Raw genomic sequence first — 144179 nt, 5'->3', positions numbered from 1 at the left:
TTTCCACAGATGTGAGTGTAGCCAGCACTTCAAGACCTCCAACTCCCTTTACCAGGCTTGGCCCTTGTCTTCATTCTATTAATTTTTTGGATTCTGCCCTCTGTTCAGTGAGAACGAAGAACTGCTCACTGTGATGTCACTTTAGCTCGGTTGTTGAGTTATTACAAATATGAAATGAGATGAGTGAAGTTATTTACATAGACCCTAAGCATAGTCTTTCTGTCTACATTTTGAAGAGTTGCCTCGGTCGGGGTGGGGGCTGAGCTTGATGTTACTAAACAGGTTCAAGCAGAGACTGGGCCTGCAGGGTCATTGACACTGTAGGAATTCCTGTAGAATGTAAGGTCTGGTGAGTTAATCTTAAAGAAACTTCTGGCTTTGTGCCTTGGGTATATCATCCCTCCCTTACCACCACTCCCCCCAAAATCCTAGGATTCCTGCAGCTGAAGGGTTATGAACAGGATGCCCAGAGAGGAAGGAGCATAACCAGCAGAAGTTGCTGCCTCTTCTGTTTCAGCATTCCTCAATTGCAGGGAGGCCCCAGCTCATGTGTCACCTCCTTCCAGACACCTGCCCTGACCCCTAGGCTGAGTTATTTCTTCTCTTATGTTCCCACAGCACTCCAGGCTTCCCCAACCATATGATTTACCACTGAGTCCTGTAATTCTTTGATTATTTCTCTGTCTACCCCAATAGCCTGTGAACTTCGTGACGGCAAAAACAATGTCTTATTCAGTCTTTCAAACAGTGGGCTGGCACATATTAGGAGTATCAATAAATATTTGTTGAATAAATGACTATTGCTCACTTCCACATCCTCTGCTTACCTTAGTACAGGGCCAGGCATTGAGTAGGTGCCTAACACACGTGCTTGAATGAATGGTTGAGTGAGAGCAGGGAATCTTTGCCTTATTGGGGATGGCTGAGGTCATGATCGTCCAGGGAGGGCACAGAGTGAGAAGAGCAGGGGCAAAGGGGTGGGCCAGGTTACAGAGTGGGAGCAAACAGGCAGAGCTAGGAGAGAGGCGTGGTGGGAACAAGAATTATCAGGACAATGGGGGCTTGAGGGCCTGGTGGGACAATGACCTTGGCTGGACTGCGTCCAGAATGTGGGAGTGAGGGGCTGAGACCTGGCAGCTTCCTGGCCTTTAGGGGACATGTCTGCTGCTTTCTCCCCTTGAAGGACCCAACTTACTAGTATGAAGCTTTGTGTTTAGCCTTCGACTTCCTCCTGTGCATCCCTCCTCACAGCAGAAGAGAGGAGAAAATTTCTAAAGATTCTAGAGATCTAACAAATCTAGAATCAACAGAAGTGACGGGCCGCGTGGAAGTGGAGTTGTCACCTAAAGGACAGGAGCTCACTTAGGGACATACAATTTCTACTGTGGCTGCTGTGACTCAAAGTGTGTTCAGTGAACCCTGAAAACCCATTCCGATGACAGCTTTGCTCAGCCTAGGGAGTGGTTGTGATTCCAGCTTTGCAGCTACTTGCATGTTACACTGAGTAGTGTTTTGTTTTTTACTGACCTAATGGGCACCTGGATGGTGCCCATTTGAGCTGGACGGGTTCCTAAGGGCAACCTGCCTCTCCTCACTTCAGGAAATCTTCCCTGGCTGACCCACACTCTGCTCCCCTCCAACTGGCCCTGCCTATAAATCACAATAAGCCCCCGCCCACCCACAGTCCCCTGTCCTGGCAGAGTACACAGCCTAGTCTGGCTTCCCTCCTCTGCCACCTCCCCACTCTCAGCCTCCCTGGAACCCATTGGTCCCTTGATAACTGTCTGTGAGTGAGAGGAGCTTTCCGGGCTCAAGTTTATCTTCCTTGGACTCAGACCTTGGCTTTAGCTTTGCCACACCAAATTACTTCCACTCCTTTTTCCTGTGACAGCACTGCTTAAATGTGGGGATTGTTTTGTTTTATTTAGGCCCTAAACCCTGAAAATATTGAAAAACACAAAAATGGAAATAAAAGTCACACGTGATTCAAACACTTAAAAAGTGAGAAATGAGGGCCAGCCCATGCTCCATTTTGGCGGCCTGGCTTTGGTTCCCAGGCATGGATCTACACCATTCGTCTGTCAGTGGCCATGCTGTGGCGGCAGCTCACATGCAAAAAAAGAGAGGAAGATTGGCAGCAGATGATAGCTCAGGGCAAAAAAAAAAGAAACAAAAACAAACAAAAAACCCCAAAAAAGTGAGAAGTAAAAGTCAGTGGGAAAGTTTCTGCTCCTTCAGTCATCTCTCCACTCTCACAGAGAGAGCCGTTCTCAGCAGTGAGGTTCACTTCTTCCCCTGCTTTGTCCTGTGCAGATAAACACACACACCTCACACACACACACACACACACTCACACAAACAGAAACATACACACACTCACACACATATACATACACACTCAGATATATGGACACACACAATACACACATGCATGCGTATATTAACACATTCACATGCACACACACATATACACATATTCATGCACTCACATGCGTATATACATAAACATTCACCACACTCACACATTAAACAGCTTAAATGGGATCACAGCATACAAACTTACTGCCCTTAGTGCCATCATTTAATCTCACATTGGGGAGAGGTTTTTGGTCAGTGCATATTGGCTTACTTCATTCTTTTCAGTTGCTGCACCCTACAGTATGGATGCCCTATAATGTAATTAATTATAAGGAAATAACAATAAGAAATAAAATGCACAAATCAAAGAAAATAAAATATAATCAGAAGAAATGATCATTTAATGAGTCTTTTATTACTTCGGCGTTGAGGTGGTTTCTATTTGTTTCTGACCACACTCCATAGTACAAAGCACATCCCCGTGTGGAGCATAGAGAGCAGCTGTGCCGTGTGTTCTTCCTGCTCTTTTCTCACATCCCTTGAACACCCCTGGAGAAGAGACTCGGTATTACCTGGGAGAGGCAGATCAGTGCACGAAGTGGAAATCTGGGGAGAAGCTCTGTTGGAGATTCTTCTATTACCGTCAGCTGCTGGTGAGAAGCCTGAGAAGGAGGACCAGCCTGTCTTCAGGAAAGTGGTGGCAGGGCCGAGAGGCCTGGACCTGGCGTAGCTTCCCAGAGCCCAAAAGGTGGCTTTCCTGACTGTTTGGACCACAGGGAGCAAGCCCTCAGAAGTATTGCCTGGTGGCTGTCAGGAAGGGAGTGCCCTTAGAGGAGTTACCACCTTCTGTCACTCTCGTTAAATAGCAGTGAAGGCAGGACTCAGAAAGTTCTAGAGGAGAGGTCAGGAAGGAGGCCGTCCCCGTGGTCCACCCCACTAAAGGGAGTGCCTTCCCCAGGTCACAGAGCTGAACCCATGCCAAAACACAATTACTTACATTTTCTTTGCAAAAAATACAGCATAGGTCTTGACATTGTTATTTAATTCAGAACTGCTGAAACAACAGCCCCCACCATGCAATCACCAGCATGTGACTGGGCCTAGGGCTGATTTTGGAGGTAGAAAACATATAGATTTGGCTGGGTTTGAATCAAGCAGCCAAGCCTTGCTGGGGAGGAGTGGAAAGTGGGCAATGGAGTCCAAGATTGGCGGCCTTTTAAGCCCCCCAACCCTCAATGCTAAGATTCTGTGACTCTTTGTAATGACTCCAAGGGGGCATAATCAGGGCTATAAGGGCCTCCATTTCTTTCTCTCTCTCTTTTTTTTTTTTTTTTTTTTTTGGTGAGGAAGATGGCCCCTGAGCTAACATCTGTGCCAATCTTCCTCTATTTTATGTGGGATGCCACCACAGCATGGCTTGATGGGCGGTATGTAGGTCCATGCCCGGGATCTGAACCTGAGAACCCCGGGCTGCTGAAGCAGAGCACACGAACTAAATCACTACACTACCGGACCAGCCCCAGGGCCTCCATTTTTTAATCTGCAAAATCTGAGTCATTAAAGTAGCTTCACTGAGTGAAGTGAGGAATGAGTTATGGAACCTTGAGAATGCTACTACTCAGCTGACCTAATCTTCCACCTAATACTTTCATCTCCTCAGTCCTGGTCTAGGGTAGCCCAATGTCCAGCCTGCACCACAGTCTGCATCTTAGTAAAGCAGGACCCAAGTCACTTCTGGGGTCCCCTGATGATGCTTCACCTGCATTCATCAAGCGGTCGATACACTGCAGCTGCCCTGGGCTGCCGACCACAGGACTGCCTTTTGTTCACCTCCATTGCCCACAGGCTTGCTCAGAAAAGCCTCCTGACCATCACTGCCCTTTTCAGGGATATCAGTGCCCGGGCCAAATCCATTGCCATGTCTCGGAATCTTCCAGTCCTTGGAAGGCCAGCAGAGTGCTGGGTTCTAGGCAGCAGCAGGGAGAAAGCCCCTCTCTCCAGCATTTTGCCACAACCTGAAACAGGAAACAGGACCCCCAAACAGCCCTGTTTGTGCTTAGAATCACACACAATCCCCCTTGAATCATTCCAGTAGTTTCTGCCATTGATCTTGCCCCAGAGTGGCTCCCAACAGTTCAAGGTGGATACGTAGCACTTTTCTAGCCCCTCCACCTACCTTCCTCTTCTGCTTTTCTGGCCCCTCTCTCCTCTTGGCCACAGTTTCTAACACAAGAGCTCTTCTGCTTCCTAATGGAGACCAAGGCTGTGGGACACCTCCTCAATGGGATCTTGCCCTGCACGTGTGGTAAAGGGAAAGAGAGGGACCTAGAAAACAAAGTCACTGAGCCTGCCTGAGATGAACTGGCTTAGCAGAAACCAGCAGGAGCCCAAGAGAGAGACCTGGCCTTGAGGGAGATGTCAAGGCCACAGCAGATCTTTGGCAAGGCCAGTGTACACGCCACTGTGGCCCAGGGCCAAGAGTGCCTGCTCTTTCACCAGGTAGTGCGCACGCTCGCTTCAGTACCAGCATTACCTAAACATGTGGCTCAAAGGGAGGTATGGAAAGTAAGAGGTTTTAAACATAAATTTAACAATGTGAAAGTCGGGCACCTCAAAAGTAACGGGGATTGCCACCTTTGCAAATGCTTACATGTTCTAAAGCAGTGATAGCTCAGCTACCACATCACTCAAAATTACCCAGATTTTCTGTATCTTCCTCCGATTAGGTATCACAGATTCTGACAGGGGCTTGGTCAACACAGCACTGATTTCTGAGAACATCATTCTGCTGGGACTGGACAGTAGCTTGCCTTCTAAATTCGGTGGCAATAGGTCCAGGAATAGATATTCATGTGCATCCTATTAACTATTTGGACTCTTTAAAAGGGAAAATCCTGGGTGAGTTGGCACCAAATAACCTAGTTGCTGAGGCCCTGAATGAGCAGGGCCCATTTCTGTGGATGGTGGCCCAGACTGCAGAACTCTGGCTCCACTAACCATCCAAAACCTCTCAGTCTGAGCAGAAGGGAGGTTGGAGAGAGTGATTTGGGACTTCAATTTCTTTCAATTTTAGCTCACAAGATCGAAAGACTTTTATTTTGGGCTTTTCTCTAATGTCTTTAAACTTCAACTTGCAAGGAGGGATTTCGAACTTTATTGTCTCCTCAGGCAATTCATCATGGGTTTATATTTGGGATATCCTGTATGTTGGACTTTTATTATTAGACTATCTTATGATCATTTGATCTTGTTGCAGAACCTCTGATGAGATATGTTGGCCAATGGTGACTGGAAATAATTAGAATGAGAAAATAGAATAAGGAGTAAACTCTTGGCTGTGGGTACACCATAGACTAATAGTTAAGCCCAGTGGGTTAAGAGGTGTAAAAATCTGTGAAGTGTTGGGTGGGTGTGTTGGGGGGTAACTTCCCTCCCTTAGTTTCCTCTAGGAAGGAGATGCCCCATGAAGATGCAGTGACGTACGCTGTTGGTGGGCAGCATCCATAGGTCCACATTTCTTCATCAAGTGGTTAATTTGTCAAAGGTTCTGAGCGTAGGGGATTTGATCTCTTTCTCCTTCTCTTTCCACCCAACTGGGTGGGAGGCAGCAATATTGGAGATGTGAGCCCGCTCTGCAGATCCAAAAGCTTCCTCCAATGGCTTGTTCCAAGTCTAGACTGTGGGGTGAGGGTGTGTGTGTAGGAAATTAGCAAGCTCCTACAGCAAGCTGTATCCAACAAGCAGCCTTTACCAGTGTAAAGGTTGTGTTCTGTTTCCCCGTCTGTTGGGGCTTTTGTAGTGTTTCTCAATTGGTTCAGAATTCTGGCAAGGGAGAGGTATGCTACTTATTGGCCCTTCTCTACTCCTCCAAATTCTCAACTTAAGTGCTAATATTTGTATTTAGATTCTTAGAAACTATGGTGCCAAGTATGCAGGGATGCAGTCCTGATTGGGGGCCCCAGAATTCCTTCAGTTTCTTAGCTAGCACTCTGGTCCCCAGAGTGAACTTCACCCCACTTCTTCACCACATTGGCTGTGGGCCCCACACCTGCCTGGGACTGTGAGAAAGCCACACCCTCCGTCCCCTCAGCCCGGACTTTTCTCCATGGAACCGTGTGCACATATTCGGTTAGAACGTGATGAAGCCATCTGGTTGATTGTTTTTTTCTTCAATAATCTCTTCATGTTTTGAAAAGGCTAGCTACAGATTGATAGGTTCTCTTTATTTTCTTCCCTCGTATTTGGGCAACCACAAAGAATTCCATAGTTGGAACTACCTGAAGGCAGGTAAGTACTGGAGTTTTAGGTCCACCAGGCACTTCCTCATTTCCTTTCGTCCTCTTCCTTCCCTCATATGCTAAGATTCCACAGATCTTGGGGCCAGGGGTGGTTTGGTCTCAGCCAGTCCAGATTTTGGAGTTTTTGGGGATACCCTGTCAACTAGTTTTGTTGTGGATTGTTAAAATCAAAAACAAATGCAGACCAACCTTGAAAGTCCCCTGAGCAGACAGAACCAGTTTTGCCATACAAACAAAGCTTAATTTAGCTTATTTTGCAAGACTAACTTGACCTGGGTCATTTCTTGCTTATGCCTCTGGAAATCATAAACAAAACTTGAACTGTTTCCCAAGGTTGATATCAGGTAACCACTGATGAATTCCTATCATTTCAGAAAATTCTATTACAACCTAAATCACTGTGAAGAATAAGCCATCACTGCTTCCTCACTCTGTAAGCTGTTTTGTAACAATATACTCCTGAGCCTCACACTATGTTTTGGTTTGAGTGCTCCCAGTTTGCAAGCTGTCTTTTCAGTGTGTGCACAATAAACTTTTACTAATCACTACTTTGGTGAGTCATTGGTTTTACTTTGGCTGTTTCTAAACCTTTGACAGGATGTTGCCCTGGGTTTTTGGTTTTGCTACCCTATTTTCTCTCTCTGTCTCTCCTTTTTTGGGGGGTTGGGAAGGGTTGTGATGATTCAAAAATGATGTTGCCACCACTGCTGCCACTTTCGCAGAATCTATAAACCATATTACTTCTGTAACAGAATAATTAATTAATGTTTTAACTTTGATACAACAAAACACAGAAATGATTAGAAGTTCTGGGCAAACTAGTGACTTGAGGACATGGATCTAAGTCTTCTCTCCAGATTTCTCCTGAAACGACAAATGAAATACAAATTATAGGGGGAGCAGGTTCAGCAGCAAACAGCAGTAGCCTCTTACTAGAAACTCCAAGAAGCTGCTGCCAGCTGGTTTTTAGAGGAGTGCTTTTCAACTCTTTTGGGTGAATGACCTTTCTTTTTCTTTTTCTTTTGAGGAAGATTAGCCCTGAGCTAACATCTGCCGCCACTCCTCCTCTTTTTGCTGAGGAAGACTGGCCCTGAGCTAACATCTGTGCCCATCTTCCTCTACTTTATATGTGGGACGCCTGCCACAGCGTGGCTTGATGAGCAGTACATTGGTCCGCGCCCTGGATCTGAACTGGCGAACCCCGGGCCGCCAAAGCGGAGTGCGCAAACTTAACTGCTACACTACCAGGCCGGCCCCTGAAGGACCTTTCCTTTTAAAAAATATTTCCAATCTATAATGGATTGATACTTTCATAAAATACAATCAAATAAGTAGTAAAATTCACTGAAAAAAAGACATACCAAATACAAGTCCATATTTTTTGTTGTTAGATTCAACAGACATAAACTCACTCTGTGTGCATGTATACTTGATTTCATTACTTAACACAGGCCAGGAACAGTCTGCAGACTATCATCAATTTGCAGACCAATTTGTTTCTTAGGACAGCCATAGGTTCTGGGTGGACAGAATTTTGGGGAGATGTTATTCAACCCACTGCATGGACCATCACTTCACTGTTTTGCCAATCTCACTTTAAGTAGCTCTTGTGTAGAGGGTACAAGACGATTTTAAAGGCAGAGTCGGCCTGTAGCTCTCCACATAGGAAAGCATAGCTCGTTGTGGAATCACACTCACTAACTGAGAAAGACCAGGTCTGGAGGTGAGGTTGGGCTCTGCAGCAGCTGGAGGAAGGAAACACATCTGGCCCCATTAGCACCTCTGGAAGCCCAGCCTTCTGAGAAGAAGTCCACGTGAGTCTTTATTCCCACCTGATACTGGCTGCATTTGGTGATGCCAGAGAAAGAGCTGGGCACTGCCACGGAGTGGCTTTCTCAGGGGAAATTTGCCCAACCTGTCTACTGGTTGGCATCTCAAGATAGTAAAAGAACCTCTGTGCTGCTATCGTCCTGGGCTCCAGCCCCACCTTCTTCACTACTCTTTACAGTTATCCAGATCTCTTAGCTGGCAAAGTAGAACCACATGGAGTCTAAACACTTTTCTCCATCTTTCTTCACCCTGCATGACAGATTGGTACATAGTGTCTGATGGAGCCTTCTTAACTCCTAATTCCAGTAGACATAGACCTCCTTCTGAAGGATGAGCAAACAGGTGCACCAGTTAGGATTCCATTGGTCAAAAGGAGCAGAAATCAACTGCAACTAGCCCAGGAAACCATGGGAATTTATTATAAGAATACCAGGTCAGAGGGAAGGCAGTTGTCTCCTGGAAACCCAGGATAGGACTGCAGCCAGCCCTTAAAAACAAACTGGAACTAGAGGCTCAGACACCGTTAGGACTCCCTCCCTCTGCCTCTCATCCTTGTGGATCTACTTCGTTCTTCTCTTCCTCTGAAGACAAGTTGTGACCAGGAACTAGGCAAGGAAAGGGTTACTGAGAGTCTGATCAAAAACTAACACGGTTTGTCAAATGTTTTCCAGACAAGGAGAAAACTAAATGTGCTGTTTTCCAGAAGTTGATGTCCCGGTTTTTGCAGATGTTGCCATCCTACAGTGAACCTTACAAGTTGCAGCAAGACCCCTGCAGTTTGCTCCAGCTTCAAGTGTCCAAAATTTACCATGGATCCATGATGTAACAGTATCTTGAACTCATCATGTAACGGCCTGCACATTCGCCCTGATTAGGCCCAGTTGTTAAACAGTCGTAACACATCCTCGGCACTCTAACCCTAAGCTCAGGGGGGTACTGCTTTGGGAGCTATCCCCAGTGTTCTCCATTGCTTGTGCAAACAGTAAACCTTTTCTTCATCCACTTCAGCCTTGGTTGTGCTTTTCGGCTCCCCACTCACCAGGAGGCAGACCCATTGAGTTTGGTTACAAAGTTTCCTCTACATCTCCCAGCTGAATGATGGCAAACATAGCTAACAACTGCTCCCAACTTTACAGGTGACAGTCCAGGCGTGGGATAACTTCAAAACCCTCCTGCTATAAAATACCCTCAGAACTCTCGGTCTGTCTCGAATATGCACTCGAATATAAGAGGCCAGAAAAGCTGGCCAATGAGAATGGCAGGAGGAGATGCTGGGAATAGAGATGTCGGCCAGCTCATGTGAAGCACAACCTCTCGTGCGTGACGTTGATCTCAAGATGCAGCAGTGAACGGAGACCTCCGTGGCTCATGGCTCCACTTTCCCCCTTGCAAAAGTTTCTGCAAGGCAAAGGAAACCATCAGCAAAACAAAAAGACAGCCTATCAATTGGGAGAAGATATTTGCAAATCATGTATCTGATAAGAGGTTAATACGTGTCACCTAGTGGTGAAAGTTGCCTCACTGCCACCACACCCTCACGCCAGGTCACATCCCAAGCCACGACCAGAAGAAACAAAAAAGGAGGGTCGTGGCATGGAAGAGAAGCCTAAGAGTAAGGCAATGACCTACTCGAGGTTGACCAGTAAACAGATAATGTCTTTCTTCCACTTACCGGCATTTCCTCGCTAGATCATGAGCTCTCAATTCTGGAATGAGCATTTATTGAGTGTTCCTCTGTCTCCACCTAGTGGCAGCTGTGCCTCTAGTGTCCCTGGGAGTTCTGCAATCAGGCTCAACATTCAGTCGTTGAATGAATGAGTAAAGAGAGCAAAAGGTGTTAAAATGACCTTGAGATTGAAGGACAGTGTCTTCCAGACCTGAGCATCTATCTCCAGGAAAGAATTTCCAAACAGGATGGACGCTGAGCACGGGTTTGGGGAGAGGGGCTAAAGCATCTTCAGGTTTCCTGCAGCTCGGCCTGTTCCACAGTCTTGACTTGTCTTCTCCGCAGTGCACAGGGTAAGAACAACAGGAAGCCCCTCAATTGAGACACAGAAATATCTTCCTGGCAAGTCGGCCTGTCTTTTCCTTTCCTTCAGCACTCTTTCCCCTGGCCATCGAAACCCTCCCTGCCTCCCCACTGTTGAGCTTGGTGTGCACATTTTAGTTTATTTTGTTTCTTACTATAAGTCACTCTTAGCCTTTATTCATTCCTTGAAATACTTGGCCAAGAGATTTCATGATGTCTCATGTTGATTTCACAAGGGAGTTCTAAGAGACCTTTTTTATTGTTGTGACCATTTTTTAAAATTATTTTATTGAGGTCACATTGGTTTATAACATTATATAAATTTCAGGTGTACATCATTATATATCAGTTTCTGTATAGACTGCATCATGTTCACCACCAATAGTCTAGTTTCCATCTGTCTCTGTACATATGTGCCTCTTTACCCCTTTCACCCTCCTGTCACCCACTTCCCCTCTGGCAACCATCAGTCTGTTCTCCGTATCTATGTGTTTGTTTGTTTATCTTCCACATCTGAGTAAAGTCATACAGTAATTGACTTTGTCTGACTTACTTCACTTAGCCTAATATCCTCAAGGTCCATCCACGCTGTCACAAATGGCACGATTTCCTCTTTTTTATGGCTGAGTAGTATTCCATTGTGTGTGTGTGTGTGTGTGTGTGTGTGTGTGTGTGTGTATGTATGTATCACCACATCTTCTTTATCCACTCATCAGTCGATGGGCACTTGGGGCTGCTTCCGCATCTTGGCTATTGTGAGTAATGCTGCAATGAACACTGGGATGCATAAATCTCTTTGAGTTGTTGATTTCATGTTCTTTGGATAAATACCCAGAAGTGGAATGGCTGGCTCACACGGTATTTCTATTTTCAGTTTTTTGAGAAATCTCTATACTGGTTTCCATAGTGGCTGCACCAATTTACATTCCCACCAGCAGTGTATGAGGGTTCCCTTTTCTCTACATCCTCCCCAACACTTGTTATTTCTTGTCTTTTTAATAATAGCCATTAGGATGGGTGTGAGGTGATATCTCACTGTAGTTTTGATTTGCATTTCCCTAATAATTAGTGATGTTGAACATCTTTTCATGTGCCTGTTGGCCATCTGTATATCTTTTTTGGAAAAATATCTGTTGATACCCTCTGCCCATTCTTTGATCAGGTTGTTTGATTTTTTGTTGTTGAGTCGTATGAGTTCTTCATATATTTTGGATATTAACCCCTTATCAGATATATGATTTGCAAATATCTTCTCCCAATTGATAGGCTGTCCTTTTCTTTTGCTGATGGTTTCCTTTGCCTTGCAGAAGCTTTTTAGTTTGATGTAGTCCCATTGGTTTACTTTTTCTTTTGTTTCCCTTGACTGAGTAGATGTGGTCTTCAAAGAGATACCGCTAACACTGATGTCAAAGAGCATACTACCTATGTGGTTTTTTTTTCTGGGAGTTTTATAGTTTATGGTTTCTGGGAGTTTTATGGTTTTACATTCAAGGTTTTAATCCATTTTGAGTTAAGTTTTGTGTATGGTGTAAAATAATGTTCTACTTTCATTCTTTTGCATGCGGTTGTCCAGTTTTCCCAACGCCACTTACTGAAGAGACTTTCCTTTCTCCACTGTATGTTCTTGGCTCCTTTGTTGAAAATTAGTTGTCTATAGATGTGTGGGTTAACTTCTGCGCTCTCATTTCTCCACTGATCCGTGTGCCTGTTTTTGTGCCAGTACCCTGCTGTTTTGATTACTATAGCTTTGTAGTACATTTTGAAATCAGGGAATGTGATACCTCCAGCCTTGTTTTATTTTATTTTTTTTCCTCAGGATTGCTTTGACTATTTGGGGTCTTTTGTTGTTCCATATAAATTTTAGGATTTTTTGCTCTATTTCCATGAAAAATATCATTGGGGTTCTGATTGGGATTGCACTGAATCTGTAGATTGTTTTAGGTAATATGGACATTTTAACTACGTGAATTCTTCCAATCCGTGAGCACAGAATATCTTTCCATTTCTTTATGTCTTCTTCAATTTCTTTCACTAATGTCCTATAGTTTTCAGTGTATAGGTCTTCCACTTCCTTGGTTAAATTTATTCCTAGGTATTTTATTCTTTTTGTTGTGATTGTATTCTTGATTTCCCTTTCTGCTAATTCATTGTTAGTGTATAGAAATGTGACTGATTTTCGTATGTTGATTTTGTACCCTGCAACTGTATTTGCTAATTGTTTCTAATAGTTTTTTGGTGGGTTCTTTAGGGTTTTCTATATATAAAATCATGTCATCCACAAATAGTTACAGTTTTACTTCTTTCTTTCCAATTTGGATACCTTTTATTTCTTTTTCTTGCCTAATTGCTCTGGCTAGGACTTTCAAGACTATGCTGAATAAGAGTGGTGAGAGTGGGCATCCTTGTCTTGTTCCTGTTCTTAGAGGATTAGCTCTCAGTTTTTTGCCATCGAGTATGATGTTGGTTGTGGGTTTGTCATAGATGGCCTTTATTATGTTGCGGTACTTTCCTTCTATACCCATTTTATTCAGAGTTTTTATCATAAATGGATGCTGGATCTTTTCAAATGCTTTTTCTGCATCTATTGAGGCGATCATGTGATTTTTATTCTTCAGTTTGTTAATGTGGTGCATCACATTGATTCATTTGCGGATGTTGAACCATCCCTGAATCCCTGGAATAAATCCCACTTGATCGTGGTGCATGATCTTTTTAATGTATTGTTGTATTCAATTTGCTCATATTTTGTTGAGGATTTCTGCATCAATGTTGATCAGTGATATTGGCCTGTAATTCTCCCTTTTTGTTTTGTCCTTGTCCTTGTCTGGTTTTGTATTAGGGTAATGTTGGCCTTGTAGAATGAGTTAGGAAGCATCCCCTCTTCCTCAGTTTTTTGGAAGAGTTTGAGAAGGATAGATATTAAATCTTTGAATGTTTGGTAGAATTCACCAAAGAAGCCATCTGGTCCTGGACTTTTCTTTTTGTGGAGGTTTTTGATTACTGTTTCAATCTCCTTGCAAGTGATCGTTCTATTCAGATTCTCTATTCCTCCTTGATTCAGTTTCGGAAAGTCATAGCATTCTCTAAATTGATCCGTTTCTTATAGGTTATCCAATTTGTAATTTCTCCTCTTTCATTTCTGATTTTGTTTATTTGAGGCTTCTCTCTTTTTTTCTTAGTGAGTCTAGCTAAAGGTTTGTCAATTTTATTTATCTTTTCAAAGAACCAGCTCATTGTTTCATTGATCCTTTCTGTTGTCTTTTTAGTCTCTATTTCACTTATTACCACTCTGATTTTTATTATTTTCATCTGTCTACTGACTTTGGGTTTTGTTTGTTCTTCTTTTTATAGTTCTTTTACATACAGTGTTAGGCTGTTTATTTGAGATTTTTGTTTGTTTGTTTCTTGAGGTAGGCCTGTATTACTATAAACTTTCCTCTTAGTAAGGCTTTTGCTGCATCCCATAGGTTTTGGTGTATTGTGTTTTCATTTTCAATTGTCTCCAGATATTTCTTTTTGTTTCTCCTTTGATTTTTTCATTGATACAATAGTTGTTCAGCAGCATGTTGTTTAGTTTCCACATATTTGTGACCTTTCCAGTCTTCTTCTTGTAGTTGACTTCTAGTTTCATACCACTGTGGATGGAAAAGATGCTCGGTAATGCTCGATATGGTTTCAGTCTCCTTAAATTTGTTGAGGCTGGCCTTCTTTCCCAATATGTGGTCTATCTTTGAGAATGTTCCATGTGCACTTGAGAAGGATATGTCTTCCACCACCTTTGAACAGAACGTTCTCTATAAATCTATTAAGTCCATCTGGTCTAGTGTTTAATTTAAGGCCAAAGTTTCCTTGCTGACTTTCTGTCTGGATGATCTATCCATTGACATGAGTAGGGTGTTAAGGTCCTCTACTATTATTGTGCTGCTATTGATTTCTCCCTTTAGGTCTGTTAAAAGTTGCTTTATATACTTTGGTGCTCCTATTTTGGGTATATATATATATATAAATGTTATGTCGATTCTTGTCTGGTCAGGTGTCTATGTTTGCCCCATATTAATCCTTAAACTCTTGCACAGACCCTGGCACAGAGGAGATACATAGTAAATGATGGCCATCAGTCTAATAATGCTGGTGTCTGGACAGGAGTCACTTAGTCCTGAAAGCATTCTGAAAAGCAGCTTTGGACAAGGAGTGCAGAAGTCCCGTGTATTGGGCTGTGAGGTTGCAGCAGGAACTTGTTATTTGTTGTCATTCCTTGGCTCAAAGAGCTAATCTGTTTGCTCCACCAGGACCACACTTACAATTGTGGCTGCCCATAGAGGTTACTCACAACTACAGTAACGTGGCTAGCATACACCTCTAACTGTTTCCCCTCCGTTTCTCTTGCCAAGATCCTTTTGTATTTCCCAAGTCTCTCTCTGCTTAATAAGGCAGAGGTAACCCCCAAGTCGGCTCTCCCCTTCCCAACTCAACTGCAGATTGGAAATTCAGGATTATTTTCCTGAGCCACATCATGAATCACGTGACTTTGGGACGTGTCTCTCTCTTCCTAGAGTGTGAGTCTAGTTGGAGATGTGCCAGGTTTGGTTGGCCTTTGTGTGTCCCTGGCAAGAGGACTGGACTTCGTTATTACCTATCTTGACTTCACTGCAGCCCTGAACTGTGGTCAATGGGGTAGCAGCCAAAGGTTGTAGGGTAACTCAAATGCAGAGGAGTCTGAAGTCCTTGGCAAGCTTGTGCCTAGAGGGATGTCCTTTGCATCTGTCCCAGGTGGATCTCAGAACCTGGGGACCAACTTGTCAGGAAATGTTGACAGTTGATAGTGGAATGTTGATAGTGGAAAAAGAGTGAAATTTAGCCTACACCCCAGGGAAAAAAGTACTCCTCTCTGCCCACGTCTTCATTCCCTATACACTGCCTGCTTTTCAGAAGCACAAGGGAATCACCTATCAAACATCCAGTCCCTGAAGAAGCTACCAGGAAATAATTCATTGACTATTGATATATGCAGCTCTTAGATCCTGAAGGCCATTTTAATACCTTACTATTGAGCTCCTCAAGTCACTAACAACTGGGCCTGTTGGCCTCTGTCTGAAGGAAAGCACTCACTGAGCGCAGACCATAGTTCTTTCCATCCCCCAGCTGAAGTAGAAGTCAATGCTTTAGGTAAGTGAAGATGTCATGGTTGTCCAAAGCATTGTTGAAATCGGGCAAACACTTTATGATTTGACAAGAGAAGGTTTACAAAAATCTCATTATGTTCATCCCAAAGCAGGTTTAATCTCAGGAAAACAAAGTTTGGTTCAAAGTCAGAGCAGGAAGGGGTTCTCTTTCTGATTTTCTCCATCACCATCACTCAGTGTTTGGGCTCCTTCAGTGAAGGAGGCCTGGCTACAGAGCTGGGAGAAGCCCAGCTGACTTGAGCCAGCTGCTCAGCCCATCTCACAGATGGAATTTAGTGATGATTCTGTCTTATGCCCACGGGGCTGGAATGCCATTTCTGGAAATAAATGCCTCCTATGGTGTTCTCCGTAAAGAGCATGTTGAGGCCTTTTCCTTGGGGATGATGCTGCCAGTGGCTCAATGGTACAGGGTACTTTTGAGTGCAAAGAGGCTGCTTTCTTTAGCCCTCCAGATGGAGTCTCCAAAACAGAAGGCTCAGTCTGCTCACACAAGCACAGCTGCATAAAGTGGGAGATGGCCTGATGGCAATGAGAAGCGACCACCTTCCAAAATGAGTAGCCTGTTCTGTGCCCTAGGACACAGCAGCAGCCTCTTCACCAGGAGTTTGCTGTGGAACAAGCCCCATCAGTGGCTTTTGAAAGGTTGTGTGGTCTTAGTGCCTGCTCTTCCAACCCAGGTACACACACTGCTGAGGGTAAATGAAGTTTTCACAAGGAATATGTAGGCAGGGGTAGTTTTAAATTATGAGTATTTACAGTGAACCAGAAATCATATCTTTGCAACTATTTAAACTTATAAAAAATTGCAAATGCTATTGAAAATGTGTGTGTGTGTGTGTGTGTGTGTGTGTGTGTGTGTGTGTGACATAGTTTCAAAAAATTCTTTTGGGGAGAAGTGCCTGGCCTTCGCCTTCGACACTCTAACTGGAACTGGCCTCAGCCCTCTCATTTGTCTGCTCTGTGACCGGAGCACAGCAAATGGCTATGACAATCCATCCCGGAGTGCCTCATGGGAAAGTTAGTTTGCTTCCCCACCTCTGCTGTGAGCTCCTGCTTTGTTCAGGACATATGCTGGGTCCCAGGGGCAAAGATGGGAACTGCTGCCAGGACCCCTCACTGCTTTTAGAATCCAATGCCATGAAGGCATGAAAGTGAGAACTGTGAAGAGCTGGAGTCACACGACCGAGATGTAGCTAAACAGCCCTGGAGAACAGCAAGGAGGGCTCCTTTCCTTGACAAAACCTGGCTGTCAGAAGACTTTGGAGGTACAGAAGAGGGGGAGGGGGCAGGCTGGTTTCTCTAGGACTGGGGTGAATAGTTTTCTCTCTCATTCTGACTTTGGGACCTTATAGTTATTAAACATATGAAAAATCGTCTATGTTTCTTCTGCCATTCCTGCATTGCATTAGGACAAAAGTTGAAAGCCACCAGGAAATGAGTAAGTTGTACTCGAAGCCTGTGGTTCTCAGACTTCGGAGGCACCAGAACCGTCCACAGGGTTCTTTACAACACAGATTGCTGGGCTCCACCCCCAGAGTTTCTGACTCAGTGGGCCTGGTGTTGGGCCTGAGAATCTGCATCTCTACCAAGTCCCAGAGGATGCTGATGCTGCTGGTCCATGGACCCCACTTTGAAAAGCACTGCTCTGGCCACATGCATCTGTCTGTGATAACTGAGATAAGCTAGGTCTGAACTGATTTAGTCCTTTCTACTTTGGTGCCTCCCTCCATCCAACCACCCTCGTCCGAGATTGGGATGGGCGGATTTTCTCACCCCGTAGATGGTCAGCGGAGACTGCTGTATTCACCTTTGTCTCTTCTCTCTCCCCTCCTTCTCTCTGGCTGGCTGTAGAGGGCTACTGGCTAGTTCCTACTCATTCTTCACATCTCAGCTGAGATGTCACTTCTTCCCCGATCAGAATGGGTCAGGTACCTTCCTGGATGCCTTTGTAGGGTCTTCAACCTCCCCCACTATACTACATGGCACATTAGATTACAATTGTCCGTTTTCTTTTCTGTCACTCCCATCAGATTGTGAATCCCTTGAGGGATTGTGTCCAGGAGGTTGCCAGTAATGAGTCTTGGTGTGAGGTAATGAATTCTTGGACTCTAAAAACATGAGAGGAAGGGATGGATATGAGAGATACTGTAAAGGAATATTCTTCCCAGTGCCTGCTCCACAGTAAGTGCCTGTAATGCTATTCAATTAAATGGACACATTAACAGAGCTTGCTGACTGATGCGATATGGAGGGCAAGTTGGAGAAGGAATATAACATTTGGTGAGCCCCTAGTATGTGCCAGATAGATAGAGACAGTAAAGCGAAAAACGACATTCACTTAGAGGAGAGTAGGGCAAAAAAATGAGTCTGACATTGTTCAAGCGGTATTTAAGGTGATAGCAAATGCCCAAATGAAGATGCACGTCTGGAGGTTTTGTGATTATAAAACTAGAGCACAGCAGTTAGGAGCAGAGTCAAGAGCACAGACACGGGAGTCAGACACATGCCAGCGGCCACGCCAGGACCTCAGATCTCAGCTTGCCAGTGGCAAGGGACATCATTCCAGACCTTGCCAACCAAAGCAAATATTTGCAACAAAGCCCAGAGCAGAGCTGGCCTGGCCTGTCAGCCCCACCCACTCACCCACATGTATATAAGAGTCAGAAGGGAACAAAGAGACATCCAACAGGGCAGTCCTTAGGGTCCCTCCCCTGAATATCTTGACCTTCCCACCTTCCCTTTCTCCTTTATTTCTTCTCTACCCTGAAGAGTTATGATCTGCTGGTTGAAGAGGTAGGAGGAAATCATTGCAGGTCTTTCAGTCCCAGTCTCAGGGTGAGAAGGGACACAAGACCTTGAGTGGTGAGCTTCAGTGAATAAAACAAGACTGTCCTGAGGACCATTTCCTGTGACACCACACTGTCATCCTTCTGCCCCTGAATGATGAGGCAGTTGGCTTCCACCTGTGGTCAGGTCTCATTTAGTTTGGAGGGGAAGCCCACGGGAGGCTCATTGGCCAGAAGGCTTGGTGGATCCTTTGCTCTTTCTCCCTCAAATATTGTGTTCACACAAGTCCAGGGGTCCTGATCCTTTTTGCTAGAGGGTTGCCTTTTTATTTTTCCAGCAGAGGATTCAAGGACTGGAGTGGGCTACTGAAGCTGAAAACTTCAGAGATGAGCTTGTGTCAAGGGCTGCTGCACTTTAACCAACCTGATAGCATAATCGTTGCATTCCTTGTTGACAAAGAGCTGATTCGTCTGCTTTCTCTCCCCACCTGTAGCTGAGGATAGAGGAAATGAGTTACCAGGAAGTTGGGAACCACATCAAAATGACTGAATTCATTCTTGTAGCACTGTCCAAGCACCCCACGCCCCAGAGTGTCCTCTTCTGGGTACTGATGTTTCTCTACAGCTGTAACTGTAGCAGGAAACAGGGTGACCATTTTCCTAGTCGGAGTCAATTCCCAGCTTCCCACTCTGATGTATTTCTTCCTCAGCAACTTGTCTTTACTGGCTCTTCTGTTTTCTACCAGTGCTGTCCCACTGATCATGGGAAGCTCTCTGCAGAACCTCCCCACCATCTCCCACAGTTCCTGCTTTGTGCAGCTCGCCTTTCGAGCCTTCTTGGCACTGGACGAGTTTTTCCTTCTTGCCATTATGGCTTCTGACCAATTTGTGGCTATCTCTGACCCATTCAGGTACGACCTGGTGATGTCTTCTTGAGTATGCATTGTAATGGCCAGACTTCCTGCTCACCATTAGGTCCATTCTGCCCTTCCTCATGAGTCTCTGTGGGCAGAATTCGGTCAATCACTTCTCCTGTGAAGTCCAAGCCATCTATAAATTGCACTGTTCCAACATCATTTCCCTAGAGGGTCTGATGATGGTTCCTTTAATTTTCATCATTGTCTCTCACCTTTGTGTCCTCAGTGTTGTCCCAAGAATCCACCCAGCTGAGGCCAGGCTTAAAGCCTTTTCCACACGTGGCTCTCATCTGGTCGTGGTCACCATCTCCTTTGGGACACTAGTATATATTTGTGTGAGACCCCAGACCAAAAAGTCTCAAGATGGGGACAAAATTATCTCTGTATCTTATGTGATCCTACATCCTCCTTAAACTAAACCCCTGATACTAAATCCCCTCATCTACACCTTGAGAAATGAGGACGTGAAAACCACTCCCAGGACAGTAAACTGTGGGGCCAAGTCTTGATGCCTCAATCACATGACAGCCTGTTGGGTGGTAGGACAGCGCCAGGGCTTTAGTTGCCCTGGCAACTTTGCATCTGTGGATGACACTTCTGAAAAGGGAAAGAACTTGCAAAGCATCTGAATAATGGAAGGAATCACATGAGAACAGAGATTTGACGGCATAAAAATAAAACTGCTGTATGTCACATGCATCTTAAAAATAAAATGCAAGTTTCACCTGAGGAGATAGGTTTGCAACATACATAACAGAAAAATAATCAATAATCTTTTTATATGAAACCTCTTGTAAATCATTAAGACAGAAGATAAATACTCCAATAAGAAAATGGCCAAAGAACACAAACATGTAATTCAGGAAAGAAAAAATAAACATTCACACTTAAGCAACAACAAAATATCACTTTTCACTTATCGTATTAACAAAAGTGAAAAACATTTATAGTATGTAACATTGGTGAGAGTTTGGGGAAATACCAGTGGGGGCATGCAAATCGGTACAGACTTTTGGAGGTGAATTTAGTAGCTATAAAAAGCAAATATTTGGGTGACCCATTTGGTTGGGGAGGTGGCTCCCGGCTGGAAGTGGCCTTGCCCTCTGCGTGCACTGCTCTGAGAGCACTGGGGTGGGTCTGCAAGCCCGGCGGCTCTGAAAATATCCATATAGGAATAAGATGTCAACCTTTGCTTTTTGCAGACAAGATTGTACACGTGAGGTGCTTGTCCCTGCACCCTTCTCAACATCGGGAGAACTTTGGGAAGGAGGAACATGGTTTCTCCCCAAAGGTGACTCCTCCACCTTTGAAATGGCACCTCTAGGCAATCTCCGTGGGTAGGTGGTTGGCCCTAAACAAGTGGTCCTTTTTGTTTGGAATGGGAGATAGTTTGAGGACCAGCTGTGGACTTTAGTCATTAGTTCCAGGAAAATAGAAAAGGCCTGCTGTTATGAACTGAATGTTTGTGTCCCCCCTAAATTTCCATGTTGTACCCCCAGTGTGATGATATTTGGAGATGGGGCCCTGGTTCGACAAGATTAATGCCCTTATAAGAAGAGGAGGAGATACCAGAGCCCTCTCTTTCTCTCCTTTTCTCTCTCCTCCCCTCTCTCTCCCTTGCTGTGTGGACACAGTGAGAAGGCAGCCATCTACAAGCCAGGATGAGAGCTCTCACCAGAAACTGAACCAGCTGGTGCTTTGATCTTGGACTTCCCAGTTTCTAGAACTGTGAAAAATAAATGTCTGTTGTTTAAGCCACACAGTGTATGGTATTTTGTTAGAGCAGCCCGAGAAGACTTAAGACACTTGGCACCTCATGTCATCATGCCACCTCGATGCATCTATGTCACAGAAATACTGACATCTGTATGTAACAGCTTTGCACAAGAATGCTTGTTGAAGCACTGTTTGGACCTGTGAGAATTTTGAATAAAAGCCCTAAGTGTCCATCAATAGAGTAATGTTTAAATAAATTACAGTACATTCATACTATAGAACATCGTGCCGCTAAGGATGGCCCTACTCTATAGGTCTCTCATTCTTCTGAGGCCAGAAGGTTACCTGGCTTTTTGGGATATATTCTTTTCATAATGATGATAGAAGTGCAAGAAGGATGACCATGATGTTTCCTAAGGCCTAGGATCAAATTAGCACATTGTTACTTTTGCCCAGAAGAAACCATGAGTAGCACAACACTTTTTGATCATGGTAGAGAAATAACCAAAGACAAACAGGAAAAAAAATAGCCACAGTATCTGTACAGATTGAGTTTAGTTGCAGAGGAAAAAAATCCACTTTGGCAAGTTTAGGGAGAAAGAGGTTTATTAAAGAGGTATTAAGTAGGCTTATATGATTGTTGGGAGAGCTGAAGAAATGAACTCCAGGCTGATTTTTCAGAAACAAATTACCAACCAGAGTGGGGCTATCAAGGTGAGATGCTGGTCGTGCTGCAACCTGGCAGCTGCCAGCTCAACTAGTTGGTCTGTTATGATCTTTACTGGCAAGATGGCTCACACTCTGACTCTCTCCATGTTGATTCAGTCTCAAATTAATGTCTTGTTTGAGTACATCTGAGTGGAAGAACCTAAATCACATCTGGAAACCTACCTGCAAAGGAGTCTGGGAAGGCACACCGGAAGGAGCTTGGAGTACTCGGCACATTCCCATTGTCAGAAGGCATGGAGAATGTGTTTGGATTTATCCTGCCACAGGTTTTGTCTACACATCTATACATATAGATGAACCTCTTTGACGTCGTCTTTCTCCACTCTTCCTATTGTGGACAACTCAGTCTTCCTTTCTGTGCCCTAGACGTGCCAAGCTCATTCTCACTTTAGGATCATTGCAATCACTGTTTCTTCTGTGTGGAACCCTCTGGCCCCAGACCTTCATTTGCCTGCCTTCCTCCTTCCCTCCCTACCTCCCTCCTTTCGTTCCTTCTTTTCTAATTTTTGTGTGTAAAATATTTCAAACATACAGAAAAGTTTTACAGAATAGTGTAACAAACAGTCATGTATCCACCACACACCTTTAATAATCTTAATATTTACAGTACTTGGTTTAGAATTTTCTGATAGCACGACTGCTTTAAAATGAATAGCCGTTGTACCAAAAAAAAAAAAGACACTATAAACAAATGAAAAAGTAAGCCACAAATTGGAAGAAAATATTTGCTATGCATCAAACTGACCGAGCATTACTAGCTATATTCTAGAGTATAAACAATCCCTATCCTCCAAAAGGTTCCTCTGCTAGCAGCCCACTAAGCAGAACTCACTCACATGACCACTCCTCGAGAAAAGAGAGACCGGGAAATCTTGTCTTTTTCTGGGCTACCATGTGCCAGATATGGAACAAGGAGAGGCTAGAGACTGAATGACAGCTAGTGGTCTCCGTCGCAGTCTTGCTAAAGGTTTCTAACTCACTTGTTTGTCAAAGAACATGTTTTAAAAACCCTCTGTCTTGTTTCCTTGCTTTTATTTCATTAATATCTCCTCTTATGTTTGTGTTTCCTTTCTTAAACTTTCTTTAGGTTTATTCTGTAGGTGTTTTACTAGCTTCTTGAGTTGAGCACAATTTATTTTCAGTCTTTCATGATTTTTTAGATCTTTTAAAACTTTTAAACTTTTTATTGTGAAATAATTTTAGGCTTACGGAAGAGCTGCACAGATAGCACAGAGAATTCCGTATACCCTTCAACAGGCTTCCCCTAAAGTGAGCATCTTATCAGATCATGGTACACTTATCAAAAGGAAGAAATTAACTATTTCCCTTTTCAACAAATCCTTCGAAGGGAGTAACTAAGTCCAGCCCACCCTCAAAGGGAGGAAAACTAAGCTCCATTTCCTGAAGGGAGGAGTATCAAAGAATTTGTGGACAAGTGCTAAAACCACTACAGTAATTAATAAACATTTTAAGGGAGTTATTTGAGGCTATGCAGCTATCCCGTTTCTCCTTAAAGTTTCACTCACTAATTTTAGCCTCCAGTGGTGGATCTTGCTGGCAGCTGTTATTACTCTGGTGTCCTGTTGGTGATTTTCTATTTCCCCTATTCCAGTCTTTCATGATTTTTTTTCTTCTTCTCCCTGAAGCCCCCCAGTACATAGTTGTATACTCTAGTTGTGAATGACGATTTTTAAACACATGTATTTAAGGCTACAACTTTCTTTCTGAGACCCACTGCCTCCTGTAAGTTTGGTATGTAGTACTTTCATTGCAATTCAGTTTTAAATATTTCACAGTGTCTACCATTATTGGCTCTTTTACCAACGAGTTATTCAGAAGTGCATTTCAAGGTTCCAAACATATGTGTGTTTGACTTTAAACTATCATTTTAAAGTTGTTTCCAATTTAATTGTATAACGGTCAGAAAACATGGTCTGTAGGATGTTGATTCTTTGAAATTTGTCGAAACTTCTTTTGTGACCTAGTGTGTGGTCAGTTATTATAATCATCCCCTGCGTATTTGGAAAAAAACCCCTATGTTCTCTATGTAGTGGGTGCAGGGATTTTACATCTTTCAGATTGTTGTTTAAATCTTACATGTCTTTACCAATATTTTGTGCTTGATCTGTCTGTTTCTGGTGGAGGTGGGTTAAACGCACTACGATTTGTATTCTTTTCTCGTGAGTGGAAGTATTTATTTTCTTTTTGAATACAAAAATATGCAAATGTGGTCATATTAAACATCCTGAGAGGGCAGTGCAGATTTCTTAGTTTCTTCTTTGTTTTGGCTCCTCCCTGCCTCACTGCCCTGCCCGTCTCCATTCCACTTCCATATCACCCCTTCAACTCTACCCCCAGGTAACCTGTAACCTATGATGACAACCTAGTCCGTGTCCATCAATATAATCAAATGCAGATGACTATCTGTATACACTTCTACAAATATAGGTATTTTTGTCATTTGTGTTTCACAAAATTGGGCTCACATTATACACATTTTGGGCATCTTTTTTTTCCTCACTTAATAACTGATATACGTCTCTCCAAATCAATTGTCATAGCTCTGGTTCTTTCTTTTTAATGCCTGCATAATACTTGGGGGTGTTGATTGAACTATCCCACTCTGTTGGTCATTCACCTTATTTCCAGTTTTTTGCCACCATGAGAAAAGTGGCAATAAAAACATCCTTTCCGCCTACATCTTTCCATCTGAAATGGACCCGATGTGCAGACTCACTACCAACATTTAAAAGACCAGCAACTCTCGCCGCTGTCAGGGATGCAGAGGAAAAAGTATCTGGTCCATTTCAGGTGGAAATGGGAGCTACCCAGCTTCTTTGGAAAGCAGTTTGGCAATAGCCCTCCCTACTGGGAATCATTCCCGGAGAATGAGAATTACCTCTCTGCTAAGTCATGTTGATGCACAGCAGAGGGATAAAAAGAGACAGAGAGCTGTTAACATGCCATTAATGTCAGTTAAGAGCCAGAGGGCCTGGTGGAAGAGGGTAGTGGAGGAGAGGGTCCAGGTTAGGGACCTGGTGGAAAAACCTGGGACTCTGAAATACAAGATGGGGCCACATGGGGGGATGCCCCTGAGGATGTTGGCTCTGCAGACTGGCAGAGGGGGCCCATCCTTCCCCAGTAGATCTAGCACTTCTGCCATGCTGGAAGATGCTCCAGAGACCTCCCCTTCACAAGGCAACAGGTGCCCTCTTAGGAGCTGCCTCCACTTCCTCTGCTGGCTGACACACCAATACCTGGGATTAAATAGCAGATCACCTGGCTGGGATAGGCAATTCTCATAGGGAGGAAAGAGGCTGCACACAGAAAGAGAGGCAGGAATTAGCTAGCACATACTGGATAAGCAATAATTAATTGACTTAGGGGCACTTTCTCAGGACACAGGATTTAATACTTTGGCAAGACCCCAGAATATGGGGCAGACTGGCTGCCAGGGCGGCTCTTAGAAGCTTAGAGAAAGCCATGACTTATGCTGAATGACATGAAAATGCCAGGATTGCCCTGGCAGGTGGTAGAGTAAGGTATAAGGAGGGCAAGGATGGTGGGCATGCTTCCCAACCCCAAGTTCAAAAGTCATGTTGGGAGCTTGAAAGCAGCCGTGGTGAGAGTTTATGCTCCAGAAATCAACAAATGCTAAAATCAGCTCTCACTCCAAAGCTGACTGCTTAACATTTACCAGAACACTATCAGCTAGAATGGATGTACTCTGTAAGGCCAGGAGACTCCCCGGAGGATGGATTCTGTGGGAGGGCCAAGGGGGCACCTGCTTCACAAAGGATGTCAGGATTGAGCAAGTAAGAGGGAACCAGCATCACTCAGAAGCTCAGTGGTGGCCTCCTCTGAGGCCGGGGCTGACCATAGGAAAGGTAGTCACAGGGCTGGGCCCTGTGTTATGATCTGTCAGGATGATGGGCCCCTGACATAATAGAAGCCAGGGGGCAGCATATAACAACTGCAAGTCAGGAGGCTGCCATTACTGTAACGACTGCCAAGGATGGAGGGTCAATCGAGTGGGCTTGACCTGCAGGGAGTTGTGGAGATGGTTAATAGTGCATGGCAACCCTAAGGGCAAAGCAGATGGGCAGCCAATGAACATGCTACTTGATATATATCATCCAAAGAAGGCAAGAATGGAAGAGCACCATCACCATACAAAGTCTCTATTCCTATCTCAATTCCCAGTCCTGAGCCAATTTTCAGACCCAGAACCCACTGACTGAAGAGGTGGTTGGGTCCCCAGGAGGAAGGAGCCTTAAACACTGTGACAAGCTTACAGTATGATGATACTCCCAGTCCTTCCTCAAAAGGATCTATGGCTGTTGACTCAGGTGACTGTACACTGTGGAGAGAGGTTGATGGAGGTTAGGTTTGAGATTGCTTATCTGAGATTTTTCTTGTTTATTGAGGTGAGCCTGTATTGCAATGAATTTCCCTCTTAGGACCACTTTTTCTGCGTCCCAAATGAGTTGGTATGGCCTGTTTTCATTTTCATTTCTCTCCAGATAATATTTGATTTCTTCTTTAGTTTCTTCAATGATCCATCGTTTGTTCAGTAGCATGTTGTCTAGTCTCCACGTTTTTTCCCCTTTCCCAGCTTTATTCTTGTAGTTGATTTCTAGTTTCATAACATTATGGTCAGAAAAGATGCTTGATATTATTTCAACTCTCTTGAATTTGTTGAGACTTGCTTTGTTTCCCAATATATGGTCTATCCTTGAGAATGTTCCATGTGCACATGAGAAGAATGTGTAACCTGCTGTTTTTGGATGAAGTGTTCTATATATATCTATTAAGTCCATCTGGTCTAGTTTTTCATTTAATTCTATAATTTCCTTGTTGACTTTCTGTCTGGATGATCTGCCCATTGGTGTTAGTGGGGTGTTGAGGTCCCCTACTATCATTATATTGTTGTTGATATCTCCTTTTAGTTTTGTTAATAGTTGCTTTACATACTTTGGTAGTCCTGTGTTGGTTGCGTATATATTTATAAGTGTTATGTCTTCTTGGTGGAGTGCCCCTTTTATCATTATAAACTGCCCCTCTTTGTCTCTCTTTACCTGTTTTGCTTTGAAGTCTACTTTGTCTGATATAAGTATGGTGACACCTGCTTTCTTATGTTCATTATTAGCTTGGAGTATTGTCTTCCATCCCTTCACCCTGAGTCTGTGTTTGTCTTTGGCGCTGAGGTGTGTTTCCTGGAGGCAGCATATTGTTGGGTCTTGTTCTTTAATCCATCCTGCTACTCTGTGTCTTTTAACTGGAGAGCTCAATCCGTTTACATTTAGAGTGATGATTGAAATGTGGGGGTCTAATGCTGCCATTCTATCGCTTGTTTTCCAGTTCTCTTGCATTTCCTTTGTTTCTCGTCCTATGATTTTTGGACTACCAATTCAGGTAGGTAGTTTTCTATATTGGCTTTCTTCTTATTTGTAATTTGTGTCTCTATTCTTGATATTTGTTTAGTGGTTACCATGTGGTTTGTATAAAACATCTTATAGATGAGATAGCCTCTTATTTCCTTAGACTAAGCCATTCCATCCCTTCCCTCTTCCCCTTCTAGGTTGTTATGGTCAGATTGTTTTTCCTTCCTGTGTTGTGAGTTTGTGGTTAAAATGACAAGATTATATTTACTCTTTGTGTTTCCCTTCCTTTTATCTTTAATATTATGCTTAGCCTTTGCTAACCTGGTCTGATGGAGAGCTGAAACTTTCTGATTTTGTCTTTCTACTTATCTCCTTTGCTCTGGGTTTTGTAACCCCTTTCCTTTTTTTGTTTTTTTCAGGTATGAGGGTCTTCCTGAGCACTTCTTGTAAGGGAGGTCTTGTGGCAATGAACTCCTTTACCTTTTGTTTATCTGGGAAAGTTTTTATTTCTCCATCATATTTGAAGGATATTTTCGCTGGATAGAGTATTCTTGGCTGCAAGTTTTTGTCCTTCAACGTTTTGAATATATCATTCCACTCTCTTCTAGCCTGTAGGGTATCTGCTGAGAAATCTGCTCACAGCCTTATGGGGGTTCCTTTGTAGGTTATTTTCTTCTGCCTTGCTGCCCTTAATATTTTCTCTTTGTCATTGACTTTTGCAAGCTTCACTACTATATGCCTTGGGGTTGGTCTTCTTACATTAATAAAGTTTAGAGATCTATTAGCTTCTGTCACCTGGAGTTCCATCTCTCTCCCCAGGTTTGGGAAGTTCTCAGCCATTATTTCTTTGAACAGACTTTCTGCCCCTTTCTCCTTCTCTTCCCCCTCTGGGATACCTATAATCCTTATGTTGCATCTCCTAATTGACTCGGATATTTCTCAGAGAGTTTCTTCATTTCTTTTTAGTCTTAGTTCTCTCTCTTCCTCTATCTGCGGCATTTCTATATTCCTATCTTCCAAATTGCTAATTCTGTCTTCCATATTATTGACCCTGCTGTTCAGAGAGTCCAGATTTTTCTTAATCTCCTCCATTGTGTTCTTCACCTCCAACGTTTCTGATTGGTTCTTCTTTATAGTATCAAGCTCTTTTGTGACATAGCTCCTGAACTCGCTGAGTTGTCTATCTGTATTCTCTTTTATCTCATTGAGTTTTTTAATGATGGCTATTTTGAATTCGTTGTCATTTAGGTTATAGATTTCAGTGTCTTTGGGATTGTTTTCTGGGTACTTGTCACTTTCCTTCTGTTCTGGAGATTTAATATATTTTTTCATACTGCTTTATGGTGTGGACTTGTGCCTCTGCATATAGATAGAGTTTAGTTACTGCTTCCACTTGCTTCTACTGGGGGGGGGAGGGGCAGCAGCTGTGTAATCTGCCCTGACCAGGATCCCTGTCAGCTGTTGCTGACCAGACCTGGGGCCCTCCTCGTGATCACAGTGGCCCTGTGGGGTCTCTCATCAGCTGTGGGGACAATCGCAAGGGGGCCTCAGGTTGCTGGTGCCTGCTGTCACAGACCACCTAGACATGCTCCCTCCTTAGGGTCTGCAGTGGTGTTATGGGCTTTCACAGCTGCCAGGAGCAGGTTCACCTAGACTCGCAGCTCTGCCACCATCAGGGCCCACAAGACCTCACTTGTCCACTACGGGCTGCAGCAGAGCTATGGGTATCTACTGCAGTCTGTGGTTAGCTCACCCAGCTGTGCTACTTCTGCCCCAGGGCCTTCCAGCCTTGTGATTGCCAGGCGGGGCCTCTCCGCTAGTGCTGCACAGAGGCTTTCCCTGTGGCTGCTGTGGGTCTGCGGACTTTCCCCCTGACTCGCAGAGCAGACTCACTGGGGCTCCAGCTTGCCACTGCCCAGTCACATGATATCTCTGGGTCTCCCTTGCCCCCTCTGGATCAGACCAGGACTTTGTGTATTAGAGGTGGCTGGCAGGTTGCTGCGCCAGCAGGGCTCCTTTTGCCCCAGGGCTTCCCAGAATTCTGAATGCTGGGCGGGGCCTCTCCACTAATGCCAAGTAGGGGCTTTCCCTGCGGCTGCTGTGCCACCATGGATTTTCCCCCTGGGCCACGGAGCACACTTGCTGGGACTCCAACCTGCCACCGCCCACTCACATGGTCTCTCTGGGTCTTCCTTTCCCCCTCTGGGCCACAGCAGGACTTTGAGTGTTAGAGGCAGCTGGCGGGTTGCTGCTCGGGCCGGACACCTGTTGCCCCAGGGCCTCCCAGCGTTCTGAATGCTGGGTGGGGCCTCTCCGCTAATGCCAAGTAGAGGCTTTCCCTGGAGCTGCTGTGGGACTATGGATTTTCCCACTGAGGTACGGAGCAATTGCAGGGACCTTAGGTAGGGCTATAGTCACCCGTTTCCACCGTTGAGCCGCTGGTGCATGCGGATGCCCACCCTTGGTGCCGTGGCGATGCTATGAGTGTGACAGGTAGTAGAAAGTCGCTTGCAGGTACTAGGCTATCCGGGGGTCAGAGAGTTCTCACCTATCTCCACCTCCTCCTGGGGGGAAGTCCATCCACCTTCCGATGTATAGCAGCATGGGTCTCTCAGGCGTCCTGAGATGCTGAGTGGATACCCTTAGTTGACCAATGAATGTCCAATTAGTTGTAGTTGGAAGGGGGAGAGACAAAGAAAACTGCTCACTCTGCCATGTTGCTGACGTCACCCAGGGCTAATCAGACAACAAACCTGCTGGAGCCTTGATCTTGGACTTCCCAGACTCCTGAAGTGATGGTGGCTTGTGGTTTAAGGCAGATGCCTGCAGGCCATTCTCAAGTGCAGCCCACTCCTCACCCCCAGCCAACTTGCCCAGGCGGCCTCACCGCAGACATATATTTTTGTTATGGACTCAATGTTTGTGTCCCCCCAAATTCATATGTTGAAGCCCTAACCCCCAATATGATGTTATTTGAAGGTGGGGCTTTTGGTTTAGATTTAGATGGGGTAATTAGATTTAGATGAGGTCATGAGGGTGGGGTCCTCATGATTAGATTAGTGCCATATACAAAGAGACCAGAGGGCTTGCTTTCTCTCTCTGCTATGTGAGGACAGAGCAAGAAGATGGCTGTCTGCAAGCCAGGAAGAGGGCACTCACCAGGACCTGAATCAGCCAGCACCTTGGTCTTGAGCTTTCCAGCATAGAGAACTGTGAGAAATAAATGTCTGTTGTTTAAGCCCCCTAGTCTGTGGTATTTTGTTATAGCAGTCCAAACTGACCTATACTATTTTCAATTCTTTGTTATTATAAAATGTCCTTCTTGGTCTCCAGCAACAATTTTTATCTTAAAGCCTATTTTGTCTCATATTAATATATGAATTCCACCTCTCTTTGGTTACTCTTTGCATGGTATATCCCTTTCCATTTTTTACTTTCAACCTGTTTGTGTCTTTGAATCTAAAGTGTGTCTCTCGTAAACAGCATATAGTTGGATTTTTTTAATTCGTTCTGCCAATTTGTGCTTTTTAATTGGAGTATTTAATCCATTTATGCTCATTGCAATTACTAATAAGGTAGGATTTACATCTACTGTTTTGCTATTTGTTTTCTATATGTCGTATATATTTTTTGTTCCTCTATTCTTCCATTACTGCCTTCTTTTTTGTTAAATATTTTCACGTGACCTTTTAAATTACCTTGTTTCTTTTACTAAAGTTTTGAGTTATTTTCTTAGTAGTTGGCCTGGTGATTACAAATAGCATCCTAACTTTTAACTATTTCGAATCTATACCAGTTTAGTTTCAATAGCATATACAAATTGCTCCTATATAGCTCCCTCCCCTTCCCCCTCTTTTGTGCTATTTTTTGCCATGCACATTATGTATATAAGTTTGTCAACACAGTTTTATAACTACTGCTGTATGCAGTGGTTTTTCGAATCAGATAGAAGAAAGCAGTTACAAACGAAATACAATTATACTGTCTTTTATGTTTACCTCTGTAGTTACCTTTAAATACTTTTTTGTTTCTTTGCACATCTCGTAGTTTTGTTGAAAACTGGACATTTTAAATATTATAATGTGTCAACTCTGGAAATCACATTTGCCCCCTTCACAGGATTTATTGTTGCTACTGTTTGTTTCATGAGTTTTCTGAACTAATCTTGTAAAGTCTGTATTCTTTGTCATGTGTGGCCCCTGGAGTCTCTGCTTGGTTAGCTTAGTGGTCAGGTAACGATTGGACTGATACCTCCTTCAGTTCCTGGAACCAGTACCTCTCCCAGTCTTTGCCAATGAGCCCTTTGTGCATGTTGGAGCATGTCTTCACCACTCAGCTGGGCGGTTTACAACTCCGTCTTAGCCTTCACTTCCTGCTTGAGCAAAGCTTCAGGCTTAGCCAGAGTTGAGAGCTTAGGGCCCCTCAGTTCTTCCCTGAGCATGTACAGAATCCTATTTAGATTCTCCTTTTAGATTCTGAGGAATATGTCAAAGCTTTTCAAAGCCTCCTATGGACATCTCATTCCCCAGCTTTTCCCTTTAAGCTTTTTTCTTAGCCAATTGTTTTCCCCAACTGTTACCCACTGCCTCGGGTGCACACAATGTTAAAATATTGCCTCTGATTGTTTCTGACATCCCCCTTGACCAGAGAAAGGCCGTTCACACCAGGTGAGCTCCAACTCGAGTCAAATAAAGACAGCCTATGAGTGGTGTCTTCCAGGGAACCAGCAGATAAGTCAAGTAATGGTGATTGTCTCAGAATGGGATTTTGAATGATCTCCAACCCCATGCTTCCCTCTCTGGTGGCTGCTAGGCTTCTGATTTTCACCATGATAGCAGGTTGCTGGTTGTCAAGGCTACTGCAGAGCTTTGGAGAAAGGGACAGGAATGGGACAAGTTAAAAAAGCCACAGAGCCCACTGTTCTTACTGATATTCAGCTGATGATGCTGGCCTGTGGACCACTTTGAGAACTACTGGATGTAGATGAAGTGTGTGAATAGGGAACAGAGTGAGGCCAACCGTCCTCCACTATGATCCAAACACACGATCGGGCTCCTTTTTCTTCTTTACTAAGTTCTGACCAGTGAGCTGATGGGTGTATGAGAAAGAGGGGTATATTCTGTCTTTGTTGGATGGTGAAGGATGGGCCTGCCCCAAGGGATCTCTCAGTGTCTTTTCAAATCAGTGCCTAGAATGGGAAACACCTTTTCTAAATATAGTTTGTTTTAAAGGCCTGCTTGCCCAGTGGAATGGGAGGAATACACTGGAAAATATGAAAACACTTCTCCTTCCCAAGGGCAATAACAACTTTTGTCTCTAACAAGTACTTCTGGGAATTGCCCTCTCAAGGTTCTAGGAGTCCCTGAAGCTCCTTGGTTTTCATTCTTCCAACAGCACTCGCAGCCTCTTCTTGCTGCCTCATGTACACAGTCTCCGCTCTCCTGCTCTCATGGTTAAAGGCACCAGGGAGTTCCCTGGGTTCCTTGTCAGGAACTTCTTATAGAGAAGTGGGTGAAAAGGACAGCTGGTTCTCACTGGTGGCCAGGTGAGGAGGCTGGGTGCATACTCGGCTATGAGGGTCTTGGAAGTTTGCCTGCCCTGGAATCAAGGAACGTCCTGCCCCCCTTTTCCTGCTGGGCTGATGAAATGGTCCATCACCATTTCCCTTGGTCTGCATATCTGTGCCAGGGATGCTGCCTCTTGTGTGCTATGGAAACATGTGAGGGTTTGAGGCCCCTGAGCTTGGAGAGGGATATCAAGGTCCACTGGACACTAGGTGAAGGGGGCATACTGGGGAGCTGCAGCAGACTGAGCACAAGGAAGAGAGAGACAGGAAGCATAGGGGAGCCACAGGATTCCTGCTGCTGGTGAGCCAGCGGACCTGGTCTGGGGACCAAAGCTGATGTCCAAGTTGGGCATGGTCCCAGGCAGAACACAGCAGCGACAGCTGCCATTCCATGCATTCCGTCCATCCATCCATGCTGTCCATGTGTACTGCTTACCTAACCTGTGCCGAGAGCTGGCTAAGAGCTGGGATGCCAGAAAGCTCATGGACGCTTCCAAGAGTACCCACAGGAGTCAAGCTGAGTCAATATCTGCAGGTTGGAGGTCACCTGGGCCAGGAAGTGACAGAACTCTGGAGGTATCTGGGACCAGGAAGGCAAAGCTGAACACTGTGTCAATGCTGTGCAACTCTAGTTTTACCAGCATGCATGCGTGTGTGGTATGTGTGTGTGCCTGTGCACGTGGAGCTATGCGCACGTGTGTGTGTGTGTGTGTGTGTGTAGCTCACACACTCAGGAACCCTGACCCATGCAGAAGACTGGTGTTTGTTGCATGCTGGCAGCTTACAGGTGAGCTTTCAAACATACAGAGAACTCCGTGTGTAAACAGTAGATGAACGATCTGCCTGAGGGAGGGTGGACTGCTCTCCATTCCATTGGCCGATGAGAATGGAGAGAGGCCTGGAGTGTATCTGAGTAAGACAGCAGCTCCCTCCTGGGATACTGCAGGAGGGCGACTTGTGGGTGGGTGGAGGACTCCAAGAACAGGAGACTCTGGGCACAGGCCTGAAGAGCCCGGGAAGAAAGTGAAGGAAGGCTTCTGGGCAGGGGCTTTAACTTGCACTGGGAATGCCAGCCAATGTTTCCTCAGGGACTGGGGACTGAGCAAAAGTGCTTCCTTGGCAGAGGAGCAGGGTGGGCTTGGAACTGAGGGCAGAAGCCCATGGGTATGCCATGGGCTGCTGAGCTGGCCCTGGTCACTGTGGCATGCTGGGGGGACTTTGGGATCTGTCCCGGGATTCCAGGGCTGTGGGCAGAAGTGGTCTTGTGCTCCCTGCACAGCTGGCCGAGCTGGGCCTTCCAGATGACCCTGAAGGAGGAGCCCTGGCTAGGTTATGCCAAGGCTGAGCCTCCAGGTCTCCATCTCAGTGATAGGGCCCTGGTGGCAGCCATGTGAAAAGCACAGGGTGGAATGGAGGGAGGCTGAGGCAAAGCTGGCCATGAGTCTGGGAAGAGTCCCGACAGGGCATCCGGGGAGGGGACACCCAGTGAGGACACTGGGACCCACGGCCACATCCTCCCCTGTGCCAGGTCCCAAGTCCAGCTGTATCTGCGGCACCCTGACAGGGTTAGTCAGGCTCTGAGCAATTGGCTCCTGTGACCAAGCTCACAGACCCCAACATGAGAAGACCTGTGGTTGGGTGGACTTGGCACTGGGGACTCAGCACGTAGACACCAGGGTGGACACCCCTGGAGGGGGCAAACCTGTCATCTTGTTTTTGAGTTCTTGTATCCCTTTGAACTTACTGTGCAGGAGACATAGAGTGCACACCAGACCCTGGGCCCCAGGGTCCACCAACTCAGCAGACCTTCAACCTCCTGGGACCTCCTCCTCCATCACCCTCTACAGAGGGAACAGGCCTGGTGGCAGCTGCTTCTACTTCCACTGCTGCTGTTCCCACAGCCTTCTCTCCTTCATCAGAGGAACTTTATTCTGGTGGCCTCTCACACCTGATTGTGCTTCTAAAGCTTCTCTGCCCCAAACACACAGGAGGCAGGGTGCGAGCAGCAGGCTGTATAAAAATCCATGAATGTATATTCCATAGCTATTTTAACCAGTCCCCTATATATAGATCTTTATGCTGTTTCTCATTTTTCAGTATTATAAACAGTGGTGAAAGGAATATCCTGGTAGATTTGTTTTTGTGCAAAATATTTTTAGAAGGGAAATTATTGAGTCAAAGAGTAAGTAAGCTCTTTTGAAAGTGTTTGATACGGATTACCAAGTTGCTCCCCACCAGAAAAGTTGCGCCAATTTACACTCTAACCAATCATGTATGAAAGTGACCATTTTCTTATACCCCACCTCAAACAGAATATGTTTAGTCTTTTACATCTTTGCCCATTTAGTAACTAAAATCATATCTCAATGTGGGTCCACTTTCCTTTTGATTTTAATGTAATTGAACAGTAATGCGTGTAACATTTGACCAGTGGCACCTCTTCTTCTGAGAACTGTCCGTTCACACCCTTTGCCTGTTTTCTGTTTGGGACAGTCATGTTTTTCATATTGATTGGTAAGTGCTCGCTACATGTTCAGAATATCAAATCTTTATCATAATTGGAAAATACTTTTCCTCCTCATTGCTTCATTTTAACTGTGTTCACGGTTCTTTTTTATGCATAAGTTAAAAAAAATTAAATGTGTTTAAGTGATTAATTCTTTTTCATTATGATTTCTGGGTTTTGTGTCCTGTGAAACAGCTCTACGCAATAACATTCTAAAAATGTTCACTCACAACCTTCTAGTACTTTAAAATTTTAATCTATTGGGAATTTATTTTGGTGAGAAAGGATATTGGGATGTAACTTTATTTTCTCTCCAAAGTGTTAGTCAGCTATCCCAACACCATTTCTCAAATAATCCATATTCCTCCACTGAGCTGAAATGCCATCTTCACCAAATTCTAATTCTCCATCTGAGTTTATTGTTGCACATTTGTTCAACCAGCTAATATAGGTTGGGTGATTCCAGGATGACTTCTTTGGGGAAATTGCCTAAAGAATTCAGTAGGGAAGGTAGAGAACGGGGTGAGGGGACAGAGGGGGAGACAGAGAGACTCTTACAGAGGAAAGCTTTTGGAATGCCAAGAGGAAAGCTTAAACTCTCAGCTGGGTGACGTTTTGGAGGGATCTACGGTTCTCCTAGTCTTCCAAATAGTCTCAGATATCCCCATGACAATGGTGAGGAAACCACTCTTTGCTAACTGGTGTTCTTGCATTCATGACAGAGACATGGTGAGGTTGGGAATCCAACTACCATTGTAATTTAGTAACTTCCGGAATCCTTTTCTGAGTTGGGTTTTCTTGGCATCTCCACACTTTGGATACATGCAGTAAAGGACGCCATCAGCAAAGTTGGGGAGAGGCCGGAGGGTTCCTTCTGGGTCTGGAGGCACTAAGGTCAAGATTGGAGCTGTGGCTCACAGGCTCTAGGATACCCAGGACTATCAGAAGTGACTGTCTATCCTGGGGTGACCGTTTAAAATGGTTTCACGGCAACCTCTACCCAAACCCCAGAGTTTGCCCTCAGAAAACACGTGGTCCCAGTTGCCCGCTGGTGACTGCTGGGTTCACTGCTTTCCTCTCCTGCAATGTGAATGGGAGTCTCTCGGCCTTCCCCAACCTGACCCAATAAGTAATTGCAAATCGTCCAAATCACCCCGCATTCCTGAGTCTGTTGCCTGAAATCTACCAAGTGTATGAGTTGGAGCACTTTAGCTGTAAGTGACAAAACACAGCTCTGACTAAATGAAGGGGGCTCACTGGAGGGACGCAGAGTAACTCACAGAACTGAGGTTAGGAGCTGAATAGTGAAGTATCGGGAAGGACAGGAACCAGAGCACGTCTGGGGAATCTCGTTGGTGGGAACTCAGACTGGCTCTCTCCAAGGAACTGCTCTCAGCAGCTCAGCTCAAACCACTTTCCATCTCTACGTGTCTCTGCGCCACTTTCAAATTCCCTGAAGAGAGACCGATTGGTGCAGTTTGGGTTACCTTCCCAAGGGTGCAGAAAGAAGATGGGAAGAGGACGACAGAGAGGAGGTTTGGGTCAATGGATTACCAAGGTTCACCATGTGGATGCTAAAGTCTCGGAAGGAGGCAGGAGTGGGATGGAGAAGGGATTGTGAGCCTGCAGCAAAGTCCTCGTAAATGCAGGAGGAGAGAATGGTTGAGAGACAGCAATGGGCAAGGGGACTGCACAGCATGAGCCTCAAAGGGCAGAGTGTTCTTTTTAAATTTTTTCTATGAGATTTTTTTTATTGTGGTGAAACTCACATAACATAAATTAAGCTTTTTTTTTTTTTTTGGTGAGGAAGATTAGCCCTGAGCTAACATCTGTTGCCAATCTCCCTCTTTTTTGCTTGAGGAAGATTGTCGCTGAGCTAACATCTGCTAATCTTCCTCTATTTTGTACGTAGGACACCACCACAGCATGGCTTGACAAGTGGTGTGTAGGCCTGCGCCCAGGATCCTAACCTGTGAACCCTAGGCCACCAGAGCAGAGCGCACGAACCTAATCACTATGCCACTGGGCTGGCCCCTAAATTAAGCATTTTATAGGGTGCATATCAGTGGCATTTAGCACATTCACAATGTTATGCAACAACCACCTCTATCTAGTTCCAAACATTTTGATCAGTCCGAAAGGAAACCCTGTACTGGTTAAGCAGTCACTCTCCATTCCCCCTCCCCCATGCCCTTGGCAACCACCAATCCGCTTTTTTGACTCTGTGGATTTGCCTCTTCTGGATATTTCATATAAATGGAATCATACAGTCTATGGTCTTTTGTGTCTCGCTTCTTTCATGTAGCATAATGTTTTCAGTATTTTCAGCCATGTTTCAGCATGTATAAGTAGTTCATTAATTTTCATGACTGAATAATATTCCACCGGACGGATATACCACATTTTGTTTATCCACTCATCAGTTGATGTACATGTAAGTTGTTTCCACCTTTTGGCTATTATGAATAGTGCTTCTATGAACATTCATGTGCAAGTTTTTATTTGGACACCTGCTTTTAGTTGTTTTGGTATATACCTAGGAACGGAATTGCTGGTTCATATAATAATGTTATATTTAACTTACTCAAGAACCAGAATTATATTTAATGCCAAGACTTGCTACAATCTTAATCATAAGTGTCTAACTAAATGAAGTGTACAACTGCTCTTTTTCAAGGTCGTCTGGTGATTTTGGGTCTCTTGCAGTTCCCTATGAATTTCTGGATCAGCTTTTCCATTTCTGCAAAAAAGGCTGTTGAGATTTTAATAAGGATTGCATTGAAACTGCAGACCACTTTGTGAGTATTGCTATCTTAACAATATTAAGTCTTCCAATCCATGTACATAGGAAGTCTTTCCATTTGCTTAGGTCTTCTTTAATTTCTTTGAGCAACGTTTTGTAGCTTTTGATGTGCAAGTCTTGCATTCACTTGGTTAAGTTCATCCCTAAGTATTTTCATCTTTTCGTTGCTGTTATAGATGCTATTCTTTTCTTAATTTCATTTTTGAATTGTTCATTGATAGCGTAGAGGATTACAACTGATTTTTGTGTGTCAATCTCATACCCTGCAACTTTGCTGAACTAGATACTTAGGTCTAGTAGGGTTTTTCCCTTGGTGGATTCTTTAGGTTTCTATATATGAGATCCAATTGTCTGTGAACAGAGATAGTTGTGCTTCTTACATTCTAATTTAGATGCTTTTTCTTTCTTTTCCTTGCATAATTGCTCTGGCTAGAAATTCCAGTACAACATTGAATAGAAATGATCAAAGTGGGCATCCTTGTCTTGTTCCTGATCTTTTTAAATTGAAGTATAATTGACATACAATTTACATTAATTTCAGGTTACAACACAGTGACTCAATATTTTTATACATTATGAAAGGATCAACACAATAAGTCTACTTACGATCTGTCATCATACAAAGTTATTGCAATATTATTGACCATATTCCCTATGTTGTATATTACATCCTTGTGACTTATTTATTTTGTGACTGGAAGTTTGTACCTCTTAATCCCCTTCACCTATTCCACCTATCCCCCCCAGCCTCAGGCAACCACCAGTTTGTCCTCTGTGTCTATGAATCTGTTTCTGTTTCGTTTTGTTTGTTTTGTTGTTTAGATTCCACGTATAAGTGAAATCAAATGGTACTTGTCTTTCTCTGCCTTATTTCACTAAGCATAATGCCCTCTAGGTCCATCCATGTTGTCGCAAATGGCAAGATTTCATTATTTTTTATGACTGAGTAATATTCCATAGTGTGTGTGTGTATATGTGTATACATAGTGTATATATGTATCTTTATCCATTTATCTATCGATGGACACTTAAGTTACTTCCATATCTTGGCTATTGTAAAGAACGCTGAAATGAACATAGGAGTGCATATATCTTTTCAAATTAGTGTTTTTGTTTTCTTTGGATATATTCCCAGAAGTGGAATTGCTGGATCTTATGGTAGTTCTATTTTTAACTTTTTGAGGGACCTCCATACTGTTTTCCATAGTGGCTGCACCAATTTACATTCTCACCAACAGTGCACGAGAGCTATCTTTTCTCCACATCCTCGCCAACATTTGTTATTTCTTGTCTTTTTGATAATAGTTCTTTCTTGTCTTTCTGACAGGTGTGAGGTGATGTCTCATTGTGGTTTTGATTTGAATTTCGCTAATGATTAGTGATGTTGAGCATTTTTTCATGTGCCTGTTGGTCATCTCTATGTCTTCTTTGAAAGAATGTCTATTCAGTTCCTCTGCCCGTTTTCTAATCAAACTGATTGTTTTTCTGATACTGAGTTGTATAAGTTCTCTTTATATTTTGGATATTAACCCCTTATTGAATATATCATTTGCAAATATTTTCTCCCATTCAGTAGGTTGACTTTTCATTTTGCTGATGGTTTCCTTCACTGTGCAAAAGCTTTTTAGTTTGATGTAGTCCCATTTGTTTATTTTTGCCTTTGTTGCCCTTGCCTGAGGAGGCATATCCAAAAAAACACTGCTAAGACTGATGTCAAAGAGTTCACTGCCTATGTTTTCTTCTAGGCATTTTACAACGCCTAGGGTTTCTAGGCTTCTAGGGTTTCAAGTCTTACATTTAAGCCTTTAATCCACTTTGAGTTTATTCTTATACGTGGTGTAAGAAAGAGTCCAGTTTCATTCTTTTGCATGTGGCTGTCCAGTTTTCCCAACACCATTTATTGAAGAGACTGGCCTTTCCCCATTGTATGTTCTTGCCTCCTAAAGAGATTAATTGACCATACAAGCATGGGTTTATTTCTGGGCTCTCTATTCTGTTCCATTGGTCTATGTGTCTGTTTTTGTGCTAGTGCCATACTGTTTTGATTACTATAGCTTTGTAGTATATTTTGAAATCAGGGAGCATGATATCTCCAGCTTTGTCCTTCTTTCTCAAGATTGTTTTGGCTATTCAGGGTCCTCTGCGGTTCCATACAAATTTTAAGATTATTTGTTCTAGTTCTGTGAAAAATGCCACTGGTATTTTGATAGGGATTGCATGGAATCTGTAGACTGCTCTGGGTAGTATGGACATTTTAACAACATTAATTCTTCCATCCTATGAGCATGGAATATCTTTCCATTTATTTGTGTCATCTTCAATTTTTTTCAGCAATGTCTTATAGTTTTCAGAGTACAGGTCTTTCACCTCTTTGGTTAAGCTTATTCCTAGGTGTTTTATTCTTTTCAATGCAATTGTAAATGGAATTGTTTTCTTGATTTCTCTTTCTGATAGCTCATTATTAGTGTATTGAAATGCAACAGATTTCTGTATATTAATTTTGTATCCTGCAACTTTACTGTATTCATTTATTAGTTCTAATAGGTTTTTGGTGGACTCTTTAGGGTTTTCTATATAGAGTATCTTGTCATCTGCAAATAGTGACAGTTTCACTTCTTCCTTTCCAATTTGGATGCTTTTTATTTCTTTTGCTTGCCTAATTGCTCTGGCTAGGACTTCCAATACTATGTTGAATAACAGTGGTGAGAGTGGGCATCCTTGTCTTGTTCCTGATCTCAGAGGAAAAGCTTTCAGCTTTTCACTGTTGAGGATGATGTTAGTTGTGGGTTCGTCATATATGGCCTTTATGATGTTGAGGTACATTCCCAATATACCCACTTCGTTGAGAGCTTTTTCTTTTTCTAAACATAAATGGACGTTTAATTTTGTCAAATGTTTTTTCTGCATCTATTGAGATGGTCATGGGATTTTTATTCTTCACTTTATTAACGTGTTGTATCACATTGATTGATTTGTGGATGATGAACCATCCTTCCATCCCTGGAATAAATCCCACTCAATCATGGTGTATGATCCTTTTAATGCCTTGTTGAATTTTTTTGCTAATATTTTGTTAAGGATTTTTGCATTTATGTTCATCAGGGATACTGGCCTGTAATTTTCTTTTTTTTTTTTTTTTGGAGTGTCTTTTTCTTGTTTTGGTATCATGGTAATGCTGGCCTTGTAAAATGAGTTTGGAAGCATTCCTTCCTCTTCAATTTTTTGGAATCATTTGAGAAGGATAGGTATTGACTCTTCTTTAAATGTATGGTAGAAGTCACCTGTGAAGCCATCTGGCTCTGGATTTTTGTTTCTTGGCAGTTTTTTGATTACTGATTCAATTTCATTGCTAGTAATCGCTCTATTCCAATTTTATGCTTTTTCATGATTCAGTCTTGGAAGATTGTATGTTTCTAGGAATTTGTCCATTTCTTCTAGGTTGTCTGATTTGTTGGTGTATATTTGTCTATAGTAGTCTCTTATGATCCTTTGTATTCTGTGGTATTGGTTGTAACTTCTCCTCTTTCATTTCTGATTTTATTTGTTTGAGCCCTCTCTTTTTTTCTTGACGAGTCTGGCTAAAGGATTATCAATTTTGTTCATCTTTTCAAAGAACCAGCTCTTAGTTTCATTGATCTTTTCTGTTGTTCTCTGTCTCTATTTCGTTTATCTCCACTCTGAACCTTATGATTTCCTTCCTTCTACTAACTTTAGGCTTTGTTTGTTCTTCTTTTTCTAGTTCCTTTAGGTGTAACGTTAGATTGCTTATTTGAGATTTTCTCGTGTCTTGAGGTAGGCCAGTATTGCTATAAACTTCCCGTTTAGAACTGCTTTTGCTGCATTCCATATTTTGGATCCCAGATTTTGGAATGTTGTGTTTCCATTTTCATTTGTCTCAAGATATATTTTTTTTTAATTTCCCCTTTGAGTTATTTGTGGACCCACTGGTTGTTTAATAGCATGTTGTTTAGTCTCCACGTGTTTGTGCTTTTCCCAGTTTTCCTCTTGTAGTTGATTTCTAGTTTCATACCACATTGTCAGAAAAGATGCTTGATATGATTTCATTCTTCTTAAATTAATTGAGATGTTTTCTGGCCTAACATTTGGTGTATCCTGGAGAATGTTCCATGTGCACTTGAAAAGAATGTGTATTCTGCCATTTTGGAGTGGAATATTCTGCATATATCTATTAAGTCCATCTGGCCTAATGCGTCATTTAAGGCTGATATTTTCTCATTGATTTGTTGTCTGGATGATCCATCCATTGCTGTAAGTGCAGTGTTAAAGTCCCCTATTATTGTTGTATTGCTTTTGATTTCTCCCTTTAGGTCTATTAATAATTGTTTTATATATTTTGGTGCTCCTATGTTGGGTGCATATATATTTATAAACGTTATATCTTCTTGATGTATTGATTCCTTTATCACTATGTAGTACCCTTCTTTGTCTTGTTAGTCTTTGTTTTAAAGTCTATTTTGTCTGATATGAGTATAGCTACACCAGCTTTCTCTTCATTCCCATTTTCATGGAATATCTTTTCCCATCCCTTCACATTTAGTCTATGTGTGTCCTTACTTCTGAAGTGAGTCTCTTGTGGGCAGCATATAGACGAGTCTTGTTTTTTTTAGCCATTTGGCCACTCTGTCTTTTGATTGGCAAATTTAGTCTATTTACATTTCAAGTACTTACTGGTAGGTATGTACTTATTGCCATTTTGTTAATTGTTTCCTGGGTGTTTTTGTAGTTTCTCTCTGTTCCTTTCTTCTTCTCTTCCTCTCTTCCCTTGTGGTTTAATGGCTTTCTTTGGTGTTATGTTTAGATTCCTTTCCCATTTTCCTTTGTGTATTTACTATAAGTTGTTTCTTTGTGGTTACCATGAGGTTCACATGTAACATCCTATATGTATAAGAGTCTCTTTTAAGTTGATAGCAACTTAAATTTGAACACATTCCAAAGCTTAACATTTTTACTCCTCCCTCAAGTTTTATATTTTGATGACACATTTTACATCTTTTTATTTTATGTATCCCTTAACTAATTATTGTAATTTTAGTTAATTTTACTACTTCTGCCTTTTGACCTTCGTAGTTGCTTTATAAGTGATTGATCCACTACCTTTAATATAAGTTTACCTTTTTCCAGTGAGATTATCACTTTTGTATGTTTTCTCACTGTTAATTAGCGTCTTTGCTTTTCAGCTTAGAGAAGTCCCTTTAACATTTCTTGTAAGGCTGGTTTAGTGGTGATGAACTCCTTTAGGTTTTGCTTCTCTGGGAAACTCTTAATCTCTCCTTCAATTCTGAATGATGACATTGCCAGGTAGAAAATTCTTGGAAGATTTTTCCTTTCAGCACTTTGAATACATCATGCCACTCCCTTCTGGCCTGTAAAGTTTCTGCTGAAAAATCTGCTGATAGCCTTAAGGGGTTTCCCTTGTGTGTAATAAATTGTTTTTCTCTAGCTGCTTTTAAGTTTCTCTCTTTATTCTTAACTTTTGAAATTTTAATTATAATGTGTCTTGATGTGGTTCTCTTTGGATTCATCTTATTTGGAACTCTCTGGGCTTTCTGGCCCTGGATGTCTGTTTCCTTCCCCAGGTTAGGAAAGTTTTCAACCATTATTTCTTCAAATACTTTTTCTGGCCCTTTTTCTCTCTCTTCTCCTTCTGGGACCCCTATAATGTGAGTGTTATTCCACTTGATGTTGTCCCAGAGGTCCCTTAGGATATCCTTGCTTTTAAAAATTGTTTTACATCTTGATGCTCTGTTTGTGTGAGATCCATTGCTTTGTCTTCCAGCACGCTGATTTGTGCTTTTATTTTATCCATTCTGCTGTTGAACCCCTCTAGTGTGTTTTTTCAGCTCAGTTATGACTTCTGTCTGGTACTTTCTTATATTTTTTATCTCTTTGCTGAAGTTCTCACTGTGTTCATCCATTCTTCTCCTGAGGTCAGTGAGCATCTTTATGACCATTAGTTAGAACTCTTTATCAGGTAAGTTGTTTATCTGTTTCATGAGGGTCTTTTTCTGGGGATTTGTCTTGTTCTTTGGTTTGGAACATATTCCTTTGTCTCCTCATTTTGCCTGACTCTCTGTGTTTGTCTACATGTATTAGGTGAAACAGCTACCTCTCCCAGGCTTCAAGGAGTGGTCTTGTGTAGGAGGTGATCCATGGGGCCCAGAAGTGCAATTTTCCCTAGACTCCAGAGCCAGACACTCAAGGGGCGTCCCTCTTGTGCACTGTGTGCCCTCACTGGCTGTGGCAGGGTGGGCAGGGCATGATGTGCTCACCTGGTGCAGTGTGGCATGGCTACTGCATGGGGAGGATGGGGTGCAGATCATACCCACTGGTAATAGCAGGATAAAGAGAGGGCAATGGAAATGGCTCCCGCCAGCTCTGTCACCAGCGAGTTAGAATGAGATTGCAAAAACTGGTGCCTGCCAGTGTTTCTGTCCCTTGAGAAATTCACTGCAGGTTCCTGCTTCTCTGGCAGCCACTTTCAGATTAGTAAGTGGGTCTCCCTCATACATGATCTAGGTGCTTTTCAAACTGTTGCTTTTGTGCTGGATCTCGGGACAAGTGGGTCTGTGCATGAACCCTTTAAGAGTGGGTTCTCCATTCCCTACAGTTTTGTGTTTCCCCTGGACTTAATCTTTGCTGATTTTCAAAACCAGATGTTCTGGGAGCTTGTCTTTCTGGTGCTGGACCCAAGTGTCGGAGTGCCTGATGGGTGGCACAGTCCCTTCACTCCTCGAGGGAAAGTTTTGTATTTTGAGGACCCCTTCCCTGTTGTGGGACACTGTGCCTGAAGTGAGGTCCCGGGTGAGACCAAGTCTCTACCTCTCCTATCCTTTATCTCTTGTTGTAGAGCTGCTGTTCATCCAGTTCTCAGGTTCTTTTCAGAGGAAAATTATTCAATGAGTAGTTGTAAATTTGTTTTGCCCATGGGAGGAGGTGAGTTCAGGATTTTCCTATGCTGCCATCTTGAATTTATTGTTCCTAATCTTTTTTAAGGCACATGTTTACAACTATGAAGTTCCCTCTGAGCACTACTTTCACTGCATCCCATAAGTTTTGGTATGTTGGGGTTTTTTTTTATTTTAATTCATCTCAACATATTTTCTAATTTTCCTTATGATTTCTTCTTTCACCCGTTGTTTAGGAATGTATTATTTAGTTCCAAAGTATTTGTAAATTTTCCAATTTTCCTTCTGTTATTGATTTCTAGTTTCATTCCATTGTGGTTGCAGGCTATCCTATGTATGATTTAAATCTTTTAAAATTTATTGAGACTTATTTTGTGGCCTAACACATTGTCTATTCTGGAGAATGTTCCATACATACTTGAGAAGAATGTGCATTCTGTTGTTGTGGGGTGGTGTATTTTGTACGTATATGTCAGGTCTGGTTGGTTTATGCGGTGTTCAAGTCCTCTGATTCCTTATTGATCTTCTGTTTGGTTGTTCTATCCATTATTGAAAGTAGAGTATTGAAGTCTCCGACTATTATTGTGGAACCAGCTATCTCTCCCTTCAATTCTGTCAATGTCTCCCTCATATATTTTGGGATTTGTTGTTAGGTGTTTATATGTTTACAATAGTTATGTCTTCTTGATGAATTGACCCTTTTATTATGATATAGTGTTCTTCTTTGTCTCATAACAATTTTTGACTTAAAGTCTATTGTATCTGATATTAGTATAGCCACCCCAGTACTCTGTTGGTTATTATTTGAATGGAATATATTTTCCCTCCCTTAACTTTCAACCTATTTGTGTTTTTCAATCTAAAGTGAGTCTCTTGTACAAAGCATATGGTTGGGTTATGTTTTTAAAATCCATTTTGCCAATCTCTGTTTTTAATTGGAGCATGTAATCCACTTACATTTAAAGTAGTGATTGATAAGAGAGATCTTCCTTTTACCATTATGCGTCTTTCCCCTATATGTCTTACATCTTTTTTGTCTCTCAATTCCTCCATTACTGCCTACTTTTGTGTCAGGTAGGTGTTGTTTAGTTACCACCTTGATTCTCTTCTCACTTCTTTCACTATATATTTTCTCAGTGGTTACCCTCGGGATTACAATTAACATCTTTTACTTATAACAATCTAGTTTGAATTAATGCCAACTTTGCTTCCAATAGTATACAAAAAGTCTGTTCCTATACAGGTCCGCCTCTCCCTTTTTATGTTGTTATTGTCACAATTTAGATCTTTATACACTGTGTGCCCATTAGCATTGTTTTTGCATTGTTTTTTAATCACATATGAAAAAAGAGGAGTTAAATCCAAAAATACATTAATATTGGTTTTTATTATATTTACCTATGTATTTACTTTTATCAATGTTCTTTATTTCTTTGTACGACTTCTAGTTAGTGTCTAGTGTCCTTTCATTTCAGCCTGAAATACTTCCTTTAGCACTGCTTATGGGGTAGATCTGCTAGTAATGAATTCTCTCAGATTTAGTTTATCAGGGAGTGTCTTAATTTCTTCTTCATTTTTGAAGGATAGTTTTGCCAGATATAGAATTCTTGGTTGACAGGGTTTTTTCTTTCAGCACTTTAAATGTGTCATTCCACTGCCTTTTGGTCTTCATGGATTTTGATGAGAAATTGTCAGTCTTATTGAGGATCCCTTGTACATGACAAGTTGCTCCTCTTTTGCTGCCTTCAAGATTCTCTCTTTGTCTTTTCACAGTTTGATTATAATGTGTCTTGGTGTGGATCTCTTTGTTTTTATTCTATTTGGGATTCGATAAGCTTTTTGGATGTGTACATTCATGCTTTCATCAAATTTGGGCAATTTTCGGCCATTATTTCTTCAAATATTCTTTTTGGCCCTTTCTCTCTCTCTCTTTTCTTCTTCTGGGACTCCCACAATTCATATGTTGGTCTACTTGATAATGTCCCACAGGTCTCTTAGACTCTGTACATTTTTCCTCATTCTTTTCTCTTTGTTGAGACATTGTTCCCCTGGCTTCCTTTAGCTGTTTGAACCTATTTAAGAAAGTTAATTTAGTTTTTGTCTAGTAAGTCCAAAGCCTGTGCCTCTTCACGAACATTTTCTGCTAATTTCTTTTCATCCTGTGAATGAGCCATATTTATTTGTTTCTTTGCATGCCCCAAACTTTTTCATTGAAAACTGGACATCTTGAATATTATAATATGGTAACTCTGGAAATCAGATTCTTCCCCCGCTTCAGGGTTTGTTTTTGTTGCTTTCTGTGGGTTGTAGTTTCTTGTTGGTTTGGTGAGTTTTCTCAACGATTTCCCAAAATCACGTTTTATCGTGTGTGGTCTCTAAGTCTCTGTTTCTTTAGTTTTTGGTCAGCCAGTGGTTTGACAGAGATTTCCTTAAACACTTGGAGCACCACCCCCCCTCCAAATAAAGGAAAGAAAATAAAGAATAAAATACTCTCCTAGTCTTTGTAGATTGGTTGTGTTCGGGCACTCTTCAATGCTTAGCCAGTCTGTTTACAACTCTACCTTAGCCTTCCTTTCCCACATTTTTCTGAGCCTAAATATCACTTGGAGGTGAAAGCTTATAGTATTCTCAGGGCTTTTCTGAACATGCATCCAGCCCTGGGCAAGCACATGACTTTCTAGATTCCCCATGATAAGCAGGACCTTTTCAAAGCCAGTATTCCCAAAAGTAACTTTCCCCATTTTTTCCCTCCAAGACTTTTGGTGTGTCTATTGATGGTCCCAGCTGTAATTTTTTGCCTCAAGAGCGAGTGGCTTGTTCATCGCTTTCAAGGAACACCCTCTTAGCTGATTTTCTGCCTTGAGAGAGTGCTGAGTTAGATTTCTTCCATGAATATTTGTCTATTTATCATCTGCCTCTTCTTGTGTCAATATTTCAAAATCAGATTTTACTAAGTTTTCCACTTCGTCTGAATTTCAGACTTATGAGCGTAGATCTGTCTATCTAGTGGAATCATACCACATGAACATTTAGCCTTTGTAGATTCCATGACATGAACTTGAGATGGGGAGACAAAGACACAGGGAAATAACTTGTTAGACATGTCCTCATGTATGACAAGTCTTCCTGAGCCTTGAGCCTCTAATTGTGCTTGTGCCTCAAACTTACTTTATCACAGAAACCTCTTGAAAGACATGTTGACAGCCATGGAGCATAGTTTGGAAAATTGATAATGTTTATTGTTGAAAAAAGATTCCAGTTAAGATCTCACACCCCAGAGGTAACCACTGTTTGTTAGCTTTTTGGTGACTATCCTTTCATGCATCTTTCTATGATACATACATATGAATATATATGTCTATGAAGTATATATGTCTGTGTCTAAGTACACACACACACACACACAGAATTTTGCCTTATGTTCATCACTCAGACCCCCACATGGATGAAATAAAAAGGCCCACAGGGATCCAACCAACGCACCCATTGTGATAACTCAACTGCCCTTGCTACTGCCACCCACTTTCCCCAAACCAGTCCTTACTTTTTGTTTTCTTTGGCTTCTCTGCCTGATTCTTCTTTCCTCCTGGGAAGCAAGAGGAGTTTCCGACTGAGGTAAGTCACAAGGAGAGCCTCAGCTCATGCCTTCTGCATTCTGTGGTGACCAGACAGCCACACACTCTCTTGTCCTTACTATTCCAGATTGGAGTTCCTTCCCAAAGTGTCACAAAGTATGATTCCAACCAATGATGAAGGTTGCCGTGCTTGTTTTCCCAGATTGCTTCTGGTTTTGTTGACAGATGTATTTCCAATGCATATTTACAGAAACCAGAAACCATGGCGAGAAACAACCTTACTGTCATCTCGGAATTCCTGCTCCTGGGACTGTCAGAAGTGCCTGAGCATCAGCCTCTCCTCTTCAGCCTTTTCCTGTCCATGTAACTGGTTGCCGTGATGGGCAAACTACTCATCATTCTGGTCCATCAGCTCTACCCCCAACCTCCATACCTGCATGTACTTCTTCATAGCCAACCTGTATTGTGTTGACATCTGCTTCATCTCTGTCACTATACCAAAGATGCTGCTAAACATCCAAACCCAGAGCCAATCCATTCCCTATGTTGGATGCCTCATTCAGACGTATTTTCTAATTTTGTTTCTAGCACTGGACAACATCCTCTTGGTAGTGATGGCATATGACAGATATGTAGCCATATGTCACTCTCTTCACTATACCACAACCATGAGCTCCAAACTCTGTATCACGTCAGTGTCTGTGGTGCTGATTATCACTGACATCTATCCCTTGATCCACACCCTCTTGATGGATACTCTGTCATTCTGTGCAAGTGTCAGAATTCACCATATTTTCTGTGAGCTCTATGCATTGTTAAAGCTCTCCTGCTCAGATAGCCACATAAATGAGTTGGTTGTTTACACCCTGGGGAGGTTTCTTTTTGTCACTCCCTTCCTCTTTATTTCTCTTTCCTACACGCGCATTTTCTCAGCCATCCTAAGACTTCATTCTTCCCAGAGCAAGCTGAAAACCTTTTCTACTTGCAGTTCCCACCTTGCTGTGGTGCCATTGTTCTATGGGACCCTATTTGGGGTATATCTGGGACCTTCCTCCTCCTACACAGCCAAGAACTTAGTGGCCACGGTACTGTAGGCAATGGTGGCTCCCATGCTCAACCCCTTCATTTATAGTGTAAGGAATAAGGACATGAAGGGGGCCCTGAGGAGTCTCCTCAGAGGGAGAAAGGTTTCCTCCTGGTGACAGCATCTCCTGCTTCTGAGCAATGATGTCTCCTCTTTTCCTCCCTTTGATGTGGGAAGCGACTGTCCACAAGATGGATGTGCCAGGTGTCCAGCTCAGCCCTGCATTTCTGCTGTCATCACGTTCATCTGCTCATTCAGCTATCACTCCCTGAGTGACTCTTATGTGCCAGGCCCTGAGGCGACAGCTCGTTTGCATGAGGATTTAATTTTCAATTCATTCTATATGTCCTTCTAGATCCATCTCAAGCCCTGCCGCCCTGTGATTTTTTACCATTAGTGGAATGAAGTGTAACAAGTAACTGAGCATTTTATTTTGTGCCTGGCACTGTTTTGAGTGTACGATTTAATGGCTGAAACATTCTGTGACAGAGATACTGTTATTATCCCCACTTTCTAGATCAGGAATGTCATCAGAGAAGTGATGGCATTCTTACCTTCTGCTTGTGTTCTTACGATTTTTTTGATGGAACTAAAGAGGTTTCCCGTCACTTCTCAAGAGAACAAAATCTGTAATTGGGGGCTACTGTCACCAGGTGGCAGTAGATGCATGGGTTGGGACTTCACAGCACACTCAACAGGCTTGTGAGCCAAGTGGAGAAAGAGATGGGGGTCCTTCAAACTCCTGTGTGGATCATGGTATGTCAACACACTTCCCGGGCCATGGATTTACCTGTTGACTTCACAAAGAACACTTCTAGTTCAAGTGAAGAGAATGGATTCCCCGCCATTTCTTGACATGCACATATGACAGTAATCACCACCGTGTGGTCGAGTGTCTTTCCTAGTGATGGACAAAACGATAGTTCATCCCACGTGCTCTGCGACATGGTGGCTTTTGCAGCCTCCTCTTGAGAAGTAGGGTCTGTGTCTCTGACTCTTGAATCTGGGCTGGCTTGTGATTGCTTGCACCAATGGAGTACAGTGGCAGTGATGCTGTGTGACTTCCAAGGCTGAGTCATAGAAGGCGGTGCAGCTTCTGGGTTGTTCCCTGGACTACATGTCTGGGAGCCCTGAGCTGCCTGTAAGAAGATGGACCACTCTGAGGTCGCCAGGCTGTGAAGAAGCCAAGCTGCATGAGGGCAGTGGGGGCATGTGGAGGCACTCTGGTCCACAGAGCCTAAGCCTTCCAGTTGTCCCAGACAGACAGGAGACATGTGAGTGAGAGAGCTCTCAGGGGATCCTGGTCCACACTTGCTTGAGTCTTCCCAGCCGAGGCTCCAGACATCATAGAGCAGAGACAACACGTCCCCACTGTGCCCTGTCCCTGTCCTAATTCCTGACCCACAGAATCTGTGTGCACAACGGAATGGTAGTTTGACTAAGATACAAAGATTTAACAAAAACAGATAAGATTAGGAAGGAGAGAGGGGATGGAGACTAAATGTCTAAAATGAACAGCATTTTTAAATGCAGATGAAATGGGCAATTTTCTAGGAATATGTTATTTCCAAAATTCACTTAGGAAGAGATAGGGAATTTGTTTACACTAAAACCAAAGGGGAAATTTAAAAGGTAGCCAAAGATTTAGTCCAAAGAGAAAGAGAAATCAGGTCCAGATTATTTCATCACAACATCAAGAAACAGAATATTCCCGTGCTATTTAAAAGGTTGAAGAGCATGCAGAAAGATGGCAAGTATACCAATTTATTATTTAAAATCAACATGACTGACATCAACCTGGAAAAGAACAGTACACATGTGCATACACACACATACACATACAGAAAGAAAAAAGAAGAAACAAAGACACAAATCACCTGTTAAAAGAATATCACACTGTGACTTACCACTCGCCCTGCCTTGTTTTACTTAGCACTTATCCCTACTTGAAATTACAATATATATAAAATATTTTTAGCTCTACCCCCACCCCGTCTCCAAGAGGCCAGAGATTTTGTCTGTCTTATTCATGTGACATTAGTAGGTGCTCAGTAAATACGGGATGAATGAAGAACTAAAATAATTTAATCCACCACACTGTAATTCACTACGTTGGTAGATTGACAAATAAGTATGTGAGGGTGTGTATATATCTATCTTAACTGGTTTCTCATTGTTAGTGTAACCGATGCTCTTTGTAAATTATCAACAACAACAATGCAATAGAAAAAGGGACAAGGAAGTCAACAGAAATTCACAGAAAGAGAAATACAAGTGGTTTTTGAACATAAGAAGAGATGACCAATTTCGACCATAATTTGAGAAATACAAATTAAACTCACATTGAATTCCTTTTTCAACTCTCAGATACCAAAATCAAAAAAGATACAAAAATAATTTCCTGTAAAAAGGCCCCTGACTTGCAGTGTTTTATGGACAAGAATATGCCAGTACCATAATATGATGTATTCCAAAGATGGGAAACCAACTAATTTTTAAGAAGCTACCATGAGCTTGGTATTGAATCACCTGGTATTGGTATCGTCTTCAATCAACTAGAGAAGAAACCTATGAGACATGGCCAAAGTCACATTCATAGGACAAATGATGACCTTAGATGGCCTAACTAATTAATGAAAAAAGATTCAATATAAATTGACCAAGCATTCAAATCCAGAAGGTATAAAGACGATAACAGAAACACAAAAACAAAACACAAAAGGGGGAAACTGATAAAGATAAAAGCAGTACCATGAAAAACCCACGTAGAATAAGGCAAAGAAACCAAGATCCGATTCTTTGAAAAGGCCAACAATATAGATAAAGAAGGAAAATCCAGATAGACAGCATTACAAATGAGAAGACAATCTAACAACAGATATAAAAGTATGGAGGACATTTTTAACATTCATAAAAATGCTCCCTATAGTTTTACGACAATCAGTTTTAAACTCTAGATGGGATGGGCCATTTTCTAGGAAATTATGGCAAATAATACATGCAACTCTAGGGGAGGTAGAAAAATGAAACTGATCAATAAATAAAGAAAGAAGAAATAGAATCAAAGATCTGCTTTGCCAGAAGACACTGGGTCCTACTCATTCTGTTAAACTTCTAGGCAGGGATGATCCAATGTTATTTAATCCATTGCGTAACGTAAAAAACAAAAACTTCCCAACTTATTCCACTGCTCCTGACGTACCTGAACCTGAGATCAAGCTAGCACACGAAGTGAAAACTTTCTTAAAGTGATAAAGAACACCTATCTCAAAACAATTTGGCCAACTTGGTACTTAATGTCAAAACACTATGGTCATTCCCATTAAGACCAGGACAACAACAGGGATCCCCTCCACCACGACTGTCATTTAAAAATTTTTGTCAGAATTCTAACCTAGCACTAAAGCAGAAAATAGATGTATTAAGCTTTAATATCAGAAAGGAAGGGGGAACTGTTATGATCATATGTAAATATGTTTATCTTTCTGGAAAGGCCAAGACAATCAACTGAAAAACTACTAGAGCTAAGAGGAGCAATCAAATTTATCAAGTGCAAAATAAGTAGTGCAAAAACCAACAATCCGGGCTGGCCCCGTGGCCGAGTGGTTAAGTTCGCGCGCTCCGCTGCAGGCGGCCCGGTGTTTCGTCGGTTCGAGTCCTGGGCGCGGACATGGCACTGCTCGTCAGACCACGCTGAGGCGGCGTCCCACATGCCACAACTAGAGGAACCCACAACGAAGAATACACAACTATGTACCGGGGGGCTTTGGGGAGAAAAAGGAAAAAATAAAAAATCTTTAAAAAAAAAAAAAAACCAACAATCCTCCTCCAACCCAGGGGGAAAAAAGAACTGCTTAAAAGTGGCATTGGAAAAATATCCCAAACACTGTAGCAACAAGGATAAAATACTGCTTTAGCAAGAAATGAAAGGAGCCCATGTAAGGAGATTGCAGAGCTTCTTTTGGGAGAACCTGGGTAAAGGAAGATATATAACACCTTTTTGAATGAGAAGACTCAAATTAATCCATTTGACTAAGGTTTCAGGCATTTAGAATCTGAATACAATCTTTTGTTTTTTTTAATTTGAGAAAAGGCTTTTACTGCTCACTTGGAAGAATAAATGGCAGAGAAGAGCAAAAAAAAAAAAACAATTGTGGTCAGTGAGGACTCCTCCTACAGGACGTTAAAAGATAAAATCATCTAAACAGAGTTCTATAAGCAGACGAATCAACATACAGATGATGTGAATATACAGCTACTCTCATGATAGAGTGCTACTCCTGGAGCATGAGGACAATGGGAGAGATCACAAAGCATTTATCTACATAAAAATGAAAAGACAAATCAAGTGGGGAAAATAGCTGCCATTTATATAACAAACACTAGTATCCTTTGTGTTATAACGCAAAAATATATTTGGTCTTTGTCCCCAGTTCCTGACACAGAGCTCCTAAAACTCCTGGAATTTTCTGGGTGATAGGAGTGTCTTTTGTTCTAATATGGTGACTCTTGGTGGGCCTCTAGATAGCTTCAGGATGGGGGCTGGTCACCAGAAGACCAAGCCTTTATTAGGGGCCCAGAACTTTCACTTCCACCCTCACTCCTCAACCTATCATACCTACATGATGAAACCTCCATAAGAACCCCTAAACGACAGGGTTCAGAGAGCTTCCAGGTTGGTAAGCACATCCACATGCTAGGAGGGTGGAGAAACCGAAATCCACGGGACAGAAGCTCTTGTGCTCCAGACCCTTCCAGATCTTGCCCTCTGTGCCCCTTCATCTGGTTTTTCATTTGCATCCTTTATAATATCCTTTATAATAAACCAGTAAACGTAAGTAAAGTGTGTTCCTGAGTGCTGTGAGCCATTCTAGCAAATTATCAAGCCTGAGGAGGGGGTCGTGGGAACCCCCAATTTATAGTCAGTTGGTCAGAAGTATAGGGGGTCCCTGGGACTTGCAACTGGCATCTAAAGTGGGGGAAAGTCTTATGGGACTGAGCCCTTAACTTGCGGGGTCTGTGCCAACTTCGGGTAGCTAGTGTCAGAACTGAATCGAATTGTTGAACACTCAGTTGGTGTCTGGAGAATCAGAGAATAGGTTGTTGGTGTTGGAAAACACCCCATCTTTCTAATTTAAAACGCTTATATAAATAATTTAAAAATCCAGCCCATTAAGACATAAAAACAAAATGAATGAAGAACATGAAAAGACAATTCACAGCAGAAGAAACAAAATGAATGATAAAAATATGGGGGGAAAATCAGCTTCATTAATAACCAAAGAAATGTGGATTGAAAGAATCAAGTTGCAATTTTCATCGATCAAAACAGCAATGTGGTAAGGTGGTACTCCTATACTGTGGAGTGAAGTACAATGGACAACCTTTCTGCAAGCAAGTTGCGAAGCAAACAAAGAAATTTTAAAATATTGAATGCCCCATAATAAACTCTCTGGGATAAATTCCTAGAAGTGGTATGTGGAGTCAAATGACATATATATTTAAATTTTGATAGGTCATGTCAAATTCCTCTTCATATAGGTATACAAAAAGAGGCATCTCCCCATTTGCCTGCCTGCCCATCAGCATTTTGTGAGCACGACTGTTCCTCCCCTCCATCTGCACTGTCCAATATGGTAGCCACAAACCACAGGTTGAGTTTGAGTGGATGAAACTATTGAGTCTATGAAACGTCCCAACTCAGCTATAAGTGTAAGTGTAAAATACACAATGAAACTCAAAGACTTAGTATAAAGAAAGAAGACAAAATATCTCAGTAATATTTTTATATTGATTACATGTTGAAATGATAATACTTTGGATATGACTGGGTTAAATAAAGTATATTATTAACATTAATTTGTTCAAGTCTTCTCTTTGTCTCCCTTAATAAGTCCCTGAAGGTTTTCTCTTGCCCATTTTCACGTTAAATTTATTTCTGTGTATTTCATAGTTTTTATTGTCATTGTAAATGGTGTTTTGTTTACCCTTATTAGTCATTGCTTTTGTTTATGAAGGCTCCTGGTTTTCGTATATTATCAGTTATGTACTGGGCCACCTTACTAAATTCTCTAATCATTTGTAATCATTTTTCACTTGGATTCTGTCGTGTTTTCCAGGTAAATAGTTGTATCATCCTCAAATAATGATAAATTTACCTTCCCCTTTAAATTTTCATACTTCTATCTTTTCCGTGTCTGATTTTATTGCCCGCCTTCAGAATAATGTTAGGTTTTAGCGATTCAAGAGGATATCTTTGTTTTCCCTTAATCGGGATGCTTCTCGTATTTTTCTCACTAAACACGGCGCTGGATTCTCGGTTGATATAGAAATGTCATATTAAGGAGCTATCCCCCTCATCTGATTTTATTGAGAGATTTTTGCAAAGCAAGAATGGATATTGAATTTTTTTAAATACCTCTTCAACCTCTGTGGGGGTGGTCATATGATTTTTCTTTTTTTTATTGAAGTAACATTGGTTTATAACATTATATAAATTTCAGGTGTACATCATTGTATTTTGATTTCTGTGTAGATTACATCACGTCCGCCACCCAAAGACTAGTTACCACCCATCGTGATCATATGATTTTTCACTGTTGGTCTATGAAAATGGTGAAATATATTCATAGATTTTCTAGTATTGAACCATCCTTACATTTCCTAAAACAAATCCCACTTGGTTATGTCGTTATAATTTTTAAGTGACCTGCTATATTATGTTTGGCTATATTTTATTTAGTATTTTTGTAATGATTTTCTTAAGTGAGATCCATCCGTAATTGCATATTTTTGTGCTTTGTTGGTATCAATCTCTCACAATGAAAACTTGCAAACTTTACTTTTTTAATGCCTTAGAATAGTTTAAATAGCATTGGAGTTACCCACACCTTAACGGTTTGGTTGAATTCCCCTCTGAATTCAGTTGATCTAGCACTTTTTATGGGGGTTGCTTTTGAAAAACATTCTCCATTTCTTTTATAGGAATGGGGTTATTTTTAAATAGAATTTCTCTTTTCTAGGATGAGCTTTGGTTATTCGTATATTCCAAGAGAAGCAAACATTTTCTCCAGGTCCCCAAACTTATTTGCATAGAGATGACAAATATTGTTTCATAATACCGAAAATTTGCTGTGAATCTGTGGTTATCTACCCGTTTTCTTTTCTTGCTTTCTGTATATGTGCCTTCTCCTTCTTTTCATTGATTATGGTAGCTAACGCACCTATTTTATTCTTTTGAAGAGCCTCCTCTTGGAGTTATTAGTTCTATTACTTTCTAATCAATTGATTTCTGCTTTTATCTTTACTTTTTCCTTTGTTCTGCTTTTCCTAGGTTTAATTTTGGTTTGTTTTCTAACCTTTTGAGTTGGATACTTTACTCCTTTATTTTCATGTTTATCAACACAAATAAAATATAAACTATCAATATCAATATAAAATTTTCTCTCAGTACTGCTTAAAACCTATTTTCAGTGGTCTGAATACCTAGTGCTTTCATTGTCACTATTTTATTTTATTTTCAAAATTTTTTTGTTGCAGTAACATTGGTTTATAACATTATATAAATTTCAGGTGTACATCATTATATTTTGATTTCTCTGTAGATTACATCACGTCCACCACCCAAAGACTAATTACCACTCATCACCCCGCACATGTGCCCCTCCTTTCGCCCTCCTCCCTACCCTTTCCCCTCTGGTAACCACCAATCCAATCTCTGTGTCTATGTGTTTGTTTGTTGTTGCTTTTATCTTCTATTTGTGAGCAAGATCATACAGTATTTGACTTTCTCCCTCTGTCTTCTTCTCTTGCTCTCTTCCCTTGTGGTTTGATGGTTCTCCTTAGTATTAGTTTTGGATTCCTTTCTCTTAATTTTTTGTGTATTTACTATAGGCTTCTGGTGTGTGATTACCATGAGGTTCATATATAATAACCTACCTATATAGCAATCTATATTAAGTTTATGGGCTCTTTAGTCTGACCTTTTGCTAAAAGCTCTACTCTTCTATGCCCTTCCTCCCACATTTTATGTTTTTGATATCATATCTAACCTCTTTTTTTTTGTGCGTGTGTCTCCATTACCCTCTTATCATGGAAATAGATAATTTTAGTACTTTTGTCTTTTGACCTTCATATTACCTTCATAAGTGGTTGATCTGCTGCCTTTACTGTATATTTGCCTCTACTTTTTTTCCTGCTTTTTCTCCCCAAATCACCCCCGTACATGGTTGTATGTTTTAGTTGTGGGTCCTTCTAGTTGAGACATGTGGGATACCACCTCAACATGGCCTGACGAGCAGTGCCATGTCTGCGCCCAGGATCCGAACCACTGAAAGCTTGGGCTGCCGAAGCAGAGTGGGCGAACTTATTCACTCGGCCACGGGGCTGGCCCTGATAATTTTCTTATTCCTATTTGTGGTCTTCTCTTTTCCACTTAAATAAGTCCCTTTAGCATTTCTTGTAAGGCTGGTTTCTTGGTGATAAACTCCTTCAATTTTTGCTTCTCTGGGAAACTCTTTCTCTCTCCTTCCATTCTGAATGATAACCTTGCTGGGTAGAGTATTCTTGGCTGTAGGTTTTTTCCTTTCAGCACTTTAAGTATATCGTGCCACTCCCTTCTAGCCTGTGAGGTTTCTGCTGAGAAGTAAGCTGATAGCCTTGTGGGGTTTCCTTTGAATCTAGCTGGTTGCCTTTCTCTTGTGACTTTTAGGATTCTCTCTTTAATTCTTGGCATTTTAGTTATAATATGTCTTGGTGTGGGCCTCTTTGGGTTCCTCTTGTTTGGTGCTCTCTGTTGCTTCCTTTACCTGGATGTCTGTTTCCTTCCTTAGGTTAGGAAAGTTTTCAGTGATTATTTCTTCAAATAGATTCTCTGCTCCTTTTTCTCTCTCTTCTCCTTCTGGGACACCTATAATATGGATGTTAGTGGGCTTGATGTTGTCCCAGAGGTCCTTTAGACTGTCCTTGTTCTTTTCAATTCTTTTCTCTTTTACCAGTTTGGCTTGGGTGATTTCCTCTAGTCTTTCGTCCAGCTCGCTGCTCTATTCTTCTGTATCATCTACTCTGCTACTGAGTCCCTCTAGTGAATTTTTCATTTCCAGTATCATATTCTTCATTTCTGATTGGTTCTTTTTTATATTTCCCAATTTTTTTCTTGAAGTTCTCACTCAGTTCATCTATTCTTCTCCCAAGATCAGTGAGCATCCTTATGACTCTTAGTTTGTATGCTTTGTCAGGTAGATTTTTTCTGTTTTGTTTAGTTCTTTTTCTGGGGTTTTGCCCTGTTCCTTTACTTGGAATGTATTCATTTGTCTCCTCATTCTGCCTCTTTCTCTGTGCTTATATATATGTATTAGGTAGGTCAGCTATGTCTCTCAGTCTTGGAGAGGTGGCTTTATGTAAGAGATGCCTTATGAAGCCCAGCAGTGTGTTTCCCTCTTGTCAGCAGTTCCAAATGTTCCAGGAGTGTCCCCTGTGTGAGCTAAGTGTGTCCGTACACTGTGGTAGGGTTGCTCTTGCTGCAGGTGCCTAGGGAGGCTAGACTGTTCCCCTGGCTGGCAGGTTGTAATTCTCAGCTGTGTGTGACTGCTATGGACGCTTCAGTCAGTTTATTGCGTTTGGGAATCCCCAGCACAGTTGGCTGCAAGGTCTAATAGCACATTCCTGTTGTGGTTTTTCTGTTAAGTGAGTAGGCCCCCAGCGTGGCTGGTTGCTAGGCTCAGGGGCTCACAATTGCTGTTGGCCTCTTGCTTGCAATGCTGTTGTCAGCTCTCTCAGGAATGCAGCCGAGTGGGACTGGCCCCACGGGTGGGAGTACCCATTTGTTTCAGGCTTTGGAAGGGGGGGGGGGCGCCAATCCCCTAAGTGGCTGTTTGAGAAGGACAAGTCTGCTGCAGCTGACAAGCCCCACTGCCTACAGGGCCACACACCCTGTCAACACAGTCCTGCCCCATGCGTGTGCCCCGACCCACTGAAGCGGACCCAGTCTCCTGATTGCAGAGGCCCCACACACTCCACCAATGCCCCATACACTTCACTTGCTCCTCATGCACACCCTGCCCCACAGAGGTGGACTCATTGGCCTGGCTGCAGAGGTTCCAGGCACCCCACCTGCGTGGGCCCACAAGTTGCCTGAGAGCTTGCTGTTGGGTGGGGCCAGTCCCTAGGGCAGGCTGCCTTCCCTGGCTGAGCTGGATTAAATTGGTGCCCTATTGGGTGGGGCAGACCCCTGGGCTAACAGGCCACAGGAAGAACTCCAATGGTGTCCGCCATCATCTATATCAGCATGCCTGTACTAGGTCACAGTAATGGCTGCCTCCAATGTCTCAGTCCCTTGGGAGGCGGTTCAAGCCTGGGGAGGTCTCACCTCTCACTGAGATGTGCCCGGAGCCTATCACGTCAATCTCTTTTCACCAAAGGACTGTGCACCTTTCCTTCTGGTGATTTTAGGTTGCTTTCCAAAATGGGTGAATTTTTGTGTGGGCCTTTAAATGCAAGCTTCTTTTCCCCCTTATGTCTGATAGCTTTTCTGGGCGTATTCCCCGTTGTAGTTAGTAGCCAGCAAAGCCAGATACTATGACACTTGTCTCAGTTGTGCTGAGTCCAAAAGCTGCTTATTGTCATAACATTCTCCTGCTCAGATCCCCCACTCCTCCAGGGAAGGCTTCCTACCTTCGGATTGCTCCTGGCCAGCCGTGAAGTGCTGCAGCCCAAAGGTGGTTTTTTCTCTCGAGAAAGAAATTTCTTCCTCTTCCAACTCAGTCCGCACTGGACTTGTTGTGGGGGTTCTTTTTATCCAGTTTTCAGTTCTCTCACAGGGGTAATTGTTCCAAGAGTAGTTGTAAATTTGTTGTGTCTGTGGGAGGAGGTGAGTTCAGTGTCTGCCTACACCACCATCTTGACATTGTCTCTTCATTGCCATTCTTTTATAGATAATCTTCAATTTTGGTTTGGGTATCTTCTTTGAATCAAGAGTTGTTTAAGGCAGCATTTAAAATTTTCCAGGTGATAGAGTAATTATAACTTTTAAAATTAATTTTTATTTTATTTATTTATTTTTACTTTTTTGAATCCATTAAGGTTGTCTCTGTGGTCTTAAATAGGTTCTGGTACCAATTCCAATGTGTGGGGTTCCTCCACACCAACAGGCAATTCTTGGGACACCAGCTAGGTGTCCTACAATTCAACTCAATTCTGATCCTGTTTACCTAGAGAAAGCATCAGACGCCACAGGTTAAGGGTTCAGTCCTACAAGACTTCCCCCCCCCTCCACTTTGGATTCCAGTTGCAAGCCCAGATTGTTACTGTGCTTCTGATTGACTAGCTAGAAATCAGAGGTTCCCATGACCTCCTCCATGGGTCCAATTAATTTGCTAGAGTGGCTCACAGAACTCAGAGAAAGACTTTTGCTTACTAGGTCACTGGTTTATTATAAAAGGATATAACTGAGGAACAGCCAGATGGAGGAGATGCATAGGCCAAGGCATGGGGAAAGGGTCGGGAACTTCCATGCCCTCTCCAGGTGTGACACTCTCCCAGAACCTCCATGCATTCACCAACCCAGAAGCTCTCTGAATCCTTTCTTTTTGGGTTTTTTATGGAGGCTTCATTACATAGGCATGATTCATTAAATCATTGGCCATCATGCAATTGATTCAACCTCCAGCCCCTCTCCCTTCCCCAGAGGTTGGGGGGAGGTACTGAAAGTTCCAATCTTCCAATCACTTGGTTGGTTCCCCTGGCAACCAGCCCCCATCCTTAGGTTACCTAAGGATTTTCCAAAAGTCACCTAATTAACATAACAAAAGACACCTTGACGCTCTTATCATAGGAAATTCCAAGGGATTTAGGAGCTCTGTGCCAGGAACTGGTTGAAGACAAAATATATATTTCTTACTATAAATCACAATATCACAGGTCTAACGTATAGTCAGTTTTTATGAATGTTCCTCAGACAGTTGAAAAGAGAAGATGCATTCATTGTTTCAGGGTATAGATTTAGATACATCAATTTGATATACCTTATCGACTATGTTCTTTAGTTCTTCTATATCCTCATTTTGCCCTGTCTATGCTTCAGTTTCTTCATTGGTAAAGTGGGATGATAATAGACCATATGTCAAAGGATTGTTGAAAGGAACACATGAGTGAATACATGAAAGTTGCTTAGGAGAGTGCTTCCGGGACAATGTGTTCAATAAATGCTTCCAGTTTGGGGATTGATTCATCCCTCGGACCTGTCACAGGCTGAGACAAGAGAATAAGAGTTTACTTGTACGTATATTTTCTTTCTATTTCTTCTTGAGTGTCCTGTCTAGTTTTCCCCCCCATCACCTTCCCTCACAAAGATCTTCCCTTCCTTACCTCCTTCACAAAGAATTTTACTGTTTCACCTCCCCTGACAATTGACTTCCCTCCATCACCTACCCTCACAAAGGCCTTTGAAACTGGGGGCCAACTTGCTTTAAGTATACTCAGTTAGTTGTTGGTTTGCAAAAGTAGTTGGATAATGCATTATTAAAACCAACCCTATAGATAACATCTCTGATGCTTGGGTCACTATGGTAATGGGTGGAGTGCTTAAGTTTCTCAGGAACTGAGAGTCGACTCCTTGTCCAGTTCAGGCTGGTTAAGACCACCAGCTCATCAACTGGGCCTGTGCAGATGACCAATAGGTGACCCTTTGACATCAAGGAGCTAAAACTTCACCCTCAGATCCTGGTAGCACCACCATTTTGTGAACATGAATCCTATGAAGAGCCGTGAAGCTTGACTACACTTATGCAGATCATCGATTACCTCACTTTTTAAAAAGCTTTTAAAGATCTGATTTAAACCGATTTCCAGGAGGGAAGCTTGCAGCTTAGGGTTTATTAGGGGCAAAGGAATAGTCTCCCATAGAAAATAAAAGTCTGACTAACCAGGATGAGGTGACACCACATCTGTGAAACAAAAATAGCTTGGTATAGGAAAGAAAAATTTCAAAATTTAAACATAAAAATATGATAGTTGAAAGAAAAAACAAATATTTAAATGGGACAAATAGTGAAGAGGATGCATCTGACACATCATTTAATGAACCAAAGGATGAAACCATGGGATTTTGCCAACATGTGATACAAAAGGGTGAATGAATGGAAAGGATGTGAGAAAAGTTGAAACATTTAAGATAGATCCAGAAGTGTCAGCATCCATCCTTTAACAGTCATCGGAGAGAAAAGACAAGGGAGGACATAAACAAAAAAGTCATGGAATTGAATAAAAACATAAGTATTGAGGGAAACAGGCGACCCAGTTCCAGCAAGAGGAATGAGGATCTTCACAGAGTGAGTTGGAGAAGTTTCCATCATTTCTCTAGACTCTAAAACAGTGTATAAACCACAGGGACGCAGATTCCTCATCTATAAAAGTGTTCATAATAGTACCTTTGTCTCAAGCTATAGTGGAGATTAAATGTATTGACGTGGAAATCCCTTAAGAAATTTACTGGCACAGAGTAAGAGCAATGATTAAGTGTTAGTCAAATAAAATAACCACTTGGGTATGTTATTACTCCTTCCTGTTAAATGAGAAATGATCTATAAGGGCACTTAGCATTGACTGGAAGTTTTAAGCTGGAGGCTACCTATTCTGCCATTGAAGGGATTTGGGGCATGAGGGGAACCCAGGTGGGGGCCCTTCAGGTTATTCTCCCTGGGCCATAGAGAGCAAAGCGTTTGTCCCAAGTATTCCACGGAGATTCAGAGCCTCACTCGCATTTGCCCCTAAGTCATCACGCTTATTAACTGAGATCTTTGTCATGTTTTCTTGAAGCAGGAGCTGCTAGCAGATGTCCTTGTTTGCCCTGCAAAAGGGAGGATTTCTGCGTGAGCTGTATCTGAGCTATCTGAGCCACCTTAGCCTGTCTGATGTTCACCTCAGAATCACTCTCTCTGGTGGATAACATCTTTGAGGCCAACTTCCTCGAATGGTAGTTTTTAACTTCAGGAGAACTGTGCTACAAAATTACTTTCAAAGACACAAGACCAAAGCGAGCCATGATGTACAAAGAAAATTGGCTATGCGCATTCCCAAATGTTTTCAAGGTGAAAGCATTTCAGAGTGGTAAGTAATAACGATCATAGCTATCATTTGTTGACTTCCAACTATATGCCAGTCACTGTGACTAACTTAATTCTCCTAAAAGTTCTGTGATGATGACACTATCTGCTTTTCACAAATTCAGAAACACAAGCTCACATAAATTGAGTGACTGACTTAAGGCAACTTCCTACCTAGGTAGGAAGTTTCAGAGCTGGATTTGAATTCAAACCAATGTTTCTTTGTTTTGTAACTCTATTTTTTACTTTCTCCTTAATAATAAAGTAGACATTTATTAGCAAAGCCCTATGCGACCTCGTCTTTGCCGGCCTCTCCAGTGTCAGTCATTTCTCTCCACTCTGCCTCTCTCTCTCACTGTGGTCCAGTCATACTGGTCGTTTTGTTGTTCATCAACACACTGCCCTGTTCTTACCCCATGGCATTGCTCTTGCTGTTCCTTCTCCCTAAAATGCTCTTCCTGGAAATCTCCACACTGCCCACTCCATCTCTTTGTTCAGGTCTCAACTCAAACATCAACTCCTCAGCGATTTCTTCAAAACCTCCAGCTATGGTAGCTGCCCCCCATCCCCACTCCCATCCCCAACGCACACACACTCTCAACCACCTGCTCACCCATGAAAATGTAAACTCCTGATGGCAGGAACTTTTGACTTCTTGTTCTCCACTGTAAGCCCAGGGCCAGACAACTATGTCTGACACATACCAGGCACTGAAGACATATTTATTTCTTGAAATACTAGTATCTTTGGTAAAGTGTCATGTTCATATAATACACATTTTGGTCCAAGCAGGACCAAGACTGGCTTGAGGCAGCTGGGAAAGGAGACTGGCTTGGGGTTTTATGGTGCTTAGGGACTGGGGCTGGGGTGAGGGTTCTCGTCCACGGGTTGGGGCTTGTGTAGGTCAACTTTCTGTTAGAGTTCCTTATCAGCTTGCCCAGATGTGGGGCAGAAGGAGAAAGGGGAGGAGGAGTGGGACTCAAAAGCTGTTAGCAGTCAAACATCAAAAAGTGGAGTCAGGTTTTATTACGCACTACCACCCTCTCCCTCACATCACATGTCTCCTCATCTGGGCTCTGGTAATCTAAACTCTGACGTCACCCCCACTTCCCATCTCCCACTCCCAGAAACATCAAAGCCTTTTCCTCCCTACCTGTGGACTTCCTTACCTGTGGATACTTCCTTAAAGTGTCAAGGAGGGAAATCTGTCTTCAGTGCTCAGCCATGACCCAGTCCTCGTACCCAATGTCTGCATTAACTGTCGACCTGCCAGTCTTACTCCCTGCTATGCTGGACTGTACCACCCTCTCTTCTCACACACCTGCCTCTTCCCTTTCTTCCTCTCTCCCCACCAACAAAGAACTCACAAAGACACATGCACACATATCATTTTCAAAATTTGTTGATTTTTTCAATCGTCACAGTTGGAGTACCTTTTGTTGTAAGATTTAGTCTCTGTGGGGTGGCTGTTTCTCCAGAGCCTCCCCTGGAGACACAGAGGATAGCTGTAGTTTTCTTGGCTCTACTATGCATGGGGCATTACTTGCGAAGGCAGTGTTGTCCGTGCTCTCTTGTTCCTGGACTGCCTTATTTGGATTCTTCTTTTTATGCCCTCTGTGGTGACAAACTAATATTTTCTGCCTTTTTCTTCTCTTTGGATTTCCCGAACTCTGTTGAAGGTCTAATTTTACCCTCTTGACGATCTTCTTCAACTGGTAGGGAAAGAGAATGAGCCCAGAAGGACATTAGTTTGGAGGCAGTGGATGGGGGATGCATGGGAAGGGTGGATTTATAAAAGGGGTGCAGGCTGAGGAGGGGATTTGTGCCTGACAAGGACAGGTAGGAGTCTTGGGGGTGGGGTAGATGGGGAAGTAGAAGAGGACCATGGGTAGTATGATCCGACCGTTTCAATGTCTTTGGTGTTGGGTTGACAAGGGATCTTCTGATTCATCCTCCCTTTGCTGCTTGTGGCTGTCTGGTTAATGCTTGCAGTTAGTGGTTCTGAATCTGTGCTGGGCTCCTGTGGTCTCCCGTTCACCTCTGCCATGTCTAAGCCAACCGTGACCCAACCAACAGGGCTCCTGAACTCCCTATATGCTTTCTCCCCAGGACAATGGAGAGCCATATCCTTCAGCTTTGTTTGGCCAGCAAGAAACTCCTCCCAGGCAATGGTAACCCTGGGGCGGCTTAGACATTGCAATGCAGGACTCCACCACATCTTGCAGTGACAGGGAGTAGAATGAGAGGGAGGTCCAAACTCTCTGTTAGAGAAAGAGAGCATTTCCTCAACTACCCCTAAAGAGACTCCCGAAAGTGATCTTTTACCTCTCCTCATCTCCCTTGGTTCATTGTCGTGGATCACATGGCAGAGAGAAGGTGTTTCCCCCAAGGCCCTCCCCACACCCACTCTATTCAGTGGCTCATTCTGTTCTCTCCCACCCTCCACCACTACCTTGTTTTTGTATGTCTTACCTAAAATTCCTCCAAGCGAGTGAGGTCGTATACAAGTCTCAGTAGAGATGTTTATCATCTCACTTCCCTCCAACAATGGTCTTAAGGCCCTTCACTACTTGGTAACAATCAGGCAACCTTCCCAGGGTGTGCGTGTGTGTGTTTATCTGTGTGTATGTGGTTACTGGAGATACTTTGGGCAGCCTATATACCCTGCTCCTATTTATAAGTTTCTTCTTCCAGGAAGCCTCAGGTTAGTACGATCAGTGTTACAGGCCTCCCCCATGGCAATGGTTGAATTAACCCTTTGCTTGTGCCACAGGGGTGCCGTACAAATGAAGATTAGGAGCTTTTTTGGTGACAGAGTCATAAGCAGCAGCAGCAGCAGCAGCATTTTGTAAGTGTCCTAGTGTATTAGTCAGGGTTCTCCAGAAAAACAGAAAAAATATACAGAATGAGGAATTGGCTCACACAATTATGGAGGCTGAGAAGGCGCACGATCTGCTCTCTGCATCCTAGAAGCCTGGAAAGCCAGCGGTGTAATTCAGTCTGAGTCCGAAGGCCTGAGAACCGAGGGAGGTGGTGGTGTAAATCTCAGTCCCAGGGCAGGAGAAGATGAGACGAGATGTTCGATCTGCAGCAGTGAAGTAGAAAAAAAAAGGGGGGGCAATTTCTCCTCCCTATGCCTTTTGTTCTATTCAGGCTCTCAACAGATTGGAAAAGGCCACCCATACTGGGGAAGGCAATCTACTTTCCTGACTCCACCGACACAAATGCCAATCTCCTCTGGAAACACCCTCACAGACACACCAAGAAATAATGTTTAATCAGGGCACCCCACTGCCAGTCAAGCTGACACAAAATTAGCCATCACAAGTACACCCTTTATCAACTTGGCATCCAGAAACATTTTAAGACATACTTAAACTCCAAATAAAGATAATAGCAAGGTCCTACCTGGACCAAACACGATACAACTATCCTCTGTACAAATGAAAACGCAATAACCCTTTACCCAGTAGAGGGTGAAAAGCCCTCGGGTGATGTTCACTCTTCTCCTTGACGTCTCAAAACTTTAAAATACTGTGATATAAAGTTAACAATGCTTAAGTACTATGATATAAAGTCAATACATCTTACGTTACATGGTAGAAGGATAAGAGAGGGAAGAAAACAGATATTTTACATCCCCCCACCACACACACAAAGGTATTCATAGCAAAAGAAGGAGGAAATACTCATGACAATTACAGTCCTTGTTTCTGTAACTGGTCACATGGTCCTAGCTGGTATTTACAACTGCCTTCTTTCGCTATCCCTTCTGTGTTCCATTTGCCCTCAGCAAGCACCTCGGCTGATTGTGGATCTTTACATGGTGAGGGGACCCCAACCTTCATTCCTGAAGCGTCTGGGCCATTAGTAGTCCTGCATGGATTGGGTTGTTGTAGTTTTCCATTGACCTTACTCACAGGGCATAATACTAAAGGACTAATAGCGAGAGACACCTTTATATCTCCTGTACTCCAGACATATCTTCCTTACCTCCAATACCTAGTGTGGGATAGCAGCCCAATGTCCCTTTGGTAGTCATGATCAATCACCCCAGCCAGCACAGTAACTCCCTTCTTTGCCTGTTGATCCACAGAAGCCCTGAGGAGCTCAAAGTGGCCGGGGGGCAGCCTTAACTTCCAGTTCAGTGGAAGCATTGCTGTGTCTCCCGGTGGAAGCATTCCTTCCTCTGGAACCAAGATGTTTAGGCCAGCAGAGCATCAGGTCACAGAGACAGGAAGCAAAAATTTTGCTAGTGGGTCGCTAGCGGTAATAGTGAGTAGTCCCACCACCATTTGGACCCTTTGATTCCTGGACCCGTGAATCCTTGCAGTTGGAGTAAACCTCACTTGAGGACTTTAACTCCTCTTCTGGGGAAGGGGTTAGTTGGTGCATTTTCACCTTTATTCAGGATGGTTGTATCGTGTGAGGTGGATGTATGACCTTGTTGTTGTTTTTATTTGAGATTAAACAGCCTTCTGGGGAACCTCGCCCCAGCCCTGTAAGGTATTGTCACCTAGGTGGCACTGTAGCTGAGTCTTCAAAAGGCCATTCCATCGTTCTGTCAAGCCAGCTGCTTTGGGATGGTGGGGAGCGTGGTAAGAACAGTGAATTCCATAAGCGTGGGCCCATTGCCACACTTCTTTTGCTGTGAAGTGAGTTCCTTCATCAGAAGCAATGTTGCGTGGAATACCGTGAAGAAAGGTAAGATATTTTGTAAGTCCATGGACGGTAGTTTGGGCAAAAGCACCGTGTGCAGGGAAGGCAAATCCGTATCCAGAGTAAGTGTCCATTCCAGTAAGGACAAAACGCTGCCCCTTCCCTGATAGAAGTGGTCCGATGTAATCAACCTGCCGCCAGGTAGTTGGCTGATCACCCTGGGGAATGGGGCCATGTTGCGGGCTCAGTGTTGGTCTGTTGCTGGCAGATTGGGCACTCAGCGGCTGTGGCTAGGTCAGTCTTGGTGTGTGGAAGTCCATGTTGCTGAGACCACGCATCACCCCCATCCCTGCCACCGTGGCCACTTTGTTCACGAGCCCACTGGGCAAACACAGGACTGGCTGGCAAAAGAGGCAGACTGGTACCCACAGAACGGTTCATCCTAGCCACTTGAATATGAGAATCCTCCTCTGCTGAGGTCACCCTTTGGTGAGCATTCACACGGGACACAGATATCATCACATTTTTTTGCCCATTCAGAGAGGCCTACCTCTTCTTCAGACTTCCCTGTCACCCATTTTCCAGTCGCGTTCCTTCGAAGTCCCTGACCCTCCAGCCAGACCATGGGCCAGAGCCCATGGACTGGTGTGTAATCACACGTCTGGCCGTTTCTCCTTCCAAGCAAAGTGAGCAACCAGGTGCACTGCTCCAAGTTCTGCCCACCTGGAGGGTTTCCCTTCACCAGCGTCCTTCGGGGAGGTCCCAGAGTGGGGCTGTGGTGCCGTGGCTGTCCACCTGTGGGTGGTGCCTGCACATGGTGCAAAACCGTCTGTCCACCAGGCCCAAGTCTTCCCCTCCTCTGCCACCTGATCAGAGGGAACTCCCCTGAGAGGCATAGGTGCAGGCTGGGAGAAAGTCATGTAGCAGGAGCAGGGGCCATGGCCATTTGGACCACTTCTTCATGGAACTTACTGGTGCCATTGGGGCCTGCTCAGGCCTGGTTACACCTATACCACTTCCATTTGAGGGTGGAGCGCTGCTGCGCACCCCCAACTTTATGTTCACGATGGGCAGCTCAAGTCGCATGGTAACTGAGTGGCCCATGGTTAGGCGTTCAGGCTCTACTGAGGCCCAGTAGCTGGGGCCAAAAGCTGTTTCTCAAAAGGAGAGCAGTTAACTGCAGACGATGGCAGAGCCTTGCTCCAAAATCCTATAGGGGCCTGCCAGAAGCTCCAAACAGCATCCCTATTCGCCACTGATACTTCAAACACCATGGGATCTGCTGGATCATATGGCCCAAGTGGCAGAGTAGGTTGCACGGCAGCCTGGACCCGTTGCAGAGCCTGCTCTTGTCCTGGGCCCCACACAAAACCAGCAGCTTTTTGGGTCGCTCGGTAAACGGGCCAGAGTAACACATCCAAATGGGGGATACGTCGTTGCCTCCCCAAGTCCAAAGAGGCCCAGTAGGCCTTGTGACTCCTTTTTGGTGTAAGAGGGGCCAGATGCAGCAACTTATCCTTCACCTTAGAAGGGATAGCTCGACATGCCCCGCACCTCTGGACCCCTAGAAATTCCACTGAGGTGGAAGGCCCCTGACTTTTTGTTGGATTTATTTTCCACCCTCTGGCATGCAGGTGTCTCACCAGTAAGTCTGGAGTAGTTGCTACCTCTGCTCACTAGGCCCAATCAGCATAACGTCATCAATGTAATGGACCAGAGCAATATCTTGTGGAAGGGAAAGGCGCTCAAGATCCCTGCAAACTAAATGGTGACATAGGGGTGGAGAGTTGATATACCCCTGGGGCAGGATGGTGCAGGTGTATCGCTGCCCTTGCCAGCTGAAAGCAAACTGCTTCTAGTGGCCTCACGGACAGGGACGGAGAAAAAGGCATTTGCCAGCTCACTAGCTGCATACCGGCTCACAACGGAGATGTTAATTTGCTCAAGTGATGTAACCACAGCTGGTACAGCAGCCACCATTGAAGTCACCACCTGGTTAAGCTTACGGTAACCCACTGCCATTCTCCAAGATCCATCCGTCTTCTGCACCAAATAGGCCAAATAGGTGAGTTCAATGGGGATATGGAGGGAATCACCACTCCTGCCTCTTTCTGGTCCTCAATGGTGCCACTGATCTCTGAAATCCCCCCAGGTACGCGGTATTGCTTTCGGTGCACTATTTTCCTAGGCAGAGGTAGCTCTAGCGGCTTCCACTTGGCCCTCACTCCACAGGTCAGGGAACCAATGTGGGGATTCTGCCAGCTGCTAAGAATGTCTGTTTCAATGATGCGTTCTGGAACTGGGGAAATAACCACAAAATGGGTTCAGGAACCCACTGGACCCACTGTGAATCGGACCTAAGCCAAAACTCCATTGATCACCTGACCTCCATAACCTCCTACTCTGACCGGTGGACCAGAGTGAGTGATGCTTTGGGTCTCCTGGAATTAGCATCAGTTCAGAGCCAGTGTCCAGTGGTCCCTGAGACTACTGATTATTTCCTTTTCTCCAATTCAAAATCACACTGATAAGAAGCTGTAGGACCCTTTGGGGAAGGCTTGGAGAAAGATTGACAGTATACTATTTTGGGAGGGTACTGAAGTTCTTCAAGCAAACCTGCCTTCCCATCATTCAAGGAGCTCTGTGTCTGTAAACTTCCTCAAGTCTGGGGCTTGACTGGGGACTGTGACTCTCTGCTTCTATGATTCAAGTTATATTTTTGTTCACTAGATCTAAAACTCCTCTGCTTATACAGATCAAGTAAGAATTTAATAGGCTTCTCTTATGGACTGAATTGTGTTCCCTCAAAATTCGTATGTTGAAGCCCTAACCTCCAGTGGGAGCTATATTTGGAGATAGGATCTTTATAGAGGTAATTAAGGTCGAATGAGTCATGGGTGAGGTCCTAATCCAATATATTTGATGCCTTTATAAGAAGAGGAAGAGATACTAAAAATACAGCCGCACCGAGAAAAGGCCATGTGTGGACATAGTGAGATGTCAGTTGTCTTCAATTCAAGGAGAGAGGCCTCAGACAAAAGCAACCCTGTTGTCACTTTGATCTTGGCCTTCTAGCCTCCAGAATTGTGAGACAATAAATTTATCTTGTTTAAGCTATGCAGTCTGTGGCATTTCGTCATGGTACCCTTATGTAAAGAACACAACTTCCCATCTGTTTCACTTCTAGGAACATCATGATCAACTAGGCAACATCATAGGTCTCCGTGGGTCAGCGTATTCTGATTGCTGCTTCAACTCTGTTGTCCATTATGGTAACCACACCTACCTTGCCTTTGGCTATTGAGTGCTGCCACTTGGCCCCGGCCAGCCCAGGATCTAGTTACTCCCACTGCATTTAGATTTCCCAATTCAGTGGCAGAAATTCCCACCGTAAGTTCTGGCCTACAAACAAGAGTGATCATGTAGCTCTTCAAAGCTACTGGGTCTCCTCTCACAAATTTATGTCCCACAGTTGTGGTGAAAGGTATGTCCTCTGGACCCTCCCAGCGTGGATGAGTAGGTATTAAATGACACATTCAGTCTCATGTACCAATCTCATTAAGCTTTTGAATCCTTCCCTCTACAATATACCAAGGCAGGCCTAGTATTTCAAGCCAATTTACTGTGGGCCACCTTTTGGTCCATGTTTCAGCCAAACAACCAAACAAATTGTTAGAGCCCTTTCTAACTTCCCAAGATGCAACACTGAATACAGAATTACTGCTTAGTGGGCCCATATCAATAAATTTGGCCTGATTCAACTTTATGTTCCTTCCACCATTATCCCACACCCTTAATATCCATTCCCATACATATTCCTCAGATTTGTCTGTATAAATTAGAAAAATCATGCAGTTCTTTTGGAGTGTAGCACATCTCCTCATAGGTGATGCTGTATGCCTCACCTTTAGGGGCCTGCTAGGACTTGAGTCTAGCTACAGGTCTAGAAACAAAAAAGGGCAGTGGAGGTGGGCCCTGAGGAGAAACAGCAGTGACATGTGAGGCAAATGCTGCAGGGGAGTCTATTACAGTTTCCTCGGGAAATACAGGTTTAATGTCCTCAGACAGGGGTAGAGAGGTTGCTTCAAGAGGCAAAGAAGACTCATCAGAATTTGGGGGGTTCAAAGTCCCTAGCTTCATCAATGTCTTCCCATATATTCCCATTCCAATTTTCACCCCTGCTTTGACACAACACTCTGCAAGCTTGAGAATTCAATTTCCACTGCACTTCAGCCACTCTCAGGATGGTTTTCAGAAAACTCAGCTCTGTGGCTACAGGAGATAAAGATCTCTTTCAGGGCAGATATAGAAGCTTTCAGGTCACTTATATAACTTTGAGCTGGGAATTTGAATCCCTGAGCTCATCCTTTTTCTCCCTCCCACTTTGTCCAGTGACATTAAACAGCCAACTCATGTTCACTAGTTTGACAAAAATGTTCTAAAGTTTCATATACATGGCCACCCAGAACCTTGCCTCTTTTTAGTATTTGATTAGTAGTACCCAGTGGTGATATTTTGTATATCTCTATTGCCATATCATGTCATGGACTATCAGTGTCCTCTTTATTACTGGAAATAAGAGTCATTGGTGTCTTTAAATCTAATAAGACTGGAGAACCAGTTCCAGAAACCTCAGAATCAATTCAGAAAACTCATTCTTAAGATTCTGTTCTTCTAGAACCTCTCTTGGTACCAAAATCTGTATTAGTCAAGGTTCTCCAACAAAACAGAACCAATAGAATGTGTGTGTATTTGTGTGTGTGTGTGTATAGAAAGAGAGAGAAACAGATTATAAGGAATTGGCTCACAGGATTGCAGAGGAAGGCAAGCCCAAAATTCACAGGGTAGGCCACCAGGCTGGAGACTTACGGAGGAGTTGATGTTGCTGTTGAAGGCCAAAGAAAGTCTGCTGGCAGAATTCCCTCTTCCTCAAGGGAGGTCAGTTTTTTCAAGGTAAAGCCTTCAACTGATTGGATGATACCCAGCCACATTATGGGGGATAATGCGTTTTACTGAAAATCTACTGATTTAAGTGTTAACCTCATCTAAACAATACCTTCTCAGAAATATCTAGGAAAATGTTTGACAAAATAACTGGGTACCGTGGCCTAGCCAAGTTGACACAAAAAGTTAAGCATCAGCGTTCCTTAAATACGACAGCAAAGGCAGAGCCACAAAAGAAAAAAAAAAGAGCTAAATTGTAGGCCATCCAAATCAAAAACTTTTGTGCATCAAAAAGGACTCTATCTAGGAAGTGAAAGGACAACCCACGGGATGGGAGGAACATTTGCAAATCATGTATCTGATAAGGGCCTATTTTCCAGGATGTACAAAGAACTCTTACAACTCAACAACAAAAAAGACAGGCAACCCAGTTAAAAAATGGGCAAAGGACTTGAACAGACATTTCTCCAAAGGGCAAGAGGCACATGAAAGGATGCTTAACATCATTAGCCCGTAGGGAAATGCAAATGAAAACCACCATGAGCTACCACTTCACACCCACTGGGATGGCTGCTGCAAGCCAAACAAGACAAAACACACGGAAAAGAGCAAGTTTCAGGGAGGACGTGGAGAATTTTGGACCCTCACGCGCCGCTGCTGGGAATGCAAAATGGTAGCGCCGCTGTGGAAATCAGTGGGGCGGTTCCTCGGTAAATTAACCATAGAACTACCACGTGACCCCGCCATCCCACTCGCAGACCCAAAAGCATTGAGAAGAGGTGTTCCCACAGATCCCTGTAGGGGAATGTTCACTGCAGCGCTATTCCCAAGAGCCAGAAGGTGGCCATCACCCAAACGTCCATGCACTGGTGAACGGGTGGATACGCAGCGTGCGGTCTCTCCATACCAGGGAATCTCGCTGAGCCGCGAAGAGGAATGCAGCGCTGATTCGTGCTGCCACGGGGACGAACCACAGCGAAAACGTGATGCTAAGTGAAAGCAGCCAGGCACCAAAGGCCACCGCTTTATGGTACGACTCCATCTGGAGGAAGTCTCCAGAAGAGGCCGACCTCTGTGGACAGGAAGCAAGAGTGGTTGCCTGGGTGCTGGCCGGTGGCGGGCTGGGGTGGGTTTGCGGGGCGGTGGAGGAGTCGGGGTTAGGGGTCGGGTGGGGCCGGCGGGTGGGGAGCGACGGCCGGACGGGCACAGGGGTTTCTTTTTGGGGTGGCGCCAACGTTTTGGAAGCGGGTAGTTGCGACGGTCGCCCGGCCCCGCGGGTGTCCACTTGGTGGCAGTGGGTCGTCCCCACGTCTGTTGTTCTTCTCCGTCCAGGCTCCCAGCCAGGGGCAAGGGAACGCTCCCTCGAAGAGAGGGTCCAGGGCGCAGCGCGAGCAGGCTCGTGCCCGCGCCCTTTCTTGGCGGGCCCAGGCCCGCCACTTCCGGTGGCCAATGGGAGAGCGGTGACCTCACCGGATCTACCTGTCACGGCGCGTGCGCCCAGACCAACTGGGGGCCGGCCCGACGTCGCTAGGATACCGAGGAGGGGCCTGAGTACCGGCCGTCTTGAGAGCTTGGGGCGCCGCCGAGCCTTCGCACCTCGCCTCGCCGAACCTCACCGCACCTGGTCCCGCCGGTGGCACCTCTCCTCACCGCACCGCACCGCGCCGCGCCGAGCCGCGCCGAGCCGAGCTGAGCCGAGCCGAGCCGAGCCGAGCCGAGCCGGAGGCTCCGCATCCCACCGCGCCGCCCAAGAGCTAGGCCCGTCGGAGGAGAACGCGCAGCCCACGCCCAGCATGCCGGGGAATCGCAGCCGTCGTCGTCGAGGGTCCTCCCACGGCCAGGGCCGGCCCCGCTCCCGCACCGCCCGAGCGGAGCTGTCGTTTTCCGTGAGCTGGGTGGAGCACCTCCTGCGGGAGGGCCACTACGCCCGGCGCCTGAGCCCCTCCGCCCCAGTCTTCCTGGCGGCCGTCATCCAGTACCTGACGGCCAAGGTCCTGGAGCTGGCGGGCAACGAGGCCTGCAAGAGCGGCAGGAGGCGCATCACCCCGGAGCTCGTGGACATGGCGGTCCACAACAACGCGCTGCTCAGCGGCTTCTTTGGCGCCACGACCATCTCCCAGGTGGCCCCGGGCCGGTAGTAGCTGCCCAGCGCGACCCGGGTCCCCGGGCCGACCGACCGTCGGGCCCCAGGCCCGCTCACAGCCCCGGGGCGGCCCCAGCCTGTCTGGGGCCTCGGGCACAGTCATGGGAAATCTCTAAGAATAAAGTGTTTCAGGAAACCCGCGTGCGTGCTTCGGTCACTTTGCGCGGGAGGTGCTGGTGCCGGGACATGTCTCCTTGGAGGGAGGGGGAACGGCGGGGGGTGGGCTCGGGGTGGCAGGGAGGAGTCGGGGATGACAGAGAGGAGCGGTGGACAGCGTGGGGTCGCGGGGGGCCTTGGGTGGGAAGGCTGGCTGGGGTGGGGTCGGGGGTGAGGCTGGGTGCGCAAGACTCCGCCACGGGCTCCGAACAAGTCAGAGCCCGGCCACGTCCCCGGAAGGACGGTGTTCGTTGGGAAGGATGGTGTTCGCTGGGGTGGAGCTCAAGTCCGGGACTGCGGCGTCGTGGCCCGGTGAACGTGCAGTGGCGACCGGGGGTGGGGGTGGCGGTGTGGGGCGGGGGGCCGCATGCGGGGGGAGGAGGTGGGCAGAGCGGTGGGCAAGGACTCCAAGGGGGCAGGGGCTTTGACGCGAAGATGGAGGACGGACGGACACTCGAGAAACAGGCAAAGTCGGCATGAGGGCCACGTGGATCCCGAGTTTCGCTTGGGTCGCGTTGCGTTAGAGACGCTGGGGGACGCCCCTAGCAACCTGGGCCAAAGAGCCGTCGCCTAGCAACAGCGGGCGCCCGGCCAGGCCCCGCCCCGTGGGCCCCGATTTGCATACGCAGCTCGCAGCCAGGCCAGGCCCCGCCCCCGACCCGGGTATTTTGCATATCACGGGGGCCACCCGGCGCGCTGGGCCTCTGGAGCGGGACGCAGGGTACGTCGCAGCCCGCCGCTGGCGCCGGCGCGGCCGCCCGGGTGCGTCGGCGCGCCCGGAAGCGCTCGGGCGGCGAACATGGCGGCGTCCGCGGGCGGCCTGGGCGGAGGCGCGGGCCCAGGGCCCGAGGCCGGGGACTTCCTGGCCCGGTACCGCCAGGTGTCGAACAAGCTGAAGAAGCGCTTCCTGCGGAAGCCGAACGTGGCGGAGGCCGGGGAGCAGTTCGCACAGCTGGGCCGCGAGCTGCGCGCCCAGGAGTGCCTGCCTTACGCGGCCTGGTGCCAGCTGGCGGTGGCGCGCTGCCAGCAGGCGCTCTTCCACGGGCCCGGGGAGGCGCTGGCGCTCACCGAGGCCGCCCGCCTCTTCCTGCGGCAGGAGCGCGACGCGCGTCAGCGCCTCGTCTGCCCCGCCGCCTACGGGGAGCCGCTGCAGGCCGCCGGCAGCGCCCTGGGCGCCGCCGTGCGCCTGCACCTCGAGCTGGGCCAGCCGGCCGCCGCCGCCGCCCTCTGCCTCGAGCTGGCCGCCGCCCTGCGCGACCTGGGCCAGCCGGCCGCCGCCGCCGGCCACTTCCAGCGCGCCGCCCAGCTGCAGCTGCCCCAGCTGCCCCTGGCCGCGTTGCAGGCGCTCGGCGACGCCGCCTCCTGCCAGCTGCTGGCGCGCGACTACAGCGGCGCCTTAGCGGTGTTCACGCGCATGCAGCGCCTGGCGCGGGAGCACGGCAGCCACCCGGTGCAGCCGCCGCCGCCGCCGCCGCCGCCGCCGCCGGGGCCCCAGCCCGGACCCGGCGCGGCCCCCGCCCTGCCGGCCGCGCTGCTGCTCCCGAACGCCGGCTCTGCAGCCGCGCCCGCCGCGCTGGGCGCCTTCTCGGACGTGCTGGTCCGCTGCGAGGTGTCTCGCGTGCTGCTGCTGCTCCTCCTGCAACCCCCGCCCGCCAAGCTCCTGCCGGAGCATGCCCACACCCTGGAGAAGTACTGCTGGGAGGCTTTCGACAGCCACGGGCAGGAGAGCAGTGGCCAGCTTCCGGAGGAGCTCTTCCTACTGCTCCAGTCCTTGGTCATGGCCACCCACGAAAAGGACACGGAGGCCGTCAAGTCGCTGCAGGTGGAGATGTGGCCGCTGTTGAGTGCCGAGCAGAACCACCTCCTGCACCTCGTTCTGCAAGAAACCGTCTCCCCCTCAGGACAGGGGATCTGACGGATCACCTTAACCAAGTGACTTTCTGCCTGTTACCAGACCTCACGCCTCCATCCGCCTTTGCGTTTGGGGGCGAAATAAAAGACACGGAACCCGGCGGTTCTACCTTTGTTTATCTCATTCCTCTTGCCACCATAGGAATTTAGTTGACTGAAAGTTACCTGTATGCCAAAGACGCATTTCCGTAATAGTGGGGGAAAATACAATATGATGGAATCGAGGAGAGGACATGGCTCTCTTCCCCCAAGACTGCGACGTAAATTGAGAACCCCTTTTATCCCCTTCCTCCTCTTCTTCCACCCAGCTCTGCCCCGCTCTACCCCCTCCCCCGCACCTTTGCTTCACAGTGAGGATTTTATTTGCACAGCTCTGAGTACTTAAGCTATATAATTTTTTTTTATCGTGACTCTGACTTCTTAGCTTATTTCTATCTGTGTGATCACCCTGTTTCTCCTTTGTTTCATCCGCCCCGTACGTTTCGTGGGAATCATTCAATCCCATACGTCATGTTGTTGTTGCTACAGCCCTGAATCCACGATAAAGCCACTCTAGTACTCCTAACTTGTGGTTTAGATTTACTTCACCTATAAAGTGGGAATCGCTTATCTGCATGTCGGGAGGCAGAAAGCAGAAACAGAGAGTTGTCTTTCGGCTCCAAGATGTATTCGTTCATTTGCAACTGACGGTGTGCCTGGTATGCAGGCTGTGCCAGGTAATGAATCTGCAGAGATCACTTGCAATGCGGTCCTTGCTCAGATAGCCGCAATGCAAATGTCTCCAATAACCCCGCGACCCTGGGCGAGTCCAGCACAAAAGTGTCAGATGTGCGTTGCAATTCACAGTTCTGGTTCTGTTCTGAGAGGTACGGGGAGTCCATGCAACTTTTACTCGTAGTAGGGAACTTTCTGCGACTCTTACTTAAATATGTAAAATCAGCCTGCTTCTTTGGTACTGTGGTCAGGTATGTGCAAGACAGCGTCTTTGTTCCCCAAAAGCAGGATGGCGTTCCATTTTAAAAAACACTAAATTTCCGAGGCTTTTTGGTCCCGATGTTACATGCACACCGGCTTAGCTGTTTTATTTTCTTTACAGTTTTGAGAGTGACAACAAGAACTCTTCAGGATATAATCTCATTCTGAATCACTCCACTTTGGGAAAATGCATCCTTTAGGCTGAACTTGTATACTAATCTTTTGGGGTGGGATTTAAGGACACAGTTTGGGGGTAGATTTTTATTTTGCATTTTGGGGGTGGGGATATGTGGAGGGTAGTCACTATGACTTAAGTGCCTCAAAATGGGTGGGACTTTTGGGGTATTCCTTTCTCCTCCTACTTCAACAGTGTGGAAGCAATGGGTAAGGCAATACATACAGGAGAGGCCCACTTGAGACAGATTCAGCCAGCGTTCCTGGGCTCTCACGTGGCTGCCGGGAAGGGTCCTTTGGAGCCCTAAAAGACTAGTCCAACTTACTGCAAAAGAGGGAACGGTGTATGGCCCTTTGTGCTTTTGCTTTTTCTGGTACACTCCTCTCAACCCAGGCTGCAGGCCTGGCCCGCCGCCTTACTGTCTTGTGAGAAGAATGCTTAGCAAGTATGGACTGTGACTAGTGATAGTATTTGGATTTGGGCTTAAAGAAAAACCTCCTTAGGCCTCTGGTCTAAACTCCTTGCATTGAGGGGGAGGGGAGGGATCACCAGAGAGCCTGGTAATGGGTATACAGGAAGCATTAGAGTTCTCAAGAGAAACAAAACAAACAGAATCTCTCTCTCTCTCTGTCTCTCTCTCTCTGTGTATGTATGTGTGTGTGTGTGTATATATATACACACAGAGATAGATACCTGTATCTGTGTAGATACATATCTACAAATGTATAGGCATATTGAGAGAGAGAGAGAGATTTTAAGGAATTGGCTCATGTGATTATGGAGGCTTAAAAAAAACAAAATCTGCAGGGTAGGCCAGCAGGGAGACCCAGAAAAGAGGTGGAGTTGGAGTCCAAAGGCAGTCTGCAGGCCGAATTCCCTCTTCTTCCAAGGAGGTCAGTCTTTTTCTATTAAGGCTTTTAATTGATTAAATGAGGCATGCTGAAGTATGGAGGGTAATCTACTTTACTCAAAGCCCACTGATTTAAATGTTAATCTCAACTAAAAAATACCCTCACAGAAACATCTAGAATAATGTTTGACCAAATATAAAGTTGACACATAAAATTAACCATCACAAGTACACCCTTTATCAACTTGGCATCCAGAAACATTTTAAGACATACTTAAACTCCAAATAAAGATAATAGCAAGGTCCTACCTGGACCAAACACGATACAACTATCCTCTGTACAAATGAAAACGCAATAACCCTTTACCCAGTAGAGGGTGAAAAGCCCTCGGGTGATGTTCACTCTTCTCCTTGACGTCTCAAAACTTTAAAATACTGTGATATAAAGTTAACAATGCTTAAGTACTATGATATAAAGTCAATACATCTTACGTTACATGGTAGAAGGATAAGAGAGGGAAGAAAACAGATATTTTACATCCCCCCACCACACACACAAAGGTATTCATAGCAAAAGAAGGAGGAAATACTCATGACAATTACAGTCCTTGTTTCTGTAACTGGTCACATGGTCCTAGCTGGTATTTACAACTGCCTTCTTTCGCTATCCCTTCTGTGTTCCATTTGCCCTCAGCAAGCACCTCGGCTGATTGTGGATCTTTACATGGTGAGGGGACCCCAACCTTCATTCCTGAAGCGTCTGGGCCATTAGTAGTCCTGCATGGATTGGGTTGTTGTAGTTTTCCATTGACCTTACTCACAGGGCATAATACTAAAGGACTAATAGCGAGAGACACCTTTATATCTCCTGTACTCCAGACATATCTTCCTTACCTCCAATACCTAGTGTGGGGTAGCAGCCCAATGTCCCTTTGGTAGTCATGATCAATCACCCCAGCCAGCACAGTAACTCCCTTCTTTGCCTGTTGATCCACAGAAGCCCTGAGGAGCTCAAAGTGGCCGGGGGGCAGCCTTAACTTCCAGTTCAGTGGAAGCATTGCTGTGTCTCCCGGTGGAAGCATTCCTTCCTCTGGAACCAAGATGTTTAGGCCAGCAGAGCATCAGGTCACAGAGACAGGAAGCAAAAATTTTGCTAGTGGGTCGCTAGCGGTAATAGTGAGTAGTCCCACCACCATTTGGACCCTTTGATTCCTGGACCCGTGAATCCTTGCAGTTGGAGTAAACCTCACTTGAGGACTTTAACTCCTCTTCTGGGGAAGGGGTTAGTTGGTGCATTTTCACCTTTATTCAGGATGGTTGTATCGTGTGAGGTGGATGTATGACCTTGTTGTTGTTTTTATTTGAGATTAAACAGCCTTCTGGGGAACCTCGCCCCAGCCCTGTAAGGTATTGTCACCTAGGTGGCACTGTAGCTGAGTCTTCAAAAGGCCATTCCATCGTTCTGTCAAGCCAGCTGCTTTGGGATGGTGGGGAGCGTGGTAAGAACAGTGAATTCCATAAGCGTGGGCCCATTGCCACACTTCTTTTGCTGTGAAGTGAGTTCCTTCATCAGAAGCAATGTTGCGTGGAATACCGTGAAGAAAGGTAAGATATTTTGTAAGTCCATGGACGGTAGTTTGGGCAAAAGCACCGTGTGCAGGGAAGGCAAATCCGTATCCAGAGTAAGTGTCCATTCCAGTAAGGACAAAACGCTGCCCCTTCCCTGATAGAAGTGGTCCGATGTAATCAACCTGCCGCCAGGTAGTTGGCTGATCACCCTGGGGAATGGGGCCATGTTGCGGGCTCAGTGTTGGTCTGTTGCTGGCAGATTGGGCACTCAGCGGCTGTGGCTAGGTCAGTCTTGGTGTGTGGAAGTCCATGTTGCTGAGACCACGCATCACCCCCATCCCTGCCACCGTGGCCACTTTGTTCACGAGCCCACTGGGCAAACACAGGACTGGCTGGCAAAAGAGGCAGACTGGTACCCACAGAACGGTTCATCCTAGCCACTTGAATATGAGAATCCTCCTCTGCTGAGGTCACCCTTTGGTGAGCATTCACACGGGACACAGATATCATCACATTTTTTTGCCCATTCAGAGAGGCCTACCTCTTCTTCAGACTTCCCTGTCACCCATTTTCCAGTCGCGTTCCTTCGAAGTCCCTGACCCTCCAGCCAGACCATGGGCCAGAGCCCATGGACTGGTGTGTAATCACACGTCTGGCCGTTTCTCCTTCCAAGCAAAGTGAGCAACCAGGTGCACTGCTCCAAGTTCTGCCCACCTGGAGGGTTTCCCTTCACCAGCGTCCTTCGGGGAGGTCCCAGAGTGGGGCTGTGGTGCCGTGGCTGTCCACCTGTGGGTGGTGCCTGCACATGGTGCAAAACCGTCTGTCCACCAGGCCCAAGTCTTCCCCTCCTCTGCCACCTGATCAGAGGGAACTCCCCTGAGAGGCATAGGTGCAGGCTGGGAGAAAGTCATGTAGCAGGAGCAGGGGCCATGGCCATTTGGACCACTTCTTCATGGAACTTACTGGTGCCATTGGGGCCTGCTCAGGCCTGGTTACACCTATACCACTTCCATTTGAGGGTGGAGCGCTGCTGCGCACCCCCAACTTTATGTTCACGATGGGCAGCTCAAGTCGCATGGTAACTGAGTGGCCCATGGTTAGGCGTTCAGGCTCTACTGAGGCCCAGTAGCTGGGGCCAAAAGCTGTTTCTCAAAAGGAGAGCAGTTAACTGCAGACGATGGCAGAGCCTTGCTCCAAAATCCTATAGGGGCCTGCCAGAAGCTCCAAACAGCATCCCTATTCGCCACTGATACTTCAAACACCATGGGATCTGCTGGATCATATGGCCCAAGTGGCAGAGTAGGTTGCACGGCAGCCTGGACCCGTTGCAGAGCCTGCTCTTGTCCTGGGCCCCACACAAAACCAGCAGCTTTTTGGGTCGCTCGGTAAACGGGCCAGAGTAACACATCCAAATGGGGGATACGTCGTTGCCTCCCCAAGTCCAAAGAGGCCCAGTAGGCCTTGTGACTCCTTTTTGGTGTAAGAGGGGCCAGATGCAGCAACTTATCCTTCACCTTAGAAGGGATAGCTCGACATGCCCCGCACCTCTGGACCCCTAGAAATTCCACTGAGGTGGAAGGCCCCTGACTTTTTGTTGGATTTATTTTCCACCCTCTGGCATGCAGGTGTCTCACCAGTAAGTCTGGAGTAGTTGCTACCTCTGCTCACTAGGCCCAATCAGCATAACGTCATCAATGTAATGGACCAGAGCAATATCTTGTGGAAGGGAAAGGCGCTCAAGATCCCTGCAAACTAAATGGTGACATAGGGGTGGAGAGTTGATATACCCCTGGGGCAGGATGGTGCAGGTGTATCGCTGCCCTTGCCAGCTGAAAGCAAACTGCTTCTAGTGGCCTCACGGACAGGGACGGAGAAAAAGGCATTTGCCAGCTCACTAGCTGCATACCGGCTCACAACGGAGATGTTAATTTGCTCAAGTGATGTAACCACAGCTGGTACAGCAGCCACCATTGAAGTCACCACCTGGTTAAGCTTACGGTAACCCACTGCCATTCTCCAAGATCCATCCGTCTTCTGCACCAAATAGGCCAAATAGGTGAGTTCAATGGGGATATGGAGGGAATCACCACTCCTGCCTCTTTCTGGTCCTCAATGGTGCCACTGATCTCTGAAATCCCCCCAGGTACGCGGTATTGCTTTCGGTGCACTATTTTCCTAGGCAGAGGTAGCTCTAGCGGCTTCCACTTGGCCCTCACTCCACAGGTCAGGGAACCAATGTGGGGATTCTGCCAGCTGCTAAGAATGTCTGTTTCAATGATGCGTTCTGGAACTGGGGAAATAACCACAAAATGGGTTCAGGAACCCACTGGACCCACTGTGAATCGGACCTAAGCCAAAACTCCATTGATCACCTGACCTCCATAACCTCCTACTCTGACCGGTGGACCAGAGTGAGTGATGCTTTGGGTCTCCTGGAATTAGCATCAGTTCAGAGCCAGTGTCCAGCGGTCCCTGAGAGGACTGATTACTTCCCAGTATACTGTTTCCCTAGTGAAAGACCATAGGTCCCTTTGGAGAAGACTGAGAGAAAGGAAGATGAACAGTGTACATTTTCAGTAATGTACCAGGGTCCTGGTCGTGTAAAATGGCTCAATTCTGGGAATCGAAGGAGGGGTCATGAATTTCTGTTTTTATGATTCAGGTTTGACTTTTGTTCACTTGACCTAGATGTTTCTGCTTACGCAGATCAACTAAGAATTTAGCAGGCTTCCTATTTATTTCACTTCCAGTCACACCATGCTCAATTAGCCAATGCCATAGGTCTGCACAAGTGAGACTGTTCTGATTGCTGCTTTGACTCTGCTGTCCATTATAGAAACCCTAGTCACACCTTGCCTTTGGTGATTAAGTGCCACCTATCAGCCCCCGCCACCTCGGCATCTAATCACTCCCATTGCATTTAAGTTTACCAATTCAGTGACTGCAGTTCCCACTATGAGGTCTGGCCTACAGGGAAGAGCGATCATAGAGCTCTGCAAGGATGCTAGTGCTCCCCTCACAGATTCATTCCTCACAGTGCTGGTGAAAGGTATGTCTTCTGGACCCTCCCAATGTGAGTGAGCAGATCTTAAATGACACATATGCTCTAACATTCCAATCTCCCTAAGCCTTTGAGACCCTTCCTCCATATTAAACCAAGCCATGTCCAGCATTTCTGATTTGTTCACAGTGGGCCACCTTTAGGTCCATGTTTCAGCCAAGCAATCTAACAAGCCATTAGAGCCCTTTCTAATTCCCAGAGCTGCAATATTAAATGCAGAATCTCTGCTTAGTGAGCCCATGTCAATAAATTTGTTCCGATCCCACTTTATATCCCTTCCACCACTATCCCACACCCTCAGTGTCCATTCCCACATGTGTTCCCCAGGTTTCTATCTGTATAAATTAGAAAACTCAAGCAGTTCTTTTGGAGTGTAGCACACCTCCTCATGAGTCACACTTTGTACCTCACCTGTAGGGGCCTACTGGGACTCAAACCCACTTACAGGTCCAGAAGCAAAGAGGGGTAGTGGTGGTGGGTCCTGAGGAGAATCAGCATCCTCTTGCATGGCAACTGCCTCGGGGAGCCCATTACAGTTTCTTCAGGCAATGTGGAGTTAATCCCCTCAGAAGGAGGTAGAGAGGCCAGTACCACTGTGGGTGTAGAGGCTGCTGCCACTGGGGGTGGGGAGGCCACTTCTGCTGAGGGTGGGAAGGCCACTTCCACTGGTAAAGAAGACTCATCAGAATTTAGGGACTCGATACCCCCAGTTTCATCAGTGTCTTCCCATACATCTCCATCTCAACTTATAGGATCCCATTCTTTCCCAATCGATGCCCTCAATTTAACAGTAGATACCCTTCAAGGCCAGGAATTCAACTTGCATTGTAATCCAGCCAGTTTCAGGATGAAATTCTTCATTTTATTTTCAGCAATTTTAGCTCTGTGGCTATAGGAGGTAAGGGTCTCTTTCAGGGCATACATAGAAGCTCCTAGGTCAATTACACGGCGTTTGAGTTGGGAATTCAAATCCCTGAGCTCAACCTTTTCTTTCACCACTTTGTCCAGTCACATTAGGAGCTACAACCCAACATCATTATATTTGTTAGTTTTCCAAAAATGTTCAAAAGTATCATATACAGAGTCACTTAGCTCCCTGTTTCTTATAAGTGGTTGATTAGGAGTATCCAATGCAGGTATTTTGCGTATCTCTACAAACAGTTCATGCCATGGGCTATCAGTGTTCTGTTTACTACTGGAAATAGTCATTCACATCTTTAAATCTAATCACCCAGCATCGGGGATCTACTTTACTGAATCTATGGATTCAAATGATAATATCATCTGGAAACACCCTCACAGACACACTCAGAAATAGTGTTTAATCAGGGCACCCCATGACTCGTCCATCACACCTAGTGAGCCATCTGCTTTTAGGAGTGTGACCTCAGCATGCCACATAGTAACTGGTCTTCTTCCACACAAGTGATCACCCAATGGGCTCAAATACGACACAGAGCGTCAATCTTTTTCTGTATAAAATGGGGGCCAAAAAACAAGTGCCAAAGAAAAAAATAAATTCGACTACATAAAAATTAAAAGGTTTTGTTCTACAAACAATACCACCAAGAGAGCAAGAGGACAACGCAAAAAATAGGTGAATATATTTAAAAATCATATACTTGGTAAGAGGCTTGTATCCAGAATATATAAATAACTCTCACAACTCAACAACAATAAGGCAAGCAACCCAGTTAAAAAATAGGCAAAGGATTTGAATAGACATTTCTCCAAAGAAGATATATAGTTGGTCAATGGGCATGTGAAAAGATGCTCAACATCATTAGTCAGGGAAAATGCGTACCAAAACCACAATGATACCAGTTCACAAACTCTAGGATGGCTGTGACAAAAAAGACAGACAATAACTGGTGTTGGCAACCCTCATACACTGCTGGTAGGAATGTAAAATGATGCGACCACTGTGGAAAACAGTTTGATGGTTCCTCAATAAGTTGAACAGAACTACCATATGACCCAGTAATTCCACTTCTGGGTATAGATCAAAGAGAAATGAGAAGATACATCTACTCAAAAACTTGTACACAAACGTTCATAGCAGCGTTATTCATAACAGCCCCAAAGTGGAAAGCACTCAAATCTTCATGGACGGATGAATGGATAAACAAAATGTTGTCTATCCACACAATGGAATATTATCCAGCCATACAAAAGAATGAAGTACTGATGCATGCTACAGCATGGATGAATCTTGAAAATATGCTACGTGGATGAAGCCAGACCAAAAAAAAAGGTCACATAGTGCATAGTGCATGCACATAGTGCATAGTCCCTTTATATGAAATGTCCAGAATAGGCAAATCTAGAGAGATTGAAAGCAGATTAGTGGTTGCCAGAGGCTGGTGGGAGCGGGGAGGGAGTGTTTGCTAACGGGTATGGGGCCGCTTTTAGGGGGAGACAAAAATGTTCTCAAATTAGATTGTGGTGATGGTTGCATGACCCTATGAATATACTAAAATCATTGGCTTGTACACCTTAAATGGGTGAATTGCATGGTATGTGAATTATATCTCGAAAGAACTTAACTGAAACTAGAAAAGCAATGGCATGACCTGATCTTCATGAAAGACCTGGTAGTGTTCTGTTCATGGGATGAGTTTCTGGCCCATATCTGTCAGAACTGTTCAGGAGAGATTTTATGAGACTCTGGGCACCATTTGGGTTGCTGGGAGGTTTGCAGGAGGGGTGGAAGGGGGCCAAGGTGGCACAGTCCCTGGCTCCATCAGGAGCCCCCAATATTGCAAGCTTTAAGAGGGTCCTTAGCATAGGGGTTGGAGTCGTCATGGTGGAGAGTAGGCTTTGCCAAGTCAGCAGGACAGGAAACTAGGAGTCAGAGTGGAGAAGGAGGAACAGGGCAAAGATGGTTATATTGTGTTGACTGTGATGGAGAGACCGATTTGTAGCACAAAACTGAGGCAGACAGCACGTTGAGGGTTTCTGGCATTGAATCCAATGAGGAACACTGGGGTATAAAAAGGAATAATAATAACAACTAATATTTATATAAGCTCATAGGGGGACAGGCACTCCTCTTGGCACTTCACTTATGCTATCTTACTTAATCCTCATAACAATCTTGTGAAGTTGATAGTGTATCATTTTAAAGATGAGGAAAAGGAAGCACAGAAAGGTGAATAAACTTGGCACTCAACACATTGATAGTAAGTGGAGGAGCCAGGATTCAGATCCATGCAGTCTGTCCTCAAAGGCGGTGCTCTTTTTAAAATTTTTTGAGGAACTCTTGTACCATTTTCCATAGCGGTTGCACCAACTGACATTCCCATCAACAGTGCACAAGGTTCTCTTTTCTTCACATCCTCACCAACACTAGTTATCTGTTGTCTTTTTTGATAATAGCCGTTCTAACATGTGTGAGATGATATCTCATTGAGGTTTTGATTTGCATTTCCCTGGTGATTAGTCATGTTGAGCATCTTTTAACGTACCTGTCCACCATCTGTATGTCTTCTTTGGAGAAAAGTCTGTTCGGATCCTCTGCGCATTTTTTAATTGCATTGTTTGGGGTTTTTTACTATTGACTTGTATGAGTTCCTTATATATTTTGGATATTAACCCCTTATCAGATATATGATTTACAAATATTTTCTCCCATTCAGGAGGTTTCCTTTTCATTTTGTTGATGGTTTCCTTTGCTGTGAAGAAGCTTTTCAGTTTGATGTAGTCTCAATTGTTTATTTTTGCTTTTGGTGTCAAATCTAAAAATAATCATCACCAAGACCAATGTCAAGACCGCCTATGTTTTCTCCTAGGAGTTTTATGGTTTCACGTTTTACATTCAGGTCTTTAATCCATTTTGAGTTAGAAAGAATTTAAATGTAGCTGGTGTGCTACAGCCATTGCATTGTCATGAGGAAGGGAAAAGATACTGATTATCTTTAGATTTTGAAAAGTGAAGTATGCGTGTTATAATTTCTAGAGAAACTACTAGAAAATAGAAAAAGGGTGTACTTACAAACTAGTAGAAAGAAAAATGAAAATGTAAAAAATATTTGATTCAGAAGAAATCAGGAAAGAATAGAAAAAGAAATATGGAACAGTTGTGACAATAGAAAACCAAAATAAGATGGTAAGATATGAATGCAAATATATCAGTAATTACGTTAATGGTATGGACTACATCATCTAGTTGAAAGGCAAATATTGTGATTCAGGTTTAAAAATTCCAACCACTTGCTCTTTACCAGAGACACCTAAAATATAAATAGATTTTGGACTCAAAGGGATTAAACAAATTCTAACCAAAAGAAAAATAATAGAATGGCAGTATATCAAACAAACCAGATCTTAAGGCAAAAAGCATTACTTGAGTGATAAAGGGTCTCTAACTGTAAGCTCCATGAGGGCAGACTTTTTTTTTCTATTTTGTTCACTGTACCTAGAGCAGTGCCTGGAATATGGTAGGTGCTCAATAAATACCTGCTGAGTAAGTGAATGGATGAACTTCATAATGATAAAAGGTTAATTCACCAGGAAGATATGACAATTTTAAATGTATGTACCTGCTAACAAACCTTCAAAATATGTAAAATAAAAACAGACAGAACTATAGGGAGGAAAAGATAAACCCACACTTAGAGTGAGAGATTTAACATATCTGTCTAGGTGGCCCACAGAAGGATCGGTACTGAAGACTCTCAGTAGGATACAGGTTCTTGAGAAGAAGCTACAAGGTTTGAAAGGATGGAAATAGGGAGAACAGTTGGGATGACTTACAAAAGTCCAGATGAAAGATGGTGGTGTCTTGGACTGGGGTGATAATAGTAGAGATGATAATAAGTGTTGAAATTCTGGTTACATTTTGAAGGTAGAAGAAACAGGGTTTGCTGGTGGATTGATGGGTGTTTGAGAGAAAGAAAGGAGTAAAGCATAACTTCAGGAGTTTTGACCCGAGCAACTAGGTGAACGGTGTTGCACTTATTGAGATTGAGGTAAATGAGGAATTAGCAGGTTTGGACAAGGGGTGGTTGTGGTGGTAGGTCAAGAGATCAGTTTTGGACATATTAAGATCAAGATGCTTATTAGATGTCCCAGGCAGGGATGTGAAGTAGTAAGTTGGCTATTTAAACCTAGAATTCAGGGCAGAGACTGGGAATCAAGATATAAATGTGGGAGTCATCAGCATGTAGATGGCATTTGAAGCCACGGCAGTGGATGAGACTAACTAGAATGAGAGAAAATGGAGAAGAGAGCCAAAGACTGAGTCCCAGGGCACTCTAACATTAAGGAGGTGGGAAGAAGAGAGGGGACCAGCATGGGAGACAGGAAGGAACAGTCACAGAGGTAGGAGGAAAGCCGGGAAAGTGTGATATTCCGGACGCCAGCTGAAAAGAAGGATCCTTCAAGAAGTGACCAACTATGCCAAATGCTGCTCAGAGGTTGAGTAAGATGAGAGCTGAAAAGTAATCACTGGATCGAGCAGGGTGAACGTCATTGGCAGCCTTGACAAGTGCAGCTTTGGTGAAGTAGTGGGGATAGTATCCTGATTTAACCACTCTATTTTCAAGAGAGAACAGGAGTAGAGGAAGTGGAGACAATAAGTAGAGACATTTTTCAGACCTTTGCTGCAAAGGAAAGCAGAGAAAGGGTATGGTAAAGGTTGAGGGGTTTTTTTTCCTTTTTTAAGAGAGAAAGAAAGAACAGTATGTTTGTGTGGTAACGGGGATGATGCAGTCAAGAAGGAAAGATAATTATGAAGGAAATAGAGGGGAGAATGGCAGTGGGGGGGATTCCTTGAGCAGATGAGAGAGGATGGGACCCAACATCTTTGATAGGTGCCCAGGCAGGTCTTGCACACAAACCAGGAGGGTAGGCAGAGTGTATTGGTCCAGGTGCATGTAGGTCAGTAGATTTGGTGATAAGAGCAGGGTGGAGAGTCTGTTCTCATTGCTTCTATTTTTTCTCAGTGAAATAAGAAACAAGGTCTCCAGTTCTCTTAGGTTGGATTCCTTAAAAACACAAACTGTCAGGCAAACTGTTTACTGAGGAGTACTCTCAGAAGATAGCCAGGGAGAGCGTGAGGAAAGGGAGAAGCTGACATGCAATGCCCTTGCAGCCAGAGCCTCAGCCAATACTGCTTGGAGTCGGGAGCTGGCCAGTCAGAGTTGTCCCACATTGAAGCAAGGGGCTTGGAATTTCATATCCCTGCATCAGCCAGTCTTTGGCCATGGGCCACCCCCTGGAAACAGACATAATCTTGGACAAGGCAGTTCCCTGTAGCCGATATGAACCAGAATGTTCTACTTCTGACTCTTTTCTTTGCCTGCTGGTGTCTAGGCATGAGGAGCCCAGAGGGACCAGGTGATGGCTGCCACGGCTTGAAGACCAAGGAGGCTGTTACTGTGCACTCTGTTGAAAGTGTGCCCCTTTTGGAACCAATGCTCCACAGCCTAGAGAGCCTAAAGTGCAAGGCTCCTGGCCAACTAGCCAGGCCATCTACCACTGCTCATGAGTTATGGTGTACTCTAGGCTCAGGACACTCCTCTTTCCACCCAAAGTGTATGGCCAGGTGCACCACCCCAAACTGTCCATTGGGAGGATTTCTCCTCACAGCTGTCTTTTATGACCATCCCCGAGAGGAGTATAGTGTTGCAAGAGTCCATCTGGGGATTGTACCCTCAAACTGGGTGACCAGTAAAGCAGGCTCATCCTTTTGTCATCTGTCTGCTCACAAAAGCCTTCCCTCGCTCACCAATGCCTTGCCTGTCTCATTTCCCCTTACAAAGGCCTTCCCTCGCTCATCTCCCCTCAAAACGCATTCCTTCCATCCTGACTCCCCAGTAAGGGTTTCACAAACTCATCTCCCTTCACAAAGTCCTAATGTCCCTTACCTCCCTTCACGAAGGCCTTCCCTAGCTCACCTCCCTGCACAAAGACCTTCTGCCACTTACTTCCCCTCACAAAGGTGTTGTTTTCTGTCACTCGTGGATTTCTTGCCTCAACACCCCTTATAAATTTCTTCTCTCACTCACCTCCCTCACAAAGGCCTTCCTTCCCTCACCCCACCCCAATAGACATCATCCCAAACCTACCCTCAAAAATTCCTTCCCTGTCTCCCCTCCCTTCACAAGGGACTTTCCTCCCTCAACTCCACTCACAAAGAAATAGCATCCCTCACCTCCCCTCAATATGTCCTTCCATTCCTCATCTCACCTGGTGAAATCCTTTGTTCCATCAACTCCCCTTGGAAAGGCCTTCTCTCTCTCTCACTTCCTCCCTAACAAAGCGCTAACCTCCTTCACTTCTCCTCACACAATACCGACGTCCAACAACTTCCCTCACCAAGACCTTCTCTCCTTCATCTCTCCTCATAGTGGTCTTCTCTCTCTCACCTCACTTCACAAAATTATTATGTTCTCTACACCACTCACAATGTTCTTTGCTTCCTCCCCTCCCCTCACAAACAACTTGTTTCCCTCACCTCTGCTTAACAAAGGGCTTCCATCCTGCACTTTGCCTCAGAACATAATTAGTTCACTCTCTCCTGTCATAAAGACCTTCCCTCACTCACTTCCCCTCACAAAGCCCTTGCTTCCTTTACCTCCCTTCACAAAGTCCTCACCTCCCTCGCAAAGGCCCTCTTTCCCTCACTTTCCCTAAAAAAACACTCAATTCCTTCACATCCCCTCAAAAATACTATCCTCCATGACCTACCCTCACAAAGCTTTCCCTCACTCACAAATCCTCTCAAAGACTTCCGTTTCTCAAGTCCTCTCACAAATTACAAGACTCCATCTCCTCTCCTCACAAAGTACTACCCTACCTCAACTCACCTCAGAAGTACCTTTCATCCCTCACCACCCTCAAAGTAGTCTTCCCTCCCTCACCTGCCCTCACAATGGCCTCCCTTCCCTCCCCTCCCCTCACAAAACAAGAATCTCCTTCACCACCCTTCTCTAAGGCCTTTTCTTCCTCATCTCCTCTCACAAAGGTCTTCCATCCTTCATCTCCCTCATGACCCCTCATTAAAACCTTCCTTCTCTCACCTATTCTCACAAAGTACTAACCTCTCAAAACTTCCTTCATGTGGCCAACTCCTCCTTACCTCCCCTCACAAAGTCCTCAAGTCCCTCACCTCCTCTAACAAAGGCCTTCCCCATATCACCTCCCTTTGCAAAGACTTTTCTCACTCTAATCTTCTCTCACAAGGGCTTTCCCTTTCCACATCAATGCCTGCCTCCCTCACACCTCTCACAAAGGCCTTACTTCCCTCACTTCCCCTCACCAAGAACTAATCTCTGGCACCTTTGCTCAAAAATGTCTTTCCTCCCTCACAACCCTCATGAAGTCAACCCCCAATTTCTCCACACAAAATGGGATCTTCTCACCTCCACTCACAAAAGTCTTCTGTTCTTCACCTCCTTTCACAAAGTGCTAACTTGCTTCATGTACCCTCACATAGGCTTCCCTTTCTCTTACCTCTTTCCAGAGAAGGAAAAGAAGGAAGGCTTTCTTTCCCTCACCTCTACTCACAAAGAACTAACCTCCCTACTCCAATCATGAAGGCCTTCCTTCCCTCACCTCCCCCCAAAAAGAACTTCCTTCCCTTACAAAGTATTCACCCCCTCAATACGTCCCCTCACAAAATACTGTCCTCCCTCACCTACCCTCACAAGGCTTTCCCTCTGTCAACTACCCTCACAAAGGCTTTTTCTCCCTCACATCCCCTCGCCAAGGTCTCTTCTTCCTCAATTCCCCCCCACAAAGACCTTTCTTCCTTCACCTCCACTCACAAAGTCCTAACTACTTTCACCACCTCTCAAAAAATCCTTCCCTCTCTCTTCAGCACCTCCCTTTTCAAGATCTGTTCCTCACCCTTCCTCACAACATCCTTACACTGTCACCTCCTCTCCCAAAGGCTGTGCCTCCCTCACTTGCCCTCACAGAGTACTAACTTTCCTCACCTCCTTTGTCAAAGGCTTTTTCTTCCCTCATTAACACCACCCCTGCCTCCATTTCCCTTACAAATTCCTTGCCTGACTCACTTCCTCTCAAAAAGGACTTACCTCCTGAAAATCCTTTCCAAAGGCCGTTCATCCCTTACATTTCCTCACAAAGGCGTTATTTTCCTTGCCTCCTCTCACAAAGTACTAACCTCCCTCACAGTCCACTTACAAAGGCCTTCCTTCCTTCAGCCCCCGCCCCCGACCAAATTCCTTCTCTGCTTCAACTTTCTCGTAATTTCCTTCCCTTTCCACACTTAAGTCCCTCTCTTCTTTATTTTTCAGTCAAAAACCTTTTCTCTCTCACTTCCTCTCGCTCTGAGCTATTCCCTTTCAACCTCGCAAAAGCTTTCCCTTCCACATTTACCCTGCTGAAGTCCTTCCCCCCCTTTACTCTAAGGCTTCCCATCACTCGTCACTCACTTCCTTGCAAGGATCTGCCCTTGCTTATATCACAAATGTCTACTCTCCCCTCCCTCAAAGACCTTTCCTTCCTCTCCTCAGAAATGCTTTCCTCCCTTACTCAATTATCTTCCCTTTTTCACCTCACAAAAGACTCTATGCCCCTTACTCAAGGCCTTCCTTTTCTCACCTCACAAACTTCTTCCTTCCCCTCGCGCAAGTCCTTCCTTCCCTCTCCTCACAAAGATCTTCTCTCCCCTCACTGAAGGACTTTCCTCATTCATATCCCCACACAAAAAAACATCCCTTCCTCCTCTCAAAAATCCTTCACTTCTCTCACAGAGACCTTCTTTCCTTCACCTTACAAACACCCTTTCTTCTTCTCTTCACAAAGACACTTCCTTCCTCACCTCTAAAGGCCTTCACTTCCTTATTTTCCTTTACAAAGACTTTCCTTCCTTCTACAAGTACCTCCTCTCCCTCACTTCCCCTCATAAAGGCCTTTCTTCCCCTCTCTCAAAGACCTTCCCTTGCTTTTCTCATTCAATGGCCCTTCCCCCCTCACCTCCCCACACTCAGAGGCCTACCCTCCCTCACTTCACAGGGGCCTTCCCTCCTCTCACTCAGGGCCTCCATACTCTCACCTCCCTGCAATGACCTTTCCTTTCTTACTTCTAATGCCCTTCCTACTCCTCACTCAAGGGCTTTCTGCCTCACCTCTACTTCAAAAGCCAAGGAGGTCCTCACCTCCTAAAGGATTTGCTTCCCTCATCTCATACAGGAATTCCCTCCATTCACTCAAGGATATCCCCTCCTCACCTTTCCACAAACCATTTAACAAAGGTTTTCCCTCCATTACCTCAGGAGTTATGTCCATTCCACCCTTCACATAGACTTTCACTCCCCTCGCCTCTCTCAAATTCCTTCCCTCACCTCACTCAAGTGCCTTCCTTCCCTCTTATCAGAGACCTCTTCTCTTTCACCTACTCCAGTTCAAAGGCATTCTTTCCTTCTTCTCGTAAAGGCCTTCCATTCTATACCTCCCCTCACAGTGGCTTTCCCTCCCACACTTCTCTTCACAAAGACCTTCACTATAAGGCCTCCCCTCCCTCCTATCCCTGCAATGACCTTCCCTTGCTCACCTCACAAGCTCCCTTCCACACTCAATGGCCTTCCCATGCCGCACCCCCTGCTCCCAGCTATGACTTTCACTCAGACACCTCAAAAAGCCTTCCCTTGCAGCATAGAAAGACTTCTCTTCCTCACCTCACAAACTCTTTCCGTCTCCACACTCAAGGTCTTCTCTCCCTCTCCTGTCCTCAGAATGGCCTTCCCTCCCTCCCCTCACTGAAAGGCCTTCTCTCCCACACCTTGCCCAAGTGGTCTTCCCTTCTTCACCTCACAAAGGCCTTCTCTCCCCTCATTCAATGACCTTCCCTCCACCACCCCAAAAGGCCTCTGCTGCTTTCTCTCAAAGTCTTCACTCCCTCACCTTCCTTTAAAAATGCCCTCTTTCTCTTTCCTCACATTGTCCTTCCCTCTCTAACCCAGCCTCAGAAAGGCCTTCCTTCCCTTCACCAATGCTTTCCTCCCACAACTTTTCTCACAAATCCTTTCCTCCCTCACCTACTCTCACAAATTCCTTCCCTCTTCTCACTCAGAGGCCTTCTTTTTCTCACCTCACAAAGGCTTCCTCCTCCTCTCACTCCAGGACTTGCCTCCTTCACTTTAAAATTCTCCTTTCCTCATTTCTAAGGCTTTCAGTTGCTCATATGACAAAGATCTCCCCTCCCCTCACAAATGCCTTCTCTACCTCACTTGCACTAGCAAATTCCTTCCCTCCTTCACCTCCACTGACCATTTCCTTCCCTCTCTCACTCAAAGACATTCCTTTCTTTTTCTCTCTCAAAGGCCTTTCCTTCCTCACTTCACAAAATGCTTCCCTCCCTTCATAAAGGCCTTTCCTTCCTCGTCTCTTCCCACAATTCCTTCTCCCCTCTAATTCAAAGACCTTCCCTCCCTCTTCTCATAAAAGAATTCCCTCCTATCACTCATTCAAGGATTTTCCTCCCTCACTTCCCTTCATAAAGGTCTTGCTTCCCTCACCTCATAAAGGCCTTCCCTTCCTAACCTCACAAAAGCCTTTTCCTCGTCACCACCCTTCAGAAAGACCTTCCCTCCCCTCACTCAAAAATCCTTCCCTTACATCCCAAAGGTCTTTCTTCCCCCGCCCTCCCACTCTAAGAACTTCATGTACCCTCCTTTCAGGCCTTCAAATCCTCCGCCTAGGAAGCCTTCTTTCAGTCCTCCAAGGCTCTCCCTATCCCTACTCCCAGGTTACCCCTCCCTCCCCACCCAGGGACACTCCTCTCTTCTTTCCCAAAGGCCTTCTTTCCCTCCCCTAGCCAGTGGTCTTGCCTCATTTCCCTCATTCAAAGTCTTTCCCTCCCCCACACCCTCCCCCAAATCTTCCTTTCTCCCAACTTAACAACTTTCCCTCTCCCCACAGCCTTCTCTTCTTCCCTCCCCAGCTACCAAATGGGCTTCTCCAAAAGAGCTTCTCTACCTTGCCGTCCCCACCACCAGCCCATGGACTGCCCTCCCTCCCAACCTCCCCACAGCGGTACTCTATCTCTCCATTTGCCCAAAGCATTAGCTTTCCCACAGCTTCCGCTCCTTCCCTGCAAGATCCAGCCCCAAGCCCAATGGCCTTCCACCCTCCCCACCTCCAAGCCAGGGCCTTCCTTCTCCCTGCCCTCTCAGCGGCCTTCCATCCCCCCTAACCAAGGTCCTCCCATAGTCGCCTCTCTTCAGGCAAACAGTGGGCAAGGGCATTCCTCATGAAAGGAATGGAAACTTCTGTACTGAGTCACATTTAGTGTGCTTATAACTTTTTGTGAGCAGTGAAATTCAAAGTTCAATAAAGTACATGCTGTCCTTTCCTATTAAACTATTTGGAGTAAGTTAGAAAAACGTGATTCTTGTTCTTTGAAAAATATTTTAAGATCCTTCTTTATGATCTTTTACTAATTACAATATCACCTCAAATTATTTATTCATGTTTATTTTTCCTACTATTCGTCTAAAACCCCAAAGCATTTCTGAATTACCTTTATCATATTTGTACAAGTCAGTACAGCACTGAGAGTCTTCTCATCCTCTGAAGGAGTGAGTTAAAAACAAAGCTACAAAGTTTCCTTGGTCCATGAGTTCTTCGTTTTCTATTTTTGTTTTGAGTAGGACTCTCAAAAAAAGAATGCCGTCTATTCAGTGTCATAATTTTTATTTCCATGGGGTTTTTTTCCATTACAGGTTTATCATATTTACTCCTAAAAATCCATGATTCATTCTTGGTGTTGTCAGATTTTGCAGATTCCAGGAGGTAGTGTGTGACCGAGCAAATTAAACATAATCTTGTGCGCTTAAAATGAGTTTACTTAATTAATGTAACTCAATGCACAGAGAAGGAAATACGCTGGCCATGGCCCTGGAATATTATGGTGAAAGCGGAGCCCATGGTCCTAGAGCTAAAAGACATCCCTTTCTCTTTCCTAGACAGACCTGCCTGAGTCTTGCTGCATCTAATGCCACCGAGGGACCTGAGGTAGTGGGGGACACCTCCAGTTTGCATTGTCATTTGGCCTCCTGAGCCACATTGCTTTTCAGGCTATGCTGATGCAGAGGCAAAGAGACTAGTGGCATACAGGCTGAGGAGACAAGCCAATCAGGGACTGGGAGTTTGATCCCACCTCCTCCACCAATTCTCTATAACCGTCCTTATTGCTCATCTTTTTCAGGAGAGATAAAACAGATGAGAAATAAGGACTTACCAATGGGAAATAGTTTCCAAATGTTTTGGTTCCATAGACCAAACCGAGAAGCTAGTTTCTATTCATGATGTTGGACTACTGCACTTCATTGCCCGTAGACAGAAGGCCTGGCTACCTGCCATGTGCCTTGTAGAGCACCAAGCTTGCTCTTGCTTTAACCGTGTGTGCATGTGGCAGGTGGAGGGGCCCTGAACTAGAGGGTGGAGGACCAGGTTGTTCTGATTCTGCCCCCGACTCATTGTGGGACCCTTGACAAGTCACTTTACCTCTTCAGGCTTCAGGTCCCTTGTCCGCAACACAAGGAGATTCCACCAGACGAGTGTGTCTCTGGTCTTAGTTGTTTGCACACCTTCCCGACTCTCAGTTCTCTGATTGCTACCAGAGATTCATGCTTTCCCTTACACAGACTCTCTGTTTCTACAGCAATATATTTATTTAAAAAGGAAACCATAATACAGCTAGAAATGTATAGTAGTATATTGTAGTATTATATATAAAAATATATATGTATAGTAGTATAAAATGATACTAAGAGAATTACTTTAAAAATAAATATTCTGAAAACAAAGTAATGTTGCAAAGCAATGTCAGCAACATGGCGGAGTGAGCCGTTCCCTTTGTCTCTCCCCCTTTTGAACTACAACTAAATGGACATTCACTGACCAACGGAGGAAGCCCACACAGCACAATAGGATGCCTGAGAGACACACGCAGCCACACACCTGAGGGTGAATGGACTGGCCCCCCAGGAAGTGGTGGTGATAAGTGAGTATGCCTTGCTCTCCCCCAGTAGCCCTGTGCATGCACATGAATGCTTTCCAGCCTGGCGCAAGCACCCTGAGAGTGGGAACATGCACTGGGGTGACCATAGGAGGAGGCTCTGGTAATCCTTGCTTGTGCTCGTGATAGCTCTCGCTTTCCCAGTGAGGAGGGAGAGCCCACCATGCCCTTGTGCCGCCAAGGCGTGGCTCTAGCTCAGTGCGGCAAGGAGGCCCCGCCCACTAGGCACAGTGGCCCGATGGACTGTGAACAGAGACTGCAGCAGATCTATGCCCTGGGGCAAATACTCCCCAGGCCAAGCAAGCGCTCATAGTGCTGCTGAGCCCCAAAAGAGGGAAGTGTCCTGGGCGGCTATGGGAAGAGGCGTGGCACTTTGAGCCCACCCGAATTTGGTTTCCTGGTGGGGAGGGGGAGTCCACTGTGCCCCTGCAGCACCAGGGAGTGGCCCTAGCCCAAGTCCCAGCGAGGAAGCCCCACTTGCCAAACACAGTGGTTCCGTGGACCTCAAGAAGAGACTACAGCAGATCTAGACCCTGGGGCAAACACACCCCAGGCCTGTGAGCCCTCATAGTGCCGCTTAGCCCTGAAAGAGGTAATGTGTCCTTGTCGCTGTGGGAAGAGGCAGCGGCAGCTTTGAGCCCGCTGCTGATCACTTTCCTGGTGGGGAGGGAGAGCTCATAGTGCCCCTGAGGTGTCAAAGAGTGGCCCTAGCTCAGTCCAACGAGGAAGCCCTGCCCACCAAGCACAGTCCACATAAGTGCCTGAACACACCCCAGGCTGGGGCAAGCACTCATAATACCTGCACAGCTTCCAGCAGACAGGGTGGGGCCAGAAACTCTGCTCCTGCTTCTCCTAGCAGTAACACGTGGAATTTGTGTCCTAAGAATACCACAAATGCCCCGACAAAAGATTAGTTCATCAAACACCACGAGAAACTGCAGCAATAATTCAGACCAGAAGGAGAATGACAATTCTCCATAAACCAACCCTGAAGACACAGAAATTTACAACCCCAATGACAGAGAATTCAAAATAGTTGTCATAAGGAAATTCAACAACTTACAAGAAAACGTGGAAAGACAATTCAAGAAGCTCAGCCATAAAATGAATCTCTTCACCAAAAAGATTGAAACTGTAAAAACAAAAAATCAAGCAGAAATTCTGGATATGAAAACACAATTAAAGAAATAAAAAATAATCTAGAATCCTTAAGAAATAACTGATGCCCCCACATGGGCAACAAAAAGACAAAGGTCTACAAAGCTCTGAGCAAGGAGACAAATAGACAGACATACTCAGAAACCTGCAACTCTCTACCAGAATAGGGAGGCAAAGACTCAATTACACTTAAAAGAGAAAGGGAAAGAAAGCATCAAAAGTGATGATAAACACTTCAACTTAGTCACAAACTCACAACGTTAAAGACAGAACAATTTGTAACAGCAATTACTCAGAAAGGGAGAGGAAAGAGAAGGAACCTGCCGAGGTTAATGGAGATAAGAGGCTATGAGAAAATGGACTATCTCATCTCCAATATCTTTCATAAAATCCTCACAGTAACCACTAAACAAAAAATCAGAGCAGAGCCACAATTCACAGAAAGAGAGAAAACCTGAGAAATCCCCCTCAGAAAACTGCCAAAATGAAATGGCAGTCAGAAACACAAAGGAAGAGAAACAGTGGAAACATAGAACAACCAGAAAACAAGAGATAAAATGGCAGTATTAAGCCCTCATATGTCAACAAGCACTCTAAATGTAAATGGATTGAATTTCAAATCAAAAGACACAGAGTCACTGGGTGCATTAAAAAAACAAGACCCAACAATATACTGCCTCCAGGAAACGCATCTCTGTTCCAAAGACAAACATAGGCTTAGAGTGAAGGGATGGAAGACAATACTCCGAGCTAATGGCAAACAAAAGAAAGCAGATGTTGCCATACTTTTATCAGACAAAGCAGACTTCAAGTTAAAAAAGACATTGAGAGACAAAGAGGGGCAGTATGTAATGATAAAAGGGATATTCCATCAAGAGGACATAACACTTATTAATATATATATGCACCTAACACAGGGGCACCAAAGTAGATAAAGCAATTATTAACAGACCTAAAGGGAGAAATTAACAGCAACACAAGAATAGTAAGGGACCTCAACACCCCACGTGCATCAATGGACAGATCATCGAGACATAAAGTCAACAAGGAAGTAGTAGATTTAGATGAAACACAGGATCAGACGGATGTAAGAGATATATAGAGAGAGTATTCCGTCCCCAAACAGCAGAATATACATTATTCTCAAGTGCATATGGATCATTCTCAAAGGTAGACCACATGTTGGGAAACAAGGCAAGCCTCAATAAATTTAAGAAGACTGAAATCATCCTAACCATCTTTTCTGACCATAATGCTATAAAGCTAGACATCAACCAGAAGAAAAACACTGGGAAAGTCAGAAATACGTGGAGACTAAACAACATGCTATTGAACAACTATTGGGTCATTGAAGAAATCAAAGGGGAAATTAAAAAATACCTAGAGACAAACTAAAATGAAAATACAACATACCAACTCTTACGGGATGCAGCAAAAGCTCTCTAAGAGGGAAACTCATAGTAATACAGGCCCACCTCAACAAGCAAGTAAAATCTCAGATAAGTAATCTTAAAATGCACCTAGTAGGGCTAGAAAAAGAAGAATAAACAAAGCCCAAAGTCAGCAGAAGGAGGGAAATAATAAAAATCAGAGCAGAAATAATGAGATAAGACTGAAAAAAACAGTAGACAGGATTAATGAAACTAAGAGCTAGTTCTTTGAGAACATAAACGAAATTGACGAACCCTTAGCCAGACTCACCAAGAAAAAAGAGAGAAGCCTCAAATAAATAAAATTAGAAATGAAAGAGGAGAATTTACAACAGATACTGCAGAAATACAAAGGATTATAAGAGAATACTATGAAAAACTATATGCCCACAAATTCGATAACCTAGAAGAAATAGATGAATTCCTAGACTCATACAACCTCCCAAAACTGAATCAAGAAGAAATAGCGACTCTGTATAGACCAATCACAAGTACAGAGATTGAGACAGTAATCAAAAACCTCCCAAAAAACAAAAGTCCAGGACCAGATGGCTTCTCTGGAGAATTCTACCAAACATTGAAAGAAGACTTAATACCTATCCTTCTCAAACTATTCCAAAAAACTGAAGAAGATAGAATGCTTCCTAACACATTCTATGAGGCCAACATTACCCTGATACCAAAACCAGACAAGGACAACACAAAGAAGGAAAATTACAGGCCAATATCGCTGATGAACTTAGATGCAAAAATCCTCAAAGAAATATTGGCAAACCGAATACAGTAATACATTAAAAGGATTGTACACCACAATCAAGTGCGATTTATTCCAGGGACACAGAGATGGTTCAACATCCGCAAATCAATCAATGTGGTACACCACATTAACAAAATAAGGAATAAGAATCACGTGATCATCTCAATAGATGCAGAGAAAGCATTTGACAAGATCCAACATCCATTTATGATAAAAAAAACTCTCAATAAAATGGGTATAGAAGGAAAGTACCTCAACATAATAAAGGCCATATATGACAAACCCACAACTCACATCACACTTAATGATGAAAAATTGAAAGCCATCTCTCTGAGAACAGGAACAAGACAAGGGTGCCCACTCTTACCACTCCTAGTCAACATAATACAGGAAGGAGGTATTGGTCAGAGCAATTAGGCAAGAAAAAGGAGTAAAAGGAATCTAGATTGGAAAGGAAGAAGTGAAACTTTCGCTATTTGCAGATGACATGATTCTATATATAGAAAGCCCTAAAGAATCCACCAGAAAACTATTACAAATAATCAACAACTACAGCAAAGTTGCAGGGTACAAAATCAATTTAAAAAAAATCAATGGCATTCCTATACACTAACAATGAACTATCAGAAAGAGAAATCAAGAATACAATCCCATTTACAATGGCAACAAAAAGAATAAAATACCTAGGAATAAACTTAACCAAAGAGGTGAAAGACCTGTACACTGAAAACTATAGGACATTATTGAAAGAAATTGAAGAAGACATAAAGAAATGGAAAGATACTCCATGTTCATGGGTCGGAAGAATAAACATAGTTAAAATGTCCATACTACCTAAAGCAATCTATGGATTCAATGCAATCCCAATGACATTCTTCAGAGAAATAGAACAAAGAACCCTAAAATTTATATGGAACAACAAAAGACTCCAAATAGCCAAAGCAATCCTGAGAAAAAAGAACAAAGCTGGAGGCATCACAATCCCTGACTTCAAAACACACTGCAAAGCCATAGTAATCAAAGCAGCGTGGTACTGGCACAAAAACAAACAGATCAATGGATCAGAATTGAAAGCCCAGAAATATAACCACACATCTATGGACAATTAATCTTCGACAAAGGAGTCAAGAACATATAACAGAGAAAGGAAAGTCTCTTCAGTAAATGGTCTTGGGAAAACTGGACAGCGACATGCAAAAGAATGAAAGTAGACCATTATCTTGCACCACACACAAAAATTAACTCTAAATGGATTAAAGATTTGAATGTAAGACCTGAAACCATAAAACTCCTAGAAGAAAATATAGGCAGTACACTCTTTGACCTTGGTCTTAGCAACATCTTTTCGAATACCACGTCTACTCGGGCAAGGGAAACAAAAGAGAAAGTTAACAAATGGGACTACATCAGACTAAAAAGCTTCTGCAAAGCAAAGGAAACCATGAACAAATGAAAAGACAACCCACCAACTGGGAAAAAATATTTTCAAATCATTTATCAGACAAGGGGTTGATCTCCAAAATATATAAAGAACTCACACAACTCAACAACAACAACAACAACAACAAACAACCCAATCAAAAAATGGGCAGAGGATATGAACAGACCTTTTTCTAAGGAAGATATAGAGATGGCCAACAGACACATGAAAAGGTGCTCAACATCACTAATTATTAGGGAAATGCAAATCAAAACTATGATGAGATATCACCTTACACTGGTCAGAATGGCTATAATTACCAAGACAAAAAACAACAAAGATTGGAGAGGATGTGGAGAAAAGGGAACGTTCATACACTGCTGGCGGAAATGCAAACTGGTGCAGCCATTATGGGAAACAGTATGGAGATTTCTCAAAAAATTAAGAATAGAAATACCGTATGACCCAGCTGTCTCACTACTGGGTATTTATCCAAAGAACTTGAAATCAATAATCCAAAGAGATTTATGCACCCCTATGTTCATTGCAGCATTATTCACAATAGCCAAGATGTGGAAGCAACCCAAGTGCCCTTCTACAGATGAATAGATAAAGAAGACATGATATATGATCTCACTCATAAGTAGAAGATAAAAACGACAAAAAAAAAAAAACATAGCATTGGAGATTGGACTGGTGGTTACCATTGGGGAAGGGGGGAGGGGGAGGGCAAAAGGGGTGATTAGGTTCACATGTGAGGGGATGCACTATAATTAGTGTTCGGGTGGTGAACATGATGTAATGTATCCAGAATTTGAAATATGATGTACATCTGAAAAAATTAAAAGTTAAAAAAATAAATATAAAATAAAAAAAAGAGAAGACATGATAGATAGACAGATAGATAGATAGATAGATATACACAATGGAATACTACTCAGCCATAAAAAAGACAAAATTGTCCCATTTGCAACAACATGGACAGACCTTGAGGGTATGATGTTAAGCAAAATAAGCCAGACAAAGACAAATACTGCAGGATTTCACTCATATGTGGAAGATAACGAACACATGGATAAAGAGAACAGATTAGTGGTTACCAAAGGGGAAGGGGCTTGGGGGCTGGGCGAAAGGGATAAAGGGGCACATATGTATGGTGATGGATAGAAATTAGACTACTGGGGTTGAGCATGATAAAGTGTATTCAGAAACTGATAAACAATAATGTACACCCGAAATCACACAATGTTGTAAACCATTATAATCCCAATAAAATTACTTGAAAAAAACAATAAAAATAAAGACATAAATCCAGATACTTGTTTTACATTATACCAAGCGCTTCACGCGTGACTGACTATTTAATCACAACCCTTCAAAATAAATATTATCCCTGTTTTGCAAATGAGTGAACTGAGGCATAGAGCAGGTCACTGACTTGCCCCAGTTCACCACCCGGGATGTGGCAGAGCCAGGGTGCAGGTTCAGGTGTGTTTGAGGCCAAGGCCCAGAAAGACTGTGGCACAGGTCGACCCTGACTTAATGAAGCCCCTACAGGGCCCTGGACTTTTCCTTTCCCACACTGGTCCCGTTCTCTCTCCTCACCTTTCCACCCCTGTCGTCATAGGTGAGACTGCGCCCACCCCAGAGCAGGGCTGGAGACATCATTTGCAAAACAAAAATGCAGGGACTTTGTTCAAATGTATTAAGGATTTGAAAAAGGTGACCCCAGAGCATTAAACCAAGCATGGGGCCCTTCTAAGAGCGGAGGCCTGTGTGACTGCAGGAATCACAGGTCCATGAAGCCCGCCTGCTCTAGAGCGTCCCTGACTCTGAGTCTGGTTGTTCCTGCCTTGGCATGTAGTTAGATTTTCAGTCCTTTTTTTTGTGACAGGGAAACAAAAACATAAAGATTCTTGTGATTTGGAACCATAATTGGTTCTTTTCCATTCCTGCTGCCATTTAAGGAAGCTGGCTGCTCATCCTTGGTTTGCTGAGCAGGTTAAGGAGTGTAAGGATGCAAATAAGGCTGAGAGGATGACATTATTCTGCGGGAGAGGGAACAGTCTAGAGGCTGCTGTGTGAGAGGAAGACCTGGCGTGGGCTGAGGGGACACCTAGGAAAGAGGGCAAGAGGAGAGAGGGGAAAGCTGCTCCCAGGGAGGAAAGAACAGGAGGTAAAGGGCATTTCCTGAAGGCTTGCCATGGATGAGCGCTGGCAGCCCTGGTGGACTTCATGGGGGGAGGGGTGTTGGTGAGCTGGTCACGTATTTCTTCTCTACCCATTTAAATAAATATGTAGAGAACAAGGATGGAATGCATCCATAAAGGTTCATGTGTGCCCCACCTAAAATCATCTCATGCACTGCTAGTGGTACTCACACCACACTTTGGGAAACACCGCTCAAGTAAATTTTTAAATCACTGTCTTGCAGGACAGAGAAGAAATCAGTGTGTGTGCATGTTGGGGTTAAACCAGGTTAAACATAGCTGGATCGTTGGGTTCAAGCTGGCACAGAAGGCACTTAGCTGAGTAAAGATGTTTAATTCCCTGGCTCATTTCAAATGCCCGCTGAAGTAACCTACAGGTCTCGAATGACTGAGAACTTGGAGAGCCAAGAAAGGCACCACCTGCCATGGGTATGCAAAAACTTCTCTCTTTCTTCTGAAAGAGAGAAGGAAGGTCAGACACGATTGAAAGCAATTGCAGAGACTTGTGTTTTACCTCAGGCTAAGGCCGAGTCTGCCTGGCAGGGGCTGGAGGCCAGGGCACACCCCAGGGTGTTACGGAGCAATGGGCTCACTCTGCTCACAGTGGATCTGAGCCAATTAATCTCAACGGAGTTAGGGATTGAGAAAGAAAAGTTGAATTCAATTAGCTGGCCTAACTGGGAAGATGGCAGACTAATGTCTCAAAAAAATCTTCAAAAATTACAGAATCTTGAGGTAGTTATATAGGGAAAACGGGCAGTGAGGAGGGAGTCTAGGGATGTTGGTCTCCAGGCGTGACAGGCTCCAGGCATCACGTTGTTCCATTCTGCTGTCAGCTGTAGTGGATACCTTATAGGTGTGTTTCCCACCTGTGCTCAGCCTGTTCCTGGAGAGAAACTCATAGAAGAAAGTTTTAATTTATCAAGCTATAGGGGAGTACCTGTGTAAGCAGAGGCCATAAATCAGGAGAGCATGTGGATTTTTTTTTTTTTTTTAGAGTACGTGCAGAGCAGCAAGTAGTCACACAGAGGAAGGCCTGGGGTCATTTAGTGTAACGAGATGGGCTCACTTGTGCTCATTTACAAGGGGACCCTGAAAGGGGGTCAGTCTCTATCCTGGAGGGACCTCTGAGACCACAGCTCAGGTTCAGGGGAATGTACCAGGGACTCGGGCCACAGAACACTGCTCCTGCCAACACATCCCTCAGCTGGGGCACTGAGTCAAGGGGGCGCTACCTCAGCTGGCTTTGAACAGGGATAGTCATGACCTTTGGAGAAAGGGGCCCCAGGCTGGTCCAATTGTAGCTGTCTTCCTGCGTTGCCAGGCAGCGGGGCCTCTAGTCTGCCAAAGTGTGCCTGATGATATTCATGTCATTTGTTGTCCCCTGTACGGGAAGCACTCCTCCAGGCCCTTTGTGTGGCCAGCTTCTAATCCTAACTATGTTTTTAGCTTAAACATCATCTCCTCAGAGAGGCCTGCCCTTATTTAAAGTAGGTCGCCCACTCTGTTCTGTCCAGTTTCTTCATAGCAGTGACTACGATTTGTAATTATTTCATTTGCGAGTTCACCTCTTCTTTGTCTGTCTTCCCCACCAGATGGTGAGATCCATGAGGGCATGGATCTCATCTCACTTTTTTACTGATGCATCCCCAGCACCTAGAATATAGTAGGCATTCAACAAGTATTTATTGAATGAGTAGGAGTTAGAATAAAAAAGCAAACAGGACAAAATGGGTTATTTTTATATTGTCAAGACATGTAATGTACAGTGAAGATAAACTGTCCTGAATGAACATTTACACATAGTGTTGAAGTACATGAGACAAACAGCTTTAGAAATTTGAGGAGAAATGGACAACACCACAGTCACGGTGGGAGACCTTTGTGAATCCTTGTCAGAAAAAAACAAAGATATAGAGCATTTCAATACTATACTTTAGCTTGATTTAACATTTCTAACAGAGTTCACTGTATTCTACAGGCTGAGAATACACATGCAGGCGACCATGGAAGGTGATCTCACTAAAAATAAGAAAGAGGATATAATCAATGATATAAAGAATGTAATCAATAAAAATTGTAAGTAAATAATCTTACAATTCCATCCTAATAAAGATTGTGTGAAAGTGGATGATTTCCTAGTGATACTGGCGCTGATATCAGTTTCCCTACATTAAACCCAGCACATATGGGGTTAAAACCAAAGCACTCTTTCCCTGCTTACTCCCTGGCTTCCTGGCTCCTGAATCCACTATCCTCCATGGAGACAGACACAGCCAAGGATAACCACCTGGATTTGTTATCTCCTCCCTGCAAAGAGATACAGGCTGGTGGGAAAGCTGCTGACCAGCAAGGTCATGGGCTCCCTCCTCTCTGCAAGTAGTCTCAAGGCCAAACACAGGCTGGTGGGAAAGCTCCAACCAGCAAGGCCATATGCTCTCCCTCCCCTTCCTAAAACCCCAAATAAAAACCCTTCCTTTTAGTTTTTCAGGAGGTTTGGGATTTCAGCATTAGCTGCCCTCTCTCCTTGCTCAGCGCTGTGCAATAATAAAATTCTTACTTTCTTCCACTACTCCCGGTCTCAGAGATTGGCTTGCTGTGCAACAGGTGAGTGAACTCACTTCAGGTTCAGTATCAATTTGGTGACCCAGATGGGACAATGTCCCAAGGGGACGTGTTGCCTGTGGCACACCGGCCTCTGGCTAAAGGCCTCTCTTGGAAGCTGTCCTGCAGCTGCCTGAGCCCTTTGTCTCAGGGACAGCCCCAAGTGACTGGCTGCTAACCAGATGTTGTTGGCCCATGGTGCTTTTGCTTTGGTGGTGGAAGAAACTAGGTTCAGGACTTAGGAAGATGTCTCTTGTAAGTAGCTGGTAGTTTTTGTTTTTGTCTTTGTGTTAACCTTTTCCAATAGGACCAGCCAAAAATATTGGGTACCTGGCAGCCCTCTGGGCTCCATTTGTTTTGAAGTTGCGACGCCCCGGCCAGATTTTGGTAAGTCCCCCAGGTATGCACAACCGAGGTCCCTTGTCCTTGCTCATTTGGGAAGATCTGCATAGCGGATCTTCATTTGTTGGGAGCCCCCCGAGTGTAGGACATGGACTGAGCTGGGACTGGAAGCACTTTGGTTTTTGGTTTTGGTTTTGGTCTTTGTTTTGGCTTCCGTTTGCAGGTGAGGGTGTTGGGGAAAACATGCTTGTTTGGTATTTGTTGTTGTTGTCTGTTTGTCTGTCCTTTTAAAAGTGTTAACATGGGAGGTGCTGCATTTATTCCACCTAAGAGCCCCTTGGGAAAAACTTTGGCTGACTGGTCGATCTATAGCTATAAGCCAATGTCTAAATAGGGATGATTTTCTTTTGTAACACCACGTGGCCACAATATTCTTTAGACTCTGGAGGAAAGAAAAATGGCCAAACAACGCATCTTTAAATTGAGAAACTTTTTAGAGAGCTCTCACGATAAACAGCTGTTTCATTGATACCTATGGAAAGACCAAATTAAAAGGAAAATACAATGACTAGTCTTAAGACTTAATCAAACTTGGGGGGGAGGGTCTCAGCTTCTTCTCATTGCCTTACAGATGCTAATGAAAGCATTAAGTTAACAAAGAGAAATCAAAGGGGAAGAGTCACAGGGCTCATCCCAAGAGGATGGAAATCTTTAGCTAGTTATTAAAAAGGAAAGTGGGATAAATGGAACAGACATGAATAAAGTTAAAACAAAGGTTTTAGTGAAACACTGCTTAAGGGTGTGTGGGCTAAAGGGACCCCCCCATTGGTTCCCCAACATTAAAGGACATCAGAAAAACCCGTTCTATTCACCCCAGTTGGAAGAAATTAAAAGATCAGCAGGCAGAAATCACAGTGAGGAACCTGACCAGCAATTGTTTGGGGCAACAGTTAGGCTACTAAGGATAATAAGATTATAAAAATTAAAGTGTTTAAGCTAATATCATATGAAGAGGTTATGCCAACTTTGCCTGAGTGTTTTTTGGAAACGGATGTTATGTCTAACTGGGAATGCTTCCCCTACACAATATTGTAACACCAAAATTTGTTAATGGAATTCTAATGCAAGTTATAATTAAAAGTATAAGAGTTAATAAAACTAAGATAAAGTTTTGTAAAAATTGATATACTTAAATGGGGCAGTTTCGGTTTACCCAAACTGTTGTATTTACATATGCAGTTGAGAAAGCAAGCTACAACAATGGGAAGCCTATTTTAATCTTCTGAGGCTTCTAAATAAAATCATAAATATTGCCTCTTTAAAAGAAAATAATTAAATAATAACATGCCGGCACCAAACGCAAATCTGCTGCTTTTGTCTACTCTCTTGCTGAGCTTCCCAGCAAGCTGAGCTTCGCTTCAACTCCCCTGAAATTCCTGATCTAAAATTGAACAAGCAAAAACAAGTAAACTTCTGAGATAACTTAAAATTGTAATGGCCATTCTGGTGAACCTCTGTTTCAGGAGACAAAGTTATTTAACATGATATAAAATTATCTTTGGTAAATAAAATCCTGTTTAAGTTTGCTGGTTTGATTTTAAATAGACATGTCCTCAGAATTATCAGCACTGCCTATGATGCAGCCATACAGCCTGGGTTTACCAGTCAAATGAGCTCATGTCGTCTCTGTTACAAAATTTGTCAGCAAGAGTAATAACTCAGTGTAATAGCTAATTTTGTTAGATGCCTCATGAGGTTTTTGTAGATGATCTAAATATAATTGTTGAGAACACAAACTAAATAAATGTAAAAGGATAAAAGTTTTTGGAAAAACTTTTTAACAATAATTATATGTATTATGGTGTATGTACTTAAGGTGACTGAAGATGATGGTTAACTGCTTTAATGTCACATGAAGTTTTTAAGAGTAATTTAAACATAATGTTAAAACTGAGTAAGAGTTTTTAAGTACAATAATTATGTTTTATAATCTGCATACTTAATAAAACAGCTTCCAAAATCTTTTTGGAAACTTAAACTTTATAGCTTTACTAAGTTAAGTTCAATAATAACAGTTTATTGGGTATCTAGGTCATTTCCACATAAGATAAAATATTAGAGGTTAACTACTAGGTGTAGATTTGTCTGCCTTTGGTTTCTTATAGAAAAGAAACTGAAAAGTGCTTAGGTTTATTGATAAACACGTTTTATGTATGCTGAATAATTTTCTATGAGAAAACACATATTTCTAAAAGGTCTGTATACGAGGAAAGTAAAATATATGTTTTCAGTAAAAAGCTATAAAGAATGGAAATATTTGTGTTTCTTGAGTTGAGAAAGATAATTCGTCCTAAAGTACTGGGAAAAATTTTGACTGTAAAAGATAGGTAACCAAAGATTTATGAAAGTGAAACCCTGTGGAATTTTGTGCATGGTCAAGTTGTCTAAGATTAAACTAAATCCAATTAAGTAAATGAATTTATATGTCAGAAGTAAACTGGTACAAAATTAAAACTTGCTCTCTTCCTTAAAAGGATAATTTTCCTAGACTTTTAATCTGCTCTTGATAAAAAGATTATAAAAAGGTTTTTTTGACTATTTTAACTCTGTTTCCCCTTGACTGTTTCTGTTGTCACTTTGAATGGATACCACAACATAGTTTCACAGTGAGCTTTGTTTCCTATCCAAACAAATGTTTTAAAGCTTTTAATATTTTTGACAAGCTCCCCCCCCAACACACAAAAATGTTCAAGTCCTGAATAAAAGCTTTCTTTTGACCTGGAAGAGGAGGGAAAGTTTATCTGGGGATTTTCAGAGGACCCCTGAGACTTCTCAGAGAAATTTACTCTCTTTCTGTAAGAAAAAAATGCTAAGCTAATTAGGCTTGTTCAGTATGTTAAATTACATGGGAAGCGTTGTCAAATAAGTAATGATAAACTTGCTTAAATGGTATTACATAAATGAGTGTTATTGATATAAGTATTTCAAAAATTATCTACAATTCTGATCTGTTCTGATTGTCAGCCATGATTCTGGTTATTATCTCAAAGTATTATATGTCACAAGAATGGTCAAGTGTCTTTGTCAGTTACCATTTTTGAATGTTTTGTTATTTACAGACAGTTGCTGTTTTACTTTGATGTTTTTGCAAATATGTTTCATCTTCGGAGAAATTCATGGAGAGGACTCTGGTGCTTACTCTAGAGTACAGGTTCTGATAAACGTTAAGATTGTGAAACTGAACTCGGTAGAAATTACAGAAGTCTAACAGAGAAACTGATGGCCTCACAAACCGCTGACCGAAGGTTAAGATCAAGAACCAATTACACAGGACAGAATAAACTGATAGGGATGATTATAATTTTTATGACTTTTTGATTGAGATATTGCTGATTTTTGATGTTTTGGTTTTTTTCAGATTTAAGAAAACCTTTTTCTCTATTCTCTTAAGGAACTATGACTTACAGCAATTTGTAAACAAAATTGAAACATTTATCTTTTTCTCCCTCTCTGAGCCCTCCAAAATGTAAAAACTCCTGATGAGTAAGTGTTCTTATTCTCATGGAAATATGGTTGTTTGCACAAGTCCAATGAGAATCTTTTCTTCTTATAACAGGACACAATTGGAAACACTGGTTATATTACCAAGGCTTTGACTGGAACATCATATTTGAGAAAAAAGTACAGACTTGGATATGACAAGACAGCTTTTGAGGAATGAAGGTTGACATTCTGGAATAAAACCACTTGGAAATATTGGCCTGGTACCTTGCTTGTGGATTTCCAGTGACCTGGTAAGGTTGAGCAAAGGATGTCGCTCCCTCTGGCAGGTACAAGGAACCTTAATATTTTGGGGACCTCGTGAAGAGAGGAATTCACCCAAATCTGTAGGTACTGCAGGCAGAATCTGATGACAAGTTCTTGGTCTGGCCTTTCTGGTCTTGAGAGGGCCTTAAAGTTCAACCTGAGAGTCCTTATGAGGTTCCAGCAAAGCAGATTTAAAAGAGCCTATATGATCAGTCACTATTCTTGCTGTACTTATGTAAATAATTATGCCAAATTTATTAAAACTATACTTATTTTACAACCCAGTTAGTCTTAATTTGGCTATGCTTGGTAAAATTGAGGGTGATTTTAGAGAAAAAGATTATGTTTCAATAGAATGTTTCATTCGGAATCATTGAAAACTAAACCCGCCCTTTTTTTCCTGAAGCCTTGCAAACTGAAGCTGGAGGACTTAAGATAAACTTAAGAGAGATTCATGTCTGCTGCTGTGTAAGCCACTCAAAAAGCTACGTGAGTGCCCAGTGACACCATCAGAGTCATTTCAAACTGCAAAAGATGCTTCGACCCTGACTTCTAGGAATCTTGATTGGCTGCCCGTTGTGCTCAAGAACTAGTTTATAATTTGCTCAAACTGTTAACCTTGTTTTTCTCTTTTTGTTCCTCTAGAAAAACTTCTTATTAAATACCTGATTACTTACTTACATGATACAGGCCTAACTTTGGGAGCCCACCTGCATCACCAACTTATTAAAAGACTGGTTCAATGAGATGGAACAACCTAGGCCCCGATTCAGCAGGAAGTAGCTAGATTGGTCGCTGCTCCAAATCCATCAAGATTGAGGGATGGACATAAAATAGGGGGGAATTGACACTTGCCCTGATATCAGTTTCCCTATATCAAACCCAGCATATATGGGGTCAAAACCAAAACACTCTTTCCCTGCTAACTTTCTGGCTTCCTGGCTCCAGAATCCACTATCCTCCATGGAGACAGACACCTCCAAGGACAAGAACCTCCTCCCCACAAAGAGATACAGGCTGGTGGGAAAGCTGCTGACCAGCAAGGTCACGGGCTCCCTCCTCTCTGCAAGTAGTCTCAAGGCTAAAGACAGGCTGGTGGGAAAGCTTTGACCAGCAAGGCCATATGCTCCGCCTCTCCTACCTAAAACACCAAAGAAAAATGCTTCCTTTTAGCTTTTTGGGAGTTTGGGATTTCAGCATTAGCTGCCCTCTCTCCTTGCTCAGCGCTGTGCAGTAATAAAATTCCTACTTTCTTCCACTACACGCAGTGTCAGAGATTGGCTTGCTGTGCAACTGGTGAGTGAACTCACTTCGGTATCACCAAGAAAATGAAAATTAACAAAATTGGCTCATGGCCGTGAAGAAATGAAAAATTGTTAAAGAATTAGCCCCCTCCAAAAAGTAAAGACTCAGACTTTTCATGGGTGAGTTTTCCCAAACCTTTAACAGATCCAATAATTCCTATGCTGTTTAAACTGTTTTGGTATAGAAAATAGACAGAAAGCCTCCTGATTGATTTTATGAAGCAGATGTAACCCTCATGAAAAAGCCTACAGAGATAGCACACAAAAGAAGACTACAGACACATGTCACTTAACAGTGTCGATCCAGAAATGCTCCCAGAAGCATTAGCACTTGTGGTATTCATTGCAGGAATGCAAAAATATTTTAACATTGGAAAATATTTTGGTGTCAACAGTTAAGAGGCAGGGGGAAACTAGGAATGTGGCAGTCCATTTTAAAAACATTTGATAAAATCCCACTTTCATTCCTCGTTAAAAACGAAACAGCATGACAACAGAAAATTTGCAGTAGACTAGGGCTAGTAAATCCTTTTCCCATAGCAAACTAGGAGGTCTTTAATTTAATAAAAAATATCTATCTGAAATCAGCAGCCAATGTTGCATTTATGATGAAACAGGAGTGTATTCCCATTGAAGTCAGGATCCACTCCAGAATGCCCATTATCATAGCTATCATTCGACATAGTTTTAAAAGTTTTAGGAAATGCAGTGGGAGAAGAAAAAGAATTGAGCTGTTAATAGTAAAAAGAAAGGAGACAGAACAATCTATATTTAGTGATAATATGATTGTCTGGAACAAAACTGGAGAGCAATGAGAACTAATGAGAGTCAGCTAAGGTATTAGGTTACAAAGTACATGAACAAAAATCAATAACTTTCTGAAATACCAGCGGTAATGCGCTAGAAGCTGTGGTGAGTTAGAAGATCACGTTGACATGACAACAAACACATCTGACATCTGGGAATAAAAGCGATAAAAAATGTGCAGGCCCTGTAGGAATACAACTTTAACCCTTACTCAGGGATGCAAAAGGAGACTTGAATGACTGGAGAAACAAGCGAGTTCTTGAATGAGAAGACTTTGTAAAGATGTCAGTTCTCTCCAAATGAGTCGACACGCAACTGAATTCATGCCTGCCACATGGGACACACAATAAATGTTTTTTGAATGAATGTCCAATAACAAACATAGTTACAATAAAAGTCTCATTAGAATCATTTTGACTTGAAAAACTCATTAGAATCATTTTGACTTGACAAAATGACTCTAGTGCTGATTTTAAAACTACTTCAGGATTGTGAAAAAAATTTTGATGAAGAAGACTGTGAAAGGATTGCTAGATGAGTTATCAAACCAATTTATAACACTTAACAACAAGATAGATGGTAACAGTGAAATTGGCACATCAACAGATAGTGAAACAGAATAAAGTCAAGAAACAGACCTATCAAGAGCTAAGGACTTGGAACATGGTGATGAAGGCACAAGCAGAAAAAGATGGATCATTTAGTAAATGTTATTGGGACAATTGGAAAAAAAGCATCTCTACTTCAGAACATACTCCAAAATATATTCTAGGGGGATTAAAAATTTTAATTTAAGAAGTGAAACCATAAAAGGTATCAGGAGAATATATTACAGCATAGAACGTCTTTCTAAACACAACCTAAAAGATAGGAAGAATAAAGGAAGAGAGATTGTTAGATTTGATTATATAAAAAAAAATGTAAATCTATGAACCTCCCCAAACACCATAAGCGATGTAAAGGTACTGGACTAACTTGGAAAGGGTATTTGCAGCATATGTGGCAGATTGTGGGTTAATTCCTCTCCTATATGACAAAGGTACGGAAGATGTAAGCTCACCAATGATCAAAGGTGCAAGTTAAAACAAAAGAGATACCTCTATTTTGGCCACAAAATTGGGAAACAAACCCCCAAAAGGGCGAGGGTGCAAGAAAACTGGCACTTGCCTGCACTACTGGTAGACATGTACCTTGAGGCAGCCTTGCTGGAGAGTAGTGTGGCCGAGGTCAAGAGCCATTTCTTAAGAAATTATCCTAAGGATTTTTTCATGAATATCTGCAAACATATACCTCTGATGATAATCATTGCAGTGTTCTTTATAGTATCAATAAACTGGAAACAACCAAAATGTCTTCCTATGGGGGAAGAGTCAACTCAGTTATAATAGAGCCACGTAATGGAATACTGTGGCATTATTAAAGATAATGTTGGGCATTATTTAATGATATGGACATAGCCATGCTGTGGGAAAGAAGAGAATACCTTTTCCTGTCAGACAGAAGGGAATCATGCAAGAAAGACTAAAAAGAGATTCTTTGAAGTAGTGAGGAAGAAGGATATGGAAGTTTTTACTGTGTCCAAGGCCTGGATTTTTATCAGTAAAGAAGGAAGCCAACATATTTTCAAGAGTTTCTGTGATGGGATCTGGTTTAGTTGGAATACACACTGTTTCCAAGTTCTTGATTGATTAGGTTTCTAAATGTCAATGCTGCTCGTCAGAGGCAAGTTCACTGTCGTAAATCAGTTTACAGGGCAACAATGGGGAGTTTTGGACTATAGCTTAAGCATCTGGAAACTTAATACTCAGGTTTTCAGTTGCTCAACAGAATTGCATCCTAATTAATAATAATGCCCCTGCAGTTAAGAGATGAAACTACAATATCTGTTAGCTATTAGACTTTCCATAATTATTCTAAATTCTTACTAAGCAATGGTAATTACTACTAAAAGTAATAAATCTTTATATGCTGGGATTGATCATTTACTTCTTAAGCGTTCTCAAACTCTGTGTCTCCAAACGAATATAGTCTGTGGAGCAATGAAAGTGCTAAGGGACAATCTCTGGAAGAAGCACCCACATTGGGAACTCTGTTAAGTTTTTCTCTCCAACAAGTAAGTTCTTGTCTGATTTTTTCCCCTCTAATGTCTTTGTTCTGAAAACAGTAGTTAAAGATTTAGGAGGCAGCGTGGGGTATCAGCATTGGAGCGGGACAGACCTGGGTTTGAATCCTGGCTCTGCCCTTTGCCTCAGGCAAGGTAAACTCTCTGAACCTCCGTGTCCTCATCTTTAAAATGAAGATATCTACCACAAAGAATTGTGAGGATGCACCGAGACAATATTTGTAACACATTCCAGAGATGTTTGGTCTTCTTTAGGAAAAGCTTTTCCTTCACAAATATCTAAACCTTTTACAGTTTACCCGAATGGCAGTGCTTGAAATTTAGGCCCTGACCCAGCGTTGTGAAATCAACAGCTTCGGTGCCCTTGAGCAAGGTACTGTGTAGCTCTGATGTTATGGAATATACCAGATGTTTTCCCATCTGTTTTAATGGTAAAAAGTTCAGGTTTCAAATCTCACGGTCTTTTTGTGATTCTCCATATAATGTGTTTATCAGGCAAGTGAGGAGTCCTGAGAATGACAAACCACAAATAATCATGTCACACTTTGTACAGTATGTGGTGCTCTCTCAAGGAGAGGCTTCATACAAATTGATATATGTAAATTATAAAGATAAAGCTTTGATTAAAGCTCATGCAGATCTATTCTAACAAAATTACGTAGATGTGGATAAGCACACAACCATATCCATGATTTAATTTCTATTCCAGACCCTACAACTGAGTTCTTCTGAGGCCTCTTAACGTTTCTCTATACTTGTTTCCTCAGGTGCAAAATGGAGATTGTAACACCTACTACCAACGGGAATAGCAAAATAAATGACTTCCTTATGTGCATTCAAAATACGGTCATCATCAAATTGAGAGGGGGAAAAGAAAAGAAATCTGAGAAGAGGGTATGTTGTGTCAGCTAAAAGAATGGTTCAGTGAGTGCCAAAGTTGGTCATAAACAATAACCAATGAAGATTCAATCCTTAGAGCTTCTGAAAGGCAACAGGAGTGCAGCGTCCCACAGTCGCCTGTGGTAGCTGTGTTATACAAACACCGAAGCCACCTTCAAAAAAAGTCTAAATCAGCATAAAGATACATGCACCCCTATGTTCACTGTGGCATTATACACAATAGCCAAGACTTGGAAGCAACCTAGGTGCCCATCAAGGGACGAATGGATAAAGAAGATGTGGTGTTTATACACGATGGACTACTACTCAGCCATAAGAAATGACGAAATCCAGCCATTTGTGACAACATGGATGGACCTTGAGGGTATTATGCTGAGTGAAATAAGTCAGAGGGAGAAAGTCAAATACCATATGATCTCACTCATAATTAGAAGATAAAAACGTCAAAAAAAAAAAAACATAGCATTGGAGATTGGACTGGTGGTTACCATTGGGGAAGGGGGGAGGGGGGAGGGCAAAAGGGGTGATTAGGCTCACATGTGAGGGGATGCACTATAATTAGTGTTCGGGTGGTGAACATGATGTGATGTATCCAGAATTCGAAATATGATGTACATCCGAAAAAAAAATAAAAACAAAAAAATTAAAAATAAATTTTAAAAAAGTCTAAATCAGAATCTGTATTTCCAAAACACTCCTCTAACCTGGCCCAGTAAATTGAGTCAAAATCCGCTGTATGAGATGATGTTTGAGCCCCCTCCCCACCCCCAGTGAAATTGCTCCATCTTAAGAGAAACATCTGGCCTAGGTTGATTCAAATCTTTGAAAACAATGATTAGATATTTCTAAAATATATACACTGTCTTCTACGAAGAATCACTACAGGTTTATAAAATGTGTTATAATTTTAAGCAATTTATTCCCTTCCTTGTATAGTCGAAAATGAACACTCTACCCACTCAGGCACTAAAAATAAAGTCTGTTGTTTCATCCGGAGGCTGTTTGTGAAAGGCTCATCTCTCACAGATTAAAATGCTAACCTTGAGACAGACTGGTGGGGAAGCTTGAGAGGTCATTGATCATTCTCCCACTGGACACAATTACATACTTGAAGGTGACAGAAATTGTTCTACCCTTTTTTCTCCAAAATCATCAGTGTCTCCCAGTGATTTTCGTCTGAAAGTTCATTTTAATATCTAGCCTAAAGTCTATCAGACGCAAGTTAAATGTAACATCACAGAAGCTCAGCATTAGAAGGGACCTTAGAGATCATCTAGTCCTGTCTCTTCTGTGATTTAAACCCTCTCTTTTGCATTCCTGCAAAGTGGTGTTAGAATGATGCCAATGGCATGCAGGGAGTCCATCCCACCTCCAACCAGGCCCTGACTGTTTGCTGTCACCCTTTTCTGGGGGTGTGGCGCCCAGAACTGAACACAGTATTCCAGATGCAGTTCAGCCTGGGGGAGAAGACTCACTCTGTGCCTGGAAGTATTGAAGAACAGATTGCTTGGAGCATACACCAACAACATCAGCTGAACTCACACAGGCCTAAAGTGCTTGGGAAGTGAATATCCCAGCCAACCGGTAATGCATTAAATTTGTGACCTTGCACAAGTTACTTGGATTCTTCGTTTCCTCATCTTTAAAATGAGATTGTAGAACAGGGTTTGGGAGGTTGTTGAGAAGATGAGTAACAATGTACATAAAGCTTGGTGCCTGGCCCAAACAGGTGCATAATGAATTGTTATTTTTACCTCAGTTTCAGGAACTGCCAATCTCTAAAGAAGAGGGTCATGATAAAATATACTAAGAGGTAAAGGCACGCTTAAAACAGTACACTGGAGGCTGGCCCTGTGGCCGAGTGGTTAAGTTTGTGTGCTCCACATCGGCGGCCCAGGGTTTCACCGGTTCGGATCCTGGGCGCGGATACGGCACCGCTCGTCAGGCCACGCTGAGGCAGCATCCCACATAGCACAGCCAGAAGGATCTACCACTAGAATATACAACTATGTACTGGGGGGCTTTGGGGAGAAGAAGAGAAAAAAAACCCAAGAAGACTGGCAACAGATGTTAGCTTAGGAGCCAATCTTGAAAAAAAAAAAAAAAACAAGTACACTGTTCTTTGTTCTTTGTTGATGTCAAAGTACTTTAGAATGATCAAAAACGTGACTTATTACTTTTCTAGGTCTGTGGTTGTTGATAATATAGGAGACTGAACTGAAGCCATGCTGGTCTTTAGACATACTGGGACAGTTTTTCCTTTTGAGTAAAAATCTGATATCAGCCCTTTTAGCTGCAATTTGTTCGTCTTATAAAGCAAGATGTTAAAAACAATCAGCTATTTGAGCTTGCAAGCCTTTTATAATCAGATAATGTGCAAAGTTATTGCAGTTGCAGGAATCTTGGCATTCATGCCATAAATCTTTGCCTTTTCAAAATTATAGAGACACAATCTAAAGCCAAAGGAAAAAATCTTTTCCTTTATTGAGGTGAAGTTAAAATAACATAAAATTCACCATTTTACAGTGAACCATTCAGTGGCATTTAGTTCATTCAAAGTGTTGTACAACCACCACCACAAAAAAACAAAACAAAACATAACAAAACACCATTAAGCTGTCACACCTGTTCAGCAGTCGCTACCATTAAGCAGTCACAACCCATTCCTCCCTACCCCCAACCCCTGGCAAGCATCAATCAGCTTTCTGACACATAGATTTACCTATTTTGGATGTTTCATATAATGGAATCATGCGATATGTGACCTTTTGTGTCTGGCTTCTGTCACTTTGCACAACTTTTTATTTCTCGTATGCTTCTTAAGTTTTCTGGTCTGGTGGAGGTAACAAAAAAGCCAAAACAAATTAACCCACCACATCAGGCCTTCTTAGAGTAAACTACGCATAACCCAGATATCTTGGGATAAAGCTGGACCTGATAATAGGATAGGATTTGTGATAGGGTGGGCTATGTTCTTCATGGGGAAAAAGAGAGCACATAAATGTCTGAAAGGCTAGAGAAGCTAAATGTAACAGGAATTAGTAATTGTTCCCCACATTCCATTCACTCCTTATTTTTAGGTGCCGAATTTTGCATGTACACATTAGCTTCCAGCTAAGGCTAATAATTCTCAGCTTCCTAGTAGTTCAGTGAAGCCAGGCGACTAGCTTTCAACAATGGAATGTAAATGGTAATGATGGGGATTATTTCTGGGTCAGCATAATGTTTTTGAGGCTTTTTTCCATGTTCTTGCACGGACCGGTACTTCATTCCTTTTAGTGGCTGCCTAATATTTCACTGTTTGGATTAGACCACATCGTTATGTTGTTTCCACCTTTTGGCTATTGTGAATAGTGCTGCTACAAACATTTGTGTACAAGTGTTTGTCTGAGTACCTGTTTTCAACTCTTTCGGGTCTATACCCAGGAGTAGAATTGCTGGGTCTGCCGACCCTTAAAAATAAAACAAGTCAGTTACGTTACCAGCAGAAATGGGCTTATTCAGGAACAGCAAATAATTGCAACTTAGGACGTGCAATCCACGGGGAAACACAGGCAAGTCCAGAGAACAAAGGAGAGGACCGTTCGGCTATAGAGGAGAAGCGGGAGTTGGGAGGGGCTGTTATAAACAAAGAGTCCATTGGAGGAAACTGGGAGTTGAAGTGTAGTGGCTTTTCATTGGCTGAGTTGTGACAGTCTCTCATTGGCTGGGCTGCTGCTGGGCAAGGAGAGATTCTTCCTTCCTCCTGCTGGGGTAGCAAAGTAGGCTTCTTCCTGTTGGGTCTGCAATCGACATCGAGTGGTAGGCTGTGAGAGCACCCTCTTCTGACCTCCCGACTCCATTTTAAATGAGGTTTCTGTTTATTAATTTTCACATCTCCCCTTCTGATCAAGATCTTTCTCTGAAAGCACTGCTGATCAAGAGTCAGGTTTTCCCGGATTCAGTGACCTTTTGTCCCTCAGTGCCAAGAAGGACCTCTCCTGGGCATCGTGTCACACGTTGAAGGGAAATTGTACAGACTGGAAACCTATTGAGGTCAAGGAGGAGTAGGCGAGAACTCTCAGGCACTTCCCATCTATAGTTCATATTTATCAAGATCGTAAGCACTGGAGATCATCTCCTTATTGGGTACACTGTTTTTACAAAGGTTTGGCAGGCAACAAGTATAGAATCAAAAGTAATATGACAATTCCAAATTGTATGATGGTTCTAAACCAGCACCTTAGGCCCGAAGGTAGCCAACTGAACAAATATTTATTGGCACTTATTCCAACTTAGGGGAGAAAAGTTGTCCCTACAGAGGCAAACCCGGAGTCATGTATGCCTCCTGGAAGTTCCCGCTTAAAGTGGCCATGAAAGCAAAGTAGAATGGTAAATACAGCAAGAGCACACTCAAACTGAAAGAATTAACCAAGCACATTTGGGAAGATACAGTGCAGGAACAAACATGAAGCAATAGCTGATAAAGTCTTCACAAAAATAGCAAAACTTCAAAGACATTTTAAAACAGTATTGTTATCAAAGAGAACTGTTTGGAATCAAATGTATTATCAATAATACAGGCTGTCAGATAGCAAATCCAGGGACCATGAATTTGGATAAGAATCCAGAGTCAGTTAACAGTGTATATGGAAGAAAACTTTCTGTGAATTCCGAACTTTCTAACACTTCAGACAGGGCAAATGAAAAGACTAATTTGTCACAGGATCATGATGAGGCTGTTTCCAAAGGGCCGTAATCAAAGGAAGAGGGTTTCCCCTTTTGCAAGGGATTGGGAAATGTGGCTAAGAGTGAGTATTGCCTGTCCAGGAAAGAGAGGGAGAAAACAAGGTAAGAAGCAACAGCGAGTAAAAAGTATACAAGCCTGGTCTGGTCATCTTGGGAAAGCTGTCTGTCTCAGATGTTGGCTGCTTCTCTTCCCAGTCAACTAGACTTGGTCTCCAGCATTTGTACAGGACCACGTGTCAGGGGAAGCCTTCTCTAGCTGTGAGATGTGTACCCAAGTTTTGAGTCCCTGAAGCTTGGCTGCCATCTGGGTAGTCAGGAAGACCTGGTATAGTCCCCTCCAAGAAGATTCAAGGGCAGTAAGAAAATTGGAAAATGTTAGTTTGGAGAGTCATAGCCAGACATTTAAGGAAGCTAGAAGATTTTAGGATCCAGTCCAGCTTACAGATAATTAATAGAACTAGAATTTAATATCTACAATGGTGCAAACATATTTTCTTTCTCCATGATTACTCCCATTTATCAAGGATAATCATAGTGAATATCTAAGTCTATGTATATCTTTCTCGACTGTAACGTTCCAGTCAAAGCCTTGGTAATAAAGCCAATATTTCCAGTTGTGTCCTGTTATACAGAGAACAGATTCTCATTGAATTTATGTAAACACATATATAGTCTTGAAAAGAATACTTAAGAGTTTCCGAATTCCGGAGGGATCAGGTAGGGAGAAAAGATCAATATTTTAACCTTTGTTGTAAAGACACATTTTCTCGAAGGACAGGAGAAAAGCGAGTCCTTTAAATCTGGTTGAGTGTGGTGACCTGCATTTTAGAGTATTTGCCAGGATCTCTTCCGTGAATTTCTCTGAAGACAGAACATATTTGTAAAAGCATCAGAGTAAAACAGTGGCTGCGTGTAAATGACAAAAGACTTTATTAAAAAATAGCAATGGTTAAAAATCTGATTTGACAGGTAAATTTGGTCATTTCTCTGTAAACATAGAAGGTTACATACCTGTAAAGAGCCTTAGCTCTTCTTAGTAGAAAAGACTCGACTTTTAACATAAGGCACAGGGAATAATTTCGATAAAACACAAAAAGGTAAGAAAGAAAACCTTTCCATCTTTTCTCAGGATCAGACCAACAGTTCAAGCAAACTTTGTCCTTTTAGTTCATGAAAGAAAACTAAGTTTCAGCTTTACATACGTACACTATTGATATTAAAGCTTATTTTAAAAACCTTTACAGCAATGTTATTTGATCTTATTCAGCTTGATCAGACATAAAAATTTTTTCCAAAGATTTCTGTTTCACAACTTTCTTTTTCCTCAACAAAACTGTATCTCCATACCTCCATACCTCATACCATTTTTTAACCAAAACCGCACATTTTCCTTTCTTTGCATACAGAGATGTTTCCCTTATTATTTTCTCGTTGCTTTAATCACATATATTAGCTAGAATTCTTAACCATTAGACTTTTTTATTCCTAGTGAAAACTAGGAAGTAAGCAACTGTGGACTGGCAAGTTTATAAATACATTTCACAACTTTTAGAAGCATATACCCCTTTAGATAATGAAATCCTTCAATGTGACACAGGACGTTATTACTAACAGACCCAAATGTATCTTTAGTTTCTTTGTAAAGAAAGCCAAAAGTGGATAAACTTATCTGGAAATTATTTAGACATTCAATGAGTTCACATCATTTAATTTAACCTAGCAAAACTGTAAGGTTTCAGGTTACCTGAAAAGATTTGGGGAATCTATTTAAAAGGTTCACCTAGAAGCTTTATCCTCTTTACATCCACTTAATTTACTAGCTTTCAATAATTATGGTTAGATTTCTCACAAAAATTTGACCATATCAAGTTATTCTTCTGGCTGACAAATTTTGTAACAGAGATAACACGAACTTCGTTGACTAACAAGCCCAGGCAGAATGAAAGGTGTATGTGTGCATTATACTCAGCGTTGATAACTCTAAAGGCACCCCTATTTTAATTAGACTGACAACCTTAAACTAACTTTTATTTACTAAAATTAATCCTAGATCACGTACAGTTGAAAAGTATTTGGGTTAGTGTCCATTATATTTTAATTCATATAAGCACTTATTTATTTTTAAGCCGATTAAATAGAGATCTTTTACAAATCAGTTTTAGGAATACCATCCAGAGGTAGAAAAATATCACATCTCTGTAACAATACATACACAGACATACATTACAGACTGACAGGCACAAACAAAGATCTCATAGCTTTCATTTAAAAGATTTTAGCTAAGTCTCAGGTACAAAACTCAAAAGAACAGTTGGATCCAAATTGTACTTTTGGCAGATGGACTAAGTTAATGTTACTTGTTCAGATGGCCAAAGTCTTCTACTAAAGATTTTCATTTGCATGCTGTAAGGATCCTTTTAGAGCTGTTTTTGGAGTCACTTTGTCTTTTAGAAACTTCTGCATGCCAATCAAAGAGTGCATCTCATTGTCTCCTGAGAAGTTTGGAATCCTCTCTTTTAAGGGTGCCCCTTAAGGCGGACTTATTTAAAACAAACGTTCTCCAGAATGGCCATTACAATTCCAAATTATCCAAAAGTTCACCCATTTCCAGAAAGGCACAAGACCCTGGCCCATAAGCCAAGCGGAACCTATCTTGCCTTTGGATTCCCAAAAATGTCTTAACTATGAGGGGCCCTGTTTTCCAACAGCTGTTCCAAAACACCAGGAATCACGTGTTTCCCCTCCTTTTGAACAGGAGGGGTGACTTACCAAGAAGCTTCAACAGACAAACAGAAATAGAAAGCAAGTTTTCTCTCAGGAGTTTTGGAGTATATTTGTCTACTATCAAAAGTCTAGGGTAATTGCTATTTAAGTTTTTCCTTCTAGCTATTTATTTGCTCCAGTTAACTTAGAAATAGTAATTATCAGTTTAGCATTTGTACCAAAGGGGCAGGTTTTAATATATTTGAGGGAAGAGAAAGCAGGGAGAGGTTTGGAGAGAAAGGGAAATTTGGTGATAACGTTAGAATGGGAAAACTGAGGGCATAGAGGAGGTGGAGGCTGTGCAGAAGGCAAGGAGGAAGATGGCACTGGAGGTAGAGCCTGGGCACAAGATGACTGCAGCACATCTAGAGACAAAGAAGATGGGAGAGGAGAAAGAGAGGCCTCAGAAGCCATTTTGTCTTTCTTCGATTGTTTGTTTACCTCAGTTAGTTTAAAAATTGCATTTTGCAGAGACGCAATATTAGACTCCTGATAATGTTTGGAAGCCTCAAAACACCAATCAAAATAGGCATCCAGTTCAGTTTTGACAATTTCAGAGCCATGGCCGTCCGATTCAGTTTTAAGACAAGTAAGTTTAGGGAGTTCAAAAGTTCTCCATAACAGCCATCAGTGTTCTAAACTACCTTTGGTTAAGTCAGTCCATTTAGTTAGAAGTGTGCATGTGGAGGGATCATGGTTTTTAAACATAAAACCAGCTGGAGGCCTTGAATGGAGGATGTCCTCAGAACATTTAGATGACTGGTAGCCCATTTCTCAGAGGGTTTTTTGTTGTTGTTTTGTTTTTAGAGCAAGGGAAAAAATTCCTAAACAGCACAGTACCAATAGGAACAGCCCAGTTCCAAGAACCAAAGGCTTGCACAGTTACAGTAAGAACACCCTGATTTCAAAGGACTCAGGCCAAAGTGCCAAAGAAGTACTCACAGAGAGGACAAAGCCTTTACCGGAAAGGACAAAAACCTTCAAAAAACACAAGAAATAATGTACAACTGAAATCTCACATTGATGTAAACTATTATGAACTCAATGAAAAACACACACACACACACACACACACACGCACACACAAATAGAATTTTGGAGGAATTCAACTACAGGCAGATCCTTCACAGGGAAGTAAAACTCTATCCACTGAAAAAGAGTATTAGAACACAATCAATAAGCTGAGATTAAAAACAAAAACCTCTGTTCCATGTGTGACAAACAAGAGGTTCTTCTTCATAGACAAATAGCATATGCATAGATTGTTTAAAAACTGCTGTTTCTGTTAATAAGTTTTTAAAAGTACTATAAAAAAAAAACCCCACCAGATCCTGAATAAAGCCTGGAGAGCTTCAAAATGCAAAGAGAGTGGAGCTTGAATCCAGGAGAAAACTTACCCTCAAACTCCAGGGTCGATGAGAAAGCAGTGAGCTCAATGGACTCTGTGGGTACTAACACCTGTTTGCTCGCTAGCCTCGGAGCTGTTGGAGGTGAGGGGATCTTCTCTAGATCCCACATCTGACACCAAGTAATATCAGCCTTAAAAATAAAAGTCAGTTACGTTACCAGAAAAAAATGTGTTCATTCGGGAACAGCAAAGAATTGCAATTTGGGACCTGCAATCTATGGTAAACTACAAGCAAGTCCAGAAGACAAAGAAGAGGCCCATTCTATAGAGGAGAAGGTGTGTTGGGAGGGGCCATTATAAACAAAGAGTCCTTTGGAGGAAATTGAGAGTTCAAAGTACAGCAGATTTTCGTTGGCTGAGTTGTGACAGTCGCTCATTGGCTGGGCTGTTGCTGGGCAAGGAGAAAATCTTCCTTCCTCCTGCTGGGGTAGCAAAGTAGGCTTCTTCCTGTTGGGTCTGCAATTGACATTGAGTGGTAGGCTGTGAAAGCACCCCCTTCTGGCCTCCCAACTCTATTTTAAATGAAGTTTCTGTTTATGAAGTTTCACAGGTGATATTGCAATTTTGTGTTTCAATTACTGGGGAATCACCACACTGTATTCCCCAATGGCTGTACCATTTTATATTTCCACCAGGAATCCATGAGGGTTCCAATTTCTCCACATCCTTACAACACTTGTTGTTTTCCATGGGTTTTGGAGGGTTCTTTTTTTTTTTTTTTTTGATTGTAGACATCCTAGTGGGTGTGAAGTTGTGTCTCACTGTGGTTTTGATTAGCATTATTGATGCTGAGCATCTTTTCATGTGCTTGTTGAGTGCTTCTATATCTGCTTTCTAGAGTTGTCTATTCAAGTCCTTTTGCTCATTTTTAAATTGGATTGTTTGTCTCTCTTAGTTGTTAAGTTGTAAGAGTTCTTTATATGCTCTGAATAGTAGAGTTTTATCAGATCTGTAATTTTTGAATATTTGTTTCCCATTCTGAGGATTGTCTTTGCACTTTCTTGATAATTTCCTTTGAGGCACAAACACTTTTAATTTTGATGAAGTACAAGTTATCTGTTTCTTTTTTTCTTATGCTTTCGAAGTCATGTCTAAGAATCCATTGGAAAATCCAAGGTCGTGGAGGCTTACCCCTATGTTTTCTTCTACTAGTTTTATATTGTTAGCTTCTATATGTAGGTCACTGATCCATGTTGAGTTAATTTTTATATATGGTGTGAGGTAGGACTCCACCCTCATTATTTTTTGTGTAGATATCCTGTCATCCCAGCACCCCTTGTTGAAGAGATTATTCTTTCCCTGAGTGGGCCTGGCACTTTTGTCAAAAATCAGTTGGCCATAAAATTTTGGGTTTATTTTTGGAGTCTCAATTCTATTCCTTTGATTTATACATCTTTACTTATGCCAGTACTACATTGTTGGGGTTTTTTTGTTACTTTAGCTTTGTAGAAAGTTTTGAAATTGGGAAGTGTGACTCCTCCCACTTTGTTCTTTTTCAAGGTTGCTTTAGTCATTCAGGCTCCCTTTCAATTCTATATGAATTTTAGGTTCAGCTTTTCCACTTCTACAAAAAAAAAAAGGCCATTGGAATTTTGACAGGGATTACACCAAAGCTGTAGATCACTCTGGGTACTAGAAGACAACAATTTTGTCTTCCAATTCATGGACACGGGATGCCTTTCCATGTATTTACCTCACTTAAATTTCTTTCAGTAATGTTTGATGGTTTCTAGTGTACAAGTCTTTCACCTCAGTTAAATTGATTCCTGGGTATTTTCTTCTTTTAGATGCTGTTATAAATGGAATTGCTTAATTTCCTTTTCTGATAGTTTATTGCTGATGTGTAGAAACACAACTGATTTTGTTTGTTGATCTTGTTCTCTGCTACTTTGCTGGTTTTGTTTAATAGTTCTATTAGCCTTCTTGTGGATTCTTTGGAATTTTCTCTCCACAGGATCATGTCGTCTGTTAATAGCAATAGTTTTACTTCTTCCTTTCCAATTTAGATGCATTTTATTTCTTTTTCTGGTTTAATTGCTCTGGCTAGATCTTCCAGTACAATGTTGGCTAGAAGTAGTACGTCTTAAACGTTCTCACCACAAAAAAAAAGAAAAAAGGCAATTGTGTGAGGTGATGGAGTTGTCAACTAACCTTATTGTGGTAATCATGTTGCACTATGTATGTGTATCAAATCATCACTTTGTATGCCTTAAACTACACAATGCTGTACATCAATTATATCTCAATAAAGCTCGGGGAAAAAGGAGTGGTGAAAGTGGGCATATTGATGTCTCGTTCCTGTTCTCAGGGGAAAACCTTTCAGTCTTTCACCATTGAGTATAATATTATTTGCAGGATTTTTGTAAATGCCCTTTATCATGGTGAGGAAGTTCCCTATATTCCTAGTTTTCTGAAAGCTTTTATCATGAAGTATATTTTCAGGCTGTTAACAGTGGTTATGATGCCTGTGTAAGCTTTCACTCTATGATTTATTCATTTTTGTAGTGTTTGAATTATTTTACTTGGAGTAAGATTGTTTTGGGAATCCGAAAAAAAGAATCAAGTTGAATGCAACTGAAAGGACACTGGCCTGGCCTGCCTCTGGAGCCCAGGCCCTGACCAAGGTCCAGGAGGCCCTGCAGGTGGTGCTTCTGTTCTCTGGCTGCAGGTCACTCCTGCACATGCTTAAGAGATTAAAGCTGCCTGCCCAGTAGAAAGTGACAGAGCACAGGACAGACAGAGACAGTCTGAGCCCCAAGGTCGGGCTCTCTTTGGTGACTTTGCTCAATGAGATGCTTCCTCAAGCCGCAAGCCACCCTAGACACTGGTCACCTTCTTGCTTCGACACCTTCCTCACAGACAGGACAAATTTGCCTTTATTTTCCCAATTTCTTCAGACAGACCTATTTATAGATACATAGATAGGTGCAAATTCAGAAACATATAGTCACAGACTTAACACAGCTCAGTCTGTCTCTGCAAACAGTGCTGATTCTCCCTCGGGAAATGCTTTCTTCCTCCTCTCTCTCCATCTCAGGGACTCGCCGGGTGCTGGCACTGGAGCCTCGCCCATTCCCGGTCCTTGCTACTCTGGTGCCCAGTAAACAGCCCATTGTGCTGTTAAATAGGGGCATCATTCAAAGGAAGGCAGAAGAAGGAGAATCTACTTCATCTCTCCTCCCCACCTCAGGGAGACCACCTCTGTTTTTCTTTTCCTTAAGCACCCTTGTCATGACTTTAGGGAAGAAAGGGGCAGCATAATCATTTGGAAAACCACCTTTGGGTAGGATGATGCAACATGATCTTCAGCCCACCAAGGCTGATCTGGGTATTTCTGCTGCTGCATGCCCAACTTGTTAAAAGCAACCCCTAATAGGTTATCACCATGGAGGGACCAGCCAGCTACCTGGTGGAAGGTTGATTATATTGGATGCCTTCCCTCAAGCAAGGGGCAGCAAGTTTTTCCGTCTAGAATAGAGACTTTTTCTATACATGTACTTGCCCTCCCCTTGCCACGGTTTTGCCAGCAATACCATCCATGGGTGTACTAAAGCCTCTTTCACCATCACAGTCTCCACACAAAAGCTCTGCTGAACTGGATTTGATGCATTTCCCTGGCCATTTGGGGCTCCTCGTGCTGTAGAGCCCACAAGCCAGAGAAGCTTATTGTGTTGGCTGGGGAGATGCATCCTGATGATCCAGAGGAGAGAGGACTGCTGCTACCTATCGGGGTTGGGGAAAGTATGCCTGAGACCCACAGACTTTTGGGGAGCACCTCCTAGCACTGCCATGTAGGGAGGTACAATTTAGTGGAGGATGGCAGCAGGTCCTTATGGACAGGACCAGCATGGGCTCAGCCCCCTCAGGAATGAAGGTTTGGGTCACCCTGTCCTAACCAACTGGGATGGTAGCTGAGGGCAAAGGGAACAACGAATGGATAGTAGATGAAAGAAATGAAAAATACCCAATTCTGGCCTCATGTCTAATGTGGAAATGAGGACTGCAATGCTTAAGCCTATTTTATTTCTTTGTCATTTTAAGTATCTTTTCATTCACATTAGCCAGTTTCCTCCCCTCCCCACCTTCTCTCTACTATGTTATAGCAGTTGGGTTGGTAGAAGTTAACCTTTATAATTTAGTCCCTCGCTTACAGGTTCCCCACAATACATCGGGAAGGAACCAGAGACGGACGGAACATCACCCTGAGATGGATGGGGCTTTGAATCTCCGCTGTCGTGAAGAGTGAGCGTATTTTTACCTGTTTGGAGGGCAGCTGCATTGCGGTAGGCACAAGACTGTTGCTGCTATCATTGTCTGAAAACTTACATAATGGATTGATACATGTAAAGCCCTTGAAAGAGGGCCTGGAACATACTAAGTGTTAGCTACTGTACGTCTTAGAAGAAAGTACGTTGGGGTGCCGAGTAGCCAAAGGGAAGGCCTGTGGTGGATTCTGTGATTTGGCTCCTCACCATCTGTTCCAACCTTCGTCTAGTGACCCTTCCACTGCACGACTGTTCTTACTTATCTCTCCCCAACCTGACAGAGAGCCCCCGAGGGAGGGCATGTGTCTGGACTCCCCCTGGGTCCGCGGGGCCAGAGAGGCAGGCGAGAGAGACAGCCATAGGCCAGGCCCACCCAGACCATCAAAACACACTCAGATCGTGAGTGAGGAATAGAGAGAAACCGGGAAGGGGGCCGGGAGGGGGAAGGCCGACACAGGCAAGGGGTGGCCTCTCCCGCTCAGGAGGGAAGACTGCTGGGCTGCATTTGGAGGGTGGGGCGGGGATCAACTGGCCTGGGTTGAAGCACCTGGCCACCTCCCCAACCACCCCCCCCCCCCCACGCCACCTCAGGCCCAGGCCCCGGCCCTGGCCCAGTCACCTCCCGTTGCAACAGGGGTCCCTGGCAGAGACACTCCTCCCCCAGGCAATGCCGCCCCCCAGCCCTGCCGTCATCCCCAGCCCCGCCCGCCTCCAGCCGCGCCTTTCCTGTTGACTTGACCCCCTTCCAGACACAGAAGGACACCAGCACCCAGCAGGCCAGCAGACACAGGGTCACCTCCCAGTTGAGGGCCCCTGGCACCTCCAGCCCCCCAGAGGGCTGCAAGACTTTGCTCCCGGGGGAGGGAGAGCCCGTGAGGGCTGTGCCAGCAGAGGGCAAAGCGACGGGGAGCTGTCCCAGGGGTGGTGCTCCCCCTCGTGCAGCCCTGGAGTCCAGCTGGTCCCTCCTGGGCCCCGATACTCGCAGACTCGGGCCACGTGTGGAGCCCAGAGAGGGGGACAGGCCGCCCGGCCCAGAGGAGCCCGACTCCCTCCCGGAACTCGATGACAGGACACTGGCGGTCGGCAGGCTGGTCACAGGCGAGGTCGGCCCGGCGGGCAGCAGCCCGGGCTCCCAGGCGCAGGACGCACGCCTGGGGCGCGGCAGCCTTGGCGGGCAACCGTCACCTGCCCAGAGGCCCGAGCACAGAGGCCCAGCGCACCGCTCTCCTCCCTGGAAAGCACCAGGGAAGGGGCGGTTCGCGCAGGCGCACTGAGGTTACGTCGTGCTCTATTGGGCGGGGCTTCACGAGGGAGTCCCCATTGGCTCGGCCGGCTACAGGGTCTCTGGGCCGGCTTGGCGGGAACCTGTCACACTCCGAGGGACTCAAAGCGGGTCTGTTTGCGCAGGCGCACTGGACATCCCGAGTTGCATTGCGCGCGAAAGGGGGGAACTCGGTGAGAGGGCTTCAGTCCCTGAGCGGCGGGCTGAGAGGGCCGGCGGATTCGGCTTGGACTCTGAGGGGAACGGCGGAGTGGCAGCAGCTATGCAGGCCGCAGACGAAGGTGGCGGTGGTGCGGCTGGTGCGAGGGGTGGCCCCAGCGGCCCTGGAGGCCCTAACAGCCATAGTCCCCCCAGCGTTCTGGAAGGCCGGGGTGCTCCTGTCAGCCCTGGCGGCCCCAGCGACCAAGTTAGCCCTGGCGGCCCCGACAGCCAGGGCGGCCCTGGCGGCCCCAGGGCCCAGGGTGGCTCTGGCATCCCTGATGGCCAGGGTGGCCCTGGTGGCCCGGGCAGCCCTGGAGACGAGGGGGCGGTGGGGCCAGCAGCCGTAGGTGCTCCCGATGTCGCACGGGCAGCACTTGAGTCAGGGCTAGGTGGAGATGCAGCACCAGTGGATGTAGGACCAGAAAACCGACAGATGGTCTTGTATCCTTTCCATTGAGCCCCTGCGGCCTGGTGGCCACAGGATGGGCCAGGGACGTGTCAAAAGGCCCGGCACAGGGCACAGGGCAGCCGGGGGGTGGGACACACAAAGGGGAGCAGTGAGGGGAAGCTGGGGTAGCCTGACGCGGGGTGGGGGAGGGTGCGCGGTGGGGGGCGGGGGGCGGGGAATTGACGCCTGAGGAGGCTGGAGGGTGGGGACACAGGCCGGAAGGAGCGGGGGAGGTGGGACAGGGTGAACTGAGTGAGGAGGGAGGCGGGCAGGCCAGGGTGGCCTGAGCTGGCAGGACTGGGTTTGTGTGTTCGAGGGTGAGGGTGAGGGTGGGGGTGGGGGTGGATGGCGTGAGGGGAAGCTGGGGTGAAGGCCAGCCTCTGAGACGTGCGAAGCCTGAGGCACCAGCAAATTCAGTAGCAGATGGTGCCTTAACCATGCCTCCCCCAGCACACTCACCGTGCCTTTCCGGTCCCCCCTGGAGGCAGAGATGGCCCGCAGGGCCATGGCCCCAGAAGCCCAACGCCACCAGCAGGCGGTTCAGAAGGAGTGCGCCGTGAACGGCAGCGTCCTGGCTGTGTCAGTTCTACACGGAGCTGAGATGGGGGTGGCGGCAAGGGCTCAGGGCCTGAGAGCCAATCTCAGCCGGAGGGGCTCGGTGATGGACACAGGGAGACTCTCAAGTGTCAGGTCTCCGGGGCGGGTGTGGTGTGCTGGGTGTAAGAGAGAGTCATCACCTTGAACTTGATCTTTACCCCTCGCTTTTAGCAGATGGACTGCTGAAGACCCTGGCCTCCTCCAGATTTCCATCAACTCCTTCCTGGACCTGCTTGTCCGGGTGGTGCGGAACATTCGGCGCATGAGACCCACCGTTCCCCTAAGTCTTGGCCGGGGTAAAGGAGGCTGAACCCTAAGCCTGGGACCCCGACCGGGCAACGCACAGGGCGTTGATTCCTGGAGTGGCGGCCACTATCTTACTGGGGCCTCATTGTTTGCCCTTATTGGCGTTTGACTCTCTAGGCCCACTTGTGTTGTTTCCCCGTTGCTGGAGGAGGGGATGATTAAATGTTGGTTACTGCAGAAAACGGAATTGAGCTAGTAGTCTGCGTCTCAGTTTCTTTTCAGCTACTGCACCTCCAGGTTTTCTTGCCTCTGTCCTCGTGTGGGAGGGGAGGTTCTGGGATTCCGATAGTCCAGTAGTACCAGGTAACTGACAACTAGGAGATGGAAGAAAATGAACGTCAGTTGTGTCCTGATATTCAGCATTAAGTTCTGTCAACATTTTGGAATATTTTTGTAGGTTTATACTTGTATTTGTACATTAAATGTGTAATGATAATATAAACATATGAGGTTATTAGTTATAAGTATGTTTTTGCAAGTTTAGCACCAAGTTTTCCTGACATTCTTTCATCTAACATCTGAGCATTACCTCTTTCTAAGTGTGCTTCAAAAATATGTTAGTGAATGGATGCGTAAACGATGCATTCTAATGTAATATTGAACATTTACATTGTTTCCAGTTTTTTCATTATCGTGGTTGAGGAGTCAATGGAATTCTTGTAAGTCTTTCCGTGAATGGTTATTTCCTTAAGATAGATTCCCAAAGGTAGAAGTATTGACCTAAACCTTTCCTTTTCTTTTTCTTTTTGGAGACTCTGTTTCTTTTGTTTTCTTTTTTAAGATTGGCACCTGAGCTAACATCTGTTGCCAGTCTTCTTTTCTTCTTTTCTTCTTGTTCTTCATCCTCCTCCTCCTCCTCCTCCTCCCCAAGGCCCCCCGGTACATAGTTGTATATTCTAGTTGTGAGTGCCTCTGGGTGTGCTACGCGGGACGCTGCCTCAGTGTGGTCTGAGGAGCGGTGCCATGTCCGCGCCCAGGATCCGAACCGGCGAAACCCGGGGCCGCTGAAGCGGAGCGCGTGAACGTACCCACCGCTCGGCCCCCGGGCCAGCCCCTCTTTTTTAAGACTCTTGATCACAACTGCTCTTCAGAAAATCTGCCTCCTACCAGATTTCTGGTTTTCCAGTGTTCTTGTCACCACTGAGTTGGTTCTCTACTAAAATAAAAACTTAGTTTGCATGAAAAGAGAAAAGACCCAGGAGCACCTAAATAGGAATTTTGTGGCTGACTGGCCTTGTTCCAGGTCAGTGAAGAAAAGTGGGGGGAACAACTGGCAAAGTGTCTCGGCGGGGGAAGGTTAGCTCCCTCTAACACGTCTTGTCTCCTGCAATGTTGCCAAACCCACTGATGGAGGTCCAGTCACTCTTTTGTAGACTCCACTGGATTTTCTACACAGACGATCATGTTGTCTGCAGATAAAGTGTTACTTCTTCCTTTCCGATTGGGATGCCTTTCACTGATTAACTTACCTCCTCGTAATGGGTTGCGTTTTCTTGACTCTTGGCATATCTGGTTATTTTTTCAGTGCGGACAGTGTGTATTTTTCCTTGGGTGCTGGGTATGTTTGTGTTCCTAAATATATTCCTGGGCTTTTTTTTTTTTTTTTCCTTATCGAATGTTGTCAACTTCCTTAGAAACAGTTTGATCCTTTTGAGTCTCACTTTGAGGGTTTGCTATGTAGGAGCAGAGCAGCTTTTACTGTAGAATGAATTATTTTCCAGACTATTGATCCAAGATCCCTCTGAGTACTGTATCCCATGTCACTCGAATTAGGAGGTTTTCCGTGAAGGCCGGTGGGCACAGGTGCTCACCTAGGTCCTGTTTAACCTTTAATCCTTTCTGGTGATCCTTTCCCAGGATGAGGGTAGTTTCCTCCCATGCCTGTGCTGATCGGCATTCTCCTCAATACTCAAGAGGGACCCTCTGCAGATCTCCAGGATCCTCTCTGCCTGCAGCTCAATCTACAGTACGCTGGGCCTTAGGGCCCCCACTTCAATCTGCTTCTCCCTCCATCACGCAGCAAAGCCCAGAATCAGTCTGCCACCTTGGCCCCACGGATGGACTGCTGAAGCTGCAGGCAGCTTTCACACCTAAGTCAGGTCACGAAACTCCCCTGTTCCCAGCCCTCCCTGGGCTCCCCTCTCACTCAGAGACAAAGCCAAGGTCCTTATGGTGGCCTACAGAGTCCGATGTGAATCGGCCCGCTTCCTCTCTGGCCTCCTCTCCTCCCCTCTCTACCTGGCTCACTCTGATCCAGCCACATTGGCCTCCTCCCCTTTCTGAAACACCCCAGGCCCACACCTACCTCAGGGCCTTTGCACTGGCCTCTTTCCTGTCTGGAACTCTCTTCCCCCGGGGTTCCACCTGGCTCACTCCCTGACCTCCTTCAGGTCCTTCTCAGATGTCACCCCCTCAGAGAGGCTTTCCTGGCCTGCGTCCCGCTTCTCTCACCCCTTGCGTTACTTATTACCCCTGCAGTATCCCCAGCTCCGAGAACGCTGCCTGCCTGGCACAGAGCAGCCCCAGATACGTGTGCTCCTTTGTCAGACCATGGTCTCTGTCAGCCGGATCTCGTCAAAGGCCATTCTCCTGGCCCAGAACACTCCTGGGGCCTGGCCGAGCTCTCCTCCTTCACCCAGCATTAACGGGCGGGGGAGGGAAGAAGAGGTCGCTAGCTTCACCATGATGGAGATACAGCCGGGACAGGAAGGAGTTGCCAGATTTTAGGGAGGTTGGGTGCACTGGAGCAACTGGCGGAGGCGGGGGGGGGGTGGATTTGAACACAGCGACAACATGATCTGCCTTACATCCTAGCAGGTTCTCTCCACCTCCCACATTGAGGACAGGCTGAGGGAGGCCAGGGCAGAGTGCCAGTGAGTGAGGCTGGCAACATGCCGGGGGGCGGGGGCCGGGGGGGGGACACGCATTTACAGATGGAGATGGTGAGGTGGCGGTAAATTAAGTAAATACATGGTTGAGGGTATACATAGCAAGGAAGGCAGGGGCCGTGGCAACACCTGGGCACAAGGGCAGGAGGCTAAGGGTATTGCTGCTGCTGGGGTGCGGGGCTTGGTCCTGACATCCTCTCGCCCTCCGCCCCCCGCCCCCACCCCGGTGGGGCCCAAAGCAAGGCACTAATGAAGGGGGCCCAGGTGTGCCAGGGGCACACTGGCCCAGTGACCTCCCCCGTGCCACCCGATCCAGGGCTCAGCCCCCAGACCCAGGCGTGAGCCGCCCCCCTCAACGGGAGGACAGCTCAGGACCGAAAAGGCCCCTCCTCACCGGTTCCGCCACCCTTAACTGTTGCTGGACAGGAGGGTGATGATGTGTTCCAGCTTCTGGCGCAACTTATGCTTCCGACAAGACGCATCTCGGTCCAGAGCAGTGAGAACCTGGGGCAGGACGGCCCCCCGGAGCTGGGCTCTCGAGGAGGGGCCGGCTCCTCCGGGGCAAAGCCCCCCTCCCCAGCTTGAGCAGCTTGAGCTCTTCCTTGCCTCACGCCTCAGCACATCCCTCCTCCCAGGGGGCCCTGGGCAGGCACGTGGGAAGGGCTGCAATCTCTCACCTCTGAACACACCCTCCGGCTTCTCCTCGACCCCAAATCCTCCTCCAACTGCAGAACTTTCTTGTCGTCCTCTCCACAGCCAGAGCGCGGCCCCTCCCAAGAGTGGTCTGCACTCGCTGTCCCCGATTTCCCCTTTCCCATCCGCTCCTATCGGCGCCCCCCCCCCAAACCTCTCTTGTCCAGGTCTCCATGATGCTGTTGCCAAGTCCCAGTGAGCGTTTGGGGCCTCATCTCCCTTGACCGTCGGCAGCACCCCACAGAGCCGATCACTCCCTCCTCCCTGAGCGCCCCCCGCCCCGGGGAGCCTCACTCATGTTCCAGGACCCGCCTGGCACTCTTGGGGTCCCTTCCACCCCTCTGGCCGCCCCTCCTCAGTCTCTGCTGCTAGCTCCCTGTCTTCTCGGCCACCTGTGGGTGTCCCAGGGCCCAGTGCTGGGGCCGCTTCTCCCTCTACACCCACTCGGCTGCCCTTGGTGAGCTCAGCCAGGCTCGGGGCTTTCAGGGCCATGTCCTGGCTCACAAGTTCTTGTCTCCAGGCAAGGATGCATCCTTAAGTCCACACCTCTGTGTCTCCTGCCTATTGGGGTCTCCAGTTGGGTTGCAAACACCACAGGCCCTACACGGGGCTGGCCCCGCCCTCGGAGGATTCCAGCGCACACCTGCTTGAGTCCTCCCAGCCGAGGTCCCAGACATCACAGAGCAGGGACAACATGTCTCCACTGTGCCCTGTCCTAATTCCTGACCCACAGAATCTGTGTGCACAACCTGTGGCTGTTTTAAGCCACCTACCTCGTGGGGTAATTTCTTATGCAGCTGCAGTAACTAGAACAAATAGTGATGGCTACAGCAAGAAAACAACAAAATGATGGTTGCTAACCTTTACGCAACACTGGCTTTGCACAGGTCCTTATTCCAAGCACTTTACTTACATTCACTCCAATTACTTCTCATGACAATCCTGCCAGGTAGGTACTCTTACCATCTCCAGTCCCCAGACCATGAAGCCTAGGTCCCGAGCTGGCACATTATTGGCCAAAGGTCACATAGCTATCGAGCGGAGGGGCTACGACTGAATCCCCACAGTCTGGCTCCACAGCCCACGCTCTTAGCCACTCTGCTGCATGGTGGGCCACCCCCGATTCTTCTTCCAGCACCCTAACTTGCGCTGGGTGGACAGTGAGGTCATGGGGCCAGAGGGCAATGGCAGAGGATGCTCTTATCCTATTTCAGTTTTTATTTAGGAAATGTGCTGAGGGACCTTAGTGAGACAAGCATAAAGCTCCACCTCCAAAACTGGAAGGATGAGTGTCACCTTGCTGATGCCAGGAGAAGGCTGGGATTGACACAATCTTATTTTCTTAGAGTCTGGGGCACCTTTCAGACATTCCAGCACAACTAGCCAGACTCGAGATTCTGAGCAAGTGGCAATGTGTCTCGAGGCGGCAATGGAACAGATTAACAAAAAGATTAGAAGCGATCTAGAGGAAAACAACAGTTCTTAGTTTGAACGGTCTCCACGAAGTTCAAGCTTTTATTTTGAGCAGGTGATGAGCTATCACATTGAGTGCTCCCAACGGTCACCTCTTGCTGCCCTACACGCCTGAAACCACAGGAACAGGGCAGAAAGAGAAATGCAGAGCACTCCAGATCTGCAGTGCCCAGGAGAAGGACAGAATTCGTTCAGGACAGGAGAGGGCGAGCCAGGAGGAGTAGGGAACACTGGTACAGGGTACAGGCCACTTGGAACCTGCCTAACACTGTTCAACAGCTGCTTACCGCCCAAGATTCCTCACATGTGCATGTGCGTACATATACATGCTTACTTTCGTTGGTTTTTTCATTTTAAAACTGACAAGTCCTCGCCATAAAAATATTCCGTGATACACAAGCATAAAAGGTGGAAATTGTAATTCACAGACATCCCCTTTCCCCAGTCTTTTCCTGTGGTGGGCAGAATTTGAAGATGTCCGCACAGATTCCCATCCCTGTTGTGTCTGCCCTATATAATCTCCTCCCCTCGAGGGCACAAGGGAGCTGTGAACATGATGGCACTAGCAACCTGCGTCAGGTGTGCTGGATGCCCTCTCCAGCCCCACTGATTTGAGTGTTGAGAGATGTTAGGTGGGCAATTTAAAATGCCACAGTGCTCTCCTACCACAAATCAGCCCCTTCTTTCTTTGCCAAGCTTTTCCCTAAAGGTATGTTTTCGACTAGATTCCAGAGTTCTGTAAACGTCGGTTCTGACAGTTTTGGGCAGCTCGTTAGCTGCTTTTGTGGAAGAATGGAGCCCTGGAGATCCTCATTTGCCCTTTGTTGATGTCACCCAGAACATCCGTGCATTATATTTTAACTGTAAATATCCAAGCCCTCAGAAATGAACAGAACCTAAAAGAACCACAATGGAAGAACGAGGAGGAGAAGCAGATTGGATGGTGTTGTAAAAGAGCTGAATCCTCTTCTGTTCATCAATAATTAATCTCTAAAAAAGAAGAGTCAAGAAAGGAAGGAAAAAGGAGAAAGCACCGAAAAAGAGAGAGAGTGAGGGATGGGGAGAAGGAGGAAGAAAGGCAGGAAGGAAGGAAGAAGGGAAGGAAGAGAAACAGAAAGAAAGAAAAAAGGCAGAAGAAAAAAAGAAAGAAAAGGAAGGAAGAAAGGGAGGAAAGAAGGAAGGAGGGGAGGGAGGAGGGGAAGGCGGGAGGAAGGGAGGGAGGGAGGGAGGGGAGAAGGTGAAACTGAGAATGAAGAAGTTAAAAAACTCTTCCCCAGAGCAAAAAACTCTGAGATAAGCTTTGCTAACTGCAGCTGTGCATATTCAGCATAATCAACTGTTGTTCAAAACTAACCAGGTCTTTCTGTCACTCTTTAGTATGTGACTGAGCTGTGTTTCCCAGGAAGTCAAGGTCCAGACATCAAGAGTCAGCCTCACAAGGCCAAACGCAGGCTGAAGATGAAAACTAATCAGGAAAGTCCAGACAGCGAAGGAAAAAGAAATTCAGTCTTCAAGGCCAAACGCAGGCTGGTGGGAAGATGCCAACCAGCATGGCCATGTGCTCCCCCTCCCTAGATTAAAACCCCACATAAAAGCCCCCCCTTTTCCCTTTAAGGAGGTGGATCTGAGTTCTAACACCCATCTCCTTGTCTGGCTGCCTTTCAATAATAAATCTCTTTCTTTGCCACAAGCCTGGCATTTTAAGTTTTTGGCCCTCCTGTGCAATGGGTAAACGAACCTGTGTTAGTGTTCTGTGACACTTTGGTGAGCCAGCCAGGAGACTCTGTGCCTGTGGCTCTGCGGCTCTGGGCCAACTGGGATTTCCTGGGAAGCAGCCCAACAGCTGCCTAGGTGATTTGACCTAGAGACCATCCCCAGTACTTTCCATCTGACCTGGTATTGCTGGCCCTGGGCACGGAAACAGGCTCTACATTTGCTTGTTTGTTTTGCTTCTGGTTTGGAACAGACATCCTTCTGCTAAAACTGACTGAGTCCTACTTTTCCTTTTGTTTGTTTGCCTCTCCTTCATGGGTTTTGTTCCAGGCTACTGGAGTTTGTTCAGGGGCCCTCCAATTGGTTGAAAGGACTAGAGACCTCACTCAGAGAGAAACTCTCCCCTCAGAAAAGAAAAACAAAAGAAAAAGAGAGGAACGCCAAGCTCCATTTGTTTTGATACTTGTGTGTGTGTGTGGGGGGGGGGGGGCTGTGTATGTGAATATGTAGTTTGTTTGCATCTTTTTCAGGGGTTTTGTTCCAGGTTACTGGAGTTTGTTTGGGGGGAGCCCCAATTGTTGAAAGGACTAACTCTTGGCTCCATTTGTTTTCATACTTGTGTGGATATGTGTGAGTGTGTATACTGTGGTGTGTGTGGGTGGTGCCACAATGGGAAACTCGATTTGATTCCCAGTGGCAGCCCTCTGGGTTATGTCTTGCAAATTTGGAATGTATTCAGTTATAAACCTATGAAAAAGAAAAAGGTGAAACAATAAAATTTGGGGTGTCAGCTCCCTCTAATGGTCTTACAGATGCTGATGAAAACCAGTTAACAAAAGAATGAAAAGAAGCTGAGAAAAAAATAAAGGGACTCTTTTCAACAAGGTGGAAATTTTTAAAGTTTTTTTTTTCTTTTTAAGTAAGCTAAATAAGACAGTGGGGCAAATAGGACAAATGTTTAAAGTGGGGGAAACGAAGAATCAGAAAGGGAAGAGCCATATGGCTCATCTCAGCAGGATGGAATTCTTTAGCTAGTCATTAAAAAGAAAAATGGGATAAATAAAATGGACATTAATGGGGCTAAAACAAAGCTTCTAATAAAACACTGCCTAAGGTTGGGTGGGCCAAAAGGACCCCCTATTGCCACCCAACATTGAAGGACCTCAAACAAGCCCATTCTATTCACTCCAGTTCGAAAAAAGAATTTATAAAGCCAGAAGGCAGAATTCACAATGGGAAACCTGGCCAACAATCATTTCAGGCAACAGTTACTCTGCTCAGGTTGATAAGATTATAAACATTAAAATGTTTGAGCTAATATTATACGGAGAGGTCATGTCAACTTTGTCTAGATGGTTTTTTTTTTTTTTGGAATGGATGTTATGTCTCACAGGGAATACTTTCCCTACACAATATCATAAGACTGAGACATGTTGATGGAGTCCTAGTGGAAGCTATGATTAGAGGTATAAAAATTGATAAAGTTAACATAAGACTTTATTTTAGAAATGTAGTATACTTAAATGGGCTTTATGTAAAGTGATTGCATCTCTTTTGCCTGATTGTATTACAGATTATGTTGTGGGGATAAACATTGTGTCTCACTGGGGAACATTTCCCTGCCTGATATGGTAAGAGGATATAAGTCCACCCTTCAGACAATGTTGATTAAACATGCCAAAGGAGATCTCACTTTAAAATGGCCAAAATTGGGTAATTTCAGGTTATCCAAACTGGTACATTTGCATATGCAATTGGAACAAGCCGGCTATAAACTTAAACAACGATTAGGAAGCTGATTTTAATCTTGTGAGACTTCTAAATAAAATCAGGAATACCTCACTGCCTATTTAAAAAAGAAAATAATTAAGCAAAAAACATGCCAGAGTGGGGAATGACAGCTGCACCAGCAGCCAAAATCAAATCTGTTGCTCCTCTCTCCTCTCCTGCTGAGCTTCCCTACTTCAACTCCCCCAAAATTCCTGACCTAAAATTAAGCAAGTGAAAATAAGTAAACATTTGAGATAATTTGGAGTAGCAATGGCCAGTCTCAGAACCTCTGAGAATCACCCACCAGTAAAAGAGAGGATTTAAAACCTCTCCTAATGGAATGCAATCTTTGATTAATGTTCAGAAACTTCCAGAAGACAAAATGACTTCAAAAACAGCTCTAAAAAGGATTCTTACAACAAAAGGAATCTTTAGTAAATATCTTTGGCCATCTCAGCAGGTCCATCTGCCAGGGAATAATTTGGATCCAACTGTTCTTCAGAGTTTCGTACCTGAGAGCTGGCTAAAATTTTAAGGATCTCTGTTCGTGCCTCTCCATATGTAAGTCTCTCTGTATTTATTTGTCTGCCTCCAGATTATATAATTTCTAAAGGATCTCTGTTTAACTGGCTTGAAGTGCTTGTATATATTATTTCTAAATGTAATAGAAACTAACCCAGGTGTCTTTCAAGTTAACATGATATAAAGTGATCTTTGGCAAATAAAAGCTTATTTGAGTTTGTTGGTTTGATTAAAATAAATATGTTTTCAGAGTTATCAACATTGGCTATGATGTAAACACGTTTGTCTGTTACAAAATTTGCAAAAAATAATAACTTAGATTAATAGCTGATTTTGTCTCATGTCTCACAAGGACTTTGTAGGAAATCTAAATATAGTTATTGGGACCAAGTAGACTAAGTAGATGTGCAAAGGATGAAAGCTTTTGGAGGAACTTTTTAACAACAATTATGTGTTATGGTGTATGTACATAAAACGACTTAGGCTAATGACTGACTGCTTTAATGTCACATGAAGTTTTTGCGAGTAATCTACGAATAATTGTTGAGAACAAATTATTTAGATAGATAAAAATGGGCAAGAGATTTTAGGTGCCATAATTATGTTTTGTGGTATATACGCTTGAAAAACAGCTTCCAAAGTCTTTTTGGCAACTTAAAACTTTAGAGTTTGGCTAAGTTAAATTAAATGATGAAATGTCATTGAATATCGACATCATTTTCCAAATAAGATAAAATATTAGAAATTGACTACTAAGCATAGATTTGTCTGCCTTTGGTTTCTTATCTCAGAGAAACTAAAAAATGCTTAGGTTTATTGATAAACATGATTTGTGCATGCTGAGAAATTTTCTATGAGAAAAGGTGTTTCTAGAAAGTCTGTATACAAGGAAAGTAAAATGTATATTTTCAGTAAAGAAGGTATAAGAAATCAAGATATTTTTGTTTGTTTGTGTTAATAAAGATAAATTTGTCCTAAAGCACCAGGAAAGGAAAAAAGGAAAGAAAACATGGAACAAATTCTGAATGTAAAAAGTAAGGGACACAAGGTTTGTGGAAGTAAAACCCTAAGGAGTTTTGTGCATGGTCAAGTTAGCTGAGACTAAAATGAATTCAATTAAATGAATGAGTTTCCATATCAAAAGTAAGCTGGTACCAAATTAGAATTTGGCTTTCTCCTCTCTAAAAAAGATAATTTTCTTGAACTTTTGGTCTGCTCTTGATAACAACGTTATAAAAGGTTTTTCTTTATTTTTGAGTAAGTTTACCTAAAAGACAGAAAATCTATGTTGTGTTAAGATAAGTTCCTATCTTCAAACAGACTGAGGTCTCTCTATTAAGGTTTTTTTCTTTTTACGGCTTTAACTCTCTGTTTGCCTTTGACATCTTCTGTTGTCACCTTGATCGAATGGATAGCTAAGAATTGTTTCTTATTTAACCAAGTGTTATAAACCCTTTTGATATTTTTGACAAACTTCTCCAAAAATTAAAGTCTTTCTTTGACTTAAAAGGGAACTTTGAAGGGCTGGCCCCGTGGCCGAGTGGTTAAGTTCGCGCGCTCTGCTGCAGGTGGCCCAGTGTTTCGTTGGTTCGAATCCTGGGCACGGACATGGCACTGCTCATCAAACCATGCTGAGGCAGTGTGCCACATGCCACAACTAGAAGGACACACAACGAAGAATATACAACTATGTACCGGGGGGCTTTGGGGAGAAAAAGGAAAAAAATAAAATCTTTAAAAAGGGAAATTTGAAAATTTCCAATCAACCTCAAGACTTCTCAAAAAATTTGTTCTCTCTTTCTATAAAGAGGAAGATATTAAACTAATTAAACTTATTTGGCAGGTTAAATTACATGGGAAACATTATCAAATAAATGATAATAAGTCTTCCTAGGTTATATCATGTGGGTAAATGTTATTAATATGTGTTGGGTTTTTTTAATTATATAGGGGCCAGCCCCGTGGCTGAGTGGTTAATTTCACACACTCCGCTTTGGTGGCCCAGGGTTCACTGGTGTGCATCCTGGGCATGGACC

General features: G+C 44.1%; 2 protein-coding genes and 1 pseudogene across 2 annotated transcripts; 2 read left to right on the top strand and 1 right to left on the bottom strand.

Annotated features, from left to right (window-relative positions):
* Window positions 1-70754: 70754 nt before the first annotated feature.
* On the top strand, window positions 70755-76211 carry LOC106827066 (uncharacterized). Its single transcript, XM_070502596.1, has one exon. The coding sequence runs from the start codon at window positions 74379-74381 to the stop codon at window positions 75528-75530; it is 1152 nt and encodes a 383-aa protein (XP_070358697.1). The 5' UTR covers window positions 70755-74378; the 3' UTR covers window positions 75531-76211.
* A 215-nt stretch (window positions 76212-76426) lies between these two features.
* Window positions 76427-78163, top strand: LOC123282436 (40-kDa huntingtin-associated protein-like). The gene has a single exon (XM_070502597.1). The coding sequence runs from the start codon at window positions 76491-76493 to the stop codon at window positions 77604-77606; it is 1116 nt and encodes a 371-aa protein (XP_070358698.1). The 5' UTR covers window positions 76427-76490; the 3' UTR covers window positions 77607-78163.
* Window positions 78164-78301: 138 nt separating this feature from the next.
* On the bottom strand, window positions 78302-132688 carry LOC106846470 (uncharacterized; annotated as a pseudogene).
* Between the last annotated feature and the right edge of the window lie 11491 nt (window positions 132689-144179).

This window comes from Equus asinus, chromosome X (assembly GCF_041296235.1).
Source record: "Equus asinus isolate D_3611 breed Donkey chromosome X, EquAss-T2T_v2, whole genome shotgun sequence".
Taxonomy (NCBI): Eukaryota; Metazoa; Chordata; class Mammalia; order Perissodactyla; family Equidae; genus Equus; species Equus asinus.
The sequence above is the reverse complement of the archived record's forward strand: the minus strand, read 5'-3'. Positions and strand labels throughout refer to the sequence as shown.

Coding starts and splice junctions, on each gene's coding strand:
- LOC106827066 (XM_070502596.1), top strand. CDS start 74,379: ATGCTAAGTGAAAGCAGCCAGGCACCAAAGGCCACCGCTTTATGGTAC.
- LOC123282436 (XM_070502597.1), top strand. CDS start 76,491: ATGGCGGCGTCCGCGGGCGGCCTGGGCGGAGGCGCGGGCCCAGGGCCC.